Source organism: Pezoporus occidentalis, unplaced genomic scaffold, assembly GCF_034315485.1.
Source record: "Pezoporus occidentalis ecotype Australia unplaced genomic scaffold, CSIRO_AGI_Poc_V1 ctg68, whole genome shotgun sequence".
Taxonomy (NCBI): Eukaryota; Metazoa; Chordata; class Aves; order Psittaciformes; family Psittacidae; genus Pezoporus; species Pezoporus occidentalis.
In genome coordinates, this window is record NW_026916030.1 from 89,969 (window position 1) to 224,602 (window position 134,634).

The 134,634-nt window shown below is 45.4% G+C and overlaps 13 protein-coding genes, 1 long non-coding RNA gene and 3 other non-coding genes across 38 annotated transcripts; 9 read left to right on the forward strand and 8 right to left on the reverse strand.

Annotated features, from left to right (window-relative positions):
- Positions 1-3,742: 3,742 nt before the first annotated feature.
- Positions 3,743-5,011, reverse strand: LOC134175314 (globoside alpha-1,3-N-acetylgalactosaminyltransferase 1-like). The gene is given in 1 exon segment (XM_062641094.1): positions 3,743-5,011. A coding segment is annotated over 1 exon segment (609 nt). The 5' UTR covers positions 4,517-5,011; the 3' UTR covers positions 3,743-3,907.
- A 1,813-nt stretch (positions 5,012-6,824) lies between these two features.
- Positions 6,825-34,602, reverse strand: CCDC180 (coiled-coil domain containing 180). 8 transcript variants are annotated; one of them, XM_062641449.1, is made up of 36 exons: positions 34,103-34,597; positions 33,223-33,305; positions 32,555-32,664; positions 32,329-32,457; positions 32,058-32,168; positions 30,996-31,091; positions 30,566-30,729; positions 30,349-30,468; positions 29,611-29,690; positions 28,875-28,963; positions 28,198-28,320; positions 27,413-27,586; positions 26,770-26,885; positions 25,845-25,971; positions 25,605-25,644; positions 25,280-25,506; positions 24,474-24,691; positions 23,817-23,992; positions 22,555-22,735; positions 21,857-22,003; positions 21,439-21,583; positions 21,113-21,229; positions 20,605-20,703; positions 20,138-20,251; positions 19,278-19,477; positions 18,500-18,561; positions 17,879-18,011; positions 16,747-16,821; positions 15,762-15,828; positions 15,273-15,423; positions 14,690-14,850; positions 13,781-13,918; positions 12,631-12,742; positions 12,282-12,387; positions 10,666-10,804; positions 6,825-7,171 (listed from the first exon to the last, which is right to left on the reverse strand). In XM_062641449.1, exons 1-36 carry the CDS (start codon positions 34,207-34,209, stop codon positions 7,115-7,117), a joined length of 4,494 nt encoding a protein of 1,497 aa, XP_062497433.1. In that variant the 5' UTR covers positions 34,210-34,597; the 3' UTR covers positions 6,825-7,114. The 8 variants fall into 8 exon arrangements, with proteins under 8 accessions (XP_062497433.1, XP_062497436.1, XP_062497432.1 ...); XM_062641452.1 differs by lacking the exons at positions 6,825-7,171; positions 33,223-33,305 and adding exons at positions 8,972-10,230; positions 33,030-33,196 and having other exon boundaries at positions 34,103-34,595; XM_062641448.1 differs by lacking the exon at positions 6,825-7,171 and adding an exon at positions 8,972-10,230 and having other exon boundaries at positions 34,103-34,595.
- A 237-nt stretch (positions 34,603-34,839) lies between these two features.
- On the reverse strand, positions 34,840-37,502 carry SURF6 (surfeit 6). Its single transcript, XM_062641069.1, has 4 exons — positions 37,363-37,502; positions 36,729-36,944; positions 36,072-36,163; positions 34,840-35,639 (listed from the first exon to the last, which is right to left on the reverse strand). Exons 1-4 carry the CDS (start codon positions 37,472-37,474, stop codon positions 34,971-34,973), a joined length of 1,089 nt encoding a protein of 362 aa, XP_062497053.1. The 5' UTR covers positions 37,475-37,502; the 3' UTR covers positions 34,840-34,970.
- Positions 36,833-45,796, reverse strand: MED22 (mediator complex subunit 22). Of its 2 annotated transcripts, XR_009968966.1 has the most exons (5): positions 45,635-45,796; positions 45,472-45,552; positions 42,952-43,160; positions 38,588-38,906; positions 36,833-36,944 (listed from the first exon to the last, which is right to left on the reverse strand). XR_009968966.1 is itself a non-coding variant. In XM_062641070.1 (4 exons), exons 1-4 carry the CDS (start codon positions 45,755-45,757, stop codon positions 38,708-38,710), a joined length of 612 nt encoding a protein of 203 aa, XP_062497054.1. In that variant the 5' UTR covers positions 45,758-45,796; the 3' UTR covers positions 38,380-38,707. The 2 variants fall into 2 exon arrangements, 1 of the variants encoding a protein (XP_062497054.1); XM_062641070.1 differs by lacking the exon at positions 36,833-36,944 and having other exon boundaries at positions 38,380-38,906.
- Positions 45,796-50,144, forward strand: RPL7A (ribosomal protein L7a). The gene is made up of 8 exons (XM_062641071.1): positions 45,796-45,898; positions 46,439-46,559; positions 46,999-47,148; positions 47,988-48,128; positions 48,429-48,508; positions 48,846-48,976; positions 49,404-49,473; positions 49,982-50,144. The coding sequence occupies exons 1-8, from the start codon at positions 45,896-45,898 to the stop codon at positions 50,084-50,086; spliced, it is 801 nt and encodes a 266-aa protein (XP_062497055.1). The 5' UTR covers positions 45,796-45,895; the 3' UTR covers positions 50,087-50,144.
- LOC134175486 (small nucleolar RNA SNORD24) lies at positions 46,855-46,927 on the forward strand. The gene has a single exon (XR_009969028.1). It is a non-coding gene; the product is annotated as a small nucleolar RNA SNORD24 (small nucleolar RNA).
- On the forward strand, positions 48,197-48,273 carry LOC134175485 (small nucleolar RNA SNORD36). Its single transcript, XR_009969027.1, has one exon. It is a non-coding gene; the product is annotated as a small nucleolar RNA SNORD36 (small nucleolar RNA).
- Positions 48,697-48,769, forward strand: LOC134175482 (small nucleolar RNA SNORD36). Its single transcript, XR_009969024.1, has one exon. It is a non-coding gene; the product is annotated as a small nucleolar RNA SNORD36 (small nucleolar RNA).
- A 759-nt stretch (positions 50,145-50,903) lies between the features above and the next one.
- On the reverse strand, positions 50,904-55,791 carry LOC134175303 (surfeit locus protein 1). The gene is made up of 9 exons (XM_062641072.1): positions 55,729-55,791; positions 54,964-55,045; positions 54,722-54,849; positions 54,276-54,358; positions 53,307-53,498; positions 52,935-53,007; positions 52,389-52,551; positions 51,564-51,645; positions 50,904-51,321 (listed from the first exon to the last, which is right to left on the reverse strand). Exons 1-9 carry the CDS (start codon positions 55,789-55,791, stop codon positions 51,255-51,257), a joined length of 933 nt encoding a protein of 310 aa, XP_062497056.1. The 3' UTR covers positions 50,904-51,254.
- Positions 55,792-55,841: 50 nt separating this feature from the next.
- On the forward strand, positions 55,842-58,818 carry SURF2 (surfeit 2). The gene is made up of 6 exons (XM_062641073.1): positions 55,842-55,983; positions 56,241-56,395; positions 56,615-56,718; positions 57,125-57,316; positions 57,866-58,032; positions 58,718-58,818. The coding sequence occupies exons 1-6, from the start codon at positions 55,876-55,878 to the stop codon at positions 58,799-58,801; spliced, it is 810 nt and encodes a 269-aa protein (XP_062497057.1). The 5' UTR covers positions 55,842-55,875; the 3' UTR covers positions 58,802-58,818.
- A 247-nt stretch (positions 58,819-59,065) lies between these two features.
- Positions 59,066-72,462, reverse strand: SURF4 (surfeit 4). 2 transcript variants are annotated; one of them, XM_062641074.1, is made up of 6 exons: positions 72,241-72,440; positions 65,133-65,319; positions 63,924-64,000; positions 63,271-63,314; positions 62,148-62,334; positions 59,066-61,903 (listed from the first exon to the last, which is right to left on the reverse strand). In XM_062641074.1, the coding sequence occupies exons 1-6, from the start codon at positions 72,286-72,288 to the stop codon at positions 61,637-61,639; spliced, it is 810 nt and encodes a 269-aa protein (XP_062497058.1). In that variant the 5' UTR covers positions 72,289-72,440; the 3' UTR covers positions 59,066-61,636. The 2 variants fall into 2 exon arrangements, with proteins under 2 accessions (XP_062497058.1, XP_062497059.1); XM_062641075.1 differs by lacking the exon at positions 65,133-65,319 and having other exon boundaries at positions 72,241-72,462.
- A 153-nt stretch (positions 72,463-72,615) lies between these two features.
- On the forward strand, positions 72,616-86,464 carry STKLD1 (serine/threonine kinase like domain containing 1). 4 transcript variants are annotated; one of them, XM_062640976.1, is made up of 19 exons: positions 72,616-72,687; positions 72,990-73,085; positions 73,563-73,610; positions 74,888-74,962; positions 75,650-75,754; positions 75,961-76,031; positions 76,255-76,370; positions 76,841-76,953; positions 77,051-77,211; positions 77,659-77,789; positions 78,420-78,503; positions 79,705-79,821; positions 80,369-80,503; positions 81,423-81,551; positions 82,607-82,735; positions 83,636-83,764; positions 84,302-84,439; positions 84,760-84,839; positions 86,170-86,464. In XM_062640976.1, the coding sequence occupies exons 1-19, from the start codon at positions 72,673-72,675 to the stop codon at positions 86,215-86,217; spliced, it is 1,920 nt and encodes a 639-aa protein (XP_062496960.1). In that variant the 5' UTR covers positions 72,616-72,672; the 3' UTR covers positions 86,218-86,464. The 4 variants fall into 4 exon arrangements, with proteins under 4 accessions (XP_062496960.1, XP_062496963.1, XP_062496964.1 ...); XM_062640979.1 differs by having other exon boundaries at positions 81,426-81,551; XM_062640980.1 differs by having other exon boundaries at positions 77,686-77,789.
- REXO4 (REX4 homolog, 3'-5' exonuclease) lies at positions 86,089-91,860 on the reverse strand. 2 transcript variants are annotated; one of them, XM_062640984.1, is made up of 8 exons: positions 91,791-91,860; positions 90,226-90,584; positions 89,783-89,938; positions 89,397-89,590; positions 88,869-88,957; positions 88,218-88,298; positions 87,432-87,506; positions 86,089-86,890 (listed from the first exon to the last, which is right to left on the reverse strand). In XM_062640984.1, exons 2-8 carry the CDS (start codon positions 90,429-90,431, stop codon positions 86,789-86,791), a joined length of 903 nt encoding a protein of 300 aa, XP_062496968.1. In that variant the 5' UTR covers positions 90,432-90,584; positions 91,791-91,860; the 3' UTR covers positions 86,089-86,788. The 2 variants fall into 2 exon arrangements, with proteins under 2 accessions (XP_062496968.1, XP_062496967.1); XM_062640983.1 differs by lacking the exon at positions 91,791-91,860 and adding an exon at positions 90,868-91,046.
- ADAMTS13 (ADAM metallopeptidase with thrombospondin type 1 motif 13) lies at positions 91,221-111,765 on the forward strand. 6 transcript variants are annotated; one of them, XM_062640971.1, is made up of 30 exons: positions 91,221-91,533; positions 91,793-91,859; positions 92,660-92,943; positions 93,139-93,280; positions 93,642-93,781; positions 94,551-94,634; positions 94,713-94,837; positions 95,578-95,724; positions 96,051-96,185; positions 96,746-96,896; positions 97,530-97,634; positions 98,081-98,232; positions 98,348-98,411; positions 98,929-99,055; positions 99,268-99,416; positions 100,701-100,821; positions 101,420-101,500; positions 101,772-101,953; positions 102,380-102,515; positions 104,147-104,276; positions 104,925-105,114; positions 105,822-105,939; positions 106,278-106,407; positions 107,786-107,990; positions 108,463-108,763; positions 108,916-109,008; positions 109,110-109,256; positions 109,703-109,879; positions 110,335-110,519; positions 110,803-111,765. In XM_062640971.1, the coding sequence occupies exons 1-30, from the start codon at positions 91,468-91,470 to the stop codon at positions 110,959-110,961; spliced, it is 4,293 nt and encodes a 1,430-aa protein (XP_062496955.1). In that variant the 5' UTR covers positions 91,221-91,467; the 3' UTR covers positions 110,962-111,765. The 6 variants fall into 6 exon arrangements, 5 of the variants coding, with proteins under 5 accessions (XP_062496955.1, XP_062496957.1, XP_062496956.1 ...); XM_062640973.1 differs by having other exon boundaries at positions 105,825-105,939; XM_062640972.1 differs by having other exon boundaries at positions 93,645-93,781.
- LOC134175263 (uncharacterized) lies at positions 98,418-98,762 on the forward strand. Its single transcript, XR_009968950.1, has 2 exons — positions 98,418-98,565; positions 98,640-98,762. It is a non-coding gene; the product is annotated as an uncharacterized LOC134175263 (long non-coding RNA).
- A 1,232-nt stretch (positions 111,766-112,997) lies between the features above and the next one.
- CACFD1 (calcium channel flower domain containing 1) lies at positions 112,998-123,376 on the forward strand. Of its 3 annotated transcripts, none has more exons than XM_062640988.1 (5): positions 112,998-113,085; positions 117,208-117,280; positions 117,602-117,727; positions 117,871-117,978; positions 118,431-123,376. In XM_062640988.1, exons 1-5 carry the CDS (start codon positions 113,013-113,015, stop codon positions 118,522-118,524), a joined length of 474 nt encoding a protein of 157 aa, XP_062496972.1. In that variant the 5' UTR covers positions 112,998-113,012; the 3' UTR covers positions 118,525-123,376. The 3 variants fall into 3 exon arrangements, with proteins under 3 accessions (XP_062496972.1, XP_062496970.1, XP_062496969.1); XM_062640986.1 differs by lacking the exon at positions 112,998-113,085 and adding an exon at positions 113,195-113,377; XM_062640985.1 differs by lacking the exon at positions 112,998-113,085 and adding an exon at positions 116,848-117,076.
- A 154-nt stretch (positions 123,377-123,530) lies between these two features.
- Positions 123,531-128,489, reverse strand: SLC2A6 (solute carrier family 2 member 6). 2 transcript variants are annotated; one of them, XM_062640981.1, is made up of 10 exons: positions 128,293-128,489; positions 127,545-127,707; positions 127,251-127,457; positions 126,588-126,687; positions 125,813-126,024; positions 125,502-125,654; positions 125,060-125,168; positions 124,649-124,822; positions 124,200-124,345; positions 123,531-124,117 (listed from the first exon to the last, which is right to left on the reverse strand). In XM_062640981.1, the coding sequence occupies exons 1-10, from the start codon at positions 128,391-128,393 to the stop codon at positions 123,962-123,964; spliced, it is 1,521 nt and encodes a 506-aa protein (XP_062496965.1). In that variant the 5' UTR covers positions 128,394-128,489; the 3' UTR covers positions 123,531-123,961. The 2 variants fall into 2 exon arrangements, with proteins under 2 accessions (XP_062496965.1, XP_062496966.1); XM_062640982.1 differs by lacking the exon at positions 127,251-127,457 and having other exon boundaries at positions 128,293-128,488.
- Positions 128,490-134,634: the final 6,145 nt, after the last annotated feature.

A 134,634-nucleotide genomic window follows, 5' to 3' on the forward strand; every position in this document is an offset into this window, starting at 1 on the left:
ACCGGTTTTACATGAAACAGAGACATTGGGGTTTTCTGTATTTAATCTAAATCTAGCCCAAGACAAGACAAGCATTACTCTCGTGCTTAGAGAAAGAAGGGAGATGGGTGGGTAGGCAGACATCTAAAAGTCGCTCCTCCCATGTGTTTTGCTGGCTGTGCTTTCCTGGATGATTTGATTTTATGGACCTACACGTGGAGCAGAGCTGCAGGATGGGGGATTTGGTATGAGTAATGTGCAACTGCTCCTGTAAACTCCTTCTCCAGTTCCTGCTGTCCCTGGAAGTGCTGTCGCTGTCATGGTCCCTCCACCTGCAGAGCAGCCGTTGCTCTCTGTGTGGTTCACCTCTGGGGATCCCAGATACTTGCTGGGGCAGTGAGGCAAGGCACAGCAGGGGCAATTCAAGTGAGAAAATAGTCACCCTGGTGCTTAGAGCTGCCCTTTGAAATTAAAGCAAACCCCCACTGAGAAAGAAACTCATTCTGTGCATCCCATTCACTAGTGAGCAACCAAGACTAGTCCCTGTGCAGACACAGAGAGACAGCTCCTTCCTCAGAAAGCCACAGGCTAAACAGGTTAAGACAAAGGGCAGGATAGTAAAACCAGCCATTCTGGCAGGGAGCTCACAGCCTTCCAGATCCTTCCCACCACATGGTGCTTTAGGCAGACACGCATTCCCCATGCTGGTTTAATTCAGGGAATGTGTAACTGATGTTCTTATCCTTTCTCATCCATGTCTGCCCCAGGACAATCTCATCTCCATGATCCTGGCCACAGATCTCCCACAGAGGTTTGACAAGGCCAATCCTTTCATAACTACCCTTTTATACCATATCAAAGTGATTCAAAATAATATTTCTAGTCAGTAATGTCAGGCAACACAACACATGGGAGGGTTAAGGGAAAACTGAATAGGAGCAGAAAAGGGTGCTGGTCTGGCTTATGGGAAATAATTCTTGTCCTGTCAGTGAGGAGAACAAGAGGATCATGGTCTGTCCTCACCTCGGATCATATTCAGTGCTGGAAGTTTCTGTTTCTGATCCCCTGAGAAGTTTTCCCTTTGGGGATGAATGCACTGTGCAAATCACCAGCCAGGACAAGGAAAGAAAAAGCTTGTCAGAGGGGTTCTTAAACAGACAATGAATGATGAGTCTATTCCAGCCAAGCGGATGGATGGATGGATGGATGGATGGATGGATGGATGGAACAAGGGGCCATGGGGGAGGCAACAAGCTACTAATCCAAGACTTGGATAAGGACAAACAGAGCTTGAGTTGGAAATGCCTTGAAAGCAGTATAAATCAGCCAGTGATTTATTTACATGTGGTGACCCCCTTTTCATGCAGTATTATGTGTGTGTTTCCAAGTCCAAATCTCTTTGCCACAAGGACATGTAAGACAAGCATTGTACCTTGTGGCAAATGGAGGAAAACCTCACATGCAAGAGTAGTAGGCTGTTGCCTTACTACCACATGCCTCAGTTTCCCCACTGAGTAATGGATGTCAATGGGGGATTCAGATCAGAAAGTATGTCCTTGGGAAGCTCCCACCCTTGGGAAGGCCCACAAGCCTCAGGCTGCACAGTGCAAATGAGAGAAGGAAAGCTTGCTGCTGGTGTTGGGGGAAGGGGATTAATCATCAGGAGATGACAACAGAAGGCCAGGTTTTCATTAATTAGAGGAGGGCATGAGCTGATTCAGGGAGCATCTCCCACACTGCACTGGGGAGCGTGCTTCTGCAGTCACATTCTTCTGCTTCCTAGAGACAGGGAGTTTCTAGGTACTGCTTCAAAATGAAGCCCTGTTTGGCAGCACTGTGTCACCTAATATGTGACACAAGACCTTCCCCTGGGGAGAATGGCACTGCACAAGTCAGGCCATTACCACAATGCCAACAGGGTCCTGGATTCGGCCAAAAGGTGGCTAGGAAACAGAGCTGCAGACCAAGCCTCTCACTAAAGGTTTTCAGAGCAGGTTCCCCAGAAATATAGACCACCCTCTATCACACGATTTGTGCTGGAGAACTCCCTCTCATGGTGGATTTAATACAGGCTGTGAATATCTGCACAGGAGTTCAGTATGACAGCATGAAGCCCAGGGCCTGCAAACACAGACCAGTTTAGAGGAGAGTTAAGGCATAAGGGGAGCTAGGCATTAGCAGAGCTGATCTGTGGATGTGTGGCTGCTATATAATTTCATGGTTATATCGGATCTGAATGCTTTTGTAAGAAACCTAGCACAGCACAGCCACATCCATTCCATCCAACACAGGACTGAAATGGCTCATTAAGTCATCTGCAAGCAGTGGTGGGGCCCTAAAGCTTTGAATACTTGATACACTGCCATACAGCATTTTGCTTATGTGAAGAGAAGCAAGTACAGTCAGGTAGCTCTTCCCCATTTTCTCTCTTTCTGCCAAATGAGCTCTTTTTCCCTTCTCTTTTCTCCATTTTAAAAACCTGTTCCCTTAGAAACAGTCAGCTTAGCCCTTTCACTCCTGCTTCTTCTCTCCATGCCATACAGTGCTGCCACACTGCTCCCTGTGGCGTCTCTCCCCATTCCCATTAAATGAGCACAGCACAGATGCGCACAGCCCTTTGGCAGCACACCTCAGGAGGTAACGGAGATGTTGCTTACGGCAGACATGCTGTAGCAAGGGAGGTGGCACATGGACCTCCAAGCTGGGACCGTAGCTGGCAGCTACACAGCCGCTGTTGCCCAGCTGTGGCTGTGCTTCTGTTTGGACCCCCCCAGCCTGTTCCCCTGAGTGAGTGTCAGGCTTTAAAGCCTGGTTTAGGTTCTCAACACATTCCCACAGAGCAAATGTTAAACCCAACCTAATTCCACCTCTATACTGAGCTCACAGCTTCCCTGGAGCATTTCATTATAAAATGAAATCACCCTGTTTGCTGGAAATGCATCATACAGGTTTTTACTGTAAGTTCCAGCAGCTTCTAGCCAATTTATTTCACAGAGCTTAAAAAAGTTGGAAAAGACTGGAGGAATGGATAGGAAAAGATTACGTAGTCCACAGAGACATGTAAACCAGGGAAAAGGTTCAGAGCACATCTGTGATTGCAGTAAACTCAAAGAAGTTCAGTCTGGGTCTGAGCTGTGCCAAGTCTGTCTAAACTCAGGTCTCCAAAAGGCAGATTGGAATTTGGAATAAAACTGCTATATAAATTCACACTATTTGTCCTGTCAGACCAGGGTTCCTACTGCGGGCAATGGCTGGCACCAGCTCTCTATTGAGGTCCAAAAAATCCTGCTGCACACTAATCAGGTATAACTTGCTCTGAGCACAAGTTTCCTCCTGATCCTGACAAAGAGTGTGAGTTTAAATTCCAATGCATGAAACACAAAGCATGGAAATTTAATGCCCTGCAAAGTTGTTTGTTTAGGTTTTTGTGGGATTTATTGTTCAGTTGGTTTTGGGTTGTTTTTTGGGGTTGGTTTGTTGGGGTTTTTTTTTTGAGTGAAAAGGTCTTTACTAAAACTTTAGGTCTTCTCCACAGGAATGTTAAATATTGTTTTGATTTTGCCAAGTTTCTGCTAGGCCTCAGGAAAACACTCAGGCAAAGGCATCTGCAGCCTTGCTGTAAGGACAGTCTTGCATTTGGTAACTGGCCTTTTGGATGCTTTTTTGTGTGCTGCAGCCTTAAGTGGGAGGCTTGTATTGACAAAGATTAGGAACTTGGAAACATTTTCATTCTCACTTCCACTTCAGCTGCTGCTTCTTCTCCAGAGAAACTATGACATCTTCCTTTCTGTTTGTTCACACTGGGAACAAAAACTCATGGTGGGGCATGTTCTGTGGGAGCTAATACTTATTCGGTTTGAGGAAGGAGCGTGTGTGGAGGACATCTCTGCAGGGATCAGATGGTGAATCTCGTACCTCATTGTAGTTCCTATCCACTGTGGAAAAACATGAGGTTTATTTCCGGGGGTTTTGGCTTCCTGGCATCCCATACATACTCTGCAGAAAGCACCTTGGAGGGTTTGTGAGGGAGGAAGTGCCTGTTGAGATTACTTTCTTCCTTCCAGGCTGCCATGATCTTATTGGCTTTGTCCATCAGGATGGTCATATGGCAGATCCTCGTGAACTCACAGGCTTTCTTGATGAGCCCTCCAAACACAGCTCCTCCTCTGCAGAAGTCCCCTTCTTCATCAGGGATGTAGGCTGCTGAAGAGCTCCGCCTCTCTTAATGGGACTGGCTTCCAGGGACATTGAAATAGGCAGAGTGTACAGTTGCTGCTGTATCACCCAGGGTCTCAGGCCCCCAGGCATTGTAAAACACCATGTCAATGTCCAGGCAGAAGAGGTAGTCCACCTCCTGACGGCTTGTCTCTGCAATGTGCTTTTTTATGGCCTCCATCCTGAGCATGGAGATCTCTTGCCAGCTGGGGTATTTCTTGATGGGAACAATGACAAACCTTCATCCAGGTTGCAGCCAGACATTGGGAATTGTCTCAGGGTTGTCAGTGAAGATATAATAGTTCACCCAATAGCCTTTCATGAAATGTTTCTCTGCTGACTCCAAGAAGCGGCCCACAAACCTGGTGTACCTGCGCAGCACCACGTGTGAATAGCACAGCGGACACCAGGGGATGCGTGGTGGCTTACGGAGGGTGCTTTAACGAATGGAAGAAGACAAGGGATGAAGAGTATTGTCCAGCTATTGCTGCAAGGATTCATGCACTATACATGCAATAGGTGAAGTATAGAGGAAGACAAGGAACAGGTATATTATCCCTGCTTTGACAAACCAACCACCTATCTACAGCTCTAATGACCAAGGCACACTGGGCATTAGGAATACTTCAGGAATACTGAACATGCTCCAGGTGAAATAGGTGTTGAGGCTGTTGTGTAGGCTTCTATGCTTATGGACACAATACATGGGCATAAAAGTTTATGTCACAGATTGTGACAGATTTCAGTTCTGCTCAGGACAAGAAAAGCCAAAATAATCTTTCCACAGAGGAAGTGCACCAACCCAAGAACTGTGCCCACTGAGTAGCTCAGTTACTTTCCCATGGCAAAGGCAGTCACCCCTATGGTGAGATTCAGTGGCTTGTAGGCATTGTCTAGGATCTCAGAATTGAAGGTTTCTTCCCAGATGATGGGAGCCAGCCATGGTGTGTGACTGTGAGCACATCCTGATGCCTAAAGGAAAAGAAAGAGAATGTTAATGAAATGTAACTGCTCCTTTTGGTTTCAAGTCCAGTAAATCAGAAAGAAACACTAAAAAAGGCAGCTAGGAGAAGAGCATAATGACCACTGAACTCACAGAATGAGAACCTACACATATTTGTTATCAGTCTGATGTACATACAGATTAAAACACAAGGGGCAATATGAAATTACTATAAAAATATACCCCATTGCTGTGTTATTCAAATACAGATTGTGGTATGACAGTTTATTTTTCCAGTATTGATATATAGCTTTATCACGTTTAGATGTAATTTAGAATGCTGGATACATTTGAATGCTGTCTCTCATACAAAGAAAAGCCTTCATCTCCTGTGTGAGTAGTGGAAATACTGAATATACTATGTCCTGTTACAGCTATGCAATGCCATTTCAACTTTCTTTGTTCTCAGGGTTTCTTTCTCACCTTTCTGATTTTAAAGCAAGATGTAATTTGTGGTGTGTATTTCACCCTGGCCTGCTCACATCCACCCCAGACCATGATCTGTAGCCCTCTGCTAATGAAATCTGTCATGCACAGCACAGTGCATGACAGTGGGAGGGTGAAGCAGTCTCTCATCTGACACGCTCCCTGAAGGCAATAATACCGCAAGAGCCAAACTGAGGGACCTGTGAGGAGCAGTTTGACAGCTGAAGGAGCACTACACTTTCAACCCAGATCTAATACTTTCAGTCCACGTGGAAAATAACAATTTCTCTCCTTCCTATAGTAATGCATATGATTAAAAGACTAAATTACATAGGAAGAAGAATTTGGTTTGCAGGAGAGGTACTAACTCAGCTGTTTGCTTTCTGGGTTAATTATCTGAGAGAGAGAAAAGAAAGTCTGCAGGTTTGCTTCTCTAAGCAGGGCTTTTTTCATTTCATTTGAAAGGGCTGCACTAGCTTTCCTGATGACTCATTTCCATGGTATGCATCCTCAGTTCGTGCTACTGAACCCCCTTCAGAAGACGTTACACTGAAAGCTACAAGCTTCTCTCCTCATTTAGTCCAGAGTATTCGAGTTGATTTCACACATTAATTTATTCCAGTATGGAGGAGAGAAATATTAAGGCCTCATGTCCTGTTGAAATAGTGGGGGAGGGTAAGGGAAGGTATGTACCAACAGGGTACATGCTTATCATGTATCCCAACAGGGTATATGTTTATTAACATGCAAAAGAATGGTGGTTGTTGAAGGTGAACTGCTAGCGATAAGAGTCAGGTTACAGGAGCTGGACCAAAGCAGAGTACTAACAAACACCAGCTGACAAAGGAGTGTTTGTTTGCCTGACTCCTTAGCTGCTGCTGCCTGAAAGCTTCCATGGCTGTTTAAACTCATGGGCTTGTCTGCCTCCCATAGAGACTTGTCCACGTGAGTGCCTGCAATTTGTTCAGAGTAATATCCATCAGGTTAGCAGAAACCATTGCTGAAGGTCATACAAGGCACCTGCTTGATTTTGCCCTGCAATAGGTTCAAAGCTCTCCCACAGCTGCTTACAGCTACAACAGTTCCACAAGCTATTTCTTACTGTCTTCCAGCTATTATGTATCTCCCATCTCAATAAATTGAGCTCCTCTGTAGCAGCAACTCAGTAGCCAGCCTGAGTGTGTGTGCGAATGTGATTTTATAAACTCACCAAAACCAATCCTGCCAGGTCATATGTAAAGCTAACACAGTTATCACTTCAGCTGAAAAACTCATCTTTCACAGAAGAGTAACTGCCACAGACAGCTCCCTCCAAAGGTGCATGTAGGAAAACGGTAAACTGAGGTCCAAACAAGCAAAGAAACATTACACAACAATAATAATGCATATTGCGTAGCGGTATTTCTCTGTAAATCAAAGAAATTACTCACGTTTCAGCAGGCATAACAATGAGCTCCACCTAGCTTAGCTGGCTTACCTTAAAAGCTCAAATTAATCCCTTTTCTGTTCACAGGGAAGTAAAGGTTCCCACAGTGTGAAACACAGGCCCTGTGGAAAAAAAAACCCTACCACAAAGCCTTTGCAATTGGCCTCCAGAGGGGCTTGTTACAAGCACATTCATTTTTACAAGCTACATTCGTTAGTACCTTCAGGGAATACAGAACAACAACACTGCCGAGAAGTTTCCCATGTGTGCAAGCTCGCTTCTGCCTCCTCAGCATCCTCTGTATGTATGTAAAGTGCTGCTCTGCAGAGCAGCTTTCCAGGCTGCTGCTGTGGAGACTGTAAGGCAGCTTCCAGTTAGAGCAAAGCACTTTCTAGCATGTGGCTGGAGCCTGGGTAAAAAAAATAAAAGAGCTATTTGTCAAACTCCTATTTATAGACAGTCAGTAGCACTGGTGTTAGTGGGAGGAACTGGTACAGGCTGCTACTTTGGGGACCCCTTCGCAAGGCAGGCAACAGTGCCAATGGAGCTGAAATGTCAGTGGCCATTTTCCCCCTTTAATTCCTTTCCCCATAAAAAGATAGGTAGCAAAAAGTTCTTTAATTTGCTTTATGATGCCATACAGAAACCCCCCTTGGTGCTTCTTCCACACTCTCCTGTCTAATCAGTTTTCACGAAGAAGCATCACAAAATCCAACTTAGTAAATAATATTTTTTATATATATATAAATATATAATGGATTTTCATGGGTTCATGATCAACAGTTTGAGATTCTTGCCTAAAAATCCGGCAGATCCACAAACATAGAAGGATTTGCAACCAGCCTTGCCCCTCTAGTTGTCATTCTGTGCTTTGGCCAGTTTTAGCTAATTGCCCAGCTCATTCTGTAATGAGAGCTGCTACTGATGCCAGGATTTTGCAGTGCCACGTATTGTGCTTGATGCCTCCAGTGCATGCGAAAGGGAAAAGTGTGCATGAGGGGATTCAACAGGCTCAACCATTCTTCGTGAGCTGGCTAGACATGGGGTGGGCAGGCAACCAGTGCTAATGACTGCCCTCCTCATCAGGAGGCTTCCTAATTTCCAACCAGGATCTTGCTTGCAGCAGTTCAGGTCTGTATCTTTTTATGACAGTGATCATGCACCTAGAGACTCCCTTTACGTATTCAAAAGATATAACTTTTCCTTCTCTCTTCTGTCCTATGAGCTCAACCACAACAACTTCTTCAGTCCTTCTTTGTAGTGTTAACTTCAAGACCCATGATTATTGCTGTTTCAATTTTGTTTGAACTGTCTCTAATCAGTCCATTCTCATGAAACCTGCTGCCAGACCAAACCAAATACTCCTGCTGACCCCTCAGCAGTATTAAGTTAAGCAGGATTACCCCACAAAACTGAAATACTGTGCAGTTCATACATTCCAATGTATGCTTTGCCTGCTTTGCAAGAACGCAGTACTGGTGATGATATTCAGCCTGTGGCCAAATCTAACCCACACATTTTCTCTCCTAGCCAGCTCTATTGCATATAAAACCTTGTACTTGACTTTAGGGAATTCTACTCAATTTTCAGGCTATTTATTTTTCTAAAACTTCAAGCCTCAATTTGATGCTGTCTCTGTGGTGCTTGCAGCCCCTCCCAGATTTCCAATTTCATAAGCATCTCTCAGAATTTTCCCCCAAAACATAAGTGAAAGCGTAAGACAGAACCACTCTGCAGACGCTCTGCTGGGGAGTCTTGTTTTCTGCACCTGACCATCCTCATGCACTTACCACCATGGTGTACAGAGACTGACAGCACAGAACTTGGGTGATGGGGAAGGACAGTGGATAATGAACAGATAGCAGAAAGGAGAATTAAAGTTACCCTCAAATTCAATAGTAAAATTAACACACACACAAAAAACATTGGCATTCTGGTTATTTTAATGTAGTTTCAGCTATTTTAATAAGCATAGTTTACTTCCAGGTGTCTGTACAGAATAAATATCTAATCCCTCAGGAAATGTAATAGACACATTTTGAAATACTGCATCATTAGGAGCACAGCTGATGCATTCCCCCCTTGCTTCATTTTCTGTGTTACAAATCTGGAAGAACACAAGAGCCAGATGCATTCAGAATGTCTCCTTGCATCTAAAGCCATCTCACTGACATTTTCCATATTTGTCCTCAACTGATTTACAACTCCGGGGTTCACAACGAATGCAAACAAACACAAAAGAGATGTGGTTGCAGTTAATGACAAAGTCTCAGTAAACACAAAAACCAGCTAAAGCATTTTTAGTAGTTACTCAAGCTCCTCGAATTTGTTCAGAGAGTTTTCTAAAAGTGATGTGGTTGAAGGTAGCTTTGTTACTCCTAAATAAACTTGCTTGACCTCCTAGAACAAAGCAGTGCTTTATCTTCAAGCACTGCTTTGGGAAGCATTCCAGGTTGCAGGTAAATACCTCACTTGTAGACCATTGCATGGAAAATATTTTTCAACTATTTAAAATTTCTAAACCTGTATTTCAGATTTTTAAAACTCAAGCAGTGAGCTGTGTCATTAAGGAGGTGAAGAAAGAGAGGATACTCATGGGAAAGGCTTCACCCGTGCTGAAGAAAATGTTTTCTTGCTGGATTCCATTATTAAAGAGGCTGCCTTTCACTATTATAACCTCAGGCTCCTCCATGACACAGACAAATTCAGTCCTGCCTGACACTTGAATATGAACTTCAGTATAAATCCACTGCTTGGGCTTCTAGCTTTTTAGATTCTCAAATTACAGCTAGCCCCACAATGAATTAACTTTACTCTGGTTGAGATATGACTGGGAAGAGGTGCAGAGTCTACATTTCATTTACAACACATTTGTCAGATTTGTTTCTTTCAAGAGGCAAGATATAGCTCCTTTCACCACTGCACTGGTTCAGCACAACAGGAAAACAGATTCTGATGGACTAAACTTGTAACATTACAGACATTAGTACAAACTTGTCAGTTTACAACCAACAATGACCAGAAGGACATCAGTAAGATTTGACTGATCTCATCTATAGAGTTGCTTTATCTTGTGGATGGATCGTTTCCACCAGTCTTCCCAATGCTGAATTGCCCGCAGCTGAGCTGTACTTTCTTCCTTGATCTGGGCAAACTGCTGCTCAAGTTTACATTTGTATTTCTGTATGAACAACAACAAAGGACAAAATTTTCCTTATGGTGAAGAAATATAATTTTATTTTACCTAAATCTATGTCCCAATTCACTGTGTCAGAAGACTGCATAAAGGCCACCTGTTTTCTGCCTTTGGCAGTAGAACTACATGAACAATGAATTATTCACTGCTTTCCTTGCGTGTCCCCTTTAAAGACTTCTGAAACTAAATTATTAGCAATATCAGCAATTATAAGGAATATTTAAATTGCTGATATCTTCAATCAAGATCAGCAGTTTAAATATTCACGTATGCAAGATCTTCACCTCACTTCTGTTATCCCCTAGGATTAAAAAGCAGCCTTCTCTAGAGAACAGAGAGCAACGCATGCATCTCAAACAAAGAACATGCTCCGGCTCTTGCCCAAACTTCCTAAGTCACAGTCCCTTCCCACAGACCAACCTTATATACAGTATCTCTTGCTTCTACTGCTGCTACATGGCCCAGTGTAGTCTTAGCTGTTGTAACTGATGCAGTTTCCCTGCAAAGAACATAATCTGCATTGTCTGCAAGAGTAGTCATGGGTATTCCTGGCCATGTCCTTTAAAAACCAAAAGAAGCAAACACTTATGAGAGAGAACAAGTTAGAAAAGAGAGCAGATTATACTAATTCATGTTACTTGTATTTAAAGTGCAAAAGATTATTTTTTTAATCTCCACAAAAGGTTTATCCTAAAAACTACCTTATTTAGTACAAGCACCTTTTCTTTTAGAACTCCAGGGTCTCTGCAAAGTAAATACAATTCATCTGAGTGCAAATACACAGTATGTTCATAGATCTGAAAGTGCTGAATTGATAAACAGTGGCTAGCAGAGGGGTTGGGTTTGGGACTGGTCCTGCTCAACATCTTTGTCAGTGACACGGACAGTGGGATTGAGGTGTCTTCAGCAAGTCTGCTGACGACACCAAGCTGTGTGGTTCAGTTGATACACTGGAGGGAAGGGACAGGATCCAGAGAGACCTGGACATGTTTGAGGCATAGCCCATGTGAACCTCATGAAGTTCAACAAAGCGAAGTGCAAGGTCCTATACCTGGGTCAGGACAATCACAGACACAGCTACAGGTTGGGCAGAGAAGTGATTCAGAGCAGCCTGAGGAGGACTTGGAGGTGTTGACTGATGAGAAACTGAACATGAACTGCTTCAGTATGCACGTGAGCACAGAAAAGACCTGTGTGCTGAACTGCATCAAGATGAGCATGACTAGCAGGTCGAAGGAGGTGATCCTTTCCCTCTACTCTGCTCTTGTGGTACCCCACTTGCAGCACTGTATGCAGCTCTGATGTCCTCAACATAAGAAGGACGTGGAGCTGTCGGAGCAAGTCCAGAGGAGGCCATGAGGATAATCAGGGGCTGGAGCACCTCCTATATGAAGACAGGCTGAGAACATTGGGGCTGTTCAGCCTAGAGAAGAGAAGCTGCATGGAGACCTCAGAGCAGCTTCCAGTATCTGAAGGGGTCTACAAGGATGCTGAGGAGAGACTCGTTATCAGGGACTGTAGTGATAGGACAAGAGGTGATGGGTTCAAACTGAAAAAGGGCAGATTTAGGTTAGATAAAAGGAAGAAATTCTTTACTGTGAGAGTGGTGAGGCACTGGCACAGGGTGTGCAAGATGGTTGTGAATCCTCCATCTCTGGCAGTGTTCAAGGCCAGGTTGGACAGCACTTGGAGCAACCTGGTCTAGTGGGAGGTATCCCAGCCTATGGCGGGGAATTGGAACTGGATGAGCTTTAAGGTCCCTTCCAAACCAAAACATTCTATGATAGTAATAATATTGAAATTGTATTGCTTTACAATACAATACATAATTCACTTTTATTTGGATCCATTGCTATTCCTTCTTTCAAATCACTGCCTACCTAAATTGACCTTCACTAGTTAAATGACATCACTAGTTATGAGCATAGTATTCAGCAGTTTCAACAAGTGCAGAAAAAAAACTATGAGGACAGTGCCTGATATGACTTTAGAGAAGAAAATTACATAGAACAGCACTTAGCAGCTTCAGATGTTACCTGCTCCCACGGTCAGTTATCTGTTTAACTTCACAGATTTCTAGAGGAAATCCAGCTTGTTTACGGTGCATTAGAGTGGATGTTTTCTCTCTTGGTGTTTCAATTTCTGGGAGATAACAGGAGATATACTCAGCAGCAACAAAACAACAGCAGTAATACCATTGTTTTGAAGTCAATATATGCAGCTAGTTGTCTTCACTTTCAAGAAATAGCTTTGCATGTTTCATCATGCAAATCTACCCATTTAAAGTACTATAGCACATAAAAGCCTCCTCTTCCCAGGGGAAGTCTGTTGCAATCTTTGAGAAGGAAGCAGAAGCCTGATACAACAAATTTTTTCTTTACTTACTTGGTACTTGGACATCATCAGCAGTGACACTTTCATCTAATTCCAGAAGCAGCTTTTCAGTGAAGGCAGCTAGTGCAGAAACAAAGTTCTGAGCACACTCAGCAGCACAGTCCTGTTGTGACATTGGAGAAAAGTGAGAGTAATTCCTCTGATAGTTCGATCTCCTCTTAGTTTATCTCCAAAGGAACTACACAAGCATCCAACCTTAATGTTTTGCAGCAGCTGCAGATAACACACAGAAGGCTCTAAGTTTGCACATAGAAGAGTCTAACAGTGCCTCTCTGCAGTGTTCTTAACACTACCTCATTACCTAAAGTACAAAAACCTACACAGTTCTGTGTTAGGTGCCCATTAGTTGTATATTTGGGTTAAGAACCTAAAACCTGCTAAAACCAGCTGTTTGTAAATGCATCCTTCTGCCCAAAGCAAAGGCCATGCTGGAATTTGGGTACTTTGGGTGCAAATGTTCTGCCAAGGCATTATTCTAAAACAGGGAATGTGTGGTTTTGTGTGTGTTCACAGAGCTAAGAGGAGAAGGAGATATTACTTCAGAATTAAATACATATATACTCTGCAGACACTATAGCATTTTAAGTCAGTAGCCTAAACTAAAAGCATTCATGCCAAGGAACTGATATTCAGTAATGTTAGAGTATGGAGCAGAAAAAGTGTTTTGATTCCCAAAACTCTCCTGTAAATATCTTCTTATTCCAGTTCTTACTCTTGTGTAGAAAAATGTCAATTATTTGCACTAATGAAATGCATACAGAAGAAAACCTTCCAGCCATATGTTGTCTGCAAGTAATATAACTAACCAGAGGACGTCACTCTTGCTCCCAATTTAGACATATATCTTTATTCTTACCATTTACATCTAAGTCATCTCTTACTCAGTATGTTCAATGAACGATAAAAAAGACCAGTTAGTTCCACAATAAAGCATGTGTACACGTGCATATGCATTTATGTATATATTGATCTAATGCTTATAATGCATAACTTTTAAGTTACAAGATACATGAATTGGATTGCCTAAAACTGAAAACATTTTCCAATTTACTTTTGATGGGAAGGAAAAATGTATTCAAGGTGTACTCTCCTTTCCAAATGCAACATCTAAGTTCATGCTGAGCAATGGCTATACAATTACCTGCAGCATCTGCATGTTGAGATGAATACCATCAGCTTGTTCTTTTTGCCTTTTTAGTTCCTCTTGACACAAAGAGTCCAGCTGCAGCAAGTTGCCTGGGTGTCCTAGGGAGGGACGTAACTGATTCTTGTGTGCAGCCTTTAAGTAAATACATAAAAAGTGCCTTCAGTAAAGAATGCACAATTGAGTCATAATAAGGAAGAAGTAAACCCACACATTCTATATAAAGGTATTCAGAAAGACAAAGAAAATGTCGTGTGTTTTGTGGCTAACGCAGTATATACCAAATTGCTTGTCTGCTGGAGAACAGCACGCCTTTGATCTCACATTTGGGTTTGTTTTCAACTAATAATAATCTCTCCCATCAACTGGTAAACAGGATGGGTTTATATTTTTATATTTGTATTTTTTTCTGAATTTAAATCTCAGGATGCAGCTCTGTAACATTTCCTGTGTGATCTTCATTATGATTCTATTATCAGGTCTGATATTACTCGACAAATATAGGTCTCTTTTGAAAACTTAATCAATGATATTTCATTACCCATCCATATGCCATAGTACTTACACACAAGTGCGCCCATGCAGTATGAGCTGTGTAGCCATACCACAATCTTGCAGCCCTTAAAGAGTCTACAATCTAAGTGTCAAATGACAGGCAGAGCTGCACAAGATTGTAAAGAGCCAGTCCTGTGCTGGAAGCAGTGAGAAAAGAGACTGAGTTAAGGGAAATCCAAAGCTTCCAGTAGGACTACATAGGCTAACTGCAAACACAGAAACCAGATGTGTGGCCAGCTCAGCAGTGAGTCATTAAACAAACAGTGAGATTAATAAAACAATATTTTTATAATGATGATGCACTTAGCATTGCTTCCACTGGAAGCATTACTGGATGTCCATGACACATACCTTCAGGTTCTCCCAGTCTTCCAGCTGTTTATTGAAGAGGAGACGAACCTGACCAGTGGAATAGCTGAGCTTCTGCTCATGTTCTTTGAAAAGGCTATCAACCGCCAACAGGGAGACGTAAGCGAGCTCCTTCTCAAACAACTTCAATTGATCCTGAAATTCTTTTTGGAAAAGACAAGATATTTATGTGACACAGAAGTCTTAATTGCACAGAGAAAAACCACTCAGCCAAGTTCCATGTATGCTGCAAGGGTCAAACAACCTGGAATTTTCTCTGACAGAGATTCTGTTCCTGCCATTCCTTTTTCTAGGTCCAGTGTTTTGAGGAACATGCACTTGTTAAAAGATGTGACCTTGTACAGATCTTTCAACTCAGTCAAGTGCCCTTCTGCCACACCTTCTGTAGCTAATGGTATAGAAAAGAGAATATTGGCCCAATTTCTAGTAAAATCAACTGGACTTTTTCCACTGAATGTGATGGATTAAGAAAGCTACATAAATCTCAACCACTGCAATTTGCAGTTTTTGTAACTGAAAAATTAACATACACAAGAAACTAAAAGTCTTTATTGAATGAATTTACCTATAAGACAGAAATTGTAGTAATCATCTGTCTGACTTTGGTATGACAAAAGTTTCTGTCTGAGCACTTCTGCACAATGTTCAAATGTCTCTGGCAGGTCTTCAGGCACCGTGATTTTTGTGACTTGAGGCTTCCCTTTTTGGTAAAATTCCTTCAGGAGGTAAAGATAAACCAGCAAAGTCGTTGATAACACATTCAAACAAGTCACATCTAGGCATATAATAGAAACAGGGATACATAAGGCTATCAACCACCCTCTTCTTTGAGACCAGTTTTCTTCCTCTGATTCTGAAATGCTTAGTTAACGCTCATGAAGAAAACTGTGTTTAGAAATACACTGTGCCAAATATTATTTAAAAGTTAAATGCACTGAAAGAAGACGTTCTGGACAGCCATCCAGACATTGCAAAGAGCCAAATGATTCAGCAGACATCTTAGGGAGAAGACCTATGAAAGCACAAGTGACTGAACACCACTGGGTTTTCTTACCTCAGCAAGGCAGAGCAAGCTGTTGTTACCTGTCCAGAGAATATTCATAATAATCTTCTTAAAAGTACTGAAAACAAATGAAATAAATAATAATCAATAAATAAATAGATAAACCCCACTAAAGGTAAAAGACAATCCCTCTGTAAAGTGACCACATAGGCAATATTGACTGGTTTTCTAACACACTGTTTTGGTTTATTTTAATACAGTTTTCAGAGCATACACAAACAAATGTTCAGAATGCCCCAGAACCTTCACCCCGTCAGTGCAGATCCTCTAGAGAAGCATCAGAGCTGAGGAGCTATTGGAAACACTTACCAGAAAATACTCCATGTAACAAAGCAGCCATGGGAACATCCTGTGCTGAAACCTCACCTTAGGAGCTCAGCCATTTGAGATAAACCACAAATATCTGAAGGTGGGTCTAGCTGTTTACTGGAAGTATTTTGAAGCACGATGTGGAATAAAATTCCCAAGCACTTAAACACCTTAGGCATCAATTTTAATAGTTTTGTGTAGTGCATATGAAATATCTCAATTCTACATATAAAAAATTTAAATTTTCTTAGAGGAGAATAGAACCATTTAAAAATCACCTTCTAAACAGTTTGTTCCCTGATTATCCATATAAATATAATACTGAGCACAAGAATGTAGTGCATAATATTTATTAATCATCTTAGAGGTGAAAATAACTGAAAGACAGACTGTTTTACATTTTACAGCCCATTCTTTGTAAATGTACAAAATGAGCTCCAATGAGGCTACCCATTCCAGGCATTAAATAGAATAAAATGGATGACTATGGATTCACTATTATTATGCTGCAAAAAGGAACTGTTCTGTAAACACTTCAACCCTTCAACCCACTTCAGTACCTCAAAATTCAGTGGTGAACTCTACAGTTCACAATTATAAATAAATACATAGGTAGGGGGGTTTTTTGCAGATCGACTTCTATTTCTGAAAAATATACATAACTTACTCAGATTCTGGAGGCTTCTCTTCAAATATCTGGAATTCCTTGTCACTGAGAACTGGTCTGGTGTACTTCTGTATTCTAGGGAGGTAAAACATTAATTTGAAGCTATCCACAAGTATTTTCCTTCTCTGGCTGGTTATTTGAGCAGGTCAGTCATATGATGGACATGAAACTGAAGAAAACTTCAGGAAAATGTAACCCTAAAACTAGTGTTATGTGAAAATAAGCTTTTAATGGAAAAAAAGGATTCTCTCCTCAGTGGCTCTTCAAACTCTCCTGTAGCTCCATTTCAACATAAAAAGGACATGGAACTGTTCGAATGAGTCCAGAGGGGGCCACGAGAATGATAGGGGCTGGAGCACCTCCCATATGAAGACAGGCTGAGAAAGCTGGGACTGTTCAGCCTGGAGAAGAGAAGCTGCGTAGAGACCTCAGAGCAGCTTCCAGTATCTGAAAGGGGTCTACAAGGATGTTGGGGAGGGACTCTTCATTAGGGACTGTAGTGATAGGACAAGGAGTAATGGGTTCAAACTTAAAGCAGGGAAGTTTAGGTTAGATATAAGGAAGAAGCTCTTTACTATGAGGGTGATGAGGCACTGGAATGGGTTGCGCAAGGAAGTTGTGAATGCTCCATCCCTGGCAGTGTTCAAGGCCAGGTTAAATGGAGTGTTGGGTGACGTGGTTTAGTGTGAGATGTCTCTACCCATGATACTGAGGTTGGAACTAGGTGATCTTAAGGTCCTTTCCAACCCTAACTATTCTATGATTCTGTGGTTCTATTCTATTACAGTAGCTCATTTCATTTACCTATGGACTAAGCTGAAGACATACTATTTAGACACCAGACCTGAAAATTAAGCCATATTGATTTAAGAGGGGGTTAGTCTGTATTTCAACAACTTCAAAAAAACAAAACAGCAGGATAAAAAGAAGAACGTTTTTCCAGCCAAAACCTGAAAAAAAAGAATGCAGAGCTGATCATGACGACATAAAGAGGGAAGAAATCCCAAATGGGATGGAAAAGATGGAAAGAAGGCAAATACAAACAAGCATTAACAATTTTTCAAATAATAGGCAGTGGACGTTTCTGCATACAAATATTATAAGTGGAATTCCTCCTTTCAGGGGATCTTACCTTCCTGTTCGTATCGGTTTTCTAGGAGATGCCTTCCTGGTAGTCAGAGCTGCAGAGCTGCAAGAGGCAGATTTCCGAGGATCTTCATCAGATACATTAAGGCAAGAACTCTTCTTTGATGTGGGAAGAATTGCTTTATATTTAACAAGAAAAGATTAAGAACATTGCATAAATGTCAGTTAAAGATTGTTTTGGTTTGTTTTATGGTTGTATAGTTTGCATTCTCATTTCTATACTGTTTTGTTACAACGTTAAGGGGACAGTTACAGGAACAATAATTCCTGGCAGACAGAACTGAAGTAGCCTAGCAGTGGAAACAGCAATAAAGGTTGTGCACTGGGGAGTGGGAACATCATAGAAAATATGTGGTAGATGGGAGGAGGCTTAAAACAGCATTAAGGTAGGGAATAAGGAAAATGAGAGGGCTACGTTCATAGTCTTGGCTTTGATGGGAACTTAGGAATGTGGAAGACAGTGAGTATATCTCTGGAAGCGGCTGGAGGAATCAAGCTCAGGAGAGGAGAGATGAGGAAATGGAAAACTTCAGCAGGGGTTACCTCAGTGACATGCTAGGAACCCCAATTTAGATTAATGTAATATGTAAAAGAAATTCTGACACACCTGCTCCTGATGAAAGTGAGTGATCCTGATTTAGGCCCGAAGATCTTCTGTATGGCTGAATTCTGAAAAAAAAAAAGAGCTAATGAGCTATTGAATACCATATTTTATGTTATACACTAAATTATATATCATATAGAGAACTATGGAAGTTCTCTATCCCCACTATGTTCTAAGTGCAGTTAAATTTCTGAGATAATATTTAGCAGATAGGATTAGTTTTACAGCTGACAGTGTACATATAAGTACTTTCATGGGACTAACTAATTGTTGAGCTGGAATTTCATAATTTCTGCAAGCAACAATGTATTAACATATTTATTTGCAAATCACACACTGTCATACTGTTCACACTTTGTATGTTCTTTCAAGTATGTAGCATGGAATTATCTCTTAATTAAAAATAAGGCTCTGGAAAACAAAAATTTAATACCTAAAATTTATCTCAGTGCTATAAACTAGATGTTACTCATTACTCACAATGGGGTATTTTTGGCTATTAGAAATCTTGCTCTTACAAAGAAAGCAGTCTCAGCTACCAGAAATTATGTAGTAGTGTTAACTAGGAATTATATATTCAATAGTTCTTTATAAATAAACATAAACTACAAAATATGAATTCAGGAAAACCTTTATATGCTTCTGGAATACAATTTTTAGAAATACTGTAGGGAAACCCCTTGTAGTGTTATGGTGAGCCTCATGAAGAGAGAAGGTGTATGTAGCAAAGGAAATATAAAGACAGGCACAGAAAAACACCTTTAGGCAAACAAGTACTTACTCAAGTAAATTTTTGATAACACTTATTGCTAAATCATCAACTGTAGGCTTTCCCATTCTGCTTGGATTTAACAAAGGAAATTTGACAGGATCCAGCCCCATCACCATCACTTTGTTCTCATCTCTGAGATACCCTGTTCGAGTGGCAACAGCAATTGGACCTTGTAATGTAACATCTGCTGCAGGAGGGCTAAAGTCTTCCTGAAATATGAGGAAAATGAAACCCTGTTGACTGTACTAGGCAGTGAAAGCATTACATGTAGTTACTGATTACTAAAGCAGAACTTCCAAACACACTGTTTTGCTTCACAGGCTGAAAGAAAGATTTTTATAGTCCCAGTAGTAAAGTTGTTAGAGCTATGCAACTCTCAGACACTTATAAGTAGCTAAGAGCAGATTCTCACAATTATCATAAGCAGTATTTAAGTATATATCCTTAGAACAATGATCCTGTATAGACTACACATTACATACTTTCCAGACAAGGATGTTAAAACCTAACCAAAGCAAAAAAAAACCCAACAGACCACTTCATAAAAAGATCTCTTCAGGACAGATTTTTTTTATTTTTTTCATTTATTTAAAGAAACCCGTGAAATACATATCTATGAATAGTGCTAAATTTTGAAAATAATTGCGAAGAATTGTACATCTTTAGCATTTAGTGAACTCAGTGGTGACTGATTTACTCATCCTCTTAAAGAAGCTGATCTAATGTTACAAAGTCTTGGACACCTTGCCATAATGCAGCATCTTCCCTCATTTGAAAATTCAAAGCATGGATTCTGAAAATCCTGTGAAGCATACAGATAAAAAAACACTCAATATTAAGTAAAATATAGAACTTAAATTCTATCTTACACTGTCATGCAGGCTTATTGCTTTTACTAGCAAGCAGTCGAGATACTGGCTCCTCTTTTTCAGTTCTTTCAACACTACTTTGGCAAAATCATACAACTCTTCTGAAGTCAAGGCCTGAAAGAGATGATATTACAGGTGGTAGTTGCTAAGCTAGCTGTTTCAGACTTTCCAAATATGCTGACTCTTGCATGCAAAATCATATGATTTTGTCACCATTTCATTTACACATACATGGAAGCTCTGAGATTGTATAGAGGCTGAGGTTTATGCCTGGCAAACAGGAAAACAGGTACAGGACCTTCCTGAGTAAATATTCAGTGGTAATGTACACTTTTTGCCCACCCCCAAACGTGTGTAAACATAAGCCTGCCTCAAAAATATTAGTTTATAAATTATACTAACATGCACAGTGAATCAAATTAAAACCAAGTCAAATTAAATACTATTTCATGCCGATTAGAACTTACTTCAGTATCTGCAGTAGGATGGGCACAAGCATCTATCTTCTGACGGAGCTTCTCCAGATAAGAGTTTAATGTCACTGCCTGCAAATTGGAATCTGCTACCTAAAACAGAAGCAGATATTAGTGAAGCAAAATCCCATTCAAGGGATTTTCGAGGCTCCACTTTGAGACTAACTGGTAAAAAACAATCAAGCACTGGTACTCAGAGGAGAAGCTGAAGACAATGAAGAAAAGCAACACTTCATGTTCTTTACTACACCACACAAAAATGCTGGTCTATTCAGATGTACATATTCAACATGCTGCAAGATCACATAGTGTTCTAGCATAGCTACAGCAGCAGTAAAAACATAGTTTTAAGGTTATAATGACCTAGAAAACAGGTTTTGAATTAATATAAAAAGTCACTTAATGTTTGTTCACTCTGAATTCAGCCAAAAATGTCTTCAATGTAATATGAGGGAAATTATTATAATTCATTTAAACAAAGTTCTGATGTTTCTGTTTATACCTCTGACTTGATTCGCACTCGTAGATTTGTCAAAAGTTGTTGGATCTTCTCCATAAAAACTCTACTCATAAAGAGATAACAAAATTTCATTTCAGATTGGTTGATGAGTTCGGTAGCCTTTAAGAATGCCAGAAACAAGAGACAAAAGTAATTAATTTTCACTTTTTAAAACTTTGATAGTAGAACTCAGCATTTCTATTTACATTTTTCCATCACGGAATTGCCATGCATAACAGTCTTACAGTTCTAATCTAGGGGTGAGCTGATTATAAATCACATCAAATATGCCACTCTAATGTATCATTTGAAGGAAGGAAACGGCACACCTGCTCCAGGCAGCTCGATTCCATTTTCTCCATATCTGTCTTGATTAAACCTTCGAAAGCATCAATACGCTCACTCTCCTCCTGAAGACGCTTGCTGAAGGACTTCACCTCCTCAGGAGAAAAGTTACCTCCCTCCAAAAATAATCTGAAAACAACCAGCAAAGTAAAAACAATTGGCCAGCAGTCTTCTTTTTCTCAAAGACTATTTCAGCTAAGTAGCCCTAAAACATAGATATCAACACAAATGTAATGAAAACAGTATAATAATAGTGGCTTACCAAAATACATTTGCTTTTTTAAATAGTAAACTAGACGAATAACAAAATAAACTTGAATCTTGCTGTTCTGCCTTATGCAACAAACACAGATGCCTAGAAATAGTAACTATTTATAAACAACAGTAATGAAATCTCTATACCTGCAAGTCTTAAGAAAATCCACATTTGAGTTTCTTAATTTTCCAAAAGCTTCCTCTAGATAGTTCCGGTAACTCCTCAGGGAAACCTGGATCATTTCCAGATGATTATGTAGCTCTGAGTGCAGATTGCTGCTGAAAGAAACGAACCTAATAGCAAACAATACAAGACAGGGAAAACATATAGAATGAGGAACACACATCATGATTCAGAGGCTGCTGGCTATAGAGACATGAACAAATCTCAGAACTCCAGAGTGTTTTAGTATTCTGAAAGCAACTCACTGAATTGTGACTGTCTGGATGGACATGTTGAAGAGATTGGCAAGCAGTTGGTGCTGTTGAAAAGTATCCTTCAAAACCAATTAGTCAATTCATATTACTGTGCAGGTTCAATAAACCAGATAAAATATAAACAGATGAAACATCTTTTCTACTTTAAGACTGCCAGGACTTTGAAAGTGCATGAGAATAGTTGCCATCCATTCAGTTCTGGGTTTAATTTCTTCAGGGAGAGAGAAAGGAAAGAAAAATTTTCCTTTTTTTTTTTTTTTTTTGCATTTCATAAAGCAATTTTCACTGCAGAGGCAGAGTAATAACATGCAAAACAGCCTCAGAGCACAAACCAGGAATGGTGCAGACAGCAATGAGGAGTACTTAACTATGGAAATTCACACCAGCAACACCTGTGGCACACTTACTTTTCAGTCATAGGAGCACTGAGGAAAACGGACTCCATATCACGGAGATGTGATTCTAAGTTTTTGCAGATACTATCTTGCTGCTCACAAAATCCAAGAAATTCAGCTCTCTCCTTTTCCAGAGCCTCCCCCACCCCTCTGCAGTGACATTCCAGACGCTCTTTGTGAAGCAACAGTTCCACTGACAAGAAAAGAAATGTTATAATACGGTCATTATTCCATGTTTACTGTGACCATCACAACCATCAGCCAACCTATTAGCAGAAGCAGCTGTGAATAGACTGAGACAGATCTCAGAGTGGCTAAAAGGTACAAATAAAATACACCCAATTCTGTTTCCTCGATTTTACTCATGACTTTGACATGTATCCCTGGCAGTTCATAATCCATTCAAATCACAAATGTCTTTGCTCTTCTTTCTTTTAGTTTTGGTCAGTCCTTACATTATCTCTGTTCTCAGTCTTGCAACCAAAGTAAAGGATTTTCTTTTTAATGAAAAATATACCTCTCTATATTTTTGTGGAGGAAAAAAAAAAAACAAAAACCCAAACAAAAACCTTTTTGGTCTCCATTGTGGACTGATGGGCAGGTAAATCAAACCCAATCACTCTCAAGAAAACTGCCAGAAAGGCAGCTATCCTCTTTGCAGGAAAAAGTGGCATTGACAAATTATTTGCCTGTTCTCCCAAAAAAGAAGTTTCCAGTCTAGATGTTCAGGGCCACCAAGCCAGTCTTAAATTTTTATTTTTTTTTTTTCCCCGAGAAAAACTTGACACTTTTCATACAGAAAAGAGCTGTGGTTAGTGGCCAATCTGCAGCTTGTCGGTGCTGTTCACAGAGCTGAGCCCTGCCCCTCCCCGGCTCTCCCAACATTTGCCGATTCTTTTTCCGCAATACTCTGAAAATTATTTTTTGTACATTGCAAACTCTTGCTAAATAACTTCCAGGAGAATGAGGCCTCACAGATATTGACAATAGAAACTGAATGTTCATTTCTTACACCTTTTACAATCAAGCTATTGATCAAGACACTGCTGGCTGTTTTCCAAGCAAAATATAGCAGCTGAACCAGCACGAGCTATAGGAAAGAAACAGCTTTTTTAAAATATTAGTAACATATTATACTAGGAATTAGTAGGCACTGAACTGCTTCCTATTTGTCCTCTACTACTGAGTCAACTGATGCCGAAACAGATCTTGGTCCACTTATGTTCCTCTCTAAAGAAAGACATGGAATGCTCAGAGTAAAAACAAGTGGATACCAGCTCTAACATTGTAGATATTTGTCTCTATGTTCTCCTGCTTCTGCTGGTGCAAGTGAAGACACAGCTGAAGTTCTGAATTCAGCTCCTCTTTCTTGGCAGCCACAAAGACACAGGAGTTGGACAAGGACTCTGCAAACCATTTCTCCAAGTGTTCAAAAAAGCAGAGGCGAATACTATGATTGAAACAGAAATATTACAGTGAGAAACAGTAAGCAGTAAATAAGAATTTATTAAATATATTAATTCTAAGAATTTAAATTCTGACTATAGGGAGATGTGTTTTCACTACCATTTGCACAATACTGGTAGAGTTTTCGAGCTAGCTGTATGCTACTGAGTACCAAGCATTTTACCTCCATGGCTCTGCAGGGAATTTGGGCAAACTACTTGCTTTTCTGTAATAAGTTTTCTCACTAATAACATTCTGTAAAATATGAATGGTCTGTAAAAGGTAAATGCTGATGTGGTACTTTTGAGAGTCATGGATGAAAAGCAATATACAAATTTTCTCTTATTTTTATCAATTTAAGAAGAGGAATAACATCAAAATCCTTAGATTATTTTTGCATCTTTAATCCAATGTCTCTCCCGAACAGGTGAAATTTGTCTATTACCTAAAGGTAAAGAACGAACAGAAAACTGTTTTCTACTAACCGTTTTTTCAGCTCTACAAACACTGTTTCTTCAATAAGTATGTATTTCAGGTACACAGGAAGTGATTCTTTTTGTTCGTATTTTGTAAAATAAGTCTCTGGGATGCCAGTCTTTCCTGCCTCTTCAACTCTAAGAACCGTGTAAGAATTGCCACTAGAAGTGGAAAAAACCTCAGTGGCAATTTCAGAGCTTTCTGCCTTGCTGCTGTTGAACATAACCTAGGAAACAACTGGAAATCATCATCTGTTACCTTTAAAGGTATAGAATCAACAGTGAACAAGCTAATGTAAGAATTCTAAGGATATTAAGGATAACATTCTCAATTTGGACAACCTTTGTACAGAGAACAGATGTTTGCAAGTGTCTTAGGTAGAGTCACCGAAGTTTTAAAATGATTTTGTTATGGTGATAAATTCACATAACTAAACACCTGAAAAACTAATAATTAGGTACAAATACAGCTTAAATCAGTCACCCTGGGTTAAGAATACTAAGATGAAAGAAAGAAAGAAAGATATTTCAAAAAAAATCAATGCAAAAGTTTTTTTACAACGGTAAAAGCAGTGCATTGTAAACTGTTTTATACATTCCATTTGCCCATAAAAAGAATCTAAAGCCCTAATACTCCAGAAAGAAACTAAAACAATAAACTAAATCTAATCTACTTTAAGGAATTTAGACTTACACCAGAATAATAATAATAATAGTAGTAATAATAATAAAGACTTCTTATTCATCACTATTTTGTGCAAGACTTATTTCACCTTCAGTTTATCCTCTTGTTCATTTACCTGTGTAAAACTTACCTCTTGCTCTGCATGCTCAGTTTCTTTACTTTCATGAGGAAAATGCTCCTCATCTTCATTGTTCTCTTTTTTTTCAGTTTCCTGGGCAAAAATCTCATTCTCAGCTGTGTGTGTTTCTTCATTTTCCTGTTGACAACTGTATATCTTTTCCTCTCCTTCATTTTCTTGCACACTGCTCTCAGCTTGCTGCTCCACCAGGCATTCAGCTTCTGAAGCCTTAACTAGTTCTTTCCAGTTAAAGCAGAGTTTTACTGGTCACAGTCCAAAGAAATACAGACTGAAAACAAGCAAGCAAAATTACCTGTTTGCACCATTGAGGTATTACCTTCATCTTGCAGTGCTGAGTCCGTCTTTCCTTGCAAGTTCTAAAAGCAAAACAACAACAAAAACCCACACACAATTTAAAAAAAAAGAATTGTTTAACCCAAACCCACCTCAGTCCTACGGCCAAAAAATGCTTCAGTTTCTATAATCTAAATTTTAAAGCTCATGTAAATTTTCCCCAAAGTGAAAAATTCATACACCAGTAAGATTTTAAACCAGAAGAAGTTTGTTTTCTTTATACCTGTTTGAAGATTTCTTTCACATTAAAATATTGGCTGATGGATAAACTATAAGAAATCAATTCCTGAAAAATAGCTTCTGGGTAAGCCATTATTTTATCCATTAGAACTTGGTTGAAGGTCTCATACCTGTCAAATTTAAGGTCACTGTTTAATAGACTTGAGTATGTATAGAAATAAAATGAAATACGGCTATAATGTCTAACTTTTCGACCAATCTCATGAAACCTTTAGGCTAAACATTGTACTCTATCATTATTTCCACTCACCTAAAAAGGTACATTACCTTGGGGTTTTAAAATTTTCCCAAAGAATAAAAGGAGCATTGAACCAACAGCTCTAAACATGGGTGCAGGGTAGGTGTGTGCATGTGAGAGCTAATATGTCTCCGATCTAACAGATACAAAACACCTTCTGGATGTGAAAACATAACTACTTCCTCTCTGGTTATTTAATTCTCAAACCTTAGGCTAAGATCTTCAGCAAGGAGAGAGGCATATGCTGTTTTGACGTGATTTTTAAAGTGACTTCTAGTCCTTGTGACTTTGAAAGGGATCAAATCTGTGAGCACAGGTGAGGGCACTGACTTCCTTTTGATGTATGTGATTAAAGAATCTGAAACCCTACTTTTGTCTTCTGAATAAACAATCAGCCCTCTGGCATGGATGACATGTTACCACATTATACCACCAGTATAATAATACTGGTCTGGTATACCTTAAATCTTCTATCAGTCTCCCTTCTAATATGTGGGTATATTTTGCCTTAACTTCATTCAGTATAGAAATGATTTTATTTTACATTCTTAGATGAAGTAGCAAGCAGTGCCTTTCACACTTTCACACTACAGCATAAGCAAGACCTAAGTAACACAAGCAACATTTAAACGTGCTTTACTTTTTAAGTTTTCACCTACAAAACTCATACCTAGCTTTGATGTCATCTAAAGAAGAAAATGCATTCTCCAAATATTTCTTCAGATTTTCTTTGGAGCTTTCTCTTCTCATTTTATCCAAAATTATATCCAGATTAGCTTCCAGCATCTAGGGCCACATAAGAAGAAGCCAGTAAAAATTATTTGTAATTACTAAAATGTTTCATCACTATTTAGGATTCAAATAATTTAATTAGGTACATATATTCTACACCAAGAAGGGAAGCTACCTTAGAAAAACTCATATTCTCTGAAGATCTTTCATAGATAATGAACACCTCTGGCATTTCCACCCCAAGTTGCATGTTATACCCATAATTCAAGAATCTGACACACAAACAAGACCCTACAACTGTACAAGATCTTATGAGTAACAGAAACTTGTAGCCACTCAATATATAAAATATAATCTTTATCACCTTTGCCATGTCAAGAATAAAGCATGACTGTACATTAAGTGTGAATCAAGCAGCAAAAAGTTTACCTAACTCAATGAAACTACTCTGTAGAAATTCCAGTATTACGTCAAAGATAATGTTGTAAATTTTATAGCAGGTATTTTGAATTCCAGAGGGTTCTCTGCATTAAGAAGTCCTCTCTTTACATCATACTGCATCCTTGGGTTTATGTTTATACCTGAGTTAAGTTATCGTGTTCCCCTCTGCATTCATCTAATTTCTTCTGAAGTTGATCTTCCCGCTGAGACAGTTTGAGCTGATGAACATCCCAGAGACCCATGGCCTCCTGAAAATAGTTGTACAAGTCTTCACAATTCTGGTCATGCTGTTTAGCCAGCTCCTCAAAGTCTCTCTAAAGAAAGACATTAAAGTGAATCAGTTACTACTAAACTGTTGCTGGAAGGTGAAATGAATGAGTAAGGGGACATATGACATGTTAGGCAGCTACCTGGCAGTGTGCTATCAATATTCAACATGGCCTTTTCTATTTGGAGAGGAAAAAATAGTCCAAGTAAACCAAGGAAGAATGTGGACTTTTGTTCTAGAAGCTGAGATACTAAAACTCCTATTTATTATTCTGGTACTGTAAAGCACGGAATCACCAAGTTCAGCACATATCCTGAAGTATTGGGCTACCTATCATTTTAGGTACAACTGCCCAGCCATTTCCATGTATGGAATCATAAAAGATAGGATTGAAAGAAATTTGGGATATCACTTATACCTATTCCCTGCCTCCAGGCAGGATGTGCTATATCTAATTAATCCGTGATAACCTATTATAAACCAAACAATTAGGAACTCTTCTCCTTGAATCATACCAAACTGTTTTTATTTGTGGGGCAGGTGTTGAGTCACATTCTAGACCTCTGATATGACAGCAGCAGCCCAAGATGCATGTAGCATTTCAGGCAGTAGCGCAGGGAGAACAGAGAGTAAGAAAACCAAATGTAATAAGCATACATCCATATGCTCCAGCTCTTCTTCAAAGCGATTTTCTAGTTTCTCAGTCAACTGAAGAAAGTCACAATTCACAGTTTCTTCAGCCTCTTCTTTTGTGCAAATATTTAGACTCAACAAGTTATTCTAAAGAAAAAGAATGCTAAGTTATTGACATACACATAATGTAACAAACACTGTGTGGCTTTTAGAGAGTATGGATAAACTTGGTGTTTCTTCTTTTCTTGTGAATAAATAGAAAAAGATTCAGCACACACCCCATTCCACCACCACCACCACCACCCCCCCACCCCGAATCTCACATTCTGTTAGTAAACAGTACAATTCCATTTGGACCCAAAGGTAGAAATTAAGGCAGAGAGGTGGAATTTCTTTCCCAAGAAAAGAGAGATTCAGCACAATGACTGAGGGTTGTGACCCTGGGTCCTCCACCTAAACGTGGCACAGTACTCCTTTCACTGCTGGCGTTTTTTACTGCTTTTACACATCTCAAGTACAAATACCATATGATACTGTGAAACAAAATGGACAGTAACTTTTCTAACATAAGACAGGTTAAAAAAGTAATTTCACTTGTTAACTCATGTTTGGTGGATACTCAAACATGTATTAATGTAACAACCTGTTGTACACTGTTACTAGCAATCCTTCCAAAAACTTGCAAAGCTGATACCTGATACCTTGTGCAGCTGCATGGCTGCCAAACACGTCTGCTGGACTCTCTCGTACTGGATACGTATTTTCCTCATATACTGCACGTTGTAGGTATCTTAAGGACATGGAATAACAGGGAAGAACAGTGTAAAGCATTCTGTATTTCACAATGCAGTGTGAAATGAGGGCCTCTGCTGAGTCTCAGCACAGGTAACATATCCCGGTAGTGTCTTCACACGTATGTAATACTATCAACCAAGAAGGTGTTTTAATACAAATCTTTTCATTATTATGTTTAAAGGTAGTGAGTTATTTACAATCACTAGCAACTTCTTTGGTGCTATAGAGGCTACAAACATTAAGACAGGATGTGTTCAGGAGAATGTAGACACACAGAAAGCAAGCACACTATAGGACTCGGAGGAAGGAAGGACTCCAAATGCTTCCCCTCTCATTCTCCAAGAGGAGTATTTTTGTATTATTGAGAACTGATCTGCATTAAGATTAACCTTCTATTTCCCCCAGATTAATTCTAACCAAGTCAGTTCCTGCTGCATATCACCATGAAAAAATGTTCTGGCAAAAGGGATGCAAGGCAATGGACAGTTTATTTGGGTACTATTGCCAGCTCAAAGCAACTTAGAAGATATATGGAAACCCATGGAACAAACATAGCAAACAAATACTTCAAAGCAACTGTCTGGCTCAGTGTTGCCTGGAATTGCTTGAATTACAGACTGGTTTTGTGATTTCTCAACTTACCTATACTTTTGTTTAAATTCACCAAAGATCTGTACCACTCACTTATCTCAGCTTTTGTGTGTGTTGGAGGCAACAAGTCACTATTGAAATATGAAACAAGAGTCAGATATCTTAAAAATAGAATCCGGTTGGCTCTTAAGGGATACAATTATGGGATTATATGGGATATCTTAAGGGACACAATGAAAATAAAATCACTGCTGTTCACCAAGACCACTGCTCACCAACAGGGAACTAACTGTAATCTATCTTGCTGCTACGTACATTGTAAAAGAAAAAATGTAAAATATGGTAATGCATTGCACCCAAACCATCTTCTGGTCAGGATGGACATGCAAATGTAGCAGTGTTAGAGTTCCATAAAGACTTCTTTGTTAATTTATTATGCAAATTAAACTTCCTCCCAGCAATAATGCCTTGACAAGATCACCAGTTTATACAATCCACCCGTACTTGTCTGCCCCTTTCTAACATGTTTTAAAGGTTAGGAATATTTACTTTCATGTGCCTGCATTTCTAGCCCTCGATCCCCCCCATTTAGTGTAAGTGGTGCACTCAAAACCAAGAGTGCTTTTTTTTCCATTAAACATAGCTTTACAAATGAAGTTCTGGCCCTGCCTTACTGCTACATTGTACAATCACACACTGAAACAGAGAAAACTGCATTTTGCTATCAAAACCTTCATCAACTCTAGAAATAATTATATTTTCCTTTGTTCCTGTTCTCTTTTGTCATACCCCAGGTGCTGCAAAAACTCCAGTCTCCTTTCACCAAGTAAAATCTGATCTGTTATCATATTTTCCATTTCTTTTTTCACAGATGGCGGATTCTGTATTTCTTCATTTGCCATAAATTCTCTGTAGGATTGAAGAATACACTGAAGTAAGTATCTGCTTGGGACACTTGTCAATGTGTCTTATTCATAAGTCAAAACATAACTGTAAAATATCTGACCTGAAACTGTGAACGATACAGTTCTTTTGGATGAGCTTCCAGTCCTTGACTCTGTCTTGCCATTTCAATCGATGGAATAATTCCTTCTTCAGCTCTGATTTCATTAGATTACAGAACAGCTTGGCAATTGCCCTCTGGTTAGCCAACAGTGCTCTGTTAATGAGCTGTGCAGTAAAAATTCAAAACAGGAATAAAAGCAGCATAAAATATTAAAAAAAAAGAAAAGAAAAAGAAGAGCATGTTCTGTGTAAAATGAGTGGGAAATACAAATGATACAAATCATAAAGGATATCCTGCAAAATAAAAAGCTTTCCTACAGGCAGGGATTGGTAAGTAGAAATAATGAATTTCAGTTGGAAAAGAAGACACTCTGGGAATATTGATTGCTACTTCTCACAAGTAAACCAGCCTCTCAGGATGAAAGATTTACCATGGCCTCATTGTTTATCAGCCTGTAAACATCAGCCGACAAGCAGAAGGAAATGTTTTCCAGTATCACAGTATACTTCCTCAGCACAGCTGTTATCTGTGCAATAAAAGAATAAAGAACAAAAAAAAATCTGTGTAACTTCAACGTCACTTTCCAAAGTTAAGCAATGCTATGAACAAACCATTTTTTTCCATTACAATAAAATCAGACAGAATCTTAAAATACTTAAAATCTTAAATACTGACATTTTTAAATCACTCATATAAATAGTAACTAAAACATTCCATTTTGTTACTACTCAACCAATTTCTCTTCAATAGCTGTGATGAGTGAGTGCTCTGCAGCCAGGCTGCAATTTGAATTTAAAAATTAAACCAACTTCCTTTCAAATACCTGCAGTGAATCCACCAGTGCTTGGTGGATTTAAGCAAACATGGTCATCTCTGGTATTTTTTATAACTAATCAAATAGAAAAATTATTGGATCTATTTACAGTGTCTTCATTACAAAGAGGACAAACTGACATGAGTATAACAGACAGCTTTTGTTTGCCTGCAAGGACAAAGCAGCAAGGACTTCCTTATGGACTATTTGTTTGTTTATTTATCTTCACATTTCCTGTGATCTCAAGTGACTTACAGGTCAGGCTGAAGCCTGCAGAAGCATAGCACATCTATTACTGATACCCAGCCTGACCAAACCCCAACCAGCTTGGGCAGCGCCCAGCAGCAGAGTAGGTGTCTCCCAACAAAATAACCTCAGACCTACTACAGTTTGACCTAACTAACTCTGCAGAAAAATAAAAGCAGCTCACATGTCCCTTGCATCTTTAATACAAGTAATTGTGAATGAAACAAACACCTTGTAACTGGTAAAGACGTATTTTCTGATTATGTAGGTACGAGAGAATCTACTGGTGAAAAGACGGTAATTGCCTATGCAACAGAACCCCCGGCAGATGTCTGGCTCCTGTGGAAACAAACTACTCTCTGCACTACACCCAACACCGGAAGCAAAAAACCATCTTATGCTGAATTAACAGCTATGAAGACCACAGCTCACTTGATCAGCTCGACTTCTTTCAACCTTTTTTAGGGATTCATCCATTTTCTTAATCCACTTCCTTCTGGTTAAGGATTCCTGGTGGATGATACTCCACAGTTCTTCCAAACCCTGCAAGAAGGATTTATTTTCACTTCCACTGAAAACGAACTATCAGGAAAAAAAAAAAAGGCATTTATATATCTCTTAAAACTACAGCAAGACATAAGAAGTTGTTATGCAGACCAGGTACAAAGAATTGAGGAGGAGACAATGGCATAAGCTGCCTTACTTCAATTGAGAAACCTTCCAGAGTAGTGGCAAACTCAATCTTTTTAAACAGATGTTCAATTTTTCTATCGGATTCCATCAGTTTTGTCAGAAGGAATTTTCCAGGCTCCAAAACAAAGGGCTCCATCTCCTAAAAAGGTAAGGAAGTCAGTGCAATCTTTTCAGCATTAGGCCTTGACTTTAGCATAGGACTTAAAGACTATCTGAATTACAAAACCCAGTCTTACCCTGGCAATGCAGGTAAGCTCATGATACATTGAGGTTAGTGCTTCATCATGGCGGCCTCGCCGGTGTTCTGACAGGCGTTCCAAGATATTACTCCTCATTTCCTCAGGAACTGCCAAGAAGAAATGAGGATGATGTAGCTTGGTACTGTTGCTGCAGAAAATGTAATGCATGCACAATGAATCCCTAAATCCATGCTCTGAGCTCTGTAGTTACTGTAGCTGTTACAGTGCATGACAGCTTTCCACTAGAAGGAAATCTATGCAAATGTAGATTAAAAATAGCAAAGCATATATTAAAAAATCCTTTGATTTTATTAATTTGTCATTTTCAGAATGATAAAAGCATGGAAACTATGAACTAAGTTCAGGTATTATTGATCAACTGCACCATCCCAGGAGACATTCAAGGCCAGGCTAGATGTGGTTCTAGGATCCACATGAAGATGTCAGGTCATTTCTGAGTTTGATTTCATACCTTGTTCAGCTGAAATGATTATATGTAGGGTGGTTCCCAAGAAGGCAAATTTAAATATCTGACATTTCCTTCAGTGACATGACTTAGTGGTGGTTTTGGCAGTCCTGGGGTAATGGTTGGATTTGATGATCTTAAAGGTCTTTTCCAACTTGGATGATTCTATGATTCTATGATTAAAGGAAATATATTTTACCGATAAAATGAGGAAGGGATCTGACTTCCTCAGCTGCATTTAGACTGACACTTCTGCAAGCCTTCTGAAATATTGTAGCTTCTCTGAAACAGAAAGAGAATAAAGCTTTGATTTGTACTAAATACATAAGAGGAGGGACTTGCAGTGGTATAATATTCAATGTAATTGGCAAAATGTAACATTTAAGTGAACATGAGCATAGTTCTAATTTCAAAAAATATGATTCAAAGATTCAAAGTTCCTTCTTCTGAGATGAACTGAAGAATTAGCCTATGTTGATCACAAGATCCAAACTGGTGTGATGGCACAAAAGCAATAAATGCTAGACGTGCAAACTACAAAGATATACATGCTATCTTTAAAAGGTATAAAGATCTATGAACTGTTTAGTAAGATTCTAGTGAGAAATGTGGAAGTAGCCTTTATCTGCCCACTGCTCTTCCCATCAGCTGGGGTACTGTGTTTCTCCTCAGAGGAAGTGAGGATAAAGGTGTCATTATTCAGCAGAAGGATTAGGGTGAAAAGGATAGACACACTGATCTAATTTTTGCTTATTACATAATCATTACTTCATCATCATGTAAACCATTAACATAGTCTAAAATAGAGTTCAAAACCACATATCAAACCAGGTGTGGTTTGGATTCCTTTGAATAAAAAAGACCTACAATTTATTTTTAAAAGAAAAGCCATACTATGTGTGTGCCACTGCAAAATTAGCATGTTAATGAGCACTGCAACAGGCAGCACTATACAGTCCTTTACAAGTTGTTAGTGCTGTGACCAAGAATTCAGGCATGTCTAAGTCCCAGTTCAAATCTTAGTCTCCATACCTGTAATCATCAACACATAAATGGGGTTTTACGCTCCTGTTCTCTACCTGTACAATGGTGGCTCCTGTGTGGACGCATTGTAGTCTGCTCTTTCAGCACCCTGCTGCTGGTAACGCTGTAGCAACTTGGCATCAGTAGGAATTTCTGAATCCATACCTAAGCAAGCCTTCCTCTCTTCATAGGAAACCTAGCCCAGTCCTTACTTCATCCAAAGAGCATACTAAGTAACTTCCCTGCCTGGAACGCGGCGCACACCTCCCACCGTTGGCACGCAGGCCCCGCAGCCAACTTCCAGGCCTGTTTCCAGAAGAAATGAGGTTTAGAAGCTGCGGGACAAAGGGTTTAAAGGCTTTACTCAGGCCAAAACTACATGGCAACTACATGGCTTCCACTGAAACTGCTGCAGGCGGAGCGTTCCGGTGATCCAAAGGTATGCGATGACTCCCGGTGTCCGAGGGCCCTGGACTGAAGAGCAAGGCCCCTTGTGCGGCCAGGCGGCCCGGCCGCCGCCAAGCCCTCAGCGCAACAGCCGCGCCGCGCGGCGCCCCGGCACCGCGCCGCGGCAGCGGAGGCGTCCTCGTCGCCATAGCAGCGCGGAGGGCGGGGCCTCGGGACGTCCCGCCCCACCCCACCCCGGGCAACCACGGCACTAGGGCTCCGCGCCCCCTCCAGCACCGCGCCCGCGCCGGAGCGACACCCCCCGTTGGGACAATGATGATGATGATGGTGGCGATGTATCAGCCAGAAGGGGACAGGAAATTTAACGGCCAAGGACACAACGGGCTGGCTTATTACAAAGTTTATTACAAAACCGCCGGGTTTCCTCGGGCACTGCCTGCTTGGGCCGCAGCTGCAGGCAGGCAGGCAGGCAGACAGACCATGTCCCGTTACTCCCCACCTGGCAGAGCCCCGAGCTCAATTCAAGCCAGCTTTTTTCAAGTCCTCTGGCAGAACTCGGCCTTTCTTCCGGGCCCTGGCTTTCTTCTTCTCTATCCTGTCTTTTTTCTTCTTCTGAATGTTCTTGCGACGCTTTTCCTGCCGCTGCTGCATCTTTTCCACGACTTTTTCTGTACGCTTCTCCCACTGCTTCTGGTGCTGCGCTTTACGCTTCTCCTTACGCTTCAGGGCTTCTTTCAGGCGCTCCTCATTGTCACGAATCTTCACACCCTCTGCCTTGTAGAGAACATTTGTCCACTTCATCTTGTTCTCTAGCTCCTGAGCTTTCTTCTCATCCTTATCCTTGAGTTCCTCCAGCTTATTCTTCCTGGTCTCCAGCCTGCTCAGGAGCTGCTTGTAGTTTTTGCCTGTCAGAGGAGTGATTTTGCCTTTCACTGCTTTCCTCTTCTCTTTCTTTTTCTGGATCTTGCTCAGCTCATTCTCTTCATGGACTTCAACCCTGTTGAAGACGATTTCAGCTTTGCTCTCCTTTTTGCTTTCTGGCTCTACCGGTACCTCCTCAGTTTCTTTCTTCTCTGTTTTTGCCTTCATTATCAGCTCCTTTCTTCGACGCTTCTTTCTCTCTCTCTCATATTTCCTTCGCTGCCTCTTCTCCAGGACTGCAGGGGACAATTCTTTGGCATCATCCTAAGAAGGAGGATGGACATAAATCAGGAGCCTTACAGGGATAAATCAGAATTAAAAGTCCTCAAGTTCCCAATTTCAAATCTCTCACAAGAAATGTGTGACTTGTGACAAGAAGTCATGGGCTCAGCATTCAGAGACACTAAGCACAGTAAAGGTGTTTCAAACCCCTTACCCTCTCTCAACACCCTATAGCTACGCTCCCTTTCAGGCTCTTAGTGCTCTTCTTACTACGGATCACTGGGGGCACTGCTCCCTTGGCCAGGCTCTGGCTCTTCTCACATACCAGAGAACACCCCAGCAACACCCCCTGGCACTTCCTGTGGGCATGGACAGAGCCCAAACCCTGAGTTTTGTCCCCACACCCCTGGAAGGCCAGGGAGAATGCCTATTGCATTAACACATGTATGGATACATGTTAAAGAATTCTCATACTTGTCCAGAAGCTTTTTTAATCTTCTCATGTAGTCTCTGACGCAAGAGATTTATCGCAGAAAAGGAAGGGGAATCCAGATCACTTTTGCTCCCTGAAAACAAGAGGAAGAAAACAGACTTAAATGACAGCACTAACTAAGCAGAACTTTCTGTGGCTATGGAAAAAGCTCTGAGAACTCTGCAGATGCTGTGAACAGAATGGAAAATCTAAACAAGCCAAAAGTTTCTATTTCTTTGGTTTCTTTAGAATTAATTCCCCTTTTTCTACCCATATTGTCATTTAGACACAGCCTGGCATTCTCTGTGGCTGTCAGAAGACAAGTACCTGGCTGGTGGAAACTAAGACACTGATGTTTTCTTGGTGACCAGGCTTTTTATGCTGTCAATGGAAAGCTGAGCCGGCACGGCAGAGACTGCAGCAGAGACTTACCAGATACACTAAAAGTGCAGCTCAGGCTAAGCACATTTTCCCAAGAGCCACCCAATTTCTGTATGTGCACAACAGTTTTGAGGACACATGAAATAAGCCAAGATGTCTTCAATTCAGATGAACTTTTTAAGGGCTTTCTGAACTACACGTGTGTGTGAAGCAACCAAAAAGCAGCTACCTCAGCTCACGACACTTTAACCTGACCATGGCAATGCTGGCATTCTCACCTGTGACCAAGCTCTCACTTCTGCTCTGCGCAGCACTGTCTGGAGATGCTTTGCTGGGCTGAGGAGTTGCCCTCTGTCCTGGAGCAGGTTTGTTTGCGTTAGAGACCGTCTGTTTGACTGAAGGCGTGTTCACCTTCTCAGCTTGCTTCCTGGGTTTCTTTCTCTTCTTTTTCTTGATCTGCCTGCCAGCATCCTCAGACTGCCCTGGCTGAGGCACTAGAAGACAAAACCAAATCACGCAAACAAGCAAAACATTCCCACTTCACAATGTCAAGATATTACTGAACGCTGAAGTTCCAGTATTTCAATGGCATTTCTAAACCTTTAAAAATTACATATTATAGGGTTTATTTTAATAGCCCAATAACATGCTTGTACACTTCAGTGAAGTCCCAGTTCCCCCCATCCAATCGCCATGTGTATAAAGTGAGCGGAGACCACTGCTTCCCCTGGGTAACACCGCAGAGTGCTCAGGAGCCCCGTGTTGCAGCACAAACTATGGGGCTTGTTCCTTACAAACCGGCACATCAGCCTCCCCTGGGCCAAGCACCCGCGGAGAAAGGGACGGCTGTCAGGAGCCAGGCCCCGCGCACCGGCCCGGAGCGGCAGGGGGTGAACCGCTGCGGTCCGTTACCGAATTTCCTTTTCCGCGACTCCGGCGCCAGCTGCGCGCGGACCCTCCTGGCCAGGCCCTGCAAGTACGAGTCCTGCGCGGCCATGCTCGGCCCTGCGGCCAGGCTGCCCATAGCGGCGCCGCGGCTCCTCAGCACCCCCGCCGGCAGGACGTGACCTCAGCCCGCGCCGAGCAGGAAGTGACGACAGCGAGCCGGCGGCGGGACCGCATTGGTCGTGGCTGGGCCGCGGGACAGCGCGCGCAGCCTGCGCGGCGTTGGCGGACACGGGGGTACCGGCGGCGCGCTGCGGCCGGAGCGGAGCTTCCCGGCGCCCGCTCACCACGGCCGTGTTTCCAGGAGGCCGGTTAAAACACACGCGTGGCAGAGGATACAAAAGAGCTTTATTGAGTGACCGAATTACAAAAACAAATGGAATGAAGGAAAACCAAAACGCACGCGCTCAGGAAGGCGGCCCGGGCAGAGCGCTGCAGGCGCGAGAAGCCGGGCTCCGCGGGCTCAGCACGGCCCGAGGGGAAGGCTGCCGACCTGGGAGGAAAGCACGAGAGGAAGAGCAGAACCACCCTGCTCTGCACACCCCACTGCCCAGTTAGACACAGTGCTGGCAACACAAACACCAGCGTCCGGGTAGCTCACACAGCGTTAATAGAAACTTTCTGTGTTAACATTGAGAAAGGAACCAGAGCAATCAGAGCCTGCCATTGCTCCTGCCAGTGGCCTCGACAGGTGGCATCACCGGGACCTACCCCATTCCTATGTGCCCTTTGCACTTCAAAGGGAGTACACTGGTCCTTGGTAAGGGCCTCCTGAGAGCATCTTCCCAAATGGCTGTGAGCAAGTTGGACACTGAAGCCTGCTGTGTAAGAAACACTGCAAGGTCCTTACTGTCCTGTGCAGAGAACAGAGGCTGATGGATGCCATCCTGAGAGTTTTAAAGCAGCAGGATGTCCGTAACCTTGTGAAACATACTCCAAAACATTCATTGCCTCATGGTTTGGCTCAGGTTTATCCCCAAAAAATTCAACTCCCAACGCTCCAGTGTTTACTTACTGAGATCCACACAAACGGGATATCAAATGAACACAACATGTAACAACACATAATGTAATCATGTAAAAGCAAACCTGACTCTAACTTGTTAGAACAATCTCTTATGGGAGAGGAACACTCTTGGCAATGTCCTGCGGTAGAGAAGGCACCGTAGCTGTCCAGGGAGCAGAAACTTACCTGCAAACACAGCTCCAGTGCCTTCTCCTGCCCATGGGCGACGCTCTTCAGCTCAGCAGGTGGAAGACTTCCAGCAGCACAGAGCGCTGGAGGCACGCGCGCAGCGGCAGGGGATGCTCCTCAGGAGTGCTCGGCGGGGCCTGCGCCATGCCCGTGGCCGGAGGGGGGCGCTGGGGCGGAGCTCTGCGCGGCGGCCGCGCTCTGCTCTGCTACAGCCGCCGACAGAGGCATGGAGAGGCTTTCAGGAGACAGCGTGGCAAAGTCGTGTCCCCAGTAGGCTTCGCACAGCGGGAGGTCGTTGCTGTCACACAGACTGTAGCTTTACAGAACAAACAACCCAGTAAGGAGAGGCAGCAGTGCAGTAAGGGGGGGGAGGAGGGGCAGGCAAGGGAGAGCAGGACAGAAGCAAAGCATTGAGAAAATCTTAAAACATGGCTCCTAGATGCCAGGCCCGGGCTCTGGAATTCATCACAAGCCTTGTGACACCCGCCTTCCCTAGGACACCTGCTCAGGGCTGGTCTTGAACCTGATGGGTCTGGTGAGATCAGGGGAACTTCAGAGACAGAATCATTGCTACAAACTGAAACAGAGCTCAACTCCAGTCCAGATGCTCCAAGCCCCTGAAAACATATGGACTGAAGTTCTGGCACCCCATAGGAATCCTGCTACTAGTCTGAGTGAGGCAAGGACCACACCATCATTATTTTACTTGGAATTAGATCACAACCTAAGTGAGGAAAAAATACCAAATCTTGCTCTAAATTTCAGTACAGAAAACACCCCTAGCACTGCTGGCTTAGGGTCTCTCCCTGTCATGACACAGAAGGAACTGATGCACACCTCTTCAGAAAAGCTCTGCAGCAGCTCTGGGTCTTCTCTCGAAGCTGCCCAGACCACAAGGTACTGAAGGCTCCTATTCAGCAGAACCTGAGCCAACAGAACTGCTAAAAGCAGCTGCTGGGTTTGCCCACTGCAGACTGTGGAGCCGGGTAAGCCAGCACTGTGGGAAGGGATGTTTTGTACAGAACTGGCTAACTCTGGTCTGTGCTCTGAGAAAAAGACAAGGTGGAAAGGCCAAAACTATAAAGGAAAATCACGGAAGAAACCACAACAAAACCAAAACAATTCCTCAGAGGAAGAAGCTGCACACATAGGAGACACCCAAGACAAAATGAGTGCTAGAGCAGAAAGCAGCTTGTGTTCAGAGTAAAACAAACCCAGTGGGTCAAGTGATTTTGTTGTTGCAGCTTTATTTACATTTTTAATGTATGGACTTGAATAGATGCTTCAGGAAATATTTTAAGTGTAGAAATACGAGACACTTCAAATTGCACAAGCATGAAACGTGCTGAGATCTAACCCCACACTCAAGACGGACTCCATGGTCCCAGAGATGGGAACAATGGAACATAAATGCAGGTTTGGGGTTGAGGATGAGAGAAGGCAAGCTGGGCTTGGAGTTACCGCTTTGGGGAATAAGCACACAAAGCACGAGTTGCAAGCATCTAACTCTAAGCTCTTTTCTGGCAGCATCGTCGACCAGGTTTGCAGTAGAAGTGGGAAAGCAGTGGATGCAGGTTTTGTACCTGGAGCCTTTGTAAAATCCCTTAGAAGATCACTCTTCCCTACAGCCCCCAACACACAGTGCAGCTGAGTTCAACTAGCAAAGACCTTCAGGACCCGACCAGAACTACAATTCTTCTGTCAGCCTTAGACCTCAGGCCAGGCTTTCCCAGGAGAACCCGGTCACAGCATCCACCCCATATGGGCAGGGGAGTTACTAACAACATTCTAGCTCCATCAGAAGCATAACCACTTCTCCTGCTACTTGAGATAGAACAATTCCAAAAGTCTGAGCTTCACCTCTCACCTTATGCTCCTCAAAAGTTAGGGTCAACAAGCAGCTACTGCTCACCGTAGCCCACTGCTACTCTGTCCTTTGACTGAGGTCTTCTCAGTGCATGGAAGGGACTTCACTACCCCCCTCGAGGCATGCAGCCAGGTCTATGCGCAGAGAAACTCCTGAGAAGCATCTTTAGGAAACTGCCTGAGCACACGAACTGAAAGCAAAGATTCCTTCAGAACAATCTTTAAGTTTCAAAGACCTGCTTTCAGGTCTCCTCATCAAAACCCTCATGTATGCAATAAAAGCCTAGCAGTGAAACCTGGCCGTACAACTGCAACACATCCTGTTAGTTGCTTACTATGGCAAGGGCCTGCCTCCTAAGCCCCTTTAGCACAATGACAGTGACAGACCTGGACAGGAGACACTCCCTTCCACAGGCTTGTCACAGTGGTCAGGAACAGAGCACAGAGAACAAAGCTCCGCAGCCTGGGGCAGCTCTATGCGGCTGCAGGGAGCTCGCTTTGCTGCAGCCTCCCCTGGAGGAACAACCTAAAATAAACCAGTGACCTTCAGGGGCACGGGCACATGGGAGAAAGGCTGGAAGGATGCCTGTGTAGAACCCATGGCTGGGCCTCATGGGACTGCACACCTCTTAAGGAGATCCTGTGGACTCAGGATCCATGAGGAAGTAACAGATGGTGCAAAGAGACAATCGCAGCTGGGCTCCCAGGACCACACAGAATGTGTGTCTGTGGGCAAACCAGCTACTACAGCCATTTGAATGTGATTATCACTCTACGACTATGTGACATAACAGAAACCCTTTTTCTCCACATTAGACATTAAAGTTTCATTAAAAATATCTTAATACCCCAATTATAAAAGGACTTTAAATAAATTACTATTTCTATATTTACACACGTACAATTTCTTTGGTGCAGAAAAAGACAGGAAAGAGCACAGGAAAGGAACAAGTGCTAAGTGCTACATGACAAAAGTTTCAGATCACAGCTCTGCAGAGCTGCAGAGTTTCCTCACCTCCTGACCACTCTTACAAGACAGAACACAAAGGCAAATCCATTTGGTGTATGCCAACACTTGTTCTTAGACAACAGTTCTGTTACGAAGGGTCGCTTTACACAGCAGCTGGTGCCAGGCAGGTGAACAGACTATGCCAGCATGGCCACAACCCCCTAAGCCAAAAGTCAAAGCTACTGACACACAGCAGTGTCAGTCTGGTGACAGCATGGTGACATCTGGCACACGCGAGGCACTATCAGCCACAGCATGTCACACTGTTGTGTGGATACAGCATGTGTAGGGGATGCACCACTGACCCATCAGAGCCTGGGCTGATGTGTGGGTTTGCGACTGTCACTCTTCATTGCTGTGCTGTTTCCAGGATCTCTTGCTCCCCCTCCACCCAAGAATGACCAAAGTTTGAAAAACAACTGTAAACATCTACCTCTAGTTCTCTTCCAATGTCATAGCAGTTCCTAAGCTATGTCATATCAACATCTTTTTACTCTTAAAATACATACATTACTCAAAACCAATGGCCTAACTTCCAAAAATATTGAGCAATTAAGGTTTAGTTGCCTTAGCTGGGGTAACAGGCATTCGGCATTTTTAGAAAGAAGGGAAAGGTAAAAATAGAAATCCTGTGCATTAAAATTTTAAGTAAGGTTTTTAAAAGCTAAGTCTTTGTTTGGAAGGCATAGCATTATTGCACTGACTTTGCTTAGCTCAGACAGTACAGCCGAATTAATCAGGTTCTCAGTTGCTTTCTCCCACTTCACTGCATCATCAACTAGAAGTGCTGGAGTGCATGACAGAAGATAAAAAGATAGTGTGTCTAAATCCTCTAAACCCTGTTTTCTAAGTAAGAGTATTTTAAAAATATTAAAAATCCCACAAATCAGTAACAATTTGTTATTCCGTAGAAAATCCCATCACAACGCTTCATTATTCAATGAAACCGAGCAAGTCTCTTATGTTCGTTTCAAGTGCTCACCCGCTCACCCCCACAGGACTCCAGGAGGCCGGGGACTATAGGGAAAAAGGCACACTGTGTGACCAGGTCACTTGTGAAAACACTCACCATGAGGACGTGCTGATTTCCTCTAACATTAGAACCCAGCTCAGCAACCTAGCCTCTCTGGAGACAGAGGCTCCTTCAGAGGGATACTCAGACAGAAGTCTATACTCCCAAGGAAATTCATCTCTTTTTACAATGATTACAAAGGAAGCCTAAGCAGATTATCTGTCAAATCTAGCCAAATACAGCAAGGACCTAGAGTTGGATACTGTGAACACCTCCTTCCCTATGATATTCATACTCTGTAGGGTATCCACAAGCAAAAGGCAGTTTAGTTGCAGAAAAAGTTTGACCTAATTAAAAAAAGGAGTAAAGTTTTGCTGGGAACATTCTCAAGACCTGTACTTTAAGGACTACTTGTTTGTGTGGACTAACCACCCCATGGAGTCATGAGGCAGAAGCCCACTGCCCTATTTGTACCTGGACGAGTAATATTCTTCTTCTAGCTCATACAGGTCAATGGAGATCTCATCCCGCAGTGCAATCAATTTCTTGTCACATTCCTCCTGCAAGCTTCTCAGCTGCTGGTTGCGCTGGTTGATAGCTTCATTCACAGAGGGGAAATCATTGAGGATCAAAAATTGCTTCAGGTCAGACACAAGTTTCATCAGGGATTCACCAGCTCGGACCTTGTAGCAGAAAGAAAAACCACAGCATATCAAAACAGTGCTTTGCTCCAATTCTAAACCAAGATCCCCTAAGCTGCTCGTTCAGCCCAAGCTTTGAATAAAGTAAAAAATCCCACATTCAATGAGGACTCTGACAGAAGCCGGCAGCTGACAAGCCAGGCTACCCTGCCTTCCCCAGCCAACTCAACGGCCAGCTAGCAGCAGTCCTTGTGAGCGGTATAAAGGCTGCCCTAGGTGCAACAGTGCACCCAACAACAGTGCTCCCAACTGTGCACCCAACAACAGTGCACCCAACAACAGTGCTCCAACAGTGCACCCAACAACAGTGCACCCAACAGTGCACCCAACAACTGTGCACCCAACAACCGTGCACCCAACAACAGTGCTCCCAACAGTGCACCCAACAACAGTGCACCCAACAACAGTGCACCCAACAGTGCACCCAACAGTGCACCCAACAACTGTGCACCCAACAACTGTGCACCCAACACTGCACCCAAAAACACTGCACCCAACACTGCACCCAACAGTGCACCCAACAGTGCACCCAACAACAGTGCACCCAACAACAGTGCACCCAACAACAGTGCACCCAACAACTGTGCACCCAACAACTGTGCATCCAACAGTGCACCCAACAACAGGGCACCCAACAGTGCACCCAACAACAGTGCTCCCAACAGTGCACCCAACAACAGTGCACCCAACAGTGCACCCAACAACAGTGCTCCCAACAACAGTGCATCCAACAACAGTGCACCCAACAACAGTGCACCCAACAGTGCACCCAACAGTGCACCCAACAACAGTGCCCCCAACACTGCACCCAACAACAGTGCACCCAACACTGCACCCAACAGTGCACCCAACAACAGTGCACCCAACAACAGTGCACCCAACAACAGTGCATCCAACACTGCACCCAACAACAGTGCACCCAACAACTGTGCACCCAACAACTGTGCACCCAACAACACTGCACCCAACAACACTGCACCCAACAACACTGCACCCAACAGTGCACCCAACAGTGCACCCAACAGTGCACCCAACAGTGCACCCAACAACAGTGCACCCAACAACCGTGCACCCAACACTGCACCCAACAACAGTGCACCCAACAACAGTGCACCCAACAGTGCACCCAACAACAGTGCACCCGACAACAGTGCACCCGACAACAGTGCTCCCAACAGTGCTCCCAACAACAGTGCTCCCAACAGTGCACCCAACAACAGTGCACCCAACAGTGCACCCAACAACAGTGCACCCAACAACAGTGCATCCAACAACAGTGCACCCAACAGTGCACCCAACAACTGCGCACCCAACAACTGCGCACCCAACAACTGCGCACCCAACAACTGTGCACCCAACAACAGTGCACCCAACAGTGCACCCAACAACAGTGCACCCAACAGTGCACCCAACACTGCACCCAACAACAGTGCACCCAACAACCGTGCACCCAACACTGCACCCAACAGTGCTCCCAACAACAGTGCACCCAACAACAGTGCACCCAACAGTGCACCCAACAACAGTGCACCCAACAACAGTGCACCCGACAACAGTGCTCCCAACAGTGCACCCGACAACAGTGCTCCCAACAGTGCACCCAACAACAGTGCTCCTAACAGTGCACCCAACAACAGTGCTCCTAACAGTGCACCCAACAACAGTGTACCCAACAACAGTGCATCCAACAACAGTGCACCCAACAGTGCACCCAACAACAGTGCACCCAACAACAGTGCACTCAACAGTGCACCCAACAACTGCGCACCCAACAACTGCGCACCCAACAACAGTGCACCCAACAGTGCACCCAACAACAGTGCACCCAACAACAGTGCATCCAACAACAGTGCACCCAACAACAGTGCATTCAACAACAGTGCACCCAACAACAGTGCACCCAACAGTGCACCCAACAACAGTGCTCCCAACAGTGCACCCAACAGTGCACCCAACAACAGTGCTCCCAACAACAGTGCATCCAACAACTGTGCACCCAACAACTGTGCACCCAACAACTGTGCACCCAACAACAGTGCACCCAACAACAGTGCACCCAACAACAGTACACCCAACAACAGTGCACCCAACAACAGTGCACCCAACAACTGTGCACCCAACAACTGTACACCCAACAACAGTGCACCCAACAACAGTGCACCCAACTACAGTGCTCCCAACTACAGTGCACCCAGCTACAGTGCTCCCAACAACAGTGCACCCAACAGTGCTCCCAACAACAGTGCTCCCAACAGCCCCTGCCCACCGCTTTGCCCACCGGTGCACTACTCACAATGTTGGCAGCTCTGACGTGCATCTCGTAGTTGTCCTGCTCACCCTGGGTTGCTCGAGAGACTTGAGTTTCGTCTTCAACCTAAAGAGAAGGGCGCACACGGCCGCCGTCACGCCCGAGCCCTGCCGCGGGCCGCAGGGCCCCGCTCGCCCCCCCCCCGCACCTTGGCCGTTTTGACGATCTCGGTGAAGTTGTCCAGGATGGACCTGACGTCGTCGCGGAGCCGTTTGTTGTACGACTGCAGCAGCGTCTCCTTGCTCTGCGGCAGCGCTCGCGCCTGCGACATGGCGGGACAGGCCGGACCGGGCCCCGCGCCGCGCCGCGCCCCGCCTCCCCCCGCGTGCCGCCGTCCTCTCGCGAGACGTCGCGCCCCGCAGATACTTCCCGGCAGGCGCTGCTCCTCCCTTCTCTCTCGCAGCCCAAGATGGTGAGCGGCCGCCGGGGCGGGGCAGGGCTCATCGGCCGCCATCCGCCGCCATCCGCCGCCGCCGCTGCGCCGCGGCCCGGCGGGGAGGACCGCGCGGGTGTTCGGTAGCCTGGCGAGGGGGGTGGAGCGGTGCGCGTGCCCGGCTCGCGGTAAGCGGGGCTGGTCCGGGGAAGGCCCAGTTTGGGCCTCCTCGCCCGCCGCGGAGCGCAGGGACTCGGGACTTGGCCCGGCTCGGGCCGCATCGTTTCTCCCCGTGCGTGGCTGATCCCGGGCTCGCGGTGGGCCGTTTGGGGGAGCGCAGGACTGCGGAACGCCAGAGGCTGCGCGGCGGAGGGGGTCAGCACGCGGGTTTAAACGGTGGCTCTAGCAGGGAGGCTCGTAAACCTTCTGAAGCCAAAGGGAAAGGATTGCTCTCTCTGGAAGGGTACGGCTGGGCTGGAGGCTGCCGGGCTGGAGAAATGCATTTCTGGGGGACTGAAAGCTCTTGAGTACACAAGTATTGGAAGGACAAGAAGAAAGGGGTGTGTTTGTTTCTTGCAGCCGAAAGGAAAGAAGGCAAAGGGCAAGAAGGTGGCACCAGCCCCTGCTGTAGTCAAGAAGCAGGAGGCCAAAAAAGTCGTCAATCCCCTCTTTGAGAAGAGGCCCAAGAACTTTGGCATTGGTAAGTGAGCGTTTGGGCTACTCTGTCAACAGGGGATTTTGTTAATAGATGTCGAAATTGTAAACAGGCATGTACTGTAATAAAGCTGTGAGAGTGGAGACAATGATAAAGGCACTGCTGCCTGCAGTTAAGTGCTGCCCTTCATTAGGGCAGTTATGTGATGGGTGGTTATGGCCAGTGTGCTGTTTCTGTACTGCCTGGATTCATTCCATGGTTCTATTGGGATTAATCTCTCCTTTTTGCATGTAGTATCGTAACTCAGTTCAGACTTCGGTAGTGCCATCTTTGTACGGTGTGCAGATGATGTGAAAGAATATTTGCTATCTGAATGATAATGCTGACATATCACCACCAAGATCTCTGATGCACTCGTGCCTGTTCCATGCTGCTGCTCTATGGCTGTGGAACAGCTGTGCATTAAAGGGTTCTGTGTTTCCAGGACAGGATATCCAGCCAAAGCGGGACCTCACGCGTTTTGTGAAATGGCCGCGCTACATCAGGCTGCAGCGCCAGAGGTCCATCCTTTACAAGCGCTTGAAGGTGCCTCCTGCCATTAACCAGTTCACTCAGGCTTTGGACCGCCAGACAGGTAAGGATGTGCCACATGCAGTTGTCTTGACCTGGGTCATTGATGGGATGTGCTTCAGAGGAGGAAAGAAACCGAAATAAGACGTAACTAAGGTAAGCTGGGGAGAATCTTTGGAAGCATTTTAGGGAGGCTTTAATAGTGGTAGGCGTGATGTCGTACCAAGCTGCTGTCTGAATTTGCTGGCTTAAGTCTTGATGGCTGCTGTGTACCTTGAAAAGGGATATAGAAAATACCAAAGCTCCCACTTAAGGATGCAAACCCAGGGTTGTCTCAACTGCATGTTTCCATAGGAGGCCATTCTTCCAGCTTGCTGCAGAACCGCCTGCAGTTCTTCATCTGAATAAACGTGTAGTTAGAGCAATGTGTGGGTGTACAGGCCTTGGGGGAGTGCTGGCATCTTGCAGGCTGACACTGAAACAGGGCTTCAGTGTCTTGTGTGAACTATTTACTTCTGAAGTAAATAGTTTTTTTCCAAATGCTAGTGTCTATGCAAGAAATTTCTGACCTATGTAGAGCAATTTCTTCATAGATGCTGTAATAGAAGTTGCTTGCTTTAAAGGAGAAAGTGCACCACATTTAACTGTAATTGCTGAGGGGGTCCACAGGCATTTACTCATCCAAAGGGTGAAGGAAGGAGCTCATTGACAGCAGAGGTGCATATAGAGGTAAATAGGTGCTCTGGAGGTGCTCCATTCTTGCACTGTGCAGATGATGCTGACCTTTTGCTGTCTAAATACACTTGATGACAACTACCAAGATCATTGATGCATTTCAGTATTTTAAAAAGTAATGCTTAGCTTTTTGGGCTGTGCAGCTGACCAGTGGATGTTCTCTTCCAGCTACGCAGCTTCTGAAGCTGGCACACAAATACAGGCCAGAAAACAAGCATGAGAAGAAGCAGAGGCTGCTGGCTCGTGCTGAGCAGAAAGCTGCAGGAAAGGGAGATGCTCCGACTAAGCGGCCACCAGTTCTCCGAGCAGGTAACTTTGTACATGGACTTGAGACTCTAAAAAGTCTCTGCTTCAGCCAGGCAGGACTGGACAAGCTATTGCAATGATGTATGAATTTCTTCACCTGATCTCAAAGTGAAGAGGAAAATAGACGAGCTTTTTAACCCTGAGCTTTAGCAGATTGTCCAGGAAATATCTTCTGAGTGGATGTGGAAAGTTTTCATAACTTTTGTAATGAATCTGCTATGGAGTCTGAGCTGGTTCTATGAGGCTGACATAAAAGCTCTTATAAATGGACTGAGTGAAGGTTACCTATTCCTTGTTTTTCAGGTATTAACAGTGTCACAACTCTGGTGGAGAACAAGAAGGCCCAGCTTGTAGTTATTGCTCATGATGTAGACCCCATTGAGGTATGTGTACTCATCTAGTACATCTTACAGGCTACCCGTGTAACCCAGGCTGAGGTCAGAACTGGACTTGGGTGAAAATGCATTTTAGAACATACTGTGTGAAAAGGGAGTGCATAAAATATATTTACCAGCACTGGAATGCATATGCATGTTTGTAGTTGTCCTGATATTACAATGAGGCTTGGCCCTTGCAGTGATGTGTGAATTTCTTCACCTGAATTAATAGTGAAGAGCAAAACGAGCTTTTTAACCCTGAGCAATTGCCACAGCCCAAGCTGATCCAAAGAACAGACAGATGTTCTCCTTCCGTTCTCCAGCATGCTCCTTTTCTTTTTAGCTGGTGGTCTTCTTGCCAGCCCTGTGCCGCAAGATGGGAGTGCCTTACTGCATCATCAAGGGCAAAGCCAGACTGGGGCGACTGGTCCACAGGAAAACGTGTACCTCTATTGCTTTCACCCAAGTTAACCCGTAAGTGTTCTGTGATCTTAAGTGATTCTCTGTGGTTGAAAGCAGACTGTCCGTAGGCACAGGCTGTAGGGCAAGTGGATATCAAACCTGTGTCCGTCTAGTATAAAATAGTAAACCTAAACTGTTACCTCTGTAACATCGAATACGTATGTCCTGTTGCCTGAAGAACATTACTGGACCTTGAAAACGCAGATTATTTTGGTTTACCAAAATGAATGGTTACTCTGAAAATCCATAGATGAAACTACTAACCTTAACCTGAGCAGTGCAGGTTCCTGAAGTATTGCTAGGTGAAGTGGTTAAGCCTTTGCAGGTGATGCTTAACCTGAAAAACCACATTGCTACTATGAGTTTTAAATGCTGAGGCAAATGATTTATGGAAAATGTTAAATAGAGGCTCTAAAGGAACTAAAATTGTCACCAACAGGGAGGATAAGGGAGCCCTTGCAAAGCTGGTGGAGGCTGTCAAGACTAATTACAATGACAGATATGATGAGGTAAGATTCTCTGTGCTGCTAGCCGTCCCTTTCGTCTTACACTGTTAACATCCCAAAAGCTTCCTAGTGAAACGCAGATTATTTTATTCCAGACATAGTGACATCAACTTAAAGCCTGTTTGGTGTGTTGTAGCAAGATTCGCTTATGATGCGTGCAGATTCTTTGCCTCAGAGCAGGGTAAACATGAATACTGTCACCAAGTTAGAAGCCAACAGAGCTATCACAGGGCTAGGATTGTAGTGAGGGCAGCAGCTTCCACTGGGCTTGACTCCATCCCGAGTCCAGAAATTACATGATGGCTGAATCCAGCACCATTCTTGGGAAAGACTTTTCAACTCTAGTATCTCTGTGCTGCCCAGAAATTTAGTTCATGGCTTGAAATGTGTAAGACTTCCTAGTTGAGGGAGCTCTTCCATTTGTGCAAAAAGGAGTGGAATTGAGCAGGTTGGTTGAATGGTGCAGTAAGAGGTGGTATAGGGTATCTAACTTGTTCTTGCTTCTTTGCAGATCCGGCGTCACTGGGGTGGTAATGTTTTGGGTCCAAAATCGGTGGCTCGCATTGCTAAGCTTGAAAAAGCAAAGGCTAAAGAACTGGCTACTAAGCTGGGTTAAAGATGTACTGGATGGCTACATGTTTTCTGTACATAAAAAGAATAAAAACTCAGATTCAGTTTTGGTGGTCTCTGTTAACGGCAGTGTTCAGGCAGTGGGTAATAGCACAGTGGCTTTGCCTTACCTCTGTTTGCCTTCATCAAATGATTGAATAGGGCCACACAAACAGCAGTATGGAGCAGGTACTTGGAACAACTGCTCTTAACTACTAGTCTTCTGTAGTGATTTGTGTTCTTTAACACAGTTCATCTACAGCAGCTTCGCTACATGTACTCTGTGACCATACAGTTGAATGTGCTGGGCTGCTTTTGGCTTTAAGTCCAGCTTGCATATGCAAGTGTGTCTCAATTGAAAATTGCTCCAGGACATCTCCATTAGTACTTACAACTGGGTTACATTATGGGTGATAAAGGGTGATACTTCATTTTAGCATACTAACCAGATAGACACCTCATATGGGGAGGTGTCTCATGCCTCTGCCAGGGCAGGAATGGCCAGGGAAGGCAGGCTGAAAGCAGGGGGAAGTCTAGATCACCCTGTGCTCTTTCCTCCCTGATGACTTGGTCTCTTGGTATTGTGGGAGGCTGCCCTGTTTTACAAGGCTATAGCTGTGGGAGCTGCTGCTTGTTTTCAGTAGCCCTCAGCATGCTTTTGCAAAGCCCCAGGCTGCCTGACTCACCTCGACTTGAGCATCTGCAATAGCTGTTCTTTCAGTCACTGGATGCAAGCTGCACAATGGAAGTCACAACGCAAGCACATGAAATCCGTCTTTGTTTATTCTGATGCAACTGCTATGAACCACTCCTGACTCTGTGAAGAAACCATTCCATCTTTTGGAAGGTACAGATATGGAGAAGTTAAAATGCTGTAGCTTACCACCAGCCACAAAAGAAACATGTATCCTTAAGATTAATGTGTAAACCAGCTTCCCTGGAAGTCTCAACTGATGCTTTCAAGTTCAGTGCATCCAAGCTGCAGCTATATAATGCTGGCAGGAGCTTAGAGTCTGCATCTGTTACTTAAAGTCTTATTTGCAGCTTGATAGCTGTGCACCTTTACAGCACATGTTGCCCTAAAACTGTGCTGCAGTTCCTCAGGACTGATCGGACTGCTATCTTCCAGAAAAGTCTGCTCTTGACTGCAGTACAGAAGAGACTTGCTCTTCCCCTCATAGAGGTATCTTCTGTACAAATTTTCTGTACCACAGGAATGCAGTTGCAGCACATAAGCCATACCTATGAAAGAAAACTGCATTTACACCTTTTCCAGATGAGCTGGACCTTCCTAAGTCTGCTGCAGTGCAAAACCCATAATTACTTCAAATCACCTTGAGGATGTTACTTGGGTTAAACCTTCAGACTATTACAGCTTAAGAGCTCATGCAGTTGCACTGATGCGGGAGCCAGAATGCCAGGCAGAGCTTTACATGCAAAAGAAACTTGTGGAAGGTCAGCCCCATGCTGCCTGGGTAACTTACCAGGTGATGATGTACTGCATGTGCTCGTTTCTCAGGCTCACTCGTGTCTGGCCTCCAATGGGCCCTCCAGGAACTGTGCTTCCTGCAAGTACAATAGGAGTTAAACCTATACCTGCACCATGCAGAGCTGTCCTTGCTGCGGGGTGTGAAGGCGTTAATTTACATAGACAGTGCTCCTCTTCCTCAGGTTATGGTATTCCCAAATCAGCAGCAAAGCGAGAGCTGTAGGGCAGGTGGCAAGGGGCTGGTTGTGCTCAAGGCACTGACCACCACCTGCACCTCTGCTGAGCATGTTGCCGTTCCAAGCGCTGGCTGCCCAGCGTAGTAGAATGGTTTGTGTTGGAAAGGACCTTAAAGCTCATACAGTTCCAACCCCCTGCCACTGGCAGGGACACGTTTCACTAGAGCAGCTTGCTCCAAGCTCTGTCCAGCCTGGCCTTGAACACTGCCAGGGATAAGGCAGCCACAGCTGCTCTGGGCACCCTGTGCCAGCGGCGCAGGACCCTCACAGGGAAGAGCTTCTGCCTAAGAGCTCATCTCAATCTCCCCTCTGGCAGGTTAAAGCCATTCCCCTTGTTCTGTCACTACCTGCCCTTGTAAAAAGTCTCCAAGTTTCTTGTAGGCCTCTATAACCTTGAAAATAGCAGACCTAGCAGAGTACACAGACAAAAATACAGTACCTTGCTGGGCTTGATTTTAAAAGTCTTTTCCAACCTAAATCATCCTACGAGTCTGCCTTTCCCAGTGCTCAGGGGAAATAACTGAGCAGAAAGGGAGTGAGACCGATGGAAACTGGATGTGTGGTTGGGTTTCTCTGTGACTTACTGAAGTCGGCGTCGAGAAAGATGGGCTCAGCACCCGTCACCTCTGCCATAGCCTGCAGGTCGCGGTAGTGCCAGCGGTTCTTCTCGATGTTGTTTTCAGGCACAAAAGGTTTTCGGGTTTCTGATAACCTCACCACCCCGGTGAGATCAATTTCATCTTCAATCTGAAATGTGGAATGCAGAGGGGAAAAAAAAGGAATCTTGCAAGATTTATTTCATTTTCTGGCATACCAAGTCCTGGTAGAACAATTCGTCACTCGCGAGGTCTGGTTATAAAGTAGTTGTGCCCTACAGTGAGGCACTGCTGTAACACAGCAGGGAAACAAAGCAGATCAAGCTCCTTTTGTTTGTAAAAACGTTTGTAAAACGCATTTACATAACACAAAGGTGGGAAGAAGAGGTCTGCCTTCTTTGAAAAGCACAATGACTACCATAAGTAAACCCCAATGATGCTGAACATGGCTGCTGCCTTTCTTGATTTTTCTGTAGTGCCTCTGTGTAACCAGGGGGCAGAGAGTAACAGGCCTGGTCCCTGTGTCCCTCTTACCTGTCCCTTCAGCCTGGTCTCCGGTTTCAATTTCTTTTTGGGCACAAATCCTCGGTTGACTAAAATCGTGACCCTAGAATTACATAAAGAAATACGGCTCATGAGTGGAAGGAAATTCATTCCTGCTGCTGCTGCCTAGAACGAAGTATGAAAGAAAGAAGGAACCCATACATTTAGTGCCACGTTTTTGTCATCTGAGTGCACATTATAGGGGAATTTAAATACAATTTCAAATCAAGCCTCAGTGACCAAAGAGACTGAGAGATGCCTTTTAAGGGAGAGGGAGCCATTTCTATAAACCCAACCACTACGATTCAGCTTTTCACAACAGAAGCTAGTTGCTCACATGAGCCAAGACTTTCATTAACTTACCCCAGGTCTGTGCAGTAGAAAGGAGTAATGACATTTGCGCCATTCTCCGGGTGGGACATGAGCCGTGTGGCTGCTTTGGCTTCTCGCTCAGGTTCCACAAGTGACCGTGGCAAAATATAGAGCTCCTTGGAGTGGTCAAAATGGCCCCGGACCTTTACGGGTCTGTACTCCAACTCCTTCAATTCCATGGGGCTGCATGGAAAAAGATGAAAATAAAATCATGGCTGCGACAGGTAAATCAAAGTAGGGGATTTTCCTGTGGGATTTTCCTTTTCCCAAATGGTTCACTCTAGAGACAGCTGACAAACAGAAACAAAAGATAAACACCTCATGGAATAACCATCTGACTTAACATTTATTACTGTCCCAGTGAATCAAACTGAGATGCTCATGAGCAGGCAGAACGCAGTCCTTTTCCGTGGTACCTGTAACCCACATGCGGCTGATCAGCAGGTGGACACAGTACACATATGTCCAGCCAACAGGGAGCATTGCTCTCCTATCTGAGACCATGACACAGAACAACTCAACTCTTTTACAGCTGTGCCATATGCCCGTGACCTGAAAAATTTATCTCATATCTGACACAACTGCCCCTGCTTGGGGCAGGGCCAGCTATCCAAGACTTCCTGTGGCAGGAATAATTCCCCTGGGACATCACAGATACCAGCTACCAAGCCCTCCTTCTCCAGGAGGACTACATACGGTATGAAATACATATCACATTCTCCTGAACAGACATTCATGCTTTTTACTTGCATTTGCAGTATCCCACAGGGAAGCATTCACTTATTCTTTTACTATAAATAAGTAACAGGATATCTTTCTAATTTGCTTGCACATTCCGATTCCCGTCGGATGCCTTCATTTTAATGCAGTTTAATTTAGAATAAGCTCATTAGTGCAGGGATCGCTTCTACTATCCCCAGCACACTGTCAGTGCTCTGCAGACAGTGACAGCTTCCATACTCTAATGTCAGAGGGACAGGCTCTGATGTAATTCTTGATGCCAGTTGTGCAATCAAATCTAATTTCCACTTTCGTCGCTGAACCTGAAAGTACACAAACAGAAAAGTAACTCCTCAGGGTGGAGCAGAGCAATGCAGTAACCCCAGTCAGCCTGAAAACCTTTGCCACAAGTTTCTTGTCAGACCTTGCCTAGATCAGGGGAATCGGAGATATGAAAATAGAGGCTACTGACTTGAATTTGAGGAAATATTTACACTGAAATAAAAGTGTAAAAAATAAGAATCTCTCCTTTAAAGACCTTCAAATGGACACTTGGAAAACAGAAATTTAAATTAACAGCAAATCTTTCCCCTACGAGATTTGAACTAGATTAAACAGCCAGAGATGGAACAAGCTGACAGCCCTCAAGTGCTTATCTCTAGAAAAAAATGAATATTTATTTGTACCTGCCATGTGCCGAGACAGAATGTGCTCAGAGGGACCAGGAGAAGACCCCATTTAAGTAAGGAATCTTCTCCAGGTGCATCAGCAGCTGTTGTAGAACTTTGTGGTCTGCAGAACCTCAAAAAAACACCTGAGGAAAACAGAATGAGGATCAGGATTTGTACAGGAGAAGAGATGCCAAATTCCTGCAAGAAATGTCACCTCTTGGTGTGAGGCTGAAACAGAACAGAAACCCACACCTTACCTTTAGTCTGCTGGACCAGACCAGAACCTGCTTTAGTTAGGGGATATCCAAAAAAAGTTCTTCTGATCGAGCAGTGTGATATCTATATGAAATATGAAAGACAAGAAAGATCCTTTGTTGTGCCTCTGCTTTGTAGAATTTGTATCTAGATGATATTATTTGCTCAATGGGGCATGAAATTTTGTTTACCCGTGAATTTAAGTTTCATCTGAGCAACTGCCTGCCTGTGAAACACTACTGGTGAGGTTATAACAAAATATGCTTATTTATCAAAATCAAATTGCAGTGATGGAGCCGGCCACAGCACAGCACAGGAGCTTTCCCTTCCCACCCACGCCGTGGGCGCACACCCGCACCAGCCTAACTCGGTTTTGCAATCACTGCACTCGCGGCACCTGCCCTCCGACCCGGCTGCAGCGGCGCGGGGGCACATTTACAGCCTTTCTGCCGCCGCTCCCGCGCGCTTGCAGCACCGCCGCGTCCCACGCGGTGAACCTGGGGCCCTCACCCTCCGCGGGGGCTCCCCAGCGCACCGCAGCCAGGCCTCGGGCCCCGGCAACGGAAAGGGCGAGCTCGGCCGCGCGCTTCTGTAGCGCCGAGCACGGCGGGGGACGGGGCACGGACGAGATGGGGGCCTTATGCGGCTCAGCCCGGCCCCGCTCCCCCCGGCCCTGCCCCACTTCCCCAGGCCCAACCCTAGCCCCGCTCCCCCGGGTCCCGCTGCCGTCGGCCCAGGCCCCGCGCCCCGCTCCCCGCTCCCCTCACCCGCCCCCGGCGCTCCCGCAGCACCCGCGGCCCCGCGCGCAGCAGCAGCCTCCCCGTCGCCATGCTCCGGTCGCGCAGGTCCCGGCGCGGGCGGGCTCCGCTCCTCTCTATGGTTCCGGCACCGGAAGTGGGGCGCGCTGGTCCGGCATGGCGGAGCGCGCGGCGGGGCCTGCGGGCGCTGGGGCTGAGGTGCCCGAGGCGGAGCGGCTCTTCCTGCTGCAGCATCCGCTGCTCAGCCTCGTGCAGCCGGGCCGGGTGGGGCTGGAGCCTTGTGGGGGATCGCGGCTGCCTCTCGGAGGGGTTTGCAAGGGGAGGCCGGGGCCGGGGCCGGGTCCCTTGAGCGAGCTGGGGGAACCGCGGCGCATGGGCTCGACCCAGTGAGCTCCGGGCCCAGAGGCTTTGTCTCAGTGTGGAGGTTGGGCGCGGGCCGGGAGAGGGGCGCTGGTGGGGGCTCGGGGTGTGCCCCAGCGCTGGGTACCCCCTGCGCTTCCTTGACCAGACGTTTCCTTCAGGTGCGGTGCAGGCTGACGGGACACGAGATGCTGTGTCGGCTGTCGGACTTGCAGGCTTACACTAATGGCAAGAAGTATCAGCGGCTGATAAAGACAGCCAGAGAGTTTGACTACAGCGTGTTTGAGCCCCATATAGTGCCCAGCACAAAGAACCTGTACGTATTCTTCCCCCTGTGTGATATGCTTATGCTTTGTTCAATCTCAGACATACAGTGGTGGAGTTTTACAAAGGTTCTTGAGTCTGTGGGTTTTCGGAGACTGGAAAAGTCTTTATAAAATATTTATTAACTTTGAGCACAGGCCTTGTAAGTGAGAAGTTACTGCGAAATAGCAAACTTAAACTCTTGCTTGCTCTTTGTTTCTGCCTTTGTCAGGCACCAGCTGTTTTGCAAGCTGACTCTCAGGCACATCAACAAGTACCCAGAGCAAGTGCTGTCTCATGTCCAGGGGAGGCGCTATCAGAAGGCCCTCAAAACATGTAAGTAGCTTTTCTGAAGATACAAGCAGAGGAGTTTTTTTCTCTGAACTTTTGAGATTCCACTAGATCTGTGTGAAGGGAGTCAGTTTTGTTTAGATTGACAGTAGAGTGCTGCTGTTGCTGTGTGTGCTCCTCAGCTACAGAGGAAGATCCCAGATGCAGGGAGCAATTGGCCTCTAGCAAATACCTTGGAACATCCTTACTGGAGAGGGCAGTTTTCTCCAGCACAGGCTCAGTGTAAACGTCTTTCCCCTCTATTATGGTCCATAGCATTGCTGTAGATTACATGAATGTATATTAGAGTTGGAGGTTGACTTGCTTTTGAGTTGCATTTAGCGCAAGCTAGGAGCTGGGAATGGAAAGGCCTGAGGTGGTAGGGTGGCCTTCCTAAGAGCTGCTCTCTTAGATGAGGAGTGCCAGAAGGAAGGAGTGGAGTACATCCCGGCGTGCCTGCGACAGAAGCAGCGGTGGATGCAGCACTCTGATGACCAAATGAACAGGAGCAGGCAGCCTTACAGAAAAGAGGAATTCTGGGAGCCACAGTCCAGCAATGAGGATGGAGAGGAGACAGACGACAGCATGAGTGACCTGTACCCATGTGAGTGAGAACATCACTATCATCTGTGTCCTGAAGGGAGTTTTTTGAAGGGATTTTCTCCCAGCTTCTTTATAGTGTTGTTGCTTACATGCCAGAGGCATGGAGTTCTTGGGTTTCAGTAAAGCTTACTACCACCAGAGAAGAAATTGCAGTTACCACTAAGTAATAACCAGAGCTGGATCACATAAGGTGCTAGGGGAGGGATCCAGGATCCGCTGCGATTACTGCTTTAGGTATCTCTGCTTTCCTCATTTCCTAGCAAATCCTTGAGTCTCAGAGAAGCTGTGGGTATTGCCTGGCTGTGGGAGGGACAGGGATGACACCCCAGAACAGCCTGTGCTGAGCAGTCCCTGAAGTGGGATGAGTGAGAGCACCAGCACACTCCTCATAAACCAGCATGTTTATTTCCCAAGTATTCCAGTAGTGACACATACGAGCTCAGTGACTGGAAACATCTTTGGAAATTGCTTTTAAGATGTCCTCAGCGTAAAGTCGGGGGGAAGCCTGTGCCACAGGGGGCCGATGCTGAGCTAAGTATTTGTATTTTAGCTGCACTCTTTCCAAGAAAAAGCTCAGCGGCTCCACAAACCACAAAGGGCAGTGATGACTTTGCAACAGACAGCGAGGATGATGGGATCAAGCAGAATGGTGACATGAACAGAGAGGATGGTGGAAGAGCAGGTGTCAGCAGAGCCAGTGGCAACAAACGGGGAAAGGTGAGTCGCGCCGCATGCAGCAGTAGGGGAGCCTTCAGCTGGGATCCCATCCTGTACATGTTTGATCTGTTCCTGTCTGAGAACCAGCAGAAGGTGCAGAGTTACTCAGAATGACTTTTCCCCATGTGCCACCCCCTGGCTGTCCCCCGAGCTGTGAACTGCCACCAGCAATTCACCCTGTCTGCAGTCACTAGGATTGTTCCTGCCCGTCCAAAGAGGCCATTGACAGGATCCTGCTGCACACTGGCCTAAGAGAGAGACTGAAGTGTGTCCCTTACACACACAAACACAAATTAAACCCTTTGAAGGCACAGGGTCCTTCTAAGCCCTTTTTCTGCCTCTTGAGGAGCTGGCCAGGTCTTGCCTTGCAAGAATATACTTTCCCAGATTGGGAAGGAGACAGATGTTCCCTAAAAGGTGGACAAACCTTTAACTCCCTGAGGAAGGGGCTAGATCCTTTGTAACTGTATCAAACCGGAGAGTTGAGGCTGGGTGAAATTTGGGTTCATCGCTACACAGAGTATCTAATGAAACCAGAGGCCTGTCAGAGAAAGGGATGCAAACTTGCAGGGTAGGGGCAGGGAAAGACCTCTGCTCTGTCACTTGGTGAAGGAAAGCACACTCAGTTTCTCTAAGCTGTCTTGGGGGTTTGGAAATCAGCTGATTAACTTATTTTTCTCTACAGAAACAGTCAGGCCCTTTAAAGAAGAAATTCAAGAGTCATCATCGAAAACCCAGGAACTTGAAGAAAGCAGCCAATGGCAAATAAACTTTGTGATAACTACAGTGGTCTGAAGCCTGTTGTGTAACAATTCTAGTGGGTGCTGTTACCTGTTAGAGCTGAGGAGGGGAGCAGTGGGGTAGAATCAAGTGGTATTCAAAAGCCTCAAGCTGCCCCCCCGGGGAGAAGCACTGCCACATGCAGGCAGCCCAGAGCTGGGGACTCTTCCTCATGAAGAGGATTGTCAATAGGTGGCACAGGAGCAGTAACCAGCAGCCTGCTTGGGGAGTGTCACCACTCACACACGCCAGGTGGATACAAAGATGCCATTGTTTTATTTTGATTGTTTCCAAAAATCAAAACATTTTCAAACACAACTAAGGTACAAAATACAGCATAAAAATGAGAATTTATACTTCTTTTTCCACATAGAAAGCAAAAATATATTCAGAATGAATTCCAGAACACTTTGCAGAGCCAATTGACAGCTGATATCCTGCTTGTGAGAGCTTCTCAGCCATGGGGAGAGGTCATGGGATTTTTGGGAGATGCACAAACACAGCAGCATAGGTAGGAAACCAGAATCTTCTGCATCAGGACTCACAGTAAGTCTGCATATTGTGCTGCCTGGAAATACCTTTAATGCCCTCCTCCTGACCATGCCCCTTTAGTACCAAAACATTTCTGCTGCAAGGGACAATATCAGTTCCTTTTCTGGGGTCTTTTGCTGGAAAAGGGACTTGATTTTCACAGAGGAAACTGGTCAGTCAGCATTTCAGACCAGGTTGTCATCCAGCTCCTTAGACAGGACACAAGTTGAGAAAGCTAACTTAAGGGCTACTCACAGGAGTAGTTTCTGTCATTCCATTTATAAATACTATGAACACCACCAGCAGTTAAAGTATCTGAGATTGGCTGCCTTGATGTAGTCTAAAACCATTACAAGACCTGCAGTGAAACTGAGCAAAAAGTACCTGTGCTGCTTATCTGTAACTGGACAGACTAGTTTTGCTATGAAGAGATGGGCACAGTGAACACTTGAGGTAAAAAAACTCCTCTTGCAAAACCTTTTAAAAAGCAAGCTTTCTATATGACCCAACTGTAACTGCTGGCTTTCCCTCCAACCTACCCCCCAACTGATTCCTTTCCTTCAGCAGCAGCACATCTTGCTATTACACTGGCCATTTTCCCTTCAAGATGATGAAATCATTGGTTTATCATTCATCAGTGCTCTTCTATTTGGCATCAGTTCTTTCAGACTAGTTTTCTCTCCTAAAAAGCAACCATTAAGCTGAACTGTCCAGGTTAGTGTCCTTACCAGGAGACCCTGGTAAATAGCTCCTGCTGGAGACATTCAGCTGAATTACTCCTTGAACAAACAGTTGAGCAGCTTTCTCAAGGGAGACAACAGTGCAAGGTATTCATGTAGTATTAGCAAGTTGGGAGGGCTCATGCTTTCTAGAACTCTTTCATGATCTAGTGAAACAAGCTTACCTAGCTGACTGGCAGAGGACAAAATGCCTCCTCTGAGCAGCACTAAGCATGTTCATGGCACAGTGATTGTGGCACTGAAAGGTGGAAATGGGGTCTTTCCCCCCCTTATACTGAGGAGTTCCTCCCTCTGAACACACAAGTTACATCCCCAGCTGCTTATTCCCTGCATGGGTTTGAATTTGCATTCTTCAGCTATAACCGTTGGATTCAGAGCCGAGAACTGGGGCTCTGGCAGCACAGAGTTGATGGGTGTCCTCCCTGCACAGCCTGGGATGAACCACCATGGGGCAGAGAAAGGGCTGCCCTCAACCGGCCCCTTGCTGTCACAGGGACTGGCGCAGTCAGGACCGACAGAAACGAACCAGAGAAGCAAACCCTACAGATGAGAAGATTGACTGCTCCCCTCTCACCCGTACCGACTGCAGGGAAAAGCGGGAGTTCTGCAGTTTTTAAGACACTTTTACCAATAACCTACAATTCAGATAGGAATTTGGGGCATACGTGGATGGAAGCTGGTTAATAGCAGAAAGGAGCTTCTGTTATGGAACCTGCAGCACAACTTGGCTCCCTTCTTGGGAATTCAGGAGGAAACTCTGGGGAAAGAATGCTGAATACAGTTCTTTTGGCACACAATTTTCACAGAATCTGACATTCTGTCTCTTCAGGAGTATCACCCCCTCCGCTCCTTGAAATGTGATTAGCAAAACAGGACTCCTGATTAGCAATAAAGGATTATCCCTTGTTCCTCTTGAGAGGGGAACTGGGACATGTTAGAAGACCCCCTCCCTTTTCTTACCTAGAGGGGTACAACTACTTTCAGCATTTTTCTTTTTACCTTCCATTTGGGGGTAGGAAATACTTCCCCTGTTAAACAAAATGGAATTACAGGCCTCTAAGCAGCAGAATAACTGTTTTTTCTTGATGCTGCTTTCCACGTTGATAAGAAATGCTATGATCAGCAAGGGAACTCCTCGTGCACAAGACAGTTTTAATGAGGGTGAGACATGGGAGCCACTTTTTTAGTTATAGCTAGAACCCAACAGTACACAATGATACAGCTGTATCTGCTCACAGTACTTCAAATTTCAAAACACTGCTGACATTAAAGACAGCAAACTACTGTTCTACTGCAACTCACTGAAGCATCAGCAAAATGCAGGTTCCTTGGGTTAGTTCCAAATCTAGAAAGTTAGAATAAGCCTAGGCAACTTTTCTTGAAGAAATAGGATTTTGTCTATTACATTACTGGTGCCACTGTAAATCAAATTCAGAATATCTGTGCCTTTAATAGGAAGGGGGCATGTACGTGTAAAATGCTGGCAGTTTTTGTTGAATCCATAAAGAATCAGTTCTGGACTTAATATGTCCCAAGAAGGGTTGCTATTCCTGTTACCACTCTTTTTTCTTCTCATCCATGGAGACTCCACCAGGACCCAGTGCAACCACAAGGAGGAGGCCTCCAATGACAGACATGGTCTGGAAGAAATCGTATTTGAGGAAGTCATGCATGGGCTTGTAGGCTGGGACGGTCCAGAAGGCATTGAAGTAGATATTGATGCCAAACAGCCAGATGACTAGAGTCAAGGCAGCCAGCTTAGTCTTGAAGCCAATTGCCACCAAGATAATCAGGGCTGTGCCCACAATGTTCTGCAGAATCTGCAAATAAAAAAAACCCACAAGCTTACACATGGCTCTTAAACAGACAAGGATCAGAACAGAGCATGGACAAGTTCAACAGAACAGGTTGTCGTGGCACAGAGGATCTAGTAATTTTCTCTACATATTAATTCTACTAAAAAATAGACTTAAATGATAAGCACTGAGCAGGTGCTGCAGCTGATCAGGGAGCTGGTACTGTATTCTAGTTCCTTAACTCATACTTTTATACTCGGATACTTACAGAAAAGAAGTTCATATCAAAATGTAGCAGTGTCATGAACATGAGGACCAGCAGCACACGGCCCCCCAGCTGCATGTACTGCTTTGGGGAGCTTTCCCGCATGGTGGGGACACCAGCAAACATGCTCTTCCCCTCTGAGCGCGACTCGGCCAAAAGCAGCAGCAAACCTCCCCCAAGGGCCAGGTTCCTACAGGAAGACAGGGGAAAAAAAAAAAAAAAACCCAAAGGCAGTTTATACTTTGCACTACTCTAGTGATTTAAAGTTTTATCCGACAATTTAAACTCAGTAAGAATCTGCATGCTGGGGAGGAGTGACCTACTCTTTCCCATGCAGTGTGCCTGCATCAGGCTTCACAGCTGACACAGCAGTATTGTGCTCAAGGATTTCCCCAAGCCTGTGCAGACTGTAAAGCCTGCCAGGGAAGTCCAGCACCCTCAGCTCAGGCACAGCTGCTTAGCATCTGTCACAGCATGACTTTACTTGTATTGAAGTTATTCTGTACCTCAGGTTTGAGAAAACAGAATAGCAGTCCTGCTAAAAATTACACAGGTTACAGGGTTGTAGTAAGCCCAGAGTATAGTTCTTGTGCTGCCCCCTACCCCCCTTCTCAAAGGAGAGGGGTGAAAAGCCAACAGTCAGCCATTACTCAGGATTGGCAAGAAAGCTCATATTTAAAAGCCCTGTCTTGTACTCTAAGAAGGTGTTAGGGATTTAAAACCCCAGAAACCATTCTAGTATCTGTATGTTTTAGCTAGACCAGAAAATGGCTTCAGTCATGCTTAAGCACAGTTGCTATTTTAGCCATTTAGGAAACAACAGCAGCTCACTGATCCAGTCTAGACAGTTGCTTGTGAGCGCTCAGCAAGAAGGTTAGTAGCAGAAGCACTTAGATCCTAGAGGGCTGGGATTAGTCTTTTGCCTTCTATAATACTGGTCTATGGCTTAACACAGACTCTACTCATTTTTTAAATGCTGACATTTCTTGTTTAATGTAAATGCACAATATGCAAATACTTCTAGTGGTGTATTTCTAATAAACACTATGTACAGAGATCATTTCCTGTCAGTGACAGAGGACAGTTTTTAGTTCTGTTCTGATAAACTCTTAAGAAGCAGGCATACCTCATCAAGAACTTCAGGTCCCATAGAATGCTGTATGCAATAGTCTAGGCAAAGGGAAAAAAAGCCAGGTTAAAACACCATACAAACTGCACTGACATTATGAATTTATGTTATAGTCTCAAGCCTGTGCTATCCATAGCAGAAGTCAGTTACAGGTATGTTATACTGAAGGAAACAAGGTAGTTACATCAGTGTGGTCCAGTCAGCCAGTGTAAAACAGGGAACAGAAGCCAGGATTGACTTGTGCTGTAGCCACACACACCCCACACCCCCTCCCCCCCAATTCATTGGTTTTGAATAGGAAGGAGGCTACTACTAGCTAGGATCTTTTATAACAACTGTGTGCTGAAGGCCAAAGCAACTGCAAGTTCCACATTTGGCACTTTACTGACATACAGGTAAAGTGCAAGTCACTTCTGCTAAATTGGTCAAGTATTGAATCAATGTCTCCAGCCAACTGAATTACAGCTCAGGATCTATTGGGCACATCAGAAGCAGCAAAATAGTTCAATGCCATTGAGGACTGGTACTAGCCCAGGGTGGAGAAGAATTCCAGGGCTGTGAGTTGTATTTAACTATGTTGGAAGTACTGGGGCTAAGCGAGAAGATTTGAAAGATACAATTTAGAAGGGCTGAAGACTCAAGCCTCCTACCTGTAATGCTATAATTCCAAACAGTCCAAAGCAGGCATATTGCACAAAGTTCCTACTCAGCACCAGGATGCAGCCGCCTGAGTTGGGGAAATTGAACACAGTTACACTTCTGGCTTGCACAGGAAAAGATGCCGCAGGAATGCTAACTTGTTCTGAACTGAGCAGACACTGGTTGCTTTCCACTGAGCCACAAAGAACATCAGGCAGGAAATTTTACTTTCACAAATCAGTTTGAGAACCTAGAAGTCTTACTGCATTTTAAAATGTATTCTAATTCCAGAAACATCTTTTATTTTACAAAGGGTAAGCACATGCTGAATGCAGCCCCCAACACAGCACTGTACAGCAGCCATTGGTGTTGAAGCATTACAAGAAATTAAAAAGGAACTCAACTAACTATGGATTTATTTTATTTTTTGGTGAAAGAGGTGTTAGGGCAAACATGCTGTACTCCTTTTCCTTCAAAGCTTTTGGTTTATAGCCTTCCTCAAGTCTTTATCACAAAGCACAGACAACCTTTGCTACTTTGACATGAGGACTGGTAACTGTATTCAATTAAGCTGATTTGTTACACAAAAATATGAGGTTAAAATCAAATAATTTAAACCCAAACACAAGACAAGAAATTGCCAGAGCAATCAAGGGACACAACATGAACAGCAAAGGATCTGACTTCTCTCCGTTTCTCTAGGCCCACCAGCACAGTCACAGGAGCTCTGCTTCTGGGCTTATTTTTAATCCCAGACTTTGAAAAATCTCCAACACAAGCCCCTGTCAGGTTTAAGCACACCACCTGCAGGACAAGACTGCCATTGAGATTAATACCCCTTAAATCAGGATACCAGGAAAGTCTTAACACTGCCCTGTTTAAGAAATAAGAGTATTTCATTTAGAAAATTCAGGGGGTGTATGTGTTCAGAGAGGCATGTACAGCATTGAAAACATATTGTCCTAATGGATTCTTGGCATCTGACTCAGAGGTAGCGTCAGAAGAAATTCTCCAAGATCACTTCCAGGAAAGACTGAAGCAAGTCAATTGAGTTCTTTTCATTCAGCCCATGTGGTACTATCAGTTCTAAGCTTTCAGTGGCTATTAAGAAGTCAGTGAAGCATCCCGTGCTTACATGATTCACAGTGGTTACACAAGCCAGGGTGGCAGACACACTGGAGTGCTCTGGCATCCACCTTAACAGCCTTAGAGCCACTTACTTAGCTGTCCAAAGAGATTTATGAACACAAAGATGGAGGCCAGGAAATAGCCACAGTTCCATGTGCCATCAATGTAATCCCTCTGTTCGCTCCACTGGAACCACATGCGGATGCCATCCTCCAGGAAGGTGCTGATCAGGCACAGGTGGGCCACGTGGGGCAGGTATTGCTTCGTCACCCTCAGGAACTGCACAGGCAGACAGCATCGTTAGCAGGGGACCAAGGCAAGGTGATACTCAAGCCATAACAGATCCATGCACTCTGTAGACTTATGCACTTGGCAGTTCTTATGCACGTAAATCAACATCTGGAAAGAAACACATACTTGGGACTCGATTTAATGAAATTCTTCTCCACTTCAGTTTAAGAACAGGTGGGAGCAGCAGGGGGAAACCTGTTGTCGCATGCCACCCCAAGAATATTTTGGACAAGGACCTGGAGAAAACCAGAATCCAGCAACACCTTCCTACATAAGTGGAACTGTGTTTGATGAAGCTCTTACTAGCTGAAGGCTGACCCTGTTTTTAGCTTCTGTCTCAGGGTTTCCTGTTACATCTCAACCATCAGCCAGCCAGGAGCTGAAAGGACAGTCCTACATGCTCAGGCACTCAACACCCTGTAACCAACCAACTCGGTGAGTCAGGCTGACAGGAGACCCATTCTATACAAATTGAAAAACATTAATGAGCCTTCTGCCAAGCCAGTTCTTCCTAACAGCTCAGAAAAGCACCGGTGCAAAGCACGTGCTCTTGGGTACCAGCAGCAGCAACCAGATCAGTGTGGCCATTGCATGAAACTGCACCCTCAGTCCTCGAAGTATACACAGTTTCTACTTTCATTAAAAAAATAGCACTTGGATTTGCATTGTCACTTGGTGCAAGCCAGCACCTGGCTGGCCTCTTCCACACACAGGTTCAGCTTAGCCACATCTCTCAGAGGATGTATCTGCAGCCAGCGTATGCTCCTGTCTGAGCAAATGCAATCTAGTAAGAAACAAATGTGAATTTAATCTAAAAACAAGTACAAGATTAAACAGCAGGGTTTTGCCTCCAGATGACAGAAGCAGTTTGAGCAGGTTAATACTCATGGAAGTAAATGCCCATGCCAGGAGGCTTCATGCAGAACTAGCTTCCAGAATCCACAGGGATCCCCGCATTAGGACTAGGAGGAACTGCTGTTTAACAAAATCACATTAACCTACATGAAGTTCCATGTGTTGTATGGCACATTGAGTCATGTTATTTATACAATATTGGAATACTTCAAGCATGAAAAGGGGTGGGAGAGCCCATGGGTGTATAGGCGTCTTCTGGACAGCATTGAACTGTGTATGAAAAATGGACTGAGAAGGCACACAAGCCTTTTCTTTTGTAATTCAGTATCTCCATTGACCTCAGGTTAGACAAGAGAGCCAACTGGTTTCTTCCTGGGCAAAATCTTTACAGCTCTGGCAGCACTGCATGCTTTCAGTATATATGGGAGCATGGAGCAAGGAGACTAAAGCCACTGCTGAAAGTTTACCCTTGCCAAAGTAACTAGTAATTACTAAAGGCTGCTCTAGAGCTTATGCAAATGTCAAGCTTTGCTTACTGTTTAACTGCAAATTATCACAAGAAAAAAAACCACAGCAGCCAGACTTAATTAAACAGTGACTATGGGAACAAACTACAGCAGTTGTACTGCATGCAGCCAGAGTCTAAGGGTCAAGAGTCAAGTCAATGAAGCAGATTTTAACTGCAGCTGTACTCTGATTCAGGGCTGCCACTTCAGGCTTTAAGCCATGTCAACAGTTGGATGAATGAGTCAGAAGAAAATCTGTGATCTTTGTCACTGCATGAAACGCACAGCTTGGTTTACAGCTTGCTTCTCTCCTGGATTTCACTGTGCATTTGGGCAAACTTGCTATGGAATACTAAGGACAAAGTTATTTTGGAACTAGTACAAACCCAGAATGGTTTGTGCAGTAACTCTGCTGTGTTGAGATCCAGAACAAGCAACTCTGGTCTAGAAAAAAAAAAAAAAAAAAGAAAGTGGAAGGCATCCGTAAGGAAAAGGAAGAGACCTGCTGTGGAGAGACAGAACAAAGCAGAAACCTTAGAGAGGATATCTGCCTCCAGGCCTCATCTTTGTTATTTTGAAACGGGTCATGTAAGCTAATCTCATCTTCCCCTTTCCTGAAAGGGTAACTGCCAACAGTCCAGGTGAAGGAAGCAAGAAGGCATTTAACATTTACCTGTTCTCCAGGTGTAAAGGAGCAACCTTATCATCGCTGGACATCCATAACCCATGTAGCTGCATTTACTTAGCTACACACAAGTTGATGGCCCCTCTACACAGTAAGCCTGAAGTAAATCAGCTTCAGAAACAGACTGCATGAACAACGATCAAGGCCAAAAGAACAACTAGCCATAGATATCCAGAGAGAAAGCAAGAGAACAGTTATGTGATAACTAAAGGAAGAGAACACACCACCAAGTGATTCTGCAATTACTTGGGTGATTTATACCCAAACCCTCTAGTTTAACTAAGGACAAGGTAACTTCTAAGAAACAGGAGATCTCCAGAAGTGGGACTGAACTAATAGTACCAGACACACTGTTTTTCTGCTCTGCACATCACTGTGTCTCAAATGTTGTAACCTTAGACCACTTCCTACTTCCTTTAAAATTTACACAGATAAAAGCAGCACATATGGGAAATGTGGTAACTGCAGTTGATAAACATAACCAGTTAAGATGTGGGACCCGAAACATGCATGCCACTAAGCACGATACCTGTAAACCGAAGCAAAACTGTTGAGATTGATGGAAGCTGCAGTGTTAAACTCATGACATCAAGTAATAGGATAGCTTATTCCACTGTGGGTTTTGCATCACCTGTTCTTAGCACACACTGCCTCCTTCCAAGAGGCAATACATCTTGAGAAGAGAAAACATGCTGAAGTAGAACTATTTTGAAGACCAGTTGGTTCTATGTTGGCAGCCAAGTCACTAGCATACACTTAGTGGGGCTCTGCGTTGCCACTTTCCCCTCTAATAGCATCAGGGCAGAGTTCACTGTTCCTCTCAACAAGCAGAGATGTACAAGAGGATCCAGGATCTTCCAAAATGAGGCTTAAAATACTCAAACCCATGACAAGGACCTGTCCAAACAGAGGTAATAAAATCATTCTGTTTTGACTCTTTATGATGCTTTCTAAACTATATTCTACCTCCAGCAGTATCAAATTTGTTAAAACTCTAGTCTGTGCTGTTCAAAGTGCATATACCATAACTACAGGTACTTTAAGACCAGTACATAGCCAGGAGGTGTGCTCTTACATCAGGGAAGTGCTGATCATGGCGATCAGCAGAGCAGCCTGCTGATGTACCCAGAAAGCCCTTGCGTGCTGCACAGCATTATTAGCTTACAGCTTCCCATAAAGGCATATTGCAAATATCTAAATGACATTCATTTAAGGGTTTCCTTTGTTCCAGGAGATCAGATACTTCCAGCAGCCTGTGATCCTTCATGGAATAGGATGCTCAATCCTCTGGCAGAGAAAAAAGAACAAATAACTTCTTTCACCAACCTGTGTACATCCACTGAAAGAACTCTCACCTAAACATCACTAGGACAACAGCACCCACCACACTGAGTTGATCAATGTATGCGAGTTCCTTGGGAAAGCTAGAAACAGAGGCTTTCCTACTTACTTCAAATGGCAGGAATAGAGCTGTGACACACTAGAACATTGCCAGCAATCTTAAATTTTTAACTGCAGGAAGATTCTTGTAATAATGCTTTTCACTCCTAAAACATGCCTTATACCAATTCCATTTTTCAAAAAGCTATTTAGTAATCAAATCTTAAATGGGATTTTTCTGTATATTGGAATTTGTTATCATTCTTCATAGGGAGATTATTTTCTAGCCTAACCAGAACAGGGTATGTGGCTTATAATGCTGTAAGATTGATGTACTGACATCACTAACTTATAGAGAACATTTCCAAATTCATTTTTAATATAAAACATAGAAAAGTTCAGACCAACATTAAACGTTTTATTCTCCCTTCCATGTTCTGCAAAATAGGATACAGAGATGTTGTCATTAGCTGAACATGCATCAGCATTTATTTTGGAAAATTAAATGAAACCCCCAGAGTCTGGGTGTCCCTTGCAGCCCTTTCACTGCAGCACAGTGACTCAATAGTCTCCTTACACTTCTGTCCATAACTTTTTTAGGACAGCAGAAATACCAAGCACCCACATTCCTAAAGATTAGCACAGACACTAGAAAAGTTCCTGTGATCTGCTCCCTCTTGCGGGGATTACAGAGGAGAGACAACCAGCTCTTGAACCCTAAACAATCAGCACAGGGCCCAGATACAGCTATTTTTCAGTACAATAATGTCAGCGGTACATGGCAACTGCACTAAAGTGCTTAGCATGCAGTCTTTTAAACAGGAAACACTAAAATAGGGTTTATTAATAAAATAATTCAGAATTAATAATTCTAAATATTATCTATTAATAAATAATTCAGAAATTAAGATTGGGCTGGTGCTGTGCTTAAAAAGAAATCAGCCCATGAAGCCTGTAGCTGGGCATCATTCTGAACCAAGATTGTGATTTCCTTGCACTGTGGCTCACCCAGGTTTTAAGAGCCTTTAATAGTTTTTCCCACTCTCCCCAGTATCTAACAAGTTGCCTTCCCTGAATTCAACAGGCCCAGGCCCAAGCAAGGCCTCTGCTGCAGGCCTTGGAAATCACCAACAGCTCAGAGCACAGCTCACCAGCCATACTGTGCACCTGTGGGCTACAAACTCATGCTATAGCCAAGCTAAACTCACAGCTAGTTCTCATCACAAGTGATCCCCCCAACAAGTACTGGTGCTCACTTGATCTAAACAATGATATAATCGAACCAACAGAAAAAATCATCTCTTTTTTTCCCTTCCAGTTAAGCTCTCCAGTCCAGTGACTGTAAAGTGCTGGTGTGAGAGAAAAGGGGCCCACAGCCATGGGAGAAGCAGGACAGTACCTTTCTCTGACAGCTAGCTGTCAGAAAAGCTTAGCTGCCTTGTAAGACCATGTCTTCACTGCACTAGCTCACCCTTGGATTACTCGTTACTACTGAATATCTTGGCATCTAGGGCATAATTTGCCAATTCACATAGAAATTACAGTAACTGAGAAAAGTTAAGCTTTAGTGTTTCAATTTAAGGAATGGATTATTATTGCACTTGTAAGAGACATTCGGGAGGTGCTGATAAACCATGGAAGTAGCTGTAACACTTTACCACAGGGCGTTTATGTTGCAGAAATTTAAGCCTCGTTATTCTTGAGCACTAGTACAGGCAATGGAGAAATCCAGGGTACACTGAGAATGCACAGAGCTCCCAGAACAGACACTGTCCAGCTCAACTTCCTCCGCCTCCATCAAGCGGAGCCTCAACGTAATTTCAGTCCAAATGTTCCAAATACTTTTTTAATCTAGTATGAACTAAGTTTCCATAAGACAAGTGTTAATTTGTAATATATACCAAAGGTTATCACTTAGTAAATCACTCCTACACTGGTGCGATACTAACTTCTAGCAGTATACACATACAGAAAGAGCATGACTGAGCTACTAGGCAGCTATCCGAAGGCAGAATTATCAAAGGGGCTAGTTACTTGGAAAGCATAAAAACGTTTTATCATCTGATGGGTAAGTGTAGGCAAACACTTTGAATTCTGCAGCTAAAAACTCATTTTTATACAGGATGTGGCCAAGCGCAAATAATGCTGTGCCATTTAAAACTCATTTCAGGAGGAAACAAACAGCATTTTAGATGGATAAAAGAGCTTTCATTAGTATGAATAAAGAGGTGTTAAGGACATCTAGAAATAGTCACACAGGAGTAAATAGAGGGGTGTTATGAAAAGGTCAGGACAAGAGTTGGCAAGTAGTTTGAACACTATAGCAACAGTTTACTTTCTTCTCTAAAGGGAGTGAGAGGAGAAGGCAAACAGAGGATGACCAAGATGATCCAGACACCCTTTAAAGTGGATACTCCATGCACCACAAGAAGCTCTGTCTCTGAAATTTCCATCTGGGGGTGGGGAGAAAGCATGGAACAGGTTTTCCCAGTGAAACCCGGTTAAAGACACAGAGGCAGCACAGCCCCCTCAGAGCTGTGACATGTTCTCTTGCACCACACAATTTCAACAGTCAGAGCTGTAAAACCAGTCAGAATCAGGTTTTCCAGAGAACCTGTTAAATATAAGATGTTGCCTCTTATTTTCAATTAGATGAATCACAATGACAGTGAGTATCTTTCTAAAAGCATCACCAGCAGATCAACTACTTATGCTCAACATGTTTCTACTCTTACATATAAGAGATTAGAAAATTCTATTTAATAGAGAAATCTGTAAGAACCTTCACTGAAATAGATGTAAAGAGAATTACCAGATAGCATCAACTGGCTTGCTCTCGTTTCACCCCTTTTACTCCTTTTATCCAGGCACAGCACCCGAGTGCTCGCAAACATCTTCCAGTTTGGGTTTTCAGGTACCGGTCGGGGCTTAGATTTTCGCTTTTCTGTCCCCATCACCTCGCCCCCATTTCCCACACCCCTTTAAGCCCCATTTGCCAGCCCGGACAGCTTGCAGGAAGACAAGAGCGGCTCGGACTCTGCTCTCCTTCCACTCCCAGGAGGAAGCCCGGTTCCCAAGGAGAACTTGTCTGCTTCGCTGTACACAGGCTGAGGAGCAGTCGCAAGGCTCGCATGAGGACGGGGGGCCGACACTCTCACAGGGACCCAGCCGCCGGGTCCGCGCCGGCCACTCCCTCTCCGGCGGGAAGCCGGGCCCCAGCCTTCCCTCGGGGCGACGCGACCGAGGGAGCCCGCAGGCCCGCCGGAAGAGCAGGCCCCAAGGTGGCGACCCCGCTCCGGGACGCCGCCATTCCGGCTGCTCTACCGCGGCCCAGCTGAGCCCACAGGCCGGCGGCCTGCCCTGCCCTCCCCTTCCCTTCCCTTCCCTCACTCCCACCCCAGCCAACCCCAGCGCCCGAGGAAGCGGCCCAGCACACAAAGGGCACCCGGCCAGAGAAGGAAAGGCAGGTAGGCAGGCACGCACCTGGTCCGCGAAATCCTCGGCGGTGCTCATGATGTCGTTCTGGCCCATGGCGGCAGGGGTGCGACGGCTCTGCGCGCCTGGGCCCGGCTCTCGGAGACGGCAGCGGGCGGAGCGTGGCGGGGCAGCGCCGGGCCGCGCACCGATCACTGCGCTGCCACGTAGGCCAGCCCTTAAAGGCGCCGCGCGGGGGGCAGCGCCGGCGCACGCGGGGAGGGGCGTGGCCCGGGGAGGGTGGGGCGGCCCCGCCCCTCCGCCCGCGCCTTAAAGGGGCAGCCCGGGGCGGGGGCGGTGCTGGCGTTTTGTCCGTCCTGGCGGTTGTGTGGGGGGAAGCGGGCGGCGGGCGCGGCCCGGCCAGGCCAGGCCAGGCCAGGCCAGGCCAGCTGCGGGGGTCCCGCCACACCAGCAGCCTGCCCTGCCTCCCCCTGTTCCGCCATGGAGAAGTACGAGGTGCTGCCTGCAGGACCAGGCCTCGTCCGTCAGGGAGGGGGTGGTTGCAGCCTTACTGGGGATGGTAGAAGGCACTGTGGCCTAGGGGCAGGCGTGTGGGTACGCTGGGCTGGTCTCCCTGCCGAGGGGAAGGGGAAGCCTGTGTGCCTCCCGAGGATGGGGTGGGCATGCGGGAGCCTGTCACCCTGCCGTGGTGATGCGTGGGGGGTGTCTGCAGGGAAAGCGGCTTGAAGGGACTTTTTGCGTTGTTGTTCTACTGCTTGCAAGTGACCAAGTGCCCGAGTGTTTCCTGTGCCCCGCAGGTGCTGGAGCAGCTCCAGCCTGGGGCCCTGGGCAGGATGCTGGTAGCTGAATTGAAAACGGAAAAGGGTGTGGAGAAGAAATACATAATAAAGCAGGTGAGAAGGTCGTCGCTAAGAAAACAAGAGTCCATTGGCACATTTGTTAATCTCTGTGACCCCTTTGATAGTAACAGACACACAGGTTGCTTGGCCCCTGGGTAAGAGTAGGCTTACATCTTATTGTGCTGCTGTTTTAGAAATTGGCTGATTCAGATCAGATTACTAGAATATTGAGGTTAAAAGTGGGAAATGGGAGCAGCCTATTTAGGTCCATCTGATGTGTTTTCACATTAGCTTGCTGCTACTGTGGCAGTACAAGAAAGGACTAGGTAAAACTGCTGTGGACTCATTTGAAACTGTTTCTGGCCAGCTCCCAGGGAGACTGTCCTAAACATTAGGGACTGGAGCTGTCACTGAAAATTTATGCCAATTCATGCAAAACTTGCAGTTCTAGTATTCTTGACAAGATTGCTCAGGCTTAAAATGTGCCTGTCTCTATATTATAATCTCATCCTTGTCTTTTGTTTGTTGCAGGTGCAGTGCATTAAAGAAAAGCAAGCAAATGAGGCCTTGAAGGAGGTATCAGTGCAATTTTTCTTCAGTACTTTATTGGAAAGACCAAAGTCTTTAACAGACCAATGTCTTTTATCTGTAAGGATTAACTAAGTAAATAGTCAAGATGTAAATCAGGTAGGACTACCTGAGGGATGTTCTCCCTGCTCTCTGCTTGGGTTTAGGTCAGTATTTTGTATTAATTCTCTTCTGTTTGAATATGTAGATTCAAATGGACAGCTGTTCTTAGAGGTTAGTCCTTTTTCAGCATTTGTATTTGTTTTGTGCTGAAGACAAAGAGCAAAGCTCGTTGTTTTGGCCTTTAAGTTTAAGGAGAATCTTCTGTTTATAGTTTTACTAATAACTCAATTTCTAGTTAATATGCTTCATGATGTGTTCTTTTCTGAGACCTGGACATTTTTTTATGTGAATGATTTAACTTCTTTTGTTATACTTTTAAAAAAAAAAAACTTGTTTCAATGCCTTGAGTAAGAAGCAACACTAGAAATACTATTATTGAAATGAATTTTGGCATTTTAAATCATGTGCAGTAGCAGATGATGGATTAGTCTCACAATGTCCAGCATGCATGATGTCTGCAGTTATAAATGAGTGAGAATACACATCTGTACAGATGCTTCATCCTGCTCAAGAGGTGATCTCTTTATGTACCAAGGCATTATTGAGATTTTGGTCCAATTTTTCTGCTCATGTATGTGTATATCGACATAAATGCAGTTATGCCAGCTGGGAGCATGGCTCTTAGAGTTCTTCTGTTGTGTCTGCACAGCTACAAACACAACTATAGGAGAATAAGGTGAATTCTTGCCTTTCACATCATCAGCAAACTTGCTGAAGTAATTGGTAATTGTTAAAGTCCTTACAGTGAAAACAGCTTCAAGGAGATAGATAAGCATCTCACCAGTGTCAATCTTGCATAGGGGTTACTGGAAATAATGGTTATGCTAGAAAAAGAATCTTGACTTTCATATTCTAATATGTGTTTTCAGGCTTAGGAATTGAAGAAGAGGGAGTGGTTCACATATCATCTCTCTAAGGATCAATTTATATCCTTGAATCTCACAAGGCTGTTGCAGCATTATATTGAGTAGAATCTCAATTAAATATTTTCCTTAACTTGGCACTGGCAGATGCAGATAGATAACAGAGCTTGCACACTGAAAGAATTTGAGCAGGCACATGACACAAACAAGTCGGGAACTGGCTTAGGATATTGTTTAAGGTTCCTGTTAATGGGAAGGACTGTAGCTATTGAAAGGTTTCTCTGTAATTTTTATTCTGTGCAGGCAATGAATTTGCTAAACCTTCATCACTCAAACATCTGTACTTACAAGGAATCGTTTGTGACTTGGGATAATAAGGTGAGAATGAAGGATTGGTTACACTGGAACACAGGGTTAACATTGTAGGCGTGTCAGCATTTTTGCAGGTTTAAATCTAGGGTTGTTGGTGTGAGATGCTAAAAAAAAAAAAAAGAGAGGTTATTTGATCTGAAAGGAGCCTGCTTTAACTCCTGAGTAGACATGCTGAAAAGCTGTGCAGATACGCGGACTGGAGTCGCTCGCATGTGGTACTGCACCTGACTCAGTTTCTGATATGAACCAGTGTGCAGTACTGATTTTGTGCCTGCATGAAGACCCTTTTAGAGGGGACTATGGGAAGCTGAAAGCCCTGACTCATTTACTTGCAGAATTTATTGAGTGCTCAGGCAAACTTTGTATTGATTTTTATGGATGTGTATTTGACTTGAATTGTCCCACATGGCTTTGGATAAGATGCTTGATGATTTTTATTTTTTTTGGTATTAAAAAGCTAATAAACAAAAAACCAAAACACCCCCAAAATCCCCCAAAACGACACGCATGGTATATTTTTAATAAAAGAGTAAATATTGTCTCCTCTGCAAGAGATTACTCATCTTGGAACACCCCTTGGTATTGGTGAGCAGCACACCCACCAGTTTGGCCAAGTGCTTGGTTTTATCTTTCTTACTGGATATAGGATTCCATACAAACAATTGGACAAAATTGGTGTGGTGTTTTTTGCAGGTGTCATGTCTGTTCCTTTATCTGGTAATGCAGCACTCAGGCCAAAGAGATCTTTCATCTGTCATCAAGGAAAAAAGGCAGAAGTTGGAAAAAATAACAGACATGGTAAAAAGTACAGAAAAAGCATCTGGTTGAACTGATAGAGTTCAACTGCTTTTATATTTCTCCCTTGCTATTCCCTCTTTCTCAAAGTCCTCCCTAAAACCTTCAAAGCACAGTGTTTTGCTGAAGGGTGCTTCAGAAGCTGTCTTCCAAAAGGTCCCTCTAAGTTATTCTATTTGTTATGCTTTAATGTATATTCCCCTCAATAGGTGATTCTGAAGTTCCTGGGACAGATGGTGGATGCTTTGTTTTATATACACAAACAAAATATTTTCCACAGGTGAGTAGAAATCTTGTTCTCTGTGTCTGACAGGTCACTGCTCTTTGCAGTGACATGGTTCAGCACAGCTGCTCAGAGGCAGTGATTTTTACTATTCCAAAAGGGGGAGTAGGAGCTAGAAATTCTGGTCTTCATATCCAGATGTGTAAAGATACAGGGAACATGTAGTTGTGTATCATTAGACTCCAGTTTCGCAGACTGACAGAAAATCTTTGTGTTGCAGAAATCTCAAGCCGTCAAACATACTTGTGACTGGTGAAGCATCCTTCATGCTTAGCGACTTCAGTACAGAAACACTTATGACAGATGAGATGAAATGGAAAATAAGAGTGGAAGAAAGTAGTTATTTGTTTTACTCTTTTTTTTTTACTTTAAAAGATTTGGTTAGGGTGGATATTCTTTAGCCCTCAGAAAAATCAGCCAAAGAAGAACTAGCTTTCCCTCCTCCTTTTCTACATTACACTATTTGCCTTCTAAAGTGTGAATAGGATACTCCTAGGCAGTTGCCTGCAGTTCCCTGCTCATAACTGAAAGCTATAGGTATGTCTGAGTCTCAGGCCTCTGCAACACAGGGTTTGAATCCGTTTTAGCTTGATATATATGCAGTAACATCTTAGAAAATTGCTCAGTAGTTACAGTGTGTTTTAGTCTCTTGTGATGTCTCGCCAGTAAAAAGTGTCTAATCTCTGCAGAATATACCTTAATTATTTTTTGACATAAAATAATTGCCTGCAGTTCATTCATGTGCAAACAGAAACTATATATAGTACAGTGTTAGCAACATTACTGCATAACTTGTGTTTCAACAGATAGCAAGTCTTGGATGGCTCCAGAAACATTCGATTTTATTTTTACTGAGAAATCTGACATCTGGTCTCTAGGTTGTATTCTACTTGACATGATGACCTGCTTTATTCTGAATGTATGTAATAATGCTTCATTATAGATTAAAATATGGGCCTACTAGGATGTCTGTAAGCAAGTGTGTGAAAGCTCTTCTGATAGCACACTTTTCACAGGGAGAAGAGATAACTTCATTACTGCAGGATATTAGACAGGATACAAGCCATCTTGAGGGGGTTCAGACAGTAATGCAGAATGGAGATAACAGCTCTTTGACTTTATTTCCAGTTTTATTTATGATGCTACAGATTCAGCCCAGCATGAGACCCACAGCAGAGTGAGTTCTGGATTCTTGCCTTTCATTTTTTTGGCTTGTTTTTTTTGGTCCTAAGCCTCACCTACCTTCACAAAGATGAAAATGTTAGCTGCTCTTTGAAAGAACTCGAGTCAAGGGTGCTGATCATACTGCCATGGCAAATTGAGTTATTAGAAAAGTCAGTGGCTTGGTGATTGTTCAGAAGTGGGCATTTTGATAGAGTTACTTCATAAAATCATGTTGTACACAGTTTTACAAGCCATTAACTTGAAGCCTAAGCATGGCTTGCTTAGTGTAAATGCTTTCTTTAGCTGTTTTGTAGTAAATTGTTTAAGTTCTATCAAAAATAATCTAGTCTTGAGAAGAAATACTAGGTTTTTATATCAAAATGAAACAAAGCCTACAGATTTTCTTTGTAACTTACCATTTCTAACTTACTGGTTCTGCTTTTGTCTCTTGTAATTCTAGAGATCTGACTGATGTTCCGTTTATCAGGGACTACCTGACTGCTGCTGGTGCACCTTCAGTAAAACTGAAAACGTCTTTGCCTCCCAAAATAGTAGATGTGCTCCTTGAGGGAGGAATTGAAAATGTCCTAGGTAATAAGTTAAATGAAATTGGTAGTGATTTTCATAGGAATTAAACCTGTGTGTTTTCTAGTCAGCATGTGTTTTATTTGAAAATTAATTATTGGGCATTAATTTTACTTGAAATAAAGTGGGATGCTATTTGGAGGAAGGATTTTACACAGCCTTTATATAACCTTGTAAGATTATCAGCCACACCTACTGCACCAGTAAATGGGGTCAGACCATTCCTTAGAAAACTGATGAGGCCCACTTACTTTGTCTACATTCTAACAATGTTTGCCAAATTATGCCAACAAAGGATCTGCTCCATTAATTCCTTCCAAATAAGGAAGTTATTTTCTTAATCTGAAGAGGCTATCGGAATAATGCATTTAGATCCCCTATTTCTGCTCTGATTTAATATTCTAATAGGTCCCCAAAGTATATAATGCCAAATTCACAGATTATGCAGGTGGATCATAACATTTTGTAGTGTTTAAGTGTTTGATTTAGGGGAAAAGCTTTCCTTTTTTTCAACAATAACAAATTACAATTTTTTCATTAATATGAATTCACATCTTGCACAAAATAGAGAAAATTTGCGTGCTTTCTCTAAGTGTTTGTATCTAATGGTTAAAGGAATTTTCTTGGTTTATTTAGAAATCATGCAGGCTTTCTGGCATATAGAATTAGTACAAGTGAAAGCCATTCAGCACCTCACCAGCTTCATAAGAGATAAAAGTGGTAAGTCACTATTTTATTAATGAACTTGTTTTGTAACTGCTTTTATTGCACAGGAGAAGTTCTTCACCTTATGAGAAAAATAGGCACTGAAAAAAACCTTAGTGATATTTTAATTGGCAACTCATTGAATTGGCAAACTGACATTTAAGGAAGAGAATTCATATCAGTGCTGGGCAACTTGAGGATAATGCCTAGGGCTAAAAGAGTGATAGAGCAAAAGAAAGCTACGCATGTCTAATTCCTGTATGTTTAATAAAGCAGTGTGAGTGAAGACTATACTTTCTTCTGGCATCTGTACATTTTTCAGATTACTCTTTCAGGTCAAGGTTAGTGTTTTCAAAGCACCATGTTACCTCAGTTATTTAATGTGCTGTCATTTGATAGCATTTCAGTGCTAGCATTAGCTTATCAGGCTTAAACACAGAGGTGTTCATATCTAATTGATAAGGAAAAAGTGATTTACTTTTCTTAGTTACCCATGTCTTCAATTCTGTTACTGAAGAAAGCTTTACTCAGTAGATCAGCAGGGTTTGGTTATAAATAATCAAACAAATGGATCTTTGTGATTCTCATTCAATTCTATTGACAACAATACAAGGCTGTGCACACATCTGATTGGCTTGTTTGTCACTTCTGCTCTGTGACTTACCATGACTGCTCACATCTTTGAAGATGCTCAAAATGTAGTCCATTCAACATTAGTCAATTCAACATGTAGTCAATTCAACATTTCATCATGCATTTGTGGATACAGTGAATAGTTGTATTAGCTATTCCAAAAGTTCAGTGTCTTCCTAGAACTAGGAGACCTAGTGAAATACTTTTAGCCACAGATCCTGGAAAGCATGGGTTTGGGCTCATGCACGGTGTTCTACCCCACAGCTTGCTACGTGACCAGTTAACCATGCCAATCTGACTTACCAGCAACATGCTGGCTGCACTTAGTTTGCATAGCCTTGCAGCTGCCTCTATTGAAGAGACATTTCCCACGGAGACTACAAAATTCACTCTGTATTGTTCCACCTGTACTAGCATTTTGTTCTCTCTGATTTAAAATATTATTCTGCTGTATTACATCGCCTTTATGGAAAAAAAGGGACTTAAATTTACTTGAAACTGGAACTTTTGTGTTTTGGAGTATAGATATCCACTCAGTGTTTGAAGCTCTGAAACTGAACGTTGTCTCAACTCTTCCCCCCAGCCTCTCCCTATCTGCTGATGGTCACAGAATTGGTCACTTTTGCCACGAAGACTCATGTAGATTCTCTCAAGTTACAAGTAGACGGTTGCAGTTTATTGCTTGAAATTCTTAATCCAGGTACAGTTATGAGACTTCCAATTTATACTGAGTAATACAGCCTTATCTTGTAAGTTAGATGTAGCATATAAGGTTTTAAATGGGTTCAGTAATGCTTTTAAGGGATAAATGAAAAGTAATAGAGAAATTAGCTGTAAGATCATGGATTCTCATGGACTTGATTCAGGACTGGCATACATGATTTCTGTGTTAATGTTAATTTTAAATACAGGTTACTAATCTTAGGCTACCAAGTTTCATGTTACGTAGAGTGTTACTAGAGTGTGTAAATAAGAGACTCTCAGTGTCCTGGTATTTGAATTTCAAGCCATAAAACTGTGGTTTGGTCTCTCGTGTGGTCCCTGCTGTCACTTGCTTGGCAATTTACCTGAATAACACCTGATAATGATATAAGCTTGAAAACAGTAAGAATTATGTTTCAGAAAAAGAAAAATTTAAATTAACTTTGGGATACGTTATGTTAAGAAATGCTGTTAACTGAATGTTTTACTTGCACTGACAGCAGGGGGCTCAGGCTTTGTTCTGTTCAAATGTTTACTTCTGACAGCTCTAGAACTGGATATGATGATGGTCCTGGATGAGAATTTGATCAGCTCTCTGTTAGACACAGTGAGAAAACACTCTGACAGTGAAGAGTTACTTTCATTGTTCTGCACATTACTGATGACGCTTTCAGCCAGCGGTGGGTGACCTGGTTCATTTTTGGGGAATATTCTTGTGTTTCTGCTTTTGTAATCTAAGATATAATACAGAACTTGTGACTTCACTGGGAGATGTGGATGTCTGTAGGTATTGGTTTGATAGTGGTAATATCGGTAAGATAACACTCTAGAAAGTGTAAAATACACTGCTGAGGCTTCAGGTACTTACAGGACCACTCTAATACATGCAGTTCTGTATTTCATCTTGTTTTGAAAACAAGGTAGAGACTGTGCATATAGTAGTGCTTGGGAGAATGGGGCCATAGAACCTGGATTCTATTTTTGACTGTGCCATGGTGAATTGAAATCCTTCTACCTAATTGTTCCTTGTTTTTCTCCTGAGATTTTAGTTGTTAAATACTTGCAGTATTTTTTACCTGTCTTGAGTGTCCGTTCAACAGTCATCAGAAGACTGCTTTTCTAAATGCTTACAGAAGAATTTAGCAGGAAGAGGTTAATCTTATTAAAAAAAAACCCAAAATGTAAAAAGTGTCATGTACAAGTAAACTTATCTAAGACCAAACTACTTCTAGAGTGTCCCCTAATTCTAAAGCTGAGGTAACTTGAATTACTAAATTGCAAACACTTGAAAAATAGCAATTTATACCCTCTGAGTCCTTTTCTGCTCTGTAAATTTCAGATCTGCAAGGAAAAAAATGGCCAAACATCTGTTTGAAAGGGTCACTTGTGCTGAGCACTGTGCTTAAGTGCATCTTGTTAAAGACCTTTGGTCTGTTCTCTTGCTTTTGTCTGGTTGATGGTATCATGTTGCTGGTTTGTTATCGCTGTTTAAATACGGTGAGTGCTCTCTGTTGTGAGGACAGTGAGTGGGACAAAAATAACCAGATTCTATAGAATTTATTTTCTTGTGGTTTTTTCCTTTTTTTTTTTTCTTTCCAGAAGTCATTGCAGAGAATCTGTGGGAACTTGGAGTAATTCCAGACCTTCTGTCAATTTTAAGAAATTTTATTCATAATGAAAATATCTGCCTCCCTTGCTGTGGGGTGCTCTGGAGCCTGGCTGTGAGTGGTGAGTAGAACACAGCAAGTGTTGTGCCTAGACTGACAAAAGGCAGCAGGTATTGTATCTGAATTCAGACATTCCTGTTGCTGGGACTGGATTTTACTCCTTTCTCCCATTCTAGAGAGATGTCTCCTCAGCAGTACTAGAATAACTTCAAGCGACCCAGAGTTAAATGTGAGAAAATTAAATACTAATTCAGACTTTTTAGCAAGCTTTTTTGTGATAAGGTGTCAAAGGCAAATTTTTACTGTTTGGGCCAAGATACAGCTTATGAACAGGCTGTCAGAAATGAAAGGGTACACACAGTTTTGCTCTGTGCAGTGCAAACAGCATATCAGATTAGCTATCAGAATAGCATTTGGAATGAATAACATTATTGCTTTGTGTCACACTTATCTTGGCAGCACTGAGCTACATCTTGAGCTGGACATCTCCTAGAGACTTGCTTTACCAAAAGAAATGTGCTTAGCAAGGTGGCAAGTGTATTCTTCCCATTGCCTCAGAACTAAACTAGCATCACCCCACAGAGTTGAAGAGCCACAAGTCATAGCTTGAACTGACCCCTTCTTATGAGAGCACACTGGGAGTTTTTTAGGGGATTTATTTCTGTGGCATGTTTTTTTATAGGTGTGTGGTGTTCTACTCATCCAGGAAGGCTGAAAGCACAGGATTCCCTCAGTGCAGCAAACCACCCATTTGATTTATGTGACTAGCCAAATATCCATCCTGCAGACCATATTCTGTCAGAAAGATGGCTATTTTTTAAGATTTCTTGCTGTGATCCCCATGTAGAATTTCAATGGCAAAGAAAACTAGTTGCTGGAGAAGTTCAACTTTCTGCAATAAACATTACTATTTATTAGTCCTCTAAAATTTGATTTGTTTTTTTTATACATCTTTATATGCCTTCCCTCTGCTGTTGTCCATCCTAAGATAATATCTCATTGCTCCAATACGAACATGCATTAAGATTTTACTCATATAGTTTGACATAAAATGTGTGTATGAGATTAGTTGATTAAATAATGCTGATGCTTTTCCTTTTTGTTCTGGTAATTCAGAGACTAACATAGACCGTGCATTGCTGGCAAGAGCTGTCCCTGTTGTCTTTGAGGTCCTTCAAGAGCACATCCAGAACGGAGCCATTGCAGAGTCTGCTTGCTCGGCTCTATGGGCACTGTCACTCCAAGGTGTGTTTTCCCTCTCTCCTTGTCCCTAGAAAAGACTGGTGTACCAAACATGCCTTGTCAGTGGTGATCTTTGAAATACAGGCTGCTTGATCTCAGCACGCTCTGCAGGTGGCAGCAGAGTTAGGAACTTGCATCCTCTCTTAACCAGTCTTCCCTGGGCTCACTCTTTAACACCCCCCGATGAAGGTATTATTGATGAGCTGTAGCAATTGTATAACTGATGCTGCTGATGGTTACTGTAGTGATAGGCAGCTACAACAACCCGTGTTGTGCAGAGAGCTCTCTGGCCTATCTCTTAAGACCAAGGATCCCATTTGTGTTATGCCTTTGATGACAGCATTAGTGTGCAGCATGGGCTGGGAGGCTTCTTTTTATGCCATTTGCTTTGTAAATTTGGAATAATGTTTCGGATTAAAAAAAAATAAAATACATCTTTCATGATCATGTGCACTAAGGAATGCATCCTTCAGTACTACTGTCTTATTTCTTCCTCATGCAGAATATTGCCATATGTTTACCTACTGCCCTGTGCTTATGCCATTTTTCCATGAGGAAGAGCCAAGTAAAACACCCTAAGTGATCTTGTTTCTCATATCGACCAGCAGAACAGGTTGACTGTTCAGGACTCTTCATTCCTTTTGGCTTGGATAATGAAATGGAATCTTGACATAGATGATGTATCATAAGTTTCTCCTGCACCCCTGGATCAACTCATGGAGTGACCACATTTGGCCTTTTTTTACTGCAGTACAGGCTTTCACATGCTTTCTTCATAACTTTTATTGCATATTAAAAAAATCACTTCAGAAACAGGAAGCAGAAGTTGAAATACTGATCAGTGTAAAGGCTTTTGAGCCTATTGAAGTTTTGGGGGTTTGTGTGTTTGTCTTTGTTCCTCAGGTTGCTTAACTGAAAATGAGTATGAGCCCACAACAGCACTTCTGCTGGATGCGCTCAGGATGAACCCAGGAAGACCAGTGCTGGTGAAGAATGCCTGCCTGGCACTAGCAAGCCTTCTAAGGCTATCTGGTAGTGTTCAGCAATTCTTTTATTAATTGCACATTAGCTCAAAGTGGATGTTTCAATATAGATCGAGAGTTCATGGTGGGATTGGGACTGACAGCTGCTCTCCTGAGTTAACCTTTTCTTGCAGGGCTGGAAGAGGAAATAGTGAAACTGGAGGTGGGAATTTGTTTTCTTCCCGTGGACCCAGCATGCGTGTATGAGAAGTATTGGATCAGCACAAGCTGGTCTGTTAGTAACTTGAGAGTGTTTTGTTACTTATGATGAAATCGCTTCAACTGTATAAAAGGGTAAAACTGAATCAATATGAAAATGGTAAACACTAAAATACCGCTTTGCCATTGCATGATGGTGTCAGCTGCCTACGTGGTCTGCTAGCTGTTCCCAAATACGCTTCAGAATAGCTTTTAGGAAGACTGAAAATAAAGGGCATGACTTTCTGGAAAAATATCACACATGTGCTAGCTGGAACAGGGGGACTGGAAAGCAGGCAATGCAGCCTGCAGCTACCGAGTAGCCCAGCAGTGTTTGTTTCCCTTTCAGAAACAGCAGCTTTCAGACTTGTAATGGATTCAAAAGGCAGTGGAATAAACCTGATCAAAGATGCCTACTGCCTTCACTTTGATGATCCAGAAGCAGTGGAAAATATCTGTATACTGATTAATGAGATGATTCAGTATGGTGAGATGGGGTGGTGTTTGTCGTGTCTCTTCCTGTCCCCTGCCCCCAAAAGGTAGTAAAAAACCTGGAGCAGCATCTGCTGAGGGACATCTTTGTTGCTCACGGGAAAGACTTGCTCTGTATCTAAGAGAGAGGATTAATTCCAACTGGAAGTTCATCCCCCTTGTTCTTGAATAATAAATGCCACTCTGCTGTAATGTTGCAAGTTCTCTCACCTTCTGTGTGTAGATCTGTCCTCTCTCTGCTGTTCTTTAGTTCCTACTGAAACTATTGGCAGTTGTGCTAGCAACCGTAAATGACCCTGTTCATCTACATTACAGAGGATATTGTGCTGGATATGCTGTCCCAGAAAATGGAAGAACTACTGTTTGAAATAAAATGCCAGTTTCCATCTAGCATGGTATGTAGAAGTCATGGAGATAGAGTGGATACTTAGTATGTTATTTCTGGTTATGGATTTTATAGTTCTCAAGTAGCTGGAATTACATAGTGCAGAATTTTAGAGTTAGGTGTAATAGGGTGAAGGGTGCGTTTGTATGAATATATGTAACCACTGAAAACAAGTAGTTGGAGGTTTTCTTTATGATATACTGCATTGACTTAGTACATTCTTCATACTAAATCAGGAACGTTTACAGGAATAAAGCGTAAGTATGTTACAGCCAATTGCTTGTTTTGCAAGTAGCATCCTTAAAAACAAACCAACCCCCAAATACCTTGTGACCATTTACCTGAAGATTTAACTTACTTTTTTCAGTATGACTATTTGAAATTTAGTGTAACTGTTGAAACTACATGTTGTGGTTTAACCACAGCCCATAACTAAGTACCACACAGCTGCTGCCCCCTGGATGGGATGGGAGATGCTGTGGTATGGAATACCCCTTTGGCTAGTTCAGGTCAGGTGTCCTGTCTCTGCTCCCTCCTGGTTTCTTGTGCCCCTCCTCACCGGCAGAGCATGAGACTGAAAAGTCCCTGATCAGGGTAAATGCTACTGAGCAACAACTAAACTATTGGTGTGTTACCAGCATCATTCTCAGATTAGCACAGCACTGCACCAGATACTAGGAGGAACATTATCTCAGCTGAAAGTGGAACACACCAGCAACAGCACAGTTATTCAAGCTATTTAACGTTACACTAACACTTCCCTTGCTATGGCTTGCTGTCAGGAAAGCAGTAATTGGAAGTTTGTTCATCGAGCCAGTGAAACTGGCTAGCCCTTTAACTTTGCTCTTTTTGGTTATGCATTTTGCCTGCTTACATAATTTGCCAGTTACACACAAACTGGTTCTCTACTGTCTCCTGCAGGCACTGTCTGCACCACTTTAATGAACACTGCAGCTGTTAGTGTAGGGGGGAAAAAATCAGAAGCAAGCAGGCTCCCTCTTCTGCTGTAAACCTCACTTGTTGTTCCCCACATCCCCTGGTGACAGCAAAGACATACAAGGCCAGAACACTCTTGTTCTGGCAGTACAGTGTGTGAGATGCAACTGCTAAATCTCTGAAGCCCATTCCTTGTTACCTTCCAGTATCCATTTAGATAATTTAAATCACAGCATTAGTCTTCACTCTGCTAATTACAGTTGCTTTGGATTTTGTAGAGTTGGACCCCACATGTTTAAAACAGCAGCCACTTTAAAGACGTGTGTTAGACACTGTTTTTATTAATGAGTATAAAAATAAGGGAAGCAACAAGGTAATCTTAAACAACTCTCATTCCTCTCCAGGAGATAATAACCCTTGTGGATGCAACACTTTTGAGACTGCAGAAGTGAAAGAAATTTTTGCATAAGAACAAGACTTGTACTTCTTCAGTGAGACAAAAGCTCCACAGAGATTTTTAGAGATTTTTCTCACCAGAAGGATTAATATAAGGCTATTAAAAATACATAAACAATTATAGATCTTGTTGATTTTAGGTACCACAGCTATTAGACTAGCAGCAATAATTAAGAATTCACCCTACTTTGTAGACTGTGAGGTATTTTAAATAAAGACTTTCGTCTTGGGAATTTCAGCAAAGCAATGACAGTTTCTTCTTTCATCTGTTGTAATTTAAAATACTTCAACTTATTCAGAAATATAACTCATGAAGTACTTCACAAATGCAGGTATTGGTTGCAGGTACTGGTTACAGCTATTGTTGAAACACAGTGTTAGGCATCAGAAAGGGGGTGCCAGCAGTAGTCTCGGGTGGCAGCGTTAACATACCAGGTCAGGAAGTACTGTCTCTTGATTATTTTTTTTGAAGTTGCTGCTGTCAGTTCCAAGTTATTTCTAAATTTGCCCAGGAAAGTAACACGAAAACAGCAAATGCTGTAGATAAAAACACAGGGGTAGAATCATTCAAGTTTTACAATTTTTGTTGTTAGACTTGTTCTTAACAGCAGCTTCCCATTTCTTTTTCTCTAAGGTGTACAGTCTCATTGCTGCTTGTGCATCCTGAACCTAAAAAGTAACAGAACAAACAGGAGGCTTAATAAAACATAGCTGATATGGGTTAAGAACATTATTATTAATAAGCAGCTAACTCATCATTTTAATGGTGAGTCTATTCTTCTCTTATTCTGCTGCCCACTGAAAGAAAGGAAGTAACGGCTGCGATTCAGTAGTAGGCTCTCGCTATTTTATCCAACCTGTCACAGTACAACTGTGCAGAATTCTGCTTTTAAGGGAAGCAAGTCAATATTTGGGAATTGCTTTTTTTCCCCTGGGGATCTTAAAATAACGAGAATTAATGACATTTACACAAAATACGGTTGACTTGTGCAAAGATAGTTTATGAAGATAATAATCCAAGCGGCATGAGACATGTAATGGTAAACAAGCTAGATGACAATCCTGCTGCATGCTGGCATCTAAGCAGAGCTTGTTAACTTTGAGAGGCTAGAATGAACCCACAGTATCCTGTACTGAACCCAGATCCTAGAGCTAATGTGTAGTACCTTCTTGATCTACCCAAAAATGTATGTTAAGAGGAGTTACATACCGAGCAGTGCTCTGATGTCTGCACTTGAACATTTAGCAGTTTCTCACAGAGCAGCTTCAGTGATGGCCTCCCATTCTGGAGACAGAAAAGACAGAATCATGTCCTGCACTACTTAAAATCCATATAGAGATGTGTGTGTATGTATATAAAAACACTCATTTGCATAAGCCTCAAGATATGGCACATCTCAGCTTCTACTGGTGACCTGTCAAGAATAATGAATTGAGATTTATGTTTACGCTACTGAGAGGATGTTGTGTATTGCTGTAACCCTTGGATCTATGTCTGGGGTGCTTTGTTGTGAAAAAGGACACCCTAGTATGTAGCTGTGAAAGTTGAAACATTTCCCCATAACCTGACACTTTACTCCTACGGTTGAAACAGAAACTTGAAGCCTTTTTTTTTAATATCCCTATGGAAATGGTACCATTAAAAAGATGGCATAAGCCTTACCAAAGTAGAACTTTACCATTTTATTTTGCTATCCAGAAAAGCACTGTGAAGACCATGCAAGTGCTAAAGAATGGGAAAGTCACTGAGTTTTATGCACAGGTATTAATTGTAATGTTTGTACTGAACCAAAGTTACTTATTGATGTATTGCAAACACTAAGAAAGGATAAAACTAGATTAATATTTCAATTGACAAAAAGCAGGCATCCCTGTTTCAGGTGGGAAAGAAGAAATAGGGTCAGGTAGAGGCAAGTAGGGCTGAGCTAGCACTGGAAGACAGCAGCTCATGAGTCAGTTAACTGAGTTGAAGGGCATCTTCCCATCAGTCTCTTACCTTGATTCCGACTCTCTGTCTGAAAGGTTTGTATCTTTGTGTGTCACGTATCTTCTTCTGAGGATGATCAAGAAACAGGACCTAGAAGAAGTTACATTTACAGTCCAAAGTGTGCTGCTGCATGAAACTTTAATAGAGCTGAACGTACAGCTTCGTGCTGCTTCATTCCATCCATGAGAGGGTTCAAAACCGTGAATGGACAAGACCCAGATCATCCAGACCCTGGCTGGATTCAAAGAACCACAGTTCTACTTAGTATGAGAAACAGAAATTAATCTGAAGGCACCACCTGTAGAGACTACCTCTGCAGTGCTGCTGATGTAAGGTACCTGTCTGGTGACACCAACCAGATTGCTAAGTTTTGGGTACTAAGCAGATTTTTCATCATTCTGCTTCTTTCCTGCCTCTTTAGTAGGCAGGTAAGTGCTAGCAGCACCATCAAGCAGTTTGAAAGCTGAAGAACCCTAATGAGCAAGTGACTAGGGCTGTAACTGTTGCAGTATGAAATGACAAGAAACTAAGATAGCAATAATAAAGCTGTAGTTTCTAGAAGTTCAGGTTTGTTCATCTGATCCAGAATGCTGTACTAGAAAATTAATCTAAAAATTACTGCAGCCTTTTCCTAAAAATACAAGATGTGGAGACATGTACTTTTAGATCATTCCGCAAAGCGTGGCCAACTAAAATCCTTCCGTTCAAGATGTCAGCAACTTCCTTCTGAACTGTTTTAAAATCTTCACCTAAAAATACCACAAAAGGAAACACTTTCTATTAGATGCAGGAGACAGATGAGCAAGTTATAAAACTAAAAAGCTGTCTCTTTTCTGTGAAAGCAATTGTATCCTTGGGACTGTAGTTACACAAATTGGCACAGCACACTAAATCCTCTCCTTGTTAGAACAGCACAGAGAATTCCATAAAGAGCATAGCACTAGAAGTAAATAAACTTTCTATTATTCCCATATCGTTATCCACACATACATTTCTGCCAGGGCATTAGTGACCACTCTGTAAAAAGTACTTCTTCCCCCATCTTTTCTTGGCATTCCGGCTACGTTTTGTATTCCATTTCCCAACATAGGATTAAAACTTTTCCAAGCTCAGCCACCAGTGCTTCTGTGACAGCCTGTTAAATTTTCCCTCCTTAACAAACCTTTTCTGGGGAAAATAATACCCTACCTGTATTTATATTCTCTGGGCGGATGCCACTGACAGCAGTTCTGTAATCGGTCACCTTTTCCGTAGGCTTGACATACTTGTCATAAACACACTTTCCAAACTGGTTGACAATGGACACGCGAGCCACGATACTGTCCTCTCCCTTGGGTCCTGCTCCCACCATCTCACAGTCCATGGCCACAGCTCGCGTCAGCCTAAAAGACAAACGGCAGCTCAGTGATGCCTGTGTCACAGGGCCCACAGAGCAGCGTTCGTGAGGCTCCTGTGTGGACAGGAACAGGAAACTCAGCAGTTTGTCAGTTTATGCTGCGCACCCGATAATCACGCTTACGAGAAGATGCTCTCAAAGGCTCTGCTGCTATCCTTCCTGCTGGAATGCCACTCACCCTTCAAAAGCATCTTCCTTAACCAGCACCTGCTTCACGGACTGACTGGATTGACCTGTTTCAAGTCCCAGATTTCTTCGTGCAATTCTTGCTGCTTCACATCCTATTGCTGCTTCGATATCTTTTGGATCGACGTCGTCAAACCAGATTTCAGCCCTGGTAAGTACAGATTTAATTGCATTTGGCGGTTTTAAAGCACTCTCATCTTTATAGTGTAGAAAAAGCATTTATTTTAAAATCAAGAAATCGGCTCTGTGACAATTAGTTAAGTACTGTCACCTCTGCAAGTTCCTTGCTATACTTGCAGGGTAGGGAGAAATAAGAGGCATGCTGACACAAAGCTTAGTTTTTGCGTGCAGCTGGTTTGAGTGTACTCCTCTGCTCCCTATGTACACCTCCCAAGATAAATGTTCACGTCAATGTATGACACCTGAAGTACTCACTCTTTGAGTTGCTGCTCCACATGTTCTTCAGCTTTCCTCCTCTTATGTTTTATATCATCTTTCTCCTTTAAAACATCACCATGTTTTGTTTTATCTTTGGAGTCTTTTTGATTGCTTCTGGTTCCATTCATATTCTTAACCATTGCAACCCCCTTGGGTTTTGCCTTAGCCAAAGGAGAACTGTATTTACCAGAACCACTGTCCATTTTATTTGTGGATCTGACCTTTACCACATTCCCGTTCCCATTGGTAACCAGGACTTCTTGGCTGTTTCCTGCTTTGAGTAGTTGTGTCTTTTTGGTGTATGTCTGACATGTAGTGAGGGACTCGTTGGAGCTATTTGCCTTTTGCCTCAGTAGCTAAAACGACAAAACAAAACAAAATAAACCCCAAAACAAAAGTATTATCTACCCCCGCTTCCGACCCCACCATCGTTCCTGGGGGGCTCACAGAATTCCAGGCTGGAAGGGACCTCAAGGATCACCGGGTGCAACCTTAAATGGCTCCCGGCATTCCGCTTTATGTATTGGCCGCAAGCTCGAGCCTTTCTTCATCGCCACGCACGTGGCGGAACCGCGCTCAGGCCCTGGCAGCGTGGCCCAGTCCGCCCCGGGGCCCCTCCGCATCCCCGCTGCCCCTCACCTCCTGCAGCGCCTTCCAGTTGGAGGAGAACTCCCGGGGGCTGCGGGGGGGACCCGCGGCCGCCGCCGCGTCGGTGCCTTTCGGCGCGTTCGCTTCCCCGCGGCCCCTCCAGCCCTTCCTCCTCCCGCGGGCCGCCTCGGGCTCCCCGGGGCTCCGGTTCGCCATGCGGGGCAGGCGGCGCGGCCCCACGGCGCCACAGCTACCGCTCCCCGCCACTCCGGCGCCGCACCGGCCGGGCCGGGAACGCGGACCCGCGCTTCGGTTCCGGGCTGCGCGGCCTGCGCTGCGCGTGCGCCCGGGGCCTGCAGCCGCTGTGGGCCGGCGCCGCGGAGCGGAGGGGTTGGCCACGGGCACGGGCACGGCGGCGCAGGGCCCGTCCCCCGCGGGCGCCCCTTGCGCTCGGTCGCGGCGCCGGACGGAGCTCGGGGCTGGCTCCGGCCAACGGGAGGCTGCGGACGTTGCGCAAACCGTCCCGAGCCGCCCCCGCGGCGGGACCGTGTTTGCTCGGACCCTGCGCTCTGCCCTCCCGCGCCACGTGATGCCTCGGGCCCGAGGTCAACTCCTCCGCCCCGGGCCGCCGCCGTCCGCGGCTCCTGCAGCATGAGCGGGGCCTGGGCGCTCCTGGTGCTCCCCTGGGCGCTCTGCTGGCCCGCGCCGCTGCGAGAGGTGAGTCCGGCCTGCAGAAAACGGCGTTTCCAGGAACGCTTTTGTATTTCTAGGAAAAAACAAGCCGTCAGACTCGGAGCGGCTTCCTCTGCGTGGCTGCTGTGCAGCCCATGCTTAGTGTGAAATAAAGCCACGAGAACTTGGCATCAGTGCCTGTTGAGTCGCTCACTGTGTGCTTTGCAGGTTGGGTTTAGTTAACGACAGTCTTGTATCCGGTTATTTTTTTTTTTTATAAACCAGTAAATTGTTGTTCTCACAGAAATTTCTGGGCGCTTTGGATGCAGAAGATGTTTTCTCGTATTTTGGAACCAGCTCAGTGTCCAATGGTATGCGTCTGTTGGTTCATTTCTAATCCTTTATGTTTGATAACACTAAGAGCACTTATTAAGGAACTCTGATCTGACAAGCATTTAGCACTTCTGAGCTTTGTTACTCAGGCAGTTCCTGTTTCAGTGTGAAAGCGGCTGAAGAACTGGGTCAGTATTTAAAGTCTGCTGGAGGAGATATGGTAAAACTTTGTGCATGTTTCTGCTGCAGTCTTCATTCTCTCTATTGGTATTTTTCTATGAGATGAACAGATCCAGGTCTTCTGAATGGGAAGACTGAAAATAGCTTTAAATGCACTTGTTTGTTTTAAAAAACCCAACCAACTAGCACATGGAGAAACTAGTATTCTGGCTTTGGATTGATGATAGTTCAGAATAAAGGTACATTTTGAACTCTCAAATGCTTAAAGAAAAGGGGATTGGCTCCTTGTGAGTTCACCCAATGCTCATCTCGCTGTGTCTCTGAACTGTGATAATTCTCACTCACTAATACTTAACATGTGAGGACATAAAAGCATCTCAGCCTTTGTTAAATGCGCTGCTCTCCTTACCAAGAGAGCAAGAGCACTGGTAAATCAGGAGCCAGTTCCAGAGCTCTTGTCTGTTCCCAATCAGATTAACTTCACTTTTGAATACATGAAAGCATAGAAGTTCTTTGGCTATTGACATGATGAGCCCGAAAGGCCATGATTGTCATTTGGGGAGTATTTTTTTCTTAAGGAGATAGATCATTAGTTTGTTTTGTATTGTTGTTTCTCATAACCTTTCCCTTTGTTCTGGTCTTGTTTTATTTCTTTCAGTACCTGAGTTTGCTGTTGCTGAGCCAACTTGCCCTTGTAAAGAAGGGCAGATTGGGCTGAAGTCCTGTTGCATTCAGCATTGCTCCATTGAGGCCTGGGGAGAACTCTATTCCTTTGAATTTCTGGAGGACCATACCCTCCTTTCCTCTTCCTTTGTGAGCAATCAGGTGGTGAACTCTTCCTTTAGCTTACTGAAGCGATTCCCAGGCAACTGCTTTGCAGGTGGAAATCTACTGCAACCCTCTGGGATGAAGTGTAGAGTCACTTACTGTGAAGGGCAGCTGGTGAGTACGCACTGAACTTACTCTTGCAAGCTTTTACAGCCCTTGTAGCTTTGCAGCTTGATGCACCAAACGTGTGAACCATCCATTTAATAAATCTAAGCGTTATGAAGGAGAAACAGGAAGGATATGGCACATGGTTCTCCACTGATAGTAAATGGCTTTGGAATAACTGAGATGGAATTTCATCTCCTTTAGCAAGGAGTTGTCATTGCAGATGAGGAAAAGATTCATATCAGGCCTGTGAGAAGCAAAGATGTGGCCCTGCTGAAGGACCTTGGCTTTTCCAAACCTCACGTTGTCTTCAGAAGTGCTGCAAGAGAGGCAAATACAGCAAGAGGTAATGCACATGGAAAGGAAGCCTTGCTTGTTCTGCTTGGAAAAGCTGTCTCCTGGTAGTGGGGTTGCTTGCATGAGTTCTGAGGAAAAATTGGTGTCTACAAACAGTATACTTGAATATGCTTCTTACCTCACAGAGGTGTAACTAACTGGTGTGTTTTCATTTAGGTGTTTGTTATTCTGATAGTAGAAGGTTGCTAGCAGGTGAAAGAAATCAACATAAGTGGGAAACCTGAGCAAGCAACTGGAGGAGTGGTCTCCCAGCTCCCCTATTTCAGTCTTTCAGGAAAAGCGAATGGATCTGCAGCACCTTTTATGTTGTCTTGCATTTTAAACTCCCTGTGTCCCTTTGTGCTGTTCAGCAGGGTGGTTTCCCTCTCGCCTGCAGAAGAGGGCTGAGGGGACTGTCAAACATCTGGAGCTGATGGTCATAGCAGGTCCAGATGTTTACTTGTACCACAAAGAGGACACGGAGCGGTATATTCTTGCCAACCTGAACATTGTGAGTAGATTTCTGTTTGGATTGCTGTCCCAGTGTGAGAGCTCACAGGGTCATGGACTGTGTCACAAGCAGGCAGACCTCTTTGAGTGCACTTTCAGAGGTATTGGTGGTTATGTGCTCCTAGTACAGAGCACTGCTCAGGTGCAGGGAGTTTGTCTCTGCTCCCCTTGGCACTGCATGGCAAACTTTCCCTTGTACAAGGAGCTGCATGAGTAAAAGTGAACGTTAGAAGCATCGGGGTTGTAGCCTTGAAACCCACATAGAAAACGTAGTTCTTGATTTCATTACTAATGTTGTTGTAAGTCAGATAAAATAGCAACTTTTATCACCAGAGCCTTGATCCAGTCCCTGATGCTTTCACTGAAATTGAACCAGGTCCACTGAATTAATCTTGCATTTCACATTTCAGCATTTAATTTCTATTACAGAATTTCTCTAAATGTCTTAATCATTTATGCATTTTCTTTGTGTGTATTGCAAAAAAGTCTTTAGCATTCACTCTCTTACCCTATGAAACTCTTTTCCATGGAGATTCTTCTCTCTGCTTCAGAGTATCTGACAAATCTGACAACAATTCCCATCTGTTAACAGATTTATTTACATTTATAGTGCATATTTGAATGTTGTGAATGCTTCCTGGTGATTTTATAGTTGCCCCTTATAGTTACCAGGTGTGTTACCTTTGTAGTGAATGCAGCCTGTCATTGGGAACAGGTAGTGGGAGTCATCGAGTTGCCCCCTTTATTGAATCCTTTCTATCTCTTATCAGGGGGCAGAGCTGCTGAGAGATGCCTCACTGGGAGCTCATTTCAGGGTTCATCTTATGCAAATGCTTGTTTTGAGAGAGCCAGAGGTAAGTGGGAAGGACTCTGCTCAAGTGGTTGCTAAAAGCTGCACTTAATGAAATTGCAAACATGTGCCTTCACTCTAGGCAGAGGTAAACATCACAACAAATATCACCTCCTCGCTGATCAGCGTTTGTGAGTGGAGCAAGAAGGTCAACCCCCAGAATGACTCTGACCCCCAGCATGCTGACCTTGTCCTCTATGTCACGAGGTAGCGAAGCTCCCCTGCCCTGGGAGGGGACTGGAAACAGGGCTGGTAACATCCAGCCCTTAGCAAGTGACAGCGATTTGCACCGGCTCTTCCAGCAGCTGGGCATCACAGAACCTTTGGAAATGTCCTGTTTGGGATTGATTCTCCCACCCTTAGTGTAATACAGTTAGTCAGAGATGCTGTTTCTTCAGTTTCTGAAGGAACTGGAATATCCCCCATGAGCTGACCAGCCAGACTTGAGCAGCAGAGCCAAACCCACTGCAACTTTTTGCGTGCAGAAAAGTCAAAAAGTGACTGGAAGTTTTTCCATAGGAGATTCCTAGTGCTACTCTGATTCGGACATTTTGTCTGACTTTCAGGCACCTTGCTCTAAATTGCCTCAGCTAAATTTGTTGAAGGCAAACTTCTCTCGAGTGTAATGTCTTTGTTTTGATGCTCTTTCTTCAAAGAGATGATGACACTGCTCTGTCATCATTAGGTCATTTCAGTCTGTTCTGCTTGTCAGGGATGTCAGGATTTTTTTAATGTAGAATCACCACAGATGTGAACAGTGTGCACTTGTAGGACCATCTGGCACATGCTTCCAGCTTGCCACAGGGAGCTCCATGCATCAAAAGAAATGTTAGCTGGCTGGCAAAGTTAGATCAGGAAAGTCCAAATAAATTCAGCTGAGTGTCGAGACCTGACTTCAGTAGCTGCAGCGGTTCTTTGCTCTTTCCTCTGTATCTGTCTTCCTTTAGGTTTGACTTGGAGTTACCTGATGGGAACAAGGAGTTGCGTGGAGTGACTCAGTTAGGTGGAGTCTGCTCCTCCTCCTGGAGTTGTGTTATTACCCAGGACACTGGCTTTGACCTTGGAGTCACTATAGCCCATGAGATTGGGCACAGGTCAGTAGGAAAGCCCCAGAGCAGCACAGTATGTTTTATTCAGATAAAAACGTTCCCCAATTTAAGGGATTCTGAAGAAGGAAGAAGATCTCTTGGTGTTACAAGGGACTTCCCATAGAGTATTCAAAACTTTTGGAAAGAATTCCTTGCATTTCTTGCATTCCTGCATGCTCTGTGACAATTGAAAGCTGCAGAGAAAAAACCTTTGTGATGACAGAAGAAGGAAAGGCTGCAGAGGGAGCTCAGTCCTTGCTTAGAGAAGAAAGGCTCTAAGGGAGCTCAGCCCTTGCGCTTCTTCTCAGGGCACTGTGCTGCTTCTGTTACAGTCTTGGAATCCCCCACGATGGTGAGGGGAATCGGTGCAGCAGCAGCGGTTACATCATGGGTTCAGCAGGAAACCACAACAGCATCGACCTCACCTGGTCTCAGTGCAGTCGAGAAGAGCTCCTGGCCCTTATCAGGTGAGGGAATGGTAGAGTTCTGCGTGCCTGTGTGGGAGCGGTTCCTTGTGCTGGGATCTTAGGAGAGAGCAGGGAGAGTCAAGGGTCAAAATAAAACTCTTGGAAAATGAAGAACATTGAAAAGCTGGGGGGTTGTTTATTTCTTAGCACTTGTGTCTGTCCCTGAGGTTAAACCTGGTTTCTGCTTCAAGTAGATGGAAATGACTTTGGTTAGTCACTAACATGCCTGGGCTGTGTTGGACTCTCAGACACTAGCTCAGCCTGGAAGTTTTATTTCAAATGTGAGAGCATCTAGGTTGAAAGAAGCACTGTTGGGGTGTGGGCTGCGAGCTGGCTGCGTGAAGGGTAGGAATGGGTTTCTGTTATAACTTCAGCAGCAGGGAACTGTGAGCATCTCCAGGCAGCTGCTGCAACTAAATCCATCTCAGCCCACAGGAAGCATGTGTTGTCTGGCAAAGCAACAGCCAACTCCCAGAATGAAGCTCAGCACAAGTTTGCAAACATGTCATTGTCCTTACTGCCCGCAGCTGGGAAAATGACATTTCTTATATTTCTATCAGTACAGGCCAAACAGACTGCTTAAATGACCTGCCGGACATGGACGGCAGCATTCCTGGATGGAAGCCTGGTTTGTACTATGGAGCGGATGAGCAATGTAAAATAGCCTTTGGGACTGTTGCCACAGCATGCACCTTTGCTGACAGCAATGTTGTAGGTAGAAAGTTTGTCTGTCTTGCTAGGGGCACCAGGGAAATGATCTGGAGCCAAGATCTGGGAAAAGGGGAGCTGGGGACATTTTTGTTATAAAGGATGGAAGGTGCTTTCCTGCCACACATATCTTGGCTAAGAATGAACCTTCAAAGGCTTTTAAAATGCTTCTCTTCATCACCTTCTTTGTCCACAAAAGTCTCCCTTAAAGTTTGCACAGTACCCAGAGCCTTCTGTCCAAAAACGGGCCTGGTGGTGCTGGTGATCAGTGCACCTACCCAGGGCCCTGTCTTGGGGAGCTCATGTGCATTGGATTTCTTCAGCTTCCTTCCTTTGCCCAAGTCTCCATGTCTGGGAGATGCAGCATGGCCATAGCTGCCATCTGGGCATGTCTTGTTAATGAGGAAACACTAAGGTGGGTGAAACTTTAATTGCTTCAACATTGCAGCTGGCAGTGATGGTCTTATCATGCCCACAACTTTTGCCCAATAGCAGGAGAAATGAGGGAACTTGCTTGCATTGCTGGGTAGCTGTGGGGAAAGCAAACATCCAGGACATGCAGAACTTAAATGGAGCAGCTTTTGGGACTGTTGTGTTGATATCTTCCCGAACTTGCTGATTTTCTTGTCACATCAGGACATATGTGAAGTTCTCTCATGCCATGTACAACCAGCAGACAAATCCAGCTGTACTCGGCTTCTTGTGCCTCTCTTGGATGGTACGGAGTGTGGAATCAATAAGGTAAAGAGGCTGTTGATCAGAAGTGGCTGTGATGCTATGGAGCTCACCAGACAGCAAGACGTTGGTGGCTGGAAGGTGCATGGCACTCACTGCCCTTTGGGCAGGGAGCTAAGGCCAGACATGCCAGTCATAAACTGGTACCGGCTGATCATGGTGTTTCCACCTGGTAGCTCTGGAGTTGTTTTACAGTTCTATAGCTTGGTAACTGAATTGTTCTCCAAGGCTTTGCTTTCTACTTGAAATGACCTATCAGCTCTTTGTTTTAGCCCCAGTCTCATGTTAGACCATAATTAGGAATGGGATTCTTCTAGCCTCTTGTGAGAAGGTGCCTCTTTCATTTTGGGATTCTCTTTTAGTCTGGCCTGCCAGATGTGCCACCCTTGAGATCCCAGCCCTGCTGGGTTCGCTATGGTGCTGCTGACAGTTTTGTTTATTCTTGGTCTTAGTGGTGCTCCAAGGGACAGTGCAGATCTCTGGAAGAACTGAACCCTGCAGCTGTAGTCCATGGGCAGTGGTCTGGCTGGAGCCCCTTCTCCTCCTGCTCCCGCAGTTGTGGAGGTGGAGTTGTGATAAGGCAACGGTTCTGTAACAACCCCAGGTCAGAGATGGGGAGTTTGCAGTGCCTTTTGGCTAATTCAGGACCCTGGGGTCTGAGACTTGTTTTTGCTTGGGACAAACCTGCCTCTGTTGAGGAGTTCTTCTATTATTTCCAGGCCTGCTTTTGGAGGGCAGGAATGCCCTGGTGCCAGCATGCAAGTGGAGATGTGCAATACTCAGGTAATGGAGCTCATCACATCTTCCAAGTGTTTTTCTTAATTCCATTTAACAGTTTGAGAGGTGCATGGTTTGGGACTACTTCTCACAGCTGACTGCTCTGGGAAGAGGACTAAAGGTCTGTCATACAGCCTCCATCCATCTGACAACAGGAGAGGTATTTGTTCCACTGTGTCTGAAGATAGTATTATTGTTCGTGTGTAATGAAACATTTCCTCTGTACCCTCATAGCAGGACAGGCACTGAGAAAATAGTGACGCACGTGGCAGTTTTTTTCAGCGGGACATTCTTACATTGTTCCTGTCTATCTTTTCTATTTATGAAAAATAAATAGATGCCAGCTTCCAGAGATAATTTTCTGTGTATCCCACACCTCCCTTTAAAGCGGTTTTCTTTATTTGCAGTTGTTCTGGTGTTTTACTTACACTTCTTTCCACCTTTAGCGAGTGGGTAAAATGCTGCTTGGGATTCTGTGCTCAGTAACTTTCTCCTGACCTGTACCATTCTGTCTGGGATCTAGGCCTGTTTGATGACTCAGCAAGACTTTATGGCTGAACAGTGCGCGGCAACAAATTCAGAGCCACTGTATCTCGCTGTAGGAGCACCATCCTTTTATACCTGGACTTCTGCTGTTGGCTTTGCCAAAGGTAAGGAAAGACAGAAAAAACGTGGCGCCTTTGTGAAGCAGAGTGCTCATGAACCTGTGTGTACTTTGAATTCAGAAGGCCATTTCACTGATTTAGTTTTCACATGAAAACTGGGTGCTCTTCCTGTCAGATGGTTTTGTCTTCCTCCCATTGCTTGATGGTCAGCCACGTGCCTTTCTGAACGAGAAACTCCTTCTGTCTGCCTCCTCCAGGGGACATGTTATGCAAACACATGTGCAGGGCTGTTGAAAACGAATTCATGGTAAGCCGTGGAGACAGTTTCATAGATGGAACCAGATGTGAGCAGGATGACTCCAAGGACCACTGGGCTTTCAATCTGTGCGTAATGGGAAGCTGCAGAGTAAGTGCCTGGGGAATCCAGGTGAACCTCTGGCATGTAATCTGCACCAAAGGAGGCAGTTTACTAGGAGAATGGGAAAAAACTGTCCCCCAAACAACAAAGAGTTTTGTTCTAAGCTTACTGGATGGACTCCAGCAAATCATAATGGTTAGGGTTGGAAATCTACTGCTCTGTCTATGCATCCAATGCCAATGACCTCTAGATAAGACATTCTTCTAATTATGCAGTAACTACATAAGGCTGTTCATCTCTAAGCCAAGAGGCAATTGGTTTATGCACTGGTTGGGGAGACAAAATTAGCTGTTCAGTTTGTGTGGTATAAATACCCTTATAAAATGTTGACTCTGTTGGAGAGAAGTTCCATGATTTGAACGTACTATGTCAGAGCCAAAGTGAGGAGTAAAACCTGGGAATCACAAGTTGACAAGGTGATTGTTGCAGTATCCCTAATCAAAACTGAAGTAAAACTTCTTTCTGGATTTGCTGTGAGGAAGGGCATTTTTTCATGATAAACTTGAATGTAACTCCCCTGTGCTGGCTGCAGTTTAGTAACTGCTCAGTGCTGACCCAATTACATGTTTTTTGGCCTTTGTTTACATTCCCAGAGCACACTTTTAAACTCCTAGGTTTTTCTCATGATCCTGGTGCTCCCAATGTTTTGCTATGCATTTCCACCTAGTGAACAGCAGAGGGTGTAGTCATTGCCTAGTCTGATTTCTGCTGGTCTATTTGTAATGGTGATAAATGTGTATGTTATGGCAGCATCCAAAGCCTGGGATCAGTGCCTCTAGCATAAATTCAGCAGCTGCACATATTTTGCTGCTAAGCCTGCTGAGATCTTCCTGTAGCTTTGTGTAAATCAGGCTTGTTCGTTGGAACGGGGATAGAATCTCTTTTCTGAGCTCCATAGGATTGAAGGCCAGGCTGAAGGATGTGAGCTAGATTTGGATTTGGGTTTTGGGGAGCTAAAGAAGAGAGAGGGAGTGCAGAGTCTTTGTTCTAGGTCACAGGAGAAATCTTTCTGAGCTGCTTCTTACAGGAAAGAAAATGTCACACAATTATGAGACTCAATATGCTGTCAGCTGAGACTTTCCAGTCCTTGGCTTTGTGTACTGCTGTCTAGATCTAGGTACAAATGCATCTTTGTCTATGTTGTCATCTTAAATTCGAATTACAAATGAAAAAGGCAGTTAGGCAGTTTCAGGAGTTCAGGCAACATTGCTTTAATTCACTTGTTTTCTTCTCAGAATAGGCAAGTCTTGACAGACTGTCCTCTTTGCTCAGGCATTCGGGTGTGATGGCGAGATGGACTCTGGAAAGACAATGGACTCTTGCAAGGTCTGTGGGGGTGATAATACCACTTGCACCAAAGTGAGTGGATCTTACACAGAAGGAAAAGCTAAAGGTGTGTAGTCCTCACCCTCAGGCTCAGCATTATGGTGCTGTTTATATGCTGCATATTTGCATGCATATTCAGTGTTCATAATCTTTGTGACTTCTTGTTCCTGCTTCTGCTTGGTGTTGTTTTGTGGAGTACATGGCGGTGGAGTTTGGGTAGTCAACAGAGAAGGCAGCTAAGATCTGTAGCTGGGAGCTGTTGTGTAGGCAGCGTGACTTTTTCTGGACATGGATCAGAACTGTAGCCATTTGGGGAGTCCATCATATTACTGGGAGCTGGGGGCTGTGTCAGATGCTTCCTGAGATGTTAAACGTTCATTTGGTAACTGATCTGGCTCTTGCAATATGACATATAGATACCAGCCGAGAACATAGAGCAAAATAAAGATGAGGACAGGACACAGAATTTGCTGGATTTGCCATCACTGTGAATTTAGCTATAAAACCCCTGTCCGCAATTCAGCTTTGTTGCTGCCTGTAAGGCTTGTTCTCCAATGGATAATGTGCCAGTAAGGTGAAAAGGGGTTGATCTGTAATCCCGAACCTTCTTAACAGAGGTACAGTCATGGAAGGTGACTGTATCTTCTTTCTTTCCATCCTTCCAGAGTATGTTACATTTCTGTCTCTGCCGTATAATACCACCTTGGTCCATGTTACCAATCAGAGACCCCTCTTCACACATTTGGGTGAGTTGAATGAAAAAGAAAAGAGGATCTGAAGGCAGGACTAAAAGAAGCTTGAAAACCAAGAAAATTGAATCTGGGAGGAAAGTTCTTGATGATGCAGTTTGTTTGTGGGATGTTCTCCAGTGGGAAATGGTAAAAGCCCTGCTCTTTGGGATGCCCCACTTGGATCCAACTGGTTTCTAACAAATGGGCAGTCTGTAGCTGCCAGCACATGGGGATCCTGGTGATCATATCATATCTCTTAATTTCACTGCTGCTTTTGCTGTTCTAGCTGTGAAGGTTAAAGGAGAGTATGTGGTTGCTGGAAAAGGCAAAATCTCACTGAATGTCACCTATCCATCAGTTTTGGAGGATAACCAGATCAAATACAAAGTTTTTCTCACTAAGGACAACCTGCCAAGTCTGGAGGAAGTCCATGTGGATGGGCCAACGAAGGTAGCTATCGAGATACAGGTAAGTTAAAATTGCAGTGTTGTAAAGGGGTCAGTCGGAACTGAGTGGGGTTTTGTAGTTCTGCTGCAGTGTAGAATCCAGATTTAGTAGGTTCCAGGTGTCTAAGGCCAATGGAGATACTGTTCACTAGGAGTGAACAGCTCTTGGGAAAAGTTGAGGGTTGTCTGCCTACTGGCTTTCTGCAGGTCTTGGGGGATGGAGGTGTGAGGAAAAGCACACTGAGTTAAACATCTTGCTTGGTCTAGTCTCTGCCCTGCGCACAGAAATCACAGGGTGAGGCTCTGACTGCATCCGACAAGAATTGAGAGTCATAGCATGGAAGCTCAGGCTTGGATGGAAAAAAGGGGGACTAGCTTCTGTTATCTCCATCTGAAGAAATGAGTCTGAGTTGATTTGTGCATTGACCATGACCTTTTTCTTCACCAGGTCTATCGAAGGTATGGAAAGGAATATGGCAATGCCACCAACCCAGACATTACCTTCAGCTACTTTGTCCCAAGAGAGAATCTGATGTATATATGGATTCCTCAGCAGGGTCCATGTTCAGTAACCTGTGGGGAAGGTGAGGCAGCAGTACTTTATTTTGTGTGGAGATGTGGGCAGGCTGCTTGTTGGGTGCCTACCAGCAAGCCAAGACTTTTACTCCATGGGCTTTCCTGAGCTCTGAAAGAAATGTGTCATTAGCAATAGATACTTGGTTAGAACTTACTAAACAACTGAACTGAATTTAAAAGCAAATTGTTGAAAGTGGGCTGTGGTTGCCAGTGTTAAACTGGACCAAAGAAAAGAGTGAGGCAGCTTTTGAATTGAATTAGCAAATCAGCAAGTGAGCTGAATCATCAAAATGATAGGGCAAATGTTTGATCAGGATGAGGATTTTTAAATAGGTTTTAACCAAACTTTTTGTTTAGAGCCGAAATAATTTTCTCAGGTTTTTCAAAGCTGTTGAAGACTGTAGTTTGAAGTTGGCTGAACATCAAAAGCCTGAGACTAAAGTGGCATCTAGTGTCTACCTAAAACCTCAGAGCTAATTATGAAACTTCCTTCTTAGAATTATGTTCCTGTGCCATGGCTAATCCTTTCTGTCCCCCTGAAGAAATCGTAATGCAGATTGTAGCAGATCACTCTGGTAGATGGTCTGACATCTTGTTTATTGGCTAATACATGTGATACTGGCAAGCCTCTAAGGATTTTATGATAAGGATTAAGAAAATACAGTAATGAATACTTCTGGAAGTCAACCTATAGGACTAGTTATATCTGGAGAGGTTTTCTCCAGCACATTTCCCAGTTGAACTGATTGCTGAAACCTTGAAGTAAAGAACTCAAAATGCTTTAGGACCCCCAAGCTAATGCAGTCACAAACCAAAAAATGAGAAGGCTGGGACTTAACACAAAGTTGAGAATTCAAGCTGAAATTGCATCCTGGGAGCTGAAAGAGACGTTACTTGAAAATGAGGGTAGTGAAAATATAACACTGCTGATTGATTTTTGGCATTGCGTCTTAGGGTCATGCTTTCTGAGGCTCAGGAATGCCTGTCTCTGAGTGGTTAGCTCATTCACTGTAAAGGAGACTCTTTCCAACTCTGCTTGTAATTTGAATTTGGATTTTCACTTGCTTTACCTGTTGGCTTCAATTTTGTTAGAAATCTTGTCTATACCTGTAGTTTATGAATATTGTTTCTTGCATGCCACAGGCACTGCAAGTCGGCAGCTTTTCTTGCAGTACTTCTAGTCTAGGTTTGGCTATTGATTACTGAGGACATTGGCACAGCTCTGATGATATGACATGATTAGTTCTACAGAATGTCATTTACAGATGGCTGACTGCTAGAGCTTATTGTCAGCAAGCTGCCCCTCATCAGTCGGACATCCAAGATCATTGGAAGTTATTTGGACAAAATTAGGATTGATATTCTTGTTCTTGCAAATGGCCAGTTGAGAGCAACATTTCCATTTTGGTGGTGGATTATCCATCAAACTTCTCATCTTTTGGGTGTTCATTTTGGAAAGTCTTGAGAAAAAGTTCTGTCAGAAAGCAAGGGTTTGTGTGTTTATGGAAAGTGTATTCCCAAATACACCATTTTCGTACAGATGATTTGAGTAAAGTGAAAGTACTGCATCTCCCTAGCATAAGGAGGTAAACTGTTCAATTTGTTTATAACTTCCTTTTCTTTTCCTTTTGTGTCCAAGGGATGCAACCTGTGGATCATGTGTGCTTTGACCAGGCAAAGAATGAAATCACAGAGGAGCAATGGTGTCTGGAGCTCCTGCGGCCACTTCCAGAGCACAAGCCCTGTGTCATGGAGCCATGCCTGTACAGGTTGGTGTCTTGGAAGCTCTGCTAAATTCCTCCTTAGCTTGTCCTTTCAGTGCCCACTAACCCAGTCCCTGCAGTGTCATTTGCATTGGGCAAGGTGTTTAAAAAAAAAAAGAGAAGTATGAAGTAATTTCTTCCCGGTTATAATGGTGTAGCAGATCCCAACCACTTTCTGTCTTTCCTGATCCCATGAGGTAATGGAGATGTCAGCTGAATCAATGGGAGATTGTCTTTCCAATATTTTACAGTAGTCTGCTAATGAAAATGCTTTGATGTCTGCTCACATCCTTTCCAAGTTCATGCCAACAAAGATTTGATCTTACCCTGCAGGTGACTTTTGTGTTCTTTAGACTGGAAAGAGGACTGAGAGCCGCACCTGCCCAGACACTAATCTCATACATTCTAGTTTTTAACAAAAAGTGATTACACTGTGAACTCCAGCTCTTCAGCTTTTAGGTGCTTTTAGTCCTAGAGAGCTGTTAGTACAAGGATTTAAATTTCCAGCAGCTGTCTTCTCAGTCACATCTGGGCAAGGCTGTTGAAATAGAGAAGCTCAATACTCTGTATGGGTCACTTCTGTAATCAGCAGTGAGAGTAATAAACCTTCATGATCAGAAGAGAAATCAGGTGATACAATTACTTCCCATTTAGGTGGAAGATGTCTCAGATAGGTGAATGCTCTGCTGCCTGTGGAACTGGAGCTGCCCAGCAGAATCTGACCTGTGTTCAGTTTCGTGGTGGATTGGAGACTGTTGTGGATGACAGCTTGTGCCCAGCAGAAGAAAAACCCCTCTCCATTGTGCCGTGTGTGGTTAATGTCTGCCCTTTAGGCTGGGGCAAAGTGAGTTTACTGGCTTGGCTTATTTCAGGAGTCTCACTGGTAGCTTTGCACTTGTGATCCGCAGGAGACTTACCAGTTAAGAGCCACCACCTTACTGCTGGAGTCTGGGAGGGTGGTTTACACCAAGGTTGGTCTGCCTAGTTAAAGGTTCATCCTGTCACTCTAGACAAATCTGTCCCTCTTAATTTATGCTCCTGAACTCATCAGTTCATACTGGTGGTTTGTTTAAGTCAGCTGTTCCTTTTTCATTTTTCTTCTCAGAGTCCAGCAAAACCAGAAACAGAAATAACTCCTGGTCAACTAGGAAATACCTCATTGGCAAACAGGTTCTGACATGGCAGGGAGGATTGCTGGCAGGGAAGAGGGCTTCTCACCACAGGATCACTGGTCCACATCCATACTGGGGAGCCACTGACAGGTTTACATTTACAGATGGGGAAGATACTGCTTTAGGCATCTCCAGTCTCAGGTGTCTCTCTTCAGGTAGTGTGAGTTAGGAGGGGTCGTGGCTGTTGGATGTCCTTAGCTATTGCTGATCCGTATATGTTCTGCAGAAATTGAGAAAGTGCTTAAATGTTCCTCTTTCTTCAGTGATAGGAAATATGTTGTAGGCTTGATCTGGAGGTATCTTCCAGCTTCATTAGATCAGGACTGGTGTGGAAAGCAGGTGCCAGTGTCAGTCTGGGTCCTTTTTGCTTTGTTTTGAGGAGGAAGATGCACACGTACTTCAGACTTTGGAGTCACTTGGGCATATCCAACTGGAAAATCAGACTGTGTATGTCTGGAGCCCTCTAGCTGGAGAGTGTTCCGTCTCCTGTGGTAGAGGTGAGATCTTTCAGTGCTGCAGGGAAATGTTAGTCACCTGTAGTCGTGAGCTCAGTGCCTAGGAACCTCAGGGACATTGTCTTTGCTCCTCTACAGTTTTAAGAGCATGTGTAGCTTACAGTTTGTTTGTTTTTTTTTTTTTTAGTCTGTAAGAGGCAAGGGGGCCTGGCTCAAACAGGGAATAGTTTAAGGGGGCTGGCTGGCTGCTGCTGCGCTTCAGAGTTGGGGGAGATGAGTGCAGTAAGTGTGCCTGGAGCTTGGGCAGAGTGTGTTTGTTTTGTACACACAGATGCAACCCTTGCATGCATGCCATGCAGTAAGATCACTTCCCATTCTAGGTAAGACTCGGCTACAGTATGTATGTGTAGCTTTTGACACCAAAGAAGAAACCAGAGAAGAAAACTGTCATCCAGTGCCAAAGCCGGAAAGCAGGATGGAAGTCTGTGATCTTAGTCCCTGCCCACCCAGGTAAAACAGTTACCAGGGGACAACAGACCAGTGAGAGGACATTCCTTCCTCTCTCTATCTCCAGATACACAGTAAAGGAAGGGTTAAACTACTCTGAGGATGTTATCTTCCTCTCCCACTGGTTTGAAAGCACAGCTAGCTGCAGAAACAGTAACACTGAACCAAACTCAGCAACTGATAGTCTTGTGGGCTAGTACATTCTCAGGCAGAACCAAGTGAAGTCTTTGGAGTTTGAGTCTGGGTTAAAACTGAAAACCTCTTGATCCCTTATTACCCTAGGGAAGTAGGAACTAATCCATAACTGCAAAAGGTGGTGGTGTGACACATTTGCCAGCTGTACAGTTTCCACATAGCATCAAGGAAAATAGCTAGGATTAGATGTTTGAAGAATCTGGAATAGCTGCTCTGAGAGCTGAAGGAAATTGTTTGCACTTTCCTCAGGATGTATGGTACTGCAAACTGCAGTCAGTGGGGTGACTGCTGGTCTCTCAGACATGAGCCAGTGTGTATGTGTGTGTTAGCAGAGTTCCAGTTGTACTTCCATGAGCTAGTTGGATTTTAAAACCAGTGAAGATGGGTGGCAGGTGGAGGTATCAGTGATGGCTGTGTTATTCCCAGATGGCATTACAAAATGGGCTCATGCTGTGTAAGATCTGATGCACTAAGTCCCCTACCATGCAAGAGAGACTGTGGAGAAGGCAGAAGAGATTTTAGTAGACACCCAGGGTGATGGTTTCCATCACCCAGAAGAACAGGAACCCTGTAATTTGGAGCTGTGTCCTCCAAAGTCAAAATGGCCACGAGCCACAAGGGCATGAAATGGAGAGAAGTGGTTGTCTCTGAATATGTATGTTGTGATCTAGGCTATGACTCAGGGTTGATAAATGAGGCAGAGCTTGCTCAGCCCCTCTGCTGTGGAACTGGAAAGCCACTGGCATCTGAGCTTATTTTTATGTGCAATACAGGATGCCACTCCCAGAGTGAAATACCCTGGGTTGGTTTCTGATCTGACTGCTAAGTGGTGTGTGTTTTGGACAGATATAAGATTGTTTTTGCAGTTAAGCCTGTGTATGTCACCCTGGGGAAGACTGTAAGGGACAGAGAAATAAGACTCAATGTGTACTTTGAGTCCATGGGCTTCTTGCAAAATGTGAGTGCCCTCCATCTGGGTCCAGCTCCAAACCTGCTCTGGGTTGCCCAGCCATGTTTCAGAGGCTGCATTCGTAGACGGCGAAGTGTCTGGGATGGAGGGATAAAGAAAGCTGCTGAGGAGCAAAAGAGGGAAGGAGGAGGGAGTTGTAGTGCATTTTCTACAGCGAGAGAGAGTAGAGGATGGGGAATTCATCACTAACTCACCCTCCTCCATGTCCTCTGTCAGATGGAAGGTAACCCCAGCTGGGCCCTGTTCCTCCAGCTGTGGGCTTGGCTTAGCTGTTCAGCTGGTCACCTGTGTGCAGATTCACCAGGGCAAGGAGGTTTTGCTGGAGGAGCGTTTGTGTCCTGTGGCAGAGAAGCCTCTTGCCAGCGTCCCCTGTGTCATCCGAATGTGCTCGTATGAATGGAGCTTCAGTGATTGGTCAGAGGTATGGGCTCCTGTTCAGTTTGCCTCCCTAAAGCGTGCAGGGGACAAATACCACTTCTGCCTTTTATACTTACTTCCCCAACAAATGCTAAACTGTTTCTAGGGATGTTTTCCATCCTTTCCACTGCCCCGTGTTTAGCAGTTGTAGGGTCTGCTTCCCACCTTTCTCAGATAAGGTTTTGGCTGCAGTTTGAAAACAGTCCTTGTTTTTTTTTTCTTCTGGAATGCAGGTATTTTCAGACTTTTTAGGAAGTGGTTCTGCAATTCAAAGATCTAGTTTGGAAAATCCCCTGGGAGGTGGACCATCTTATAGCTGATGAAACTAGAGCACTGAAAGAGCAAGAGACAAAACAGCATCAGTGATCAGCTTCCTCCCCACTCCTCCCCAGTCGTGCCTGAGCCAATAAATGCATTTATATATAAATACCAACTGAAACACATTTATAAAGGCCTGTGGGCTTCTTCCTTTGCAGTGTTCAACTTCATGTGGGAATGGCATTCAGACACGGCAGGATTTCTGCCTCAACCTGCTAACCCGTAAGCATGTGAAGCCCATCTTCTGCAGGCACTTCCCCAAGGCCATTGTGGTACGTGGCTGTTCCACAGGGCCCTGTCCTGAGCCAGTGGTGGAGACTGGGTCCCATGGAGCACAACTACAGACAGTGACACCAGCCACACATCTGACCACAGCTGTGTCTGCCAAGGAAGCAAGATACAAGGACCGGGACCTTCTTCCATCTGCTGTGCCACGGGGACAAACTAAGACCCATGAAGGTGAGGAGGTAGAGATAGGTGCTTGCTGCGTGCAGCTGGGTTGTGGTGACCCTACTGCTGTACAGGGACAGGAGAGCAGGAGGGAGTTCTACTTAGAAGGAGCAACATGCTGCTCCTTCCAGCATGCCATATGTCTGTGTTATCTGAGCTAGGAGCAATGACTTCCTCCCATGGTCTTCCCAAAACTCTTCTGACATGGGACTCCCTGGGGCAGCAGCTGACTCTTCCTGTGCTTTACCCAGAATGTGTGCACTTGTCTGTTCATTGCAGCTTGAAGGGAATGATGGCTCTTTTTCAGCAGCTGTAGTTTCTTCTGGTTGTGTTTCTCATCTGTTTCTCTGTATAGGTGTCTGTGGGAAGCTCTTTCTTAATACCAGCGGGATCATCAACATGACGGGTGTAGCGAGCAGTGACTGCACTGTGGCCATTGGACGTCCTCTCAGGGAGGAGATAACAGTACATGTCTTGGAGAGCTCCCTCAACTGCAGTGCAGGTACTGCCTGGGCGTGCTGGGGACTAGCCTGGTCCTTTGGGAAACCTGCACCTCTTCTGCTCATGTGCTTTTGCTGCCTTGGAGCCTGTATAATCTCTGAAACCATTTTACAAGTTTTTCTGTCCAATCAAGTCATTGGCAAATGGGACTAAGTGGAGATGTTGCCTGTCCTCCCCATATGTACTAGTTTCTTGTCTGTCGTCTTGATGAAAGGAGTTTATGAGGTTAAAGAAGCTACTTGCTTTTGGCCTGTTACAAACTCTCTGCAATATACCCTCTTGCTGGAATCAGTACAGTTAATTAGTTACCTGGACTGTTTTAATGACAAGCATTGATAAGACAGGGACAAGATACAGAAAGTCCTTGGTTCCAGACCTATATAAGGCAGGTTGTGACCTTTTGCTTAAAGGAAAAGCATTTCTAGTCCCTGTGCTCATCCATTTCAGGTGAGGTAGTGCTGTTCTCTGGGCGAATGATGTGGCGGACCGGCTGCAGGAAGCTTACTTTCTCACTGATAAATTCCAGAACGAATACACTGATCGTGAAACAGCGTGTTTTGCTGCCAGGAAATGGGGTCATTCTTCAGTACAACAGCAGAACTGCAACTAAAAAATATTATCAAGGTACTTACTGAAAGCTTTGCTATTGCTAAGGCACCCACAACAAAGCCCATAGAATTCCACAGATCATGGTTGCCTATGGAAATCTGTGGAACCCATGCTTCATTTTTAGCAGCTAATAAGCCCCTTCTTAAGGAGTGTTGGAATTAATATTACTTGTGGACTACCCCTCTGTTTTAAAAGCAAGCTCCCTGCAGGTGTTCGCTGGTGCTTTGAGGTTCCCAGATTAAAATCCATAGAGAAACTTAGAATCATAGAATTATAGAATTGTTAGGGTTGGAAAGGACCTTAAGATCATCTAGTTCCAACCCCCCTGCTGTGGGCAGGGACACCTTACGCTAAATCATATCACCCAAGGCCTTGTCCTGTCTCTGCCTGTGTTTAATTTAAATTATTTCTTTCTTGGAGATGCTGGTCACTCCTCTAATTTTATTCTCTGCTCCCTTTCCCTCTCTTAGACTGTGATAAGCAACTGTTTGGTCCCCATGGTGAAATAGTAAATCCTGTGCAATTGCCCGATCAAAGGCAAGAAGTTGTGTGTCGGACCTTCATCAATATGGCTCCTCGGCATCGCATAGCTATCCGTGCCCTATACATTGACCTGGGCAATGAGAGCAACCAAACACATTTTAATTACATCTTGGTGAGTCAGAAACCTAAAGGGGATGATGTGATGGGAATGGATCCATGTCCTCAATAGAGATTTCCATCCAGATGCAAAGTTCAATCATAAATCCTGAAGTGTCAGTCTAATCTCATACACAAACATAGATGTGAATGAGTATTACTGATGTCTACAATATTTCTTCTAACCTTTGTTTGGGGCAGCTTTTCCTCCTGAGTGACCAATTTGCAAGCCCTCCAGTATTCTTTTGGTACTTCACGGGTAGGCTGCTGCTATAGTGGTTTGGTCTTCATTTATGCAGGTCCGTGATGTTAGCACCATGAAGACGATGGTGTTCCATGGGAAACAACAGTTCTTCTGGCAATCAACAGGAAGCCAAGCTGAAATTGAATTCCATGAAAATGTTAAGGATCATCAAATCAATTTCTGGGCTGAATATTATGCTATTGAGCCAAAATAAAAGGATCTGGGGCCACTGCACTGAGAAAGGCCATGGTCCAGTTAATCACTGCTGCCTGTCCACTGTTTGAGGTCACATGAATCTTTTAATCTTTTCGCAACTGCTTCCCCATTTATTAAGAGCAATAATACCTTCTGACTCCTTTGGGATCTCAGTTAATAATTATAAAGATTGTGCAAAGGACATGTAACTACCAAATATTTAGCAACCAGTCCTCATATGGATTTTCTGTACATATTTGTTGGTATTAATGCAGTTTACATGTCTGCAGTCAGTGACTTGGACACTGAAGTCTTGGGTTTCTGCTTCTGTAACATGCCATGACCTTTTAGGATAGTAATTTAATTTCGTGGTGGCTTAGTGTCCCATTGCAAACCTCTATACAAGTAGTTGTGATTATGGTTTAGTCTTTAAGTTCACTCTTCTGCAATTTAAATGCCCCTTAAAACTGAGACCTCTTGAAATTCTGGAATGTTATAAAGGCAGAGATGTGTGTGAGGATGAGCTGCTAGCACAAGAAGACTAGAGCCATGTGAGGGCAAGAGAGTTTCTTTGCCCAGGAGGGGGGAGCACAGCACTAGGACAGGTCACTCGGAAAGCTGAAATGTTTTCAGGAGTTGGCAAGACCTGGTCAGATGCTGCTGACCTGGTCAGGCCCTGCTGACAGTTGGCTTTATATGGGAGGACTAAATGACAATCAGAGGTCCCTCCCTAGCCACCCACACTTCTGTGGTTTTACTACTATATATCTGATAGTGATACCAGTACTTTTCAATGGGAAAATAAAAGAGTTCTGTCTCTTAATGATGGGTTTGGTGCCAAAACATTACTCGGGTAAGGACGGTAGCTGTGCTACTGTATACTATACATATAGTATATAATATATGTATAGTTTATCTATACTATATATATACTATAATCTGCTTGTATCTTCATCTCAGAGGAACTGTGCAATGAGAGATGGTTGAGACTGTGTGATACAAGTTATAGCAGGAAGAAGTATTTTAGAGTAGTGGCAAATACTCATTTGATTTAAATACATTTTTAGGTTGAACTTATTTAATGTTCTTGAACAGTGGACCATGCTTTGGTCCAGATCTCTCGCCCTCCTCAAAACCACAGTATACAGCTTAAGGGGTATTTTCTGCAGCTCAGGCCTGATGGACACATCTGCCCTTGTTCTTTGTGCTGGATGCAGTAAATGATTCTCCCTGGGCAATTCTAACCCTGCTTCTGCCTGCTTTCAGTTGAATTCTCTGACATCTTTTTACAACTGCAAAACCTTTCTTCTATCTTGTTAATAGTTGTGTGTTTGCTGGTTACGCCTGCAGTTTTTTGCTTGCCAGCCTCCAGATTTTACATTCTGTTCCTGGAACAGCTAGAAAGTAGATTCTTGAAGTGAGATCCTTGAGGAGCTGGATATATCAGCTATCCCCCTGCCGTGCGTGGGTGATGCAGGCACTGGGCCTTCATTTCCTGCCTAACAGGAGATGTTAATGAAAAGACATCCTTTTCTTAATCCTTTTTTGTAACCTTTTAGCAGATGGGATCTGTCTTCCATCTCTGTTCAGGATCCCAAGTCTCATTGCTATTTATTGTTCCAGATCAGCTCTGCAGAATCCCTGCTCTGCAGAGGTGGGCTCTGGTTACTGGCTGTATGTCCAACATTCATTTGCAAAAAATGCAGCTGTTTTTATAATTTAAGAGAATTCAGGCTGTTTTCCTGTACTGTGTGTTTGGATACCAACATGTTGCCTACTGGGACATCTCTTGCTTACAAAGTACTACTCCCATTTTCTAGGGAGAAAGTCTGATTCCATTCAGATTAAGGGGAGCGTTAACCTCTTGTCTTCAGGGCAGAATGTTTCCCTTCCTCCTGAGCATGTGCTGCCCGCCTGGATAACAGCATCCGGGCGGTACCCAGGAGAAGTGGGGCCCAGGCCCTGCCGTGGGTCCGTGGCAGCGGCTGAGCAGGAACACGGCGGGCTCTGCCCACCGGCATTTATAATGAAGTGACATCAGGGCCCTGCCTGCGGAGGGGGGGACCCACAATGCAACACGCAGCAGACGTGGAGGCAGCTCCCCGGCCGCTGGCATCGCTGCTGCAGGCAGAGACCCTCCATTGTCAGCCCTGGGGGGGGGGCAGCGGGGCCAGGCCCTGCATGGGGGTGTGGGGAGAGGCTCAGCGGTGGCGGGGCTGGCGCTAGGGGCCCGGGGGGGCTGTCACGGGGGGTGTCCTGCGCTGCGGGGGCTCGGGGAGGGCTGCCCTGACCCGCCGGGAGCAGGGGTGCGATGAGCGCTCAGGATGAGCAGTTCCAGGCAGCGGCCCCTGCGCCAGGGGCTCCCCGCGCCGATGACGGCATGACCTGGTGGTACAGGTGGCTCTGCAGGATGGCCGGGGTCGCCGGGGGCCTGTGTAAGTATCCCCGGCCCCGTGCGGCCCAGTGCAAGGGTCACGCTTGCGCCATGAGGCGGCCTTCTGGGGTCACGGGTTTGTGTCTGCTCCAGAGGGGACTCTGCTGTGTGTGGCAGAACAAAGAGCCCTGGGGTGGGCTTCTCTGGCACCCAGGGACGTGCTGCGTGCGTGCCGAGCCTGGCCCCGGCAGAAGGGGCGTCCCGGGGGTCCTGAGAACCCGCGGCTTTCTGTCTGGGCACGGCCCTCGGCCGGAGCAGCAGCTGAGCCCTGGCGCTCTGGGCAGATAAAGCTGACCAGGCACAGCAGGGGCAGGGCTTGGAGAGGGGCCATTGAATTCAGTTCATCCCATGTGGTTGGTGGGTGTTTGTATGTTCTTGCGACTTTCTTTCCTGTCCTGAATGTTGGAGCATGTTTCCTGCTACTCCTGCTGTAGATTGCTGATGGCCTGCCTGTGTTTGCTTTTTTGAAGGTGAATAATGGACTTGGTTTGTGTTGTGTGTTTTTAAGGGGTTTAATGTTGGACACAGAGAAGAAGGGAGACAGCAGACAGTGAAGTGAGTTGGCTGTGCTTGGAATTACCTGCTGAAAAAAACTTTCCCAGGGAAAGAATCTTTGCAACTTTGCCAGAGATCAGCCTGTCCTGTAGTGCTGTTTGCTGTGTTCTGTGGAGAGATTAATGGCTCTTAAAAGCAGGAGGGACTGTTATGACCACTTAGTCTGATCTCCTGCAGAGCACAGGATGGAGAATTTCTTCTGCTTCAGGTCTACAACTTCAAGAATGTTTCCCAGCCAGCACAGTCAGCCCTGATTTATTCCCTTGGCTGTGGAGTTTTGCCTGATCCCCCTTTTTCCCTGCCTCTGCCTCTTGCCTCAGGACTTGCCTGCACAAGTCCCGGACATTTTTGCAGTGGACCCCATAGCCTGTGGTGCTGTTGGGCAGCCTTGTTCCAGCCCCTGCGCGAGGCTGGGGAAGCACACGCTGCTCTCGCTGTTTCATGTCTGAGGTGCTGAAATCCCGGAGGTGTGAAAGGATTTGGTAGGGCTGCTCTTGCGGGGCGGAACGCGCCGGCCCTGCCATGCCCTGCCTGGGGCCCGCACTCCCGGCCCCGGCTGGCGGCCAAGGGCCCAGCTGGGACATGTCTGGAGTGCAGGGCCCAGGGCGGGTTTAGTGCAAAGGCGTTTTCCCACGGCCTGGGGCTGCAGCCGCGGCCTCGGCGCTCTCCGGGTGTCTCTGGCCCATGCAGAGCTCAGGACGCGTGCGGATGGAGGATGCTGTTGGGTCGCGTTGGTGGCGTTGCCCGCTTGGTGCTAGAGCAGCGCACAAGTGCCTTACAAGTGTAAGTCTTTGAAGACTTCTGTTTTCTTGGTCTGCATGTTTCAAAGCAGCTGAATTATACTTGGATTATTTTCCCAACTTTTTGTTCACGTCTCTGAGAACTCATGACTTGCTTTTAAAGGGAAGCTAAGAGCTTTGCGTGGTTAGGTGTCCTGGGTTCAGCTTTAGCAAGACGTTGGTAGAGTCAAAGAAGAGCCAGGCTCTCTACAGGATTACTGATGATCTGGGCAGACAGACAGTTTGCCCTTTAGCCCTGACAGTCTCCCTTCATGAGGTTTGTCAGGCACAGAACGAGGCAGCAGCATTTCCTCTTACAAGCAGGTAAATGGGGAGCTTTGGAAAGCAGCAACCCTCCAACCCCCTCTGCTAGTAATGGCTCTTTTCAAAACGCTCCTTGTTCAGCCTCACCTCGTTGAAGGTGGACAGTTTGGAAAAAGGGCAACTAATAAAACAGCAAGGCTGGAGTTTGCTGCTGTTTTTCAGAGCTTGCTATGAAAGAACAGAATCCATTTAGAAGGATTTTGAGCAACTGGATCATGGTCCTGCTCCAGGGCTGGATTATTTATGACAGAAGGAAAAATTCCCTATAGAAAGGAAGAGAAACTTTGTTAGCACTGTTGAGACTGGGAGATGTCTACCACATGCAAACACCTGCAGCACACAACTTGCTGAAGCCAGAAGGGTCCAAGGGCCAGAGCAGGAGCAAGACAAGGTTCAGGATCTGTTCTTGGCTCTTGCGCAGGCTGGCTTGGAGACCTTGGCCAAGTCCCTTGTGTTCCTGTTTGTAATAGGACAAGGAGAGTCTGTGGCTTTTGTGAAATGCTCTAGGAGCAAAAATAGGATTGTGATGAGGACAGTGACCAGCTGCTTGAAATGAATAGAGCCTTTGTGTGTGTGGGGGTAGCGTTCTTCTTTCTCCATTTTCACTCCCAGTTATCTGTGCTTCCTCAGGGATTTGAGATGGGTCAGCAGTTGAACAAATGGCAGAACTGTCTGCCTCCTGTAGCTTACGTGCCATTGAGTGTTATCTGGATTTTAAATCAATGTGAGGCTTTGTCTCTGTCTTGGCAGCTCCATCCCCTTTTGGCTACTGAAGCAGGAGCCAACCCTGTCCTGGTAGGACAAGGATGTGCGAGGCTGCTGCAGGACTCGCTGCTCTGCAGAAAAGCCCTAAGGTCACCAAACTGTTACCAGTGACTGTTGGCCACTGTTTAAAAATACCTTTGGTTGGTTGCTTCCTAAAACCAGGAGATCACTTACCTGTGGGGTGACCTTAGATCGCTCCTGTCACAGCCCTGCGGTTCTGTTTTCCAGTCTGATAAATAAGGAACTTATTTATGTTAAGGGAACTTTGAGGATTCAGCAGTGACTGCTGAAAAGAAACCTTGCAAACTTGTGCCAGGCTTTTGAGGGACAGGACTGCCCATAGCAGCTCTGCCCGCAGCAGCTCTGCTCAGGGGTCCCCTTAGCAAAACAGGAACAGCCATCTGAAATACCCAAACCCAGGCTGGTCTCATTCCTTAGATGGCCTCTGCTGTTCTTCATTGTGTTGCTGATGGTCTGCAAGCAGCATTTAAGGGTTATGGAATGTAGCTGGGGTTGTGCAAGGTGGTCACTGTGGCCCCAGTCATGTGCTGCTGCCTCCTGCCCAGGCTGGGTTCCCAGTGAGCAGCAGGACCTGCTGTTGTCAGAGCAGGGAACAGGCATATCGGGTGCTGGGGATGCTCTGCAAGTTTCATGAGGCAGGAAGGAACAAGCAGCCTTGGCACAGGCCCTGCTGCCTCATTCCTCAACTTGCATGACAGAGCCGGGAGTGTGGGGGATACTTTGGGCTCTGCTTTATCCGCTCCCATTTATATTAGTGGACACAAACTTGGCTCTTTTCTGCCCATCTCTAGCACAGCACTGGCAGCGTGTGGCAGAGGCTGGGTTCACCTCTGCTTTATTTACTGTCTTTGTGCCTTGGTGCTGCAAGTCATGTTTTTGCTGAACTTCCCTTGTGCTGCTTGGAGATGGGTGCCTGCTGGGACCTCTTTGTTCTTCCCAGGACAAAGCAGTAATTCCTCAGCAAATAAAACCCAGGGTGCTGCGTATGTGACTCCATGCAACAGCAAGTGCTCTGTTCTCCGCAAGTGTTGTGCTAAGAGGTCCAGCACTTGAAGCAAAAGGATACCTGGCTGGAGGAGCCAGGATGAAAACCTCTCCCCTGCATCCTGGGCTCCTGTTCAGACCGTCAGACTTTCCCAAGAGGCCTTCTGTGCTGGTCTGTACAGTGCCTGGAGGTGCTGGCCAAGGCAAGGGCTCTTCTGAGCAGTGCCTACTTTGCAAAACATGCCCAGATACAGGAGAGCAGCATCACGCTGGTGTGGTTGCAAGGTCTGGTGTGGGCAGAGCTGGGAGGAGCAGCCAGCCCTGCCTGCTGGGTCTGGCCTCGCTGCCCCTGTGGGCACACAGGGTTGGTCTTTATAGTTACTGAAACCGCTTTGCTTTCCAGCCTGTGCCTTCGCTGGTCTCTGGAACTGTGTCACCATCAACCCCCTGAACATCGCAGCTGGCGTGTGCATGATGTGAGCAGAGTTGCTTTTTTCTTTTCCACTGGGAGGGAGGTTTCGTTAATGGAGCAAGGGGCAGAGCTGTCTGCTGGGGCAGTGGACAGGAGTTCTTTTGTTCTTTCTTTACCCCTTTTTAGGTAAACACTGGGATATCCTTATCCAAAGTATGTCTGGGGTTCAAGGGTTTGGGAATTATCAAAGTGTGGGGAGGGCGCAGAGCGGTCCAGCCCTGCCATTCCCTTCTGCCAGCAGCTGCTGGTCTCTGGGGGTGGGGCCACTGCTGACACTCCTCTGGGCCATGTGGGCAGGACTAACTCTGGTTTGCTCTGTCTGGAGGCTCAACGCCTTCGTCCTGTTCCTGTGTGAAGCCCCCTTTTGCTGCCAGTTTATCGAGTTCGCGAACGCCGTCTCTGCAAGGGCAGACAAGCTGCGACCATGGCAGAAAGCTGCTTTCTACTGCGGGTGAGGATGCTCCTGGGGTGCGTTGTGGTGCTGAAGTCATCCCGGGAGCTGCGTTGGGATGCATATGGGACGCCAGAATGCATGAGCATCCCTACATCCTGCGGGGCGCGGAGCCTGGCTTTGAGGGCTGCTCTGTCTTGCAGGATGGCTGTGTTCCCTGTCATGCTCAGCCTGACGCTCACCACGCTCTTTGGAAATGCCATTGCGTTTGCCACCGGGGTGCTTTATGGCCTGTCGGCGCTCGGCAAGAAGTAAGAGAGCACTGTCTGCTTGTGGAGGGGAGGGGAAGGTGGACCTCCAGCCCTCACCCCATCTGCCTTGCTAAGGCTGTGCTTTCCTCTTATACTAACCATGCTTTCAGGTGTAAATGGTGCCAGAGAACATTTCCCTGCCATCATCTCTTAAGGCCTGGGGAGGAAGGTCCTAGGGTTTGCTGAAGCTCTGAGCTTTTCCTTGGAAGCTCAGTCTGGGTTGCCCTGTGAGTCCCAGCTGTCTTTATGCAGCGGTTCGGCAGATGGGCCCAGCTCTGGGGGCAGCGACACACTTTGGTAGGGTTGGAGAGGGGCAGCAAGTCTCATTTCACTCCCAGCATCCCTCAGCACAGTGAGACCCAGGCCCCAGTTTTGAGACCTATCTGCTGGGTGCTGTACCCACCATGGTGGGCACCTGGAGCCCAGAGACCCACTGTTCCTTCTCTCTGCAGGGGGGATGCTATTTCCTACGCTCGGATCCACCAGCAGCAGAAGCAGATGGATGAAGAGAAGCTCACAGGGGCCCTGGAGGGACAGGGTCTCTGAAACACGCGAGCTCAGGGTAATCTCTCCTGGACACTGAGATGGTGAAGCTGTGCAAATCTACTGCCCTTCCCTCTGCCCACTCCCCTCTCTGCAACGCAACAATTTTCCTGGACACTGCAGCGACTGGAAATCTCAGGGGCTGGGGCAGGCTGTGCCCTGTTCTCACACCAGCATCCAGACTTCAGTGTGTTGGCCCCTTTCTCCTCCTCAGCCAGATATCTCACAGTTCCCTATTCTTTAGGTTTTTGTGGTTTGTTGTTTGTCTTGTGGGGTGGTGGTGGTGTTTCTTCTTTTCTGCAGAGGTGTTGGCTTTTGAGTGCTGTTACCAGCCTGAACAGGTAGCCTTTCTTTGAAGTGATGCCTACAAGCAAGGATGCCTACAAGTTCCTTTTGGAGCTGCTCTCTGCATGGGGTGAGGAGGGACAGAGCTGACATACCATCTCCTTGCCTGCACTGGTCTCATGGGAGTCAGGGAGCTGCTGGCTTCACGCTGGGGGTGACCTGCGTTGCACGTTACATGTTTATGTTAACACTCCCTGGTGTGGTCCTTCCCAGGTATAACACATGAACCCAGGGTTTGGCGATGCACAGTGATGCTTAAGCTTGGTCTTCTTCCATTGAGTATGGTCCAGTTAGGGCAGGCATGGGAAAGGACTTTCAGCAAAAAACCATGCAAAGACCAGAACCATCCCTGCAGAGGAGTTGCCAGAGTTGCTGGGGCAGATCCTGGTACCTACAAAGCACAGTCCCTGCTTCCTCTGCGTAGAGCTGGAGACACTTACTGCAATTTACTTGAATTACAACTTTTAATTACTTTGTCTTAATAAGGGTGCTTTTCTTAAGCTTCACTCTTTTCCTAGGGAAGAAGGTGAATAAGGTTTGCTTTACCTCAGCTGGGAAAGGGTATGATTGCTTGAGCCAAGAGGGGTTTTTTGTTGGTGTTAAGGAGCAACCTTCTCTTGTAAGCCTGAAACTCTGCTCCGTTATCTCTCACTCTCTTCTCCTGCTCCTGTGACCCATCCTTCCCCACAAGGGACCTGCTTTTTGCTTATATTTGATGTTGTCTTTGCTTTGGGTTCATGTTCTTTCTGTATCAATCGTGCTGTTTTTGTATGGGAAGGTAGCATACCCTTCCTTTGCAAATACAAAGTCTGCACCATTATCAGTTTAGATAGCTGGGATGTCTTGCTTCTTTATTCCAGGTCCATCAGTGCTTTTCACATCCTGTTTTCTGTTTGCTTTGTAACATGCAGAACAAAACTGCTCACAAAGCTCAGATCCCCCTCTTCTTCTTATGGTTTCTTCTGTGGAGGTTAATTTTTTTTTTTTCACATGATTACTTTTTGTTGTCATTAGGAAAAGGGGGAATAATTTAGTTCTGTTTATTTAAGTATTTTGCTGAGAGTCATTCTCTTTGGACATGGGAGGAAGGAGTGCTCCGTTTCCTGTCCTTCAAAGGACTGTCTCATCCCACTGGGGGGGTCTCTGAACCCTGAGCCCTGGCTGCTGTGGCTGGGATGCTGTAACTGTAGAATCCTATTTCAGCCTTCAGAGCATTTCTCAGATTTCTAAAAAGTGTGTTGTCTTTTGACCCCTTTTGTTTTCTTCTGGGCCACTGGCTTGGCAAAGTTTGGTTTCCCGCTCTCCTGGGAGAGAGAAGGGAGGAACACTGGGCTGTAACTGCTGGGCTGGAGGTTGGTAATTGCTTGGCAGCCGTGGCAGGTAGCAGCTATGGTGAGCAGTGGCGGTGGGGACTGCAGCCTGTTCTTCATCCTCTGCCCTGGGAGCAGAGCTCCTGCTGCCACCAACACTCTGTGGTCCCATTTGAATCCCTGGGGTACCAGTGTGGTTGTGCTGGAAATGTGTGGAAATGCTATTGGAGGCTGACTGCTGTCTGTCAGATGGGTCTGTCCACCAACCACTCTGCAGCTTCGGAGCGGTATTGTGTTGAAAAGTATCCATATTACATGTCCTTCCTCTGGGTATGGTGTGTGTTCACATCAGGGGAACACCAGCACATCCCTGGCAGGGCCTGGAGAGGTGGCTGGGTATGGAAGTAGCCTGTGCATTGCAGCAGGAACAAAGCGGTCCCTGGAGATTGCCGGGCTAAGCTGCCAGCTAATGATAGCCCTTGTTTCTTCCTTGGAGTTCAGGGAGGTGTGAGGATTTACACCAGTCAGGAACATGGCTTGCGTTTATTTACACACATGGGCGCCTGCAGCTGGATGCTGGGTAACCAGTTTGTGCTAAGCCCCTTTCCCCCCGGCTTCTGAACCATAGTTGCTCTGGCACCAGCTTGTCTGGGATGCAGAGTAGGCACCGCTAGCGCAGATGCAGCTTGTTTCAATGAAAGCTGTGCCATTTCAGAGCCCCAAGTTCTGGGCTGATCCCTGCTGCTGCACGCAACACACGGGCCACTGTTAGGGAGCACAGCCTCCCACCTGGGTCATGCTGCCTGCAGCAATGGGGTGCTGCAGGGGAAATACATGGCAGCCCGTGGGGTACCTTAGTGGTAACAGCCTTTCTGCTCTTGGAGCTCTTTTCCATGTACAGAACCTTTACTGGCTGGTTTGAGTGCTGAGTCCTGCCTAGCAAACAAGACATCTGCTGTTATTTCAGGGGGGTTTGGGGACTTAAGTAGTGCTTAGTAGAGGAATGTTGCATACTGATGCACGTAGCTACGAGCATGTCTTTGGTAGTAACTGCTTTGTGAGTAGTTCCACAGTAGCTTTAGTGACAGGAGGTGAAAAGCAAAGCAGAGGTGATAGAGAAACATTTTCAGCCTGGTCTCCATCTGCGGTGATGAACAACAGAGCTTGTAGGACCCTCGCTGGCTTCATCTGATTGTCCTCATGCCGCAGACCAGTAGCAGTCCCTGTTGCAGGCAGGTGCTGCTCTAGGTCACTTGGAGGGCTCGTGAGAAGAGTTGTTGTGACAGTTAGTGATGGTCTGACCTCCGTGTGGACAAGACATTTTTTGTGGAGATAGAAGGGACCTTTAGAGTAGTAGCATCACAGTAGTTATATGCCTATTCACAGTGCATGGTGGTTATTAATTTTGTTTAGAGACACCATTGGTGTGCTTGGAGCTGTGTAAGGATAAATGAAGTTAAAAGCCTGCTCTAGAGATAGATTTTACAGGTTCAACCCAATTCCTGCTGATGGCATCCAGGCTAGTGGGCTCTATGGAAGAGGTTCTGCTTGCCAGGTCTTGGAAGGGCCTCTGGGGTATGATGGGGCAGAAGTTTTGTTACTTGAGAACTCAAGAGCGGGTGATGCATTGACCGTAGTGAGTTGTTGATACCAAGTGTGGAAAGACACTGGCAGCACATGTGCACTTGGCAACGGACTGTTACACCGTTCACCGTGAGCTGTGCACTTCTTACCCAGGTAAGAGCTGCAACTCTTCCATGTCCCATTCAGTCATGAAGTTGACAGCACTCGTGCATGTTAACTCCGCTATTTCCTGGGGCTGTCTGTTGGGCCTGAAGAGTAGAAGCTCACCTTCTGCTGTGTGCCAGGACCTCACTGCTCTGGGCAGGAGCTGATTTTGTAACACCAATTGATTCTCTGTGTGTGCAGTGAATAAAAAGACCATTCTACCTCTGGAAAGAGCCACTGTGATTTCTCAGACTATAAAAACTGTAGCGAAACTGCTCAGACTTTCTATACTGAAGAAAGGAGTCACTCAGAAAATACTTCTCCAATGAGGTTCTCACAGAACATGAAGAGTCCAACCTCATTTCATATTTGGGCACTTCCTCCTTAGGCCAAGCCCTGGGAAGCTCAGTTAATCTTTGTCATTTTTTTAACTTAGGAAAAAAACCCCATCCACTGTCTTCAGGGAAGGCTTTCATTGGAGTGAAGATATCAAGACCTAGTCCATAGCCATGTGAGCAAGAGAACACTTTAGCACAGGGCTACCATAGATCCTGATCTTCAGAGGGTCAGTGGAAAGCAGAGGCTCTTCAGACCTCTCATAATCAGACCATGCTTAGAAACATCATATTCCAGCCAGGACTGAACTTTCTGGAAATGGGTCTCAGCAGCAAAGGTTGGGTCTAATGCTGAATTTTCTTTGTGGGTTTGATTTTGGCCCATCTGTTCCTCTCTCCTAGGCTGCTTTAAATCAATGCTCTGATGAAGCATATCTTCAGGGATTTCTCTCATCTCCTGCTGTAGGGCTTCTAAATAGTAGCTAGCATATCTTGAGATCTGGTTCAAATCCATGCTGTTACCCTGTGCTTCCTTGTCACAGTGGGCTGAATGTTCTGGGAGTGAGAGGACACAAGCTTCTCCACCAACTCTCAGGGTGCCAAGTGCATTTCAGGAGGTTGAACAAATGCTTGGGCAAATCACCTCCCAGTTCAGCCTCTGTTGTTCTGCCCTTTTGGGAGAAGTTGTATGTGATACTCAGCAAGGCCATTTGCTCCTTCCATAACCACCTACTGCAGCTGTGTTTTACCTGGGGTTAGGCTCTAAATAAATTTTAATGTCCTTAGTCCTGCAGGACACACAGGAAAAAGGGATAAGACAATTTGCTACTATGCAGTTGAAATCTTAAAATGAGGTGGAGGCTTCACACACAACTGTGATGGGAGGCACATCCACCTTTCTTTATGGATGAGTAAAACCCTGTGGTGGGAAGCACCCACCCCAGTACAAAGTATTGTCAGAACCCACCATGTCTTTCCTACAGTGAATCACTTGCACTACAGCTGAATGTGTGTCTGTTCCTGTTCTTTGTTTTTGTCTTGGATCTTCTTTGTGAACTGTATTCGGTCTTGTTTTTTAGGCTTCTAGTGTAATGCGTGTTTTTAGAGCAATAAAATGTGGCAGCTTTTAATACAAAATATCTGGCTCTGCCTCTTTCACAGTCCTTAAGTACGAGAGACTCATCTGGGAAGCTGCAGGCTGTTGTGGTTCCCTTGTCACAGTCCTCATCTGCCTCTCCCATCCCACCCGCCTGCAGCTCCCTTCTTTGCAAATCAAGGCAACATCTCACAGTTGGAGGCAAAACCGTTTTATTCTTGCAACTACATGATGAAGTTTTGCCAGAACAGCTACAGCTGCTGTGTTCCAGCCAAACCCTCGGGCTCTCAAGCTGCTTTGGTGGCTGCTGCATGAAGCACTTCTGTGTTTTTTTGTCTGCAGCACACGTTTGATTTTCCAGGACATCTTTTCTCTAGCCTGGTCCCATGCCTTGGGTTGACCTGTTGCCCAGAGCACAACAGGTAGTGTTCAATAATAGAAGAGAAGGTAAAGTTCCAGCTGGCAACTTCTACATCCAAAGCGAGATGATCATTGCTGCCCATTCCTCTCCTATTGCCTTCACAGAGAACTCCAGCCTCTACCTCCGTCAGTGTAATAGTTTTCTTTGTTGCCCTTGCGCATGTGGATTGGACTGGTAGCCTGGCACAGTTGGCACATGGCAGCTCCTACCTCATGAATGACCTCCGTCCAGTCCTGAAGAAGGCCTCGATCTGTTCCAGGGACCTGCCTTTGGTTTCTGGAATGCAGCAGCCTGTGAATAGGATGTTCCCGGCACAGATGACAGCGAAGAACAGGAACGGCACCTCGAGACCAAAGGTGTTCTAGAACGTGTGACAGAAGATGTGGGCTGATGCATAAGGTGCCAGGAGGGGCTGCAGAACCCCCTCTCAAGGCAATACCCACCACGGCCAGGAGGAAGGACTGGGTCAGGGCAAAGGCTGTCAACCAGCTCAGGACGACACAGAGGCCCGAGGCCACCCCACGGGCTTTCAGAGGGAGGATCTCCGACATGAGCAGCCAAGTAATGGGGCCCCAGCCCATGGCATAACCTGCAGGGAGGAGGGGTAAAGGGAGGCTGTTGAAGTTTTGAAGCCTGCTGAGGAGTGCAGAAGAGCCTTCTGCAATCCTGCCCTGGGCCCCATTATCTTTATTCCTGCCCATTCATGCTCTGTCAGCCCTCAGAGTGACTTCAGATGCTGTCTCTCTTGGTCTTCCAGGGATAACTGCCTCCCTTCCACCTCCAAGCCCAATCTCTTTGCTCCATATCACCCTGACTGGGTAAGAAGAGTCCCCCCAGCCTGTTACTCAGCCCTGTGCTGTGGGTCCTAGGCTCTCTCGCTCTCTGTACCTACCCATTATGAAGAACATGGTTGCCAGAAGGGGGATGAGGGTGATGTAGTTTGTCGGCTCAGCAAAAGGGTTGGCAGAGCTCACCAAGGTCTTGTTGGCAATAGTGCCATTCTGAGAAGCTGGCACAAAGTGGATGTAGAGCCCCATGGTCAGGTTTGAGACCAACATGACACCAGCTGTGGAGAGATGCAACAGCACAGTGGGACTGATGGGTGAGTGATCCTCTCTATGCCAATGACTGATCTCCTGGGAACGCCTGAGCTGAGTCACCACCAAAGGAAAGAGACCTCCTCACTCCCTGCCCCAGTTCTGTATGGCTGAGCATCGGAGGAGTTTCCACTCCTGCATGTTTGCAGAGCTCCCGCAAGTCCTTCAATAAGAGCTTCTCTTGCACAACAGTACACGAGACGTACCTGATACAAAAAGAAGAATCTTCCGCCCAGCTTTATCCATTGACACGGCAGCGATCGCCACCGAGAACAGACGTACCAAGCCAACAAGAGCTGCATCATACTCTGGTTTCTGCAATGGCAAAAGTAGTGGGGAAGCTGAGGTGGGGGAGCTGGGGAACGAGCAGGTTCCTACATGTGTTGTCTTGACTCTGGCTGATGACTTTGTCAAAGCTGTTCTCCTAAAGTAAGAGACCAGAAAATCTGAAACTCAGAGAAGAGTGGGGAAACAGTGGGTCCAGTCCTGCTCCCCAGCCTCATGCATCCTCACTGGCTATTGCTGCTAACCAAGTGCTTTAAAAAGTGCTCCAAAGTTGGGGTTATGGGGCTGCAGGGGGCTTGGAGCTTTGGGCAGCTGGCGCTGAGCTCAATGCAATGGGAGCACAAGCCCAACCCCAGGGCTCACCAGAATGACAGAAGTTTTCTTGAATATTGACTGCAGGTACACAAGGATGCAAGTGACACCTGAGAGCTGCTGCAGGAACCTCATCCCCCCTGCGATCAGGATGGGCTTGTAAAGGAAGGGGTCCTTGATCTCAGCACAGGAAACACGCCGGCTCTGGAAGGGACAAAGCCAGGAAATCAAAGTGTGGCTCCCTCTGAGCACCACTGTGGCTCCCAGAAGATGGCTCAGGACTTGCTTAAAGAAGGTTGGATTGTGTGGCTTCCAGGTAACACCCCCCCCCCCCCCGCCATGCTGGAGGTGAACATCCTCACCTGCTTCCTCACGCTGTCCTTGATTTGCTCATACTCCTGTATGTAGTCCGTGTCCTTCCCCCGCAGCCAGCACAGTGACACCAATGCCTCATCCTTCTTTCCCTGGGAGAGCAGGAACCGGGGCGAGTTGGGCATGAAGCAGAGCAGGATGCTCATCACAAGCACGGGCACCTCCCCAGCGACAGCCAGTGAGCGCCAGTCCAGCACCAGCCCTGCCGGAGCAGCACAGTCAGGAGCAGAAGGCGCATTGGGAAGGGTGTCCTGGTGCCTCCACGTAGGCAATACCACAATTTAAATTTAATAAATCCAGCAGGGGAAAAAATTGAGTTATTGCACATATTTTTCTCCTAGAAAAGAAGCATTTTCAGCTGACAATACAGGGAAATTCCAGCAAGCTCCCCAGATCTTAGAGTATCCAGCAAGATCCTGCAGCAACCAGGGCACATGCTCACAGGAGGTACACACACAGTTCATTGCATGCTGCTTTTCAGCACTGGCAAAACCTTGGCAGGACCTGGGTCTGTAGGTGTGGTAATGGCCATGATCCATGCAGGTTATGGGTTTGTCCCTCTGGGTGTACACACACACACACACACACACACACACACAAGTGAAAGTCACACAGGGGTGATCCTGTCCAGGCCCCCTTTGCACACCTGGGCTGGTGGCTGTGAGGGAAAGGAATCAATCAACTTGCTGACAAAGTTTAAAATAAAATCCCCTTCCCCAAGGTCCCACGGAGGGTTTCCTGCCCTCTGAACACTGAGATACTTGCCCAGCGCATACAGGAAGAGGGAGCCCAGCACTGCCATCATCTGAGGACAAGCGCCCAGCGTGCCTCTGACCCCGGGATGGGAGATCTCCGAGATGTACACCTGGAGCAGGACAACACCTGCTTAACAGAGCTCTAAAACATGGCTGTTGCCACCAAAACCTGAACTCTGTCACCTCGCAGTGGTCCACTGCAGCCAAGGGAAACCCGAATTGCTGGGAAACTGTCCTCTAGGGGTGGGAACCTGACTGGTTCAGCACCAGGAGCCTTGCAGGCGCCTCCAGTTCCCTCCCTTTCCCAGCACGGGGGAAGTGCTCCAGCAGCGCGCAGCGCGCTCAGACTCCCATTACTGGAAAGTCGTGCCACAGGGTTGCTCAATGCTCGCCTTCCCCTCTGCTTGGGACATGAGCTCAACGTTTGGTAAATGCTGAGGGAACCACTGCTGGGAGGAACAGGGCAGGGCTGAGGACTTGCCTTCCCTTTTCTGCAGGCAAGAAAGTCCATCGCCCTGGGACTTTCCAGCGCATCTTCCCCAGCCCCAGTCACCAGCCACAACGCTGGAGCTCTGCTCATGCCTTCAGAAAGCAAAGGGATGTCCCGGGCTCAGCTACAGCCCCATCTCCTGCCGCGCAACCCCCCGGCAAGCTCCCTCCAGTGGCACGTTACCGGGATGGAGGCGGACGTCACGCCGCCAGCATAGCCTGTGAGCACGCGGCCCAGCAGCAGCAGCCCGGTTCCCTGGGCGCCGGCCATCAGCGCGTATCCCACGGCGGAGGGCAGTGCCGAGAACATGATGCTCAGTTTGCGGCCCAGGCGGTCGTTGAGGAGCATGGTGCTGAGCCCCCCTGCCGCCGCCCCCAGCATGAACACTGACTGCGGGGGACACAGAGAGGGGGCCCGGTGGGTCTGGGCTCCCCCGGCTCTGCCTCCCTCTGCAGCAGGGACAACCCCGCTCCTTACCCCGAACCAGGACGCTGTGTTCTGGTCCAGCCTCAGCGCGGGGCTGGGGTGAGCCTCCAGGGCAGGGATCACGGGTGAGGGGTAAACCAGGGCAAAGCCGAAGCTGAAGTTCCCCAGAACAGCGGCAAACACAGCCAGGTAGAGACGCCTGTTGTGGAGGCTCCTGAGGGAGGGACAGAGCAGGAAGGAGGGGTGCCCTTATCGCACCCAGCAGAAAGTCTAACTCTGTCTTGCAGCTTCCCCAGCCTTGGCCGAGACTCTCGTGACACCCATGTGGTTTCCTGGGAAATGGCCCCACAGCACCAGGCTGAGGGTTTCTCCGAGTGGAGCAGCAGCTGCTGCTGCCGTGTGGCGGGGAGCAAGAGCCCATACCCTGGGCACTGCCAATGTTCTCCTCTGCACCAGGCAGCTTTCAGAGGGTTCAACAGACCGAGAAAAGCAGAAGCTGGAGCCAAGCAGCAGCCGGCTCATCCCAGTGCAGCAGGGAGGGGGTTCTTTCCAAGACCCCCATCGGGAACATGAATCCCCATGAGAGTCGGATGGCCCAAAAGCACCCACAACCGCAGCTCTCCCAGGCAGGCTCCTCCAGCACTGCACACCCTAGGCAGAATGAGACCCCTCTCAAGGCAACTCATCAATAACAGCAGCATGAAGCAGCTTTTCCACCAGCTGCCCCCAGCCCAGTGCTCTGGGGATGGGAGGCACAGCCCACCCCGCAGGCAGCCCCGCGGCCCAGCCTGGCCCTTACTGCAGGTATTCCCTGTCGATTCTCTTGCCAGCGTTCTCGGGAAAGGTCCAGTATGAGGAGCCCGTCCTTTGGACGAGGGGCTCGCGTGCGCTCGGCTCCATGGCAGTGCCGTGTCCGGTGCCTGTCACCGTGTGGGTGCTCGGGGCTGCGGGTGGGGAGGAAGAAGCAGCAGTAGGCGCCAGGGGAGAGGCGGCGTTGCCTCGTCACAGAAATCTGTGCCTCGTGGGCTCGCACCCGGCTGCTGCTGGGGAGGAAACCGGGGGGGCCGGAACCCCGCTCGGCAGCGAGCCATGGGAGAGTGATGGTGCCCTGCAGCCTGCACCTTGCTCCCAGGCAGCTCCTGTTCCCCCCAGCTCACATCAACGCAAATGCCCATTGCTGCAGTGGCACTTACAGGGACAATCCTCTCAGGACCATTTCCTTTTCTGAGGCCACTTCTCTCCCCTAGGGGAATTATTAGCAGTTAGACTGGCCAAACACTGCTGCTTTTTACAGGGGTAAATTGCATCTGTCTGAGCCTGGGGGAAGGTTTTCAACACAGACCAGAAATGAGGAAAGGGAGGTGAACATGGAGGGAGCAGGTGAGGGGGATGAAGAGTGCTGATGAGGATGGAAAAGGGGAGGGTGGCACCTCTGCTGGCAGACCTGGGCTGCCCACCAGTGCCTTGGCCCCCTCACCCTAATTCCCCAACCCTGTAGGGCTCTGCAGGCAGCTTTGTGCTGGGGCCTCTCCAGGTCCCAGGGGGCTGCAAGGTCCAAACTCACCCTGTAGGAAAGGGGAATGCACCTACTGGGGTTGCATTTTAATTAGCAAAAAATGGCTTTCCCTAAACTACTGTAGTGCTCCTCTTACTTCCATCATTCATCTTAGTCCCTGGTGCTTTTGGGACCATGTGGAGGGTTTCTGTACCCCCAGCCTGCATGGGAGTCCCAGTGATGCTTTGGTGTCAGCCAGGATCTCTTCCCTCCAAGCAATCTGGTTCCCCTTCTGCAATCACCAAGTGCTACAATTAGTGTCTGATCGATGGTGGGGATTTACTGCTGACGCAGGCGCTTGGGACTGTGATTTCAGTGCAAGGAGCCCAAAACCAGAGAGGTGCAGCAGGGGGTGTGGAGGGTGGAGGGCTGCAGGATGGAGCTGCTGGGGCTGCTCTGGCTGATAAAAGGCTGCAGGTGCTGCATGATGGTGCTTACTGGGGAATGTGGTTTCTGGAGCTGCGGCTGCTGCAAGGTAAGGGTTGCTCTCCTTTTCCTTGCTGACCCTTGTTTTTGCTGTAAGTATCTCTAGCAAGGAGGAAGTTCTGGGCTTGCCGTTTTGTTATTTCTGGCCTTTTCCATTGTGGAACTGCTTGGCTGCTGATTTTTGGGACTCTGGTGGGGCTGAGGGTGCTGCCCCGTGCAGGGTCAGGCCAGCTCTGGGCTCATGTTTCTTGCAGAGGTTTGTGAGTCTGTCCTAGGGGCGAATTGCTTAGAGCAAAGGTGTGAAACCTGAACTCAGCTTCGGGCTGAGTTGAAGAAAGGCTTCTGGGTATGTTGTTCTGTCGTCTGTGTATCCTATGGATGTTCACCTCTCTCTAAGATAAGGGCTGGGAGCTTCCTGGTTGCAGAGGCAAAATCTGCAGCACGGAGCAATGATGTGTCCTGATGGGGTGGGGGGGGATCGGCGGCGTGGGGTGCTGACCTGCCTGTGCAGGCTGGGGACGTGGGCAGGGAGAGGACAGCTCAGAGCAGACGACTTTGAAACGGCTATCTGCATGCAACAACAGGGTCGGAGCCCCGAGTGCCGCCTCCTGCCCCAAAGGGGCTATTGCCTGTGTCTGATTTAATTCTCATGCTTCAAAGCAGCTATTTACTGACGAGTCAAGCCTGTAAATGTGCGTTGGCTGGTTTTGCTGTGCTTACGTGATAGTTTAATCACCAAGATTCTTCCCTACGTAGCCCTGTTTGTGGGAGGCTTTTGGGAGAGAGCAGGGAGATATCACTAAGGGTGCCTGTGGCTGCTGTGTTCCCTCTTGCTGACCTCATGGAAGGGTGTGCATCTGTCCCAAACCTGAAGTCCCTTGGACATGAGGCAGAGATGAGCGCTCAACCCAAACTCCCCCCCCATTATATCTGGGGGAAAAAGTGTGTTGGAGAGGAGGGCTGAGCCAGACCTCCCTGAGTCGCGGAGGTTATCTGGTTTCTGTGTAGATTTGTCCATTACTTGCAGCAGGAAATTACTTTGTGTCTTGACAAGCCTCCAAGCACCTGTAATGTGGGAAGCACAAGGGAGCCAGCCCTGTGGCTGAGCTCCTGGGCAGGCCCTTCCCTGTGTGCAGGGGACAGTGTCCCCTGGAGGGAAGGGGGGCCCTCAAGAGCGGGGTCCCTGAGGTCACACATTCCAGCACTCGCTTTTGGCATGCACATCCTCTGGTTTCTTTCTAGTGCAGTCTCAGTAAGGAATAAAGCATCCACCAACATGTCCCTGCTCTATATCTCCCTGGGGACTCTCTTTACTTGCTGTAGGTCCTACCAAAATACACAAAGGCTGGGTAAGGTGAAAGAAGACTCCACACCAGCAGGGTCTCTGGTGGGCTGTGCTTGGCCATAGGCACAAGGAAGAGGCTCCTGCCCCATTCCCCACCTCTGCAGCAAGTGGCAGGGCTCTAGGCCCTTGAGAGGGAGCCAGAAGGAATGAGGTTGCCTGCTTTGGGAAAACGACAAACCAACCTGTGGCCGACTAAAGGGCAGTCTGGTTTTGCTGAGAGCTGTTGGCTGCCTCAGCCAGAGTGATGCATTGCTCCAGCTCAATAGGACCTTCCTCCCTCTCTGACAGCTGTGCGGTAGATCATGAACATATGCAAAGAAATAAACTGCATCAAAGCCGCTTGGCAACTTAACTAAATTCATAAATAAATCTCTATTCCTCTTGTGAGCGAGAAATCAGTCATTCCTCAAGGTGATTTGTCTCTATCGCTCATCTGACCACATCCTTTCATACATCTTCCCTGTAAGTCTGAACTGGTGATTGCTGGGTCAAGATGCAATGATGTTCAGGGCCTGTGTTGGGCTCAGGGCAGCCCCACAGCTGGTTTGCCCTTGTCTGGGGCAGTTGCATCACCCATGTCCTGCATCGCTGCAGCACAGTGGGCATTTTTGTGGGTGCTGGCTTATGGGTGGCTTTGGGGAGCGTGTGGTCCTTGCAGGGAGCACTGGGGCCGTGCAGAGGTGAGGTGGGGAACCATCCCCATGCCGAATGTGGGTGAACAGCATGTGCTGGGTTTCCAGAGCTGTGTGTGTGGAGTCTGGTGGCTGCAGGGTGCTGGGGCACGTGCAGGGAGGGTGAGTGCTTGGTGCAGCTGGCACCAGTGTGGGGGCACCCCCACAGCTCTGTGAAATGGGCCCTCGCACCCCAGCCCCAGGTGGGCAGCAGCACCCACAGTCCAGCTCAGCTTCCCCAGCCAGGCAGAAGTTGGCTCTTGCCCTGCTCTGCCCCCGCCCCCCCCCCCCCAGGAGAACATCACCACCTTTTCAGGCTGCCATCTGTTTATTTTGTTGGACTTGGAACTTGCTGAAACGTCTTGTGATGGATGAAGGGACGCAGAGCAGAAGAACAGAGCCTGGCAGGCTGCATGGTGAGTGGAAAATAGTTTTTTTTGGACTTTCTGGAGTTTGAAGGCCTGATGATGGATATGCACGTGAGAGATGGTAATGGCTTTGTAAGTACCAAAACACAGAGCAAAAGAATAACTGCCTAACAGACTGAGAAATGTATGTTGGACAGGATCCGCTCTGACCCGGGCGAGAGGGCGGCACTGAATGATGAAGTGCTGTGGGGCTTGGGAGCAGGGGCTTGTGTTGGTTTCATGTATTGGAAAAAACGGTACTTGATACTCGCTGTGAACGTGTTGTGAAAGGCTGCACCTCCCCTCAAAAGGAGTCCCATGGAGCCCCGCCGTGTTTGCAGCCAGCTTTGGGGCTTGCAGCTGCCTGTGGCTCTGACCTGTCGGGCAGGGCTGCCTGTCCCTGTGCCTCCTGGCTCCCCTTTGCTGCCTTCCCCCTCTGCTTCTGGTGTCCAGACCTACCGACAAAAGTGGTGGGTTTATGTGGAAATTCTGTGGAGATAAAGATTTGCCTGTCAGTAACACTAGGTCAGAGCATGATTTCCCATGTTCCATTGGGAAATGACATTTCAAGCAAAATTAGAATTTCCCACGGAGGGAATTTTTTGTTGCTTTTAAGTTGGAAAGGGATTGAACTTGGGGGCTTTCCTCTTTGCCATGCAAATGAAAGACTTATTCATCCCCCTATGTTTAGAGCGAGGGGTTTTGGTGTTCTGTTTCTGACCTGGCTAACCCAGAAACCAGGATGAGCTGGAAGACGTGTGTGTGATCTTCAGCTTTGGATTTACCACAAGAGGGGTGGGTTTTCCTCTTTTTTGGGGGGGGTCATGTGAAGTCCTGCAGCTGGCAACTTCCAGCGCCCACAGGTACAAGTGAAACTGAGGCTATGGACTGCAGGTTTCCAGCCCTTCCTGTGTGATGTGGTGGCTTTGTCCCTTGCTGCATTTGCTGTTGCAGCTTTTGGGTGGTTGCTGGCCTGGGCCAGTGTATGAGCAGTGCCAGGGCAGTGCAGGGCCATGCTCTTCTGGAGGGCTGTGGTGGCTCTCAAGAGAGGGAGGGGTGCAGCCAGCAGAGCTCCGAGCTGGACCACCGTGGTCCTTGTACCCCATGGATCAGTGTCATGCCTTGCTCAGTGATGAGACTGAACTTCGTGCAGAGTCACCTGTGCAGTGATGCAGCAGGAGGGCAGGGGCTGAGCATGCCCATGGATGCTGTGCTTTTGGGCAGGCCAGCTCTGGTTTTCCACAAGATCCAGTAGGGTGAGCTGGGATGTGGCCGCCTCCAGTGCGGACAAGCCCTGGTGGCTCTCGGTGCTGAGCTGGGAAGGGGTCGGGTGCTGTGGAGCCCCAGCACTGGTTGCACGTGCGATGGGTGAGCAGACAACCAAGCCCAGCCTGGCCATGGGAGTCCCCTAGGCTTGACTTTGCCCCTTTATGGATGATGTGGGTGATCTGCAGCCTTGGGAGGCCAGTGCTGCTGTCTCCTCCAGGATGAAGACGGGGGCTGAAAGGAATTTAAAGAACAAGCGAGGAAAGTTTCCTATCTGAAGGGTTCTCAATGTCCAGGGATGTGTTAAGACACTGTCCCAGGACAGGCACCAACAAGGTTTTTGTCACCCTGTGTTGGCTGAGAAGTGGCAAGATAAATAAATGAACTTTCAATAACAATTTTTTGAAGATTCTTTTTTGTTTTTAGTGTGTCCGTGAGTGCAGGGGTGGGCTTGGAGGTGGCACCTGGTGTGGTGCCACAGCTTGGGATTTTCTGGATCTGCCTTCCCTTGCCCATGGGTGTTTCTGCTGGGTATTTTGAAGTGAGGCTGCTTTTTCTTTGGTGGCAAGGACTGGATTTCTTTATGCCTGGGACACAGATTCCTGAGAGCTGCTCCTGCTCCTTCCCTGGCTCTGTGAGGTTTTTTTTCCCTGTTTAATATGATTTTTTTTTTTTTTTAAAGGGCAAAACAAAACATAAATTTCCTTGATTTAATGTGAGCCAATTAAGGCTCGCAGGCTGTTAACTTCATCACCACTTCTTCCAAGGAAGACCTTGGTAAAGCAAGGCGCTGCGCCGGCCGAGCAGAGCGGCGCTGGCCGCCTTGCGGGTGCGCTGCGAGAGACCAGCAGAGCCTTGGCCCAAGCCGAGGCATTTATCCCCCCCCGGCTGGCTCTGTCACACACCCGTGCCCGCTCACATATCCCAGCACTTGTTGTACATCTGCTGACGGACACCAACTGGAAAGGTGATTAGGGCTCAGACTCGCTCGCTGGGCTGTCTGCCCTCCTAATGAGGACCAGATTGGAGCCGCTCGAGCGCTGCACGCTGCCTCCTGCGCCCGCAAAAGGCAAAATCAGGAGGGCTGGGGCGCCGGCGGGTAGCGGGCCGCAGGCAGCCCTATGGACTGCGCTGGAGGATAGACAGAGACTGGGCTGCAGTTTGGGTGGGTGCTATGAGGGGTGCTGCGGGGCCTGCAGGGGGGTGCTGTGGTCTGCAATGAGCCTGTGGGACCCCAGGAGCTGGGGGGCAACTGAGTTGGTGCTTGTTTGTAGTAAGGGCTGGCATGGGGTACAGGTGTGTGCTCTGGGGAATGGTGTGCTCCCCACACTGCAGTGACTCCCACACGTAGAGGCAGGGTCTGACCTCTCCAGTCTGGGCACTGCTGGCATGGGGACCTGGGGCTGGATGGCACCCAGCCACAGTGAAACTCCACCGAGTATGGTCATCTTCTGTCTGGTGTTTCTGAGCT

What these genes read in the sequence shown, in the direction of transcription:
- SURF6 (XM_062641069.1), bottom strand. Translation starts at nt 37,474, where the DNA reads ATGGGCAGCCTGGCCGCAGGGCCGAGCATGGCCGCGCAGGACTCGTAC. An exon ending in GTCGCGGAAAAGGAAATTCG is followed by an intron (nt 36,945 to 37,362) that starts GTAACGGACCGC and finishes TTTGTCTTCTAG; the next exon opens with TGCCTCAGCCAGGGCAGTCT. An exon ending in TTAAAAAAGCTTCTGGACAA is followed by an intron (nt 35,640 to 36,071) that starts GTATGAGAATTC and finishes CCTCCTTCTTAG; the next exon opens with GATGATGCCAAAGAATTGTC.
- CACFD1 (XM_062640985.1), top strand. Translation starts at nt 116,905, where the DNA reads ATGAAAACCTCTCCCCTGCATCCTGGGCTCCTGTTCAGACCGTCAGAC. An exon ending in AGGAGAGCAGCATCACGCTG is followed by an intron (nt 117,077 to 117,207) that starts GTGTGGTTGCAA and finishes TTTGCTTTCCAG; the next exon opens with CCTGTGCCTTCGCTGGTCTC. An exon ending in GCAGCTGGCGTGTGCATGAT is followed by an intron (nt 117,281 to 117,601) that starts GTGAGCAGAGTT and finishes CTCTGTCTGGAG; the next exon opens with GCTCAACGCCTTCGTCCTGT.
- SLC2A6 (XM_062640981.1), bottom strand. Translation starts at nt 128,393, where the DNA reads ATGGAGCCGAGCGCACGCGAGCCCCTCGTCCAAAGGACGGGCTCCTCA. An exon ending in CCTCTTCCTGTATGCGCTGG is followed by an intron (nt 126,025 to 126,587) that starts GCAAGTATCTCA and finishes CTGCTCCGGCAG; the next exon opens with GGCTGGTGCTGGACTGGCGC. An exon ending in GATTCTTCTTTTTGTATCAG is followed by an intron (nt 124,823 to 125,059) that starts GTACGTCTCGTG and finishes ATCTCTCCACAG; the next exon opens with CTGGTGTCATGTTGGTCTCA.
- REXO4 (XM_062640983.1), bottom strand. Translation starts at nt 91,032, where the DNA reads ATGGCGAACCGGAGCCCCGGGGAGCCCGAGGCGGCCCGCGGGAGGAGG. An exon ending in GTGGAGCAGCAACTCAAAGA is followed by an intron (nt 89,939 to 90,225) that starts GTGAGTACTTCA and finishes TGTACTTACCAG; the next exon opens with GGCTGAAATCTGGTTTGACG. An exon ending in CTTTGCGGAATGATCTAAAA is followed by an intron (nt 88,299 to 88,868) that starts GTACATGTCTCC and finishes AACTTCTTCTAG; the next exon opens with GTCCTGTTTCTTGATCATCC.
- LOC134175303 (XM_062641072.1), bottom strand. Translation starts at nt 55,791, where the DNA reads ATGGCGACGGGGAGGCTGCTGCTGCGCGCGGGGCCGCGGGTGCTGCGG. An exon ending in AGACCAGGCTGAAGGGACAG is followed by an intron (nt 52,552 to 52,934) that starts GTAAGAGGGACA and finishes TCCACATTTCAG; the next exon opens with ATTGAAGATGAAATTGATCT. An exon ending in CTTTCTCGACGCCGACTTCA is followed by an intron (nt 51,646 to 52,388) that starts GTAAGTCACAGA and finishes TTGTACTTGCAG; the next exon opens with GAAGCACAGTTCCTGGAGGG.
- MED22 (XM_062641070.1), bottom strand. Translation starts at nt 45,757, where the DNA reads ATGTCGCAGGCGCGAGCGCTGCCGCAGAGCAAGGAGACGCTGCTGCAG. An exon ending in AGATCGTCAAAACGGCCAAG is followed by an intron (nt 45,553 to 45,634) that starts GTGCGGGGGGGG and finishes CCTTCTCTTTAG; the next exon opens with GTTGAAGACGAAACTCAAGT. An exon ending in GAAGAATATTACTCGTCCAG is followed by an intron (nt 38,907 to 42,951) that starts GTACAAATAGGG and finishes TGTTCTGTAAAG; the next exon opens with CTACAGTCTGTGTGACAGCA.
- RPL7A (XM_062641071.1), top strand. An exon ending in ATGATGTAGACCCCATTGAG is followed by an intron (nt 48,509 to 48,845) that starts GTATGTGTACTC and finishes TTTTCTTTTTAG; the next exon opens with CTGGTGGTCTTCTTGCCAGC. An exon ending in ACAATGACAGATATGATGAG is followed by an intron (nt 49,474 to 49,981) that starts GTAAGATTCTCT and finishes GCTTCTTTGCAG; the next exon opens with ATCCGGCGTCACTGGGGTGG.
- ADAMTS13 (XM_062640971.1), top strand. Translation starts at nt 91,468, where the DNA reads ATGAGCGGGGCCTGGGCGCTCCTGGTGCTCCCCTGGGCGCTCTGCTGG. An exon ending in GCCCATGAGATTGGGCACAG is followed by an intron (nt 95,725 to 96,050) that starts GTCAGTAGGAAA and finishes CTTCTGTTACAG; the next exon opens with TCTTGGAATCCCCCACGATG. An exon ending in AACTAAAAAATATTATCAAG is followed by an intron (nt 109,880 to 110,334) that starts GTACTTACTGAA and finishes TCCCTCTCTTAG; the next exon opens with ACTGTGATAAGCAACTGTTT.
- STKLD1 (XM_062640976.1), top strand. An exon ending in AAACAAAATATTTTCCACAG is followed by an intron (nt 76,032 to 76,254) that starts GTGAGTAGAAAT and finishes TTTGTGTTGCAG; the next exon opens with AAATCTCAAGCCGTCAAACA. An exon ending in ATGGGCACTGTCACTCCAAG is followed by an intron (nt 82,736 to 83,635) that starts GTGTGTTTTCCC and finishes TTTGTTCCTCAG; the next exon opens with GTTGCTTAACTGAAAATGAG.
- SURF4 (XM_062641074.1), bottom strand. Translation starts at nt 72,288, where the DNA reads ATGGGCCAGAACGACATCATGAGCACCGCCGAGGATTTCGCGGACCAG. An exon ending in CCGAGGATTTCGCGGACCAG is followed by an intron (nt 65,320 to 72,240) that starts GTGCGTGCCTGC and finishes CTGCCTGTGCAG; the next exon opens with TTCCTGAGGGTGACGAAGCA. An exon ending in GACCTGAAGTTCTTGATGAG is followed by an intron (nt 62,335 to 63,270) that starts GTATGCCTGCTT and finishes GTCTTCCTGTAG; the next exon opens with GAACCTGGCCCTTGGGGGAG.
- CCDC180 (XM_062641448.1), bottom strand. Translation starts at nt 34,209, where the DNA reads ATGGATTCAGAAATTCCTACTGATGCCAAGTTGCTACAGCGTTACCAG. An exon ending in CAATAAGCCTGCATGACAGT is followed by an intron (nt 19,478 to 20,137) that starts GTAAGATAGAAT and finishes CTCATATTTCAG; the next exon opens with GAAGACTTTAGCCCTCCTGC. An exon ending in ATAACTGACCGTGGGAGCAG is followed by an intron (nt 10,805 to 12,281) that starts GTAACATCTGAA and finishes TGGTTTTTAAAG; the next exon opens with GACATGGCCAGGAATACCCA.
- SURF2 (XM_062641073.1), top strand. Translation starts at nt 55,876, where the DNA reads ATGGCGGAGCGCGCGGCGGGGCCTGCGGGCGCTGGGGCTGAGGTGCCC. An exon ending in GCCTCGTGCAGCCGGGCCGG is followed by an intron (nt 55,984 to 56,240) that starts GTGGGGCTGGAG and finishes CGTTTCCTTCAG; the next exon opens with GTGCGGTGCAGGCTGACGGG. An exon ending in GTGCCCAGCACAAAGAACCT is followed by an intron (nt 56,396 to 56,614) that starts GTACGTATTCTT and finishes TGCCTTTGTCAG; the next exon opens with GCACCAGCTGTTTTGCAAGC.